General features: G+C 32.9%; 1 protein-coding gene across 2 annotated transcripts; it reads left to right on the plus strand.

The window, feature by feature from the left end:
* The first annotated feature begins 14,020 nt into the window (after positions 1 to 14,020).
* Positions 14,021 to 117,196, plus strand: LOC129806463 (uncharacterized). 2 transcript variants are annotated; one of them, XM_055855081.1, is made up of 8 exons: positions 14,021 to 14,370; positions 71,367 to 71,803; positions 104,627 to 104,920; positions 105,410 to 105,600; positions 109,020 to 109,233; positions 110,025 to 110,436; positions 110,737 to 110,861; positions 116,386 to 117,196. In XM_055855081.1, exons 2-8 carry the CDS (start codon positions 71,722 to 71,724, stop codon positions 116,502 to 116,504), a joined length of 1,437 nt encoding a protein of 478 aa, XP_055711056.1. In that variant the 5' UTR covers positions 14,021 to 14,370; positions 71,367 to 71,721; the 3' UTR covers positions 116,505 to 117,196. The 2 variants fall into 2 exon arrangements, with proteins under 2 accessions (XP_055711056.1, XP_055711065.1); XM_055855090.1 differs by having other exon boundaries at positions 14,027 to 14,370; positions 116,398 to 117,196.
* Positions 117,197 to 144,179: the final 26,983 nt, after the last annotated feature.

The raw sequence follows: 144,179 nt of genomic DNA on the forward strand, positions 1-144,179 counted from the left end.
GTCTACTTCTGCCCCTGGCTAATTGTACCCCGGTCTCCCCTATATTTCTTGAGAAATGAAGAACTTACTCTCTTAGATATGAGAAAATTTCAATAGACATGAGATATTTAATACACGGTGAAGTCACTTCCTAAAATCATTCCATGCATTGTGAAATAAAGCATGTAACATTTAAGGCAATCTCAAGGTGAAATAATAGAGATGTCTATTCCATATCATACTCGCGCTGTTTGCGTGTTTGATTGAAAAGGGTTTGTATATGAAATGCTTGAGAAACTGAAAGAACAGAAGGTGTGAACTGTATAAGCTATACAGCATTTAATGCGACAGTGGAAATATTTTCTTTTGTAAACACTACAATAATAATGTACAGGATTTTCCAACAAACAACTCTTTCTTGAACATTATATAACTACTTTCTCCCCATACCTTTAAATTGAAGTTAGCTTTATCCAGAAAAGTCTTGATTGCTATATATTCTTTCAATCCCTGAAGAGCACATATGAACCTGGTTTTATCGTTACACTGCATTCTGCAGAAATTCTTGGCAAACAATGGATAAATTTTCTCTTTTGTGGGCATCTTCTCCTTTAGTCTGTTTTCCTTTTTAATTCACCCTCCCCCATTTCTACTGTACCAAGGATCTCCATTGAATGTGCATTGAAGACACATAATGCAATAAAATTTCATTATCATCGTGTCACTATGTATTATGTGAAAAAGTATTTTGTACCAAAATTAGACAGAAGGAAGATCCCTTGTTTCCAGTCTCGTTACATTTTTCTCACAATTACAGTGTTATTTTTGTGTAATGACGAAATTCACTTTAGTTGCTGCATCACGTACAAGTCCACTCGCATGTACAACTTTTGCCACCAGGGGATACTCAGTTGTAGAATTGGTAGCTGTTTGCCAAGCTACCATTTTCTCTGTCATTTAGACTCTTCGTTACAGATATTAACAATTTTTGTAAATGGATTTCAAAACAAAATGAATGGGAATGTTTTATTTAAAATAAATTCCAAATTTTATGGAAAATAATTTTGGCTTTATGGTTTCAAAAATATTTCAAATTACTAAACGTGTAGCGAAGCATTCTACTTTTGTGGAATATGCAAACTTATGACTTTAATACTATTCTCAATAAGTATTGCCATATTAATTGTTTCAATGAAGAACTCAGTCAGTGGTAAGGGATGAAAAAAAGTGTCGTGATCATTAGCACGAGCTTTTTTTGAACTTTCTGCAGTATTTTTTTCCTTTCTAGATATCCTAAAAAGCAACAATTAGCACAGATAGGGTTTATTCGAAGTAGGATTTTCGAAAATCGTTTTTTTTTAGTTTTATTAAAAAATTGTAGAAGTAGGGGGAGGTGGGGCTAGTTTGAGCTGTGGGGCTACATTTTTATACGATTTTTCGCATATTTCTAATGGAAACTGTGTTTTAAGCATTATTATTATTATAATTATTATTTAGGGGAAACTGGGGCACCACCAAACACGGTGTACCATCAAACACTAATTTTTATTTCTAAACTACTTGGACTATCTCGACCATTTCTTCAATGGACAAGCATCCCTATAGTGCCTATAAATTCCTATAGGCCTTGTCCTTAGAAGTCGAATATCTGATTTAAAAAACGCAGTATTTGGTGGTACCCCGTGTTTGGTGGTGCCCCAGTTTCCCCTATTATTAATAATATGAGTGCAATTGAGAAAAGTTCCCTTGAAAGCACAAAGGAGTTATAAATGGTAAAAGATAGGGTTAACGTCCACCGCCGTCTTTAGGTTGGCGACCGACCTCCAGAGCGAAACGGTGGAAATGCTCCTTCGCAGATTAAATATGCCGTCTCAGCCAATCAATAACCGGGAAGTATAGACTGTACAATATTGAAAAAAAAACAAAGAAAAGAGAAGAAAAGTAGTCAAGACCATAGGAAGTATCAAATGAGCTACTGCTTCTTCTCTCTGGGAACCCCACTCCAGAGAGTCATGAACATGATATAATTTGGATAGAAAAAATAATTCTAGATCTAAATAAAATAATTATAATCTTCATTTAGAAATTGGCGAAAAAGTCGTATAACAATCTAGTCCCACAGCTCAAAGTAGCCCCACCTTCCTCTATGCAAAATTTCAAAGATGGCCCAATTTAAAGATGCCCTACTTCGTCCTAAGAGTTTTTTTTTTAAATATGGTAACGGAATTATGAAGCATGAGAAGTCATCCGAATTTATTTGCAATCCAAAGGCTTTTCATATGAACACACACTTGTGTTAATTGTGTGAAAATGCACTTCCGAGAGCTGCTTCTCACTGAACTTTGAAAAGCATTAGAACGTAGGTTTTGAATAATATGGGCGAATACTAAAAAATGCATGGAAACTTATATTTTTGTATCATTAGGGGAATATGCGGCAAAATGTAACAAGTCGAAACTTTTAAAATTTAATAAGGGAAAAGCACCCCGGATCGGAATGTTAAGAGACATGCCCGATATTTAGTTGAAAATATAAGCCTCAAAATACTATTTGGTATTTTTGTGTATGCTAATCGGTATATTACTGTACCATTTAACTATATCTGTGCATTTGAATTTTACATTTTTATAATAACTTAATAAAAAATAGGTGTAATTACAACTATGTACCCTGTACCTCGGATCGTCACGAATTTAATCAGGTGTCTCACGGAAAATTGATTTTATAAATCAAATCAGAGCTAATGCATTATATTCTTGTGAGAGTTAAATGGTAAAAAGTAGCCAATAATTTTTAAAAATTCATTTGAATTGGTGAAACAATATGGTAATAACCTGACGATCCGAGGAACACTGCCGATCGCTGGTGCTCTTCCCTTATATACCATGATAAACGAGACCAGTGGCTGAAGTATCAGGATCTTCTTTAGTCATTTGAAATGAACGTTCTAAACTTAAGATTAATTGAATCTTGTGTGGGAATTATTGAACTTGTATGTCGGCTAAGCTCGCTGCCTCATTAAGTGATTAGAGGTTTACAGTTGGATTTGGAATGGAATTCCTAGAAAAATTCTAGATATTTAGATATATTCTAAATTGAAAAATAAAATCGTTCCGGATGCATTTACATTTACGAAATCTTTTCATTTTAAAATGGAGAAAAATTTCCGACAAAATCTCGTGAAAACCTTTTTTTTTTTGAAATTATAAAATTAAAACGATCTGCGGAAACTTCGTTTTTTCCATTTGCTTTTTACACTCTCGTTTTTCCCATAAACCTTTGATATCTAAACTTTATAATATTTACGAGATAAAGAATTATGAGTTATGATAAAATTTTATTTGAATTTTGTGCTCTCTACTTGTTTTAAGTCTAGTAGAAATCCTAATAAATTGTCTGACTAAGTTTAGATCATAAGTAGGATCTGGCATTAATTAGTCGAATTACAAAAAAAAGTCTTACCCTCCAGTGAGTAACTTGTTTAGAAAAGTTTCATTTCTAATCTTTGAAATTAATTAAAACTTATTAAAACGTTTTTGTGTCCACCACTTAGTAGAGTGATATACCCTTATCTGTAACAAAGTTTGGGTGTACTGTACACTATAAAGATGTGGAGTGTAAATCATTTTTATAATTTTGAGAAACACATCCACTCTGCATTATTTAGTCAGTACATAACACAGTTGTCTAGTGTCATTCCGCAAAGGGGACAACTTGAATGTGTAACGAAATTGTATTTAGTGGAGTTAATAATAATTTGCTTGCCGTCACCATTTAGGAATGGGGTTTGGTGTACGTTGGTGGACCAAGAGTTTGCATACATGGGCGAGAAGGACGAGCAATTTTGTGCTTGGTTGCTGCTACTCGTCGAGGTATTTAATGTATGTATATTGTATTTAGATATCGTGATGATGTAGTACATTACACATCGTAAATCAGGTTTACGACTGAAGAGATTCGTGTGGCTGTGGCGTTGGTGGCCATTTGTATTTGCTAGTGGTTGTTTGAGGGTTGATGAGGGGTTCGAGTCGAGTACTTGTTCAGATGGTAAACCTTGCGTGTTACGTGTCTGTCTGACTGTCTATCTTCTGTCTTAGTTTTACCACTATTGAGTACAGATTTGTTCGACTTTCCTCATACATCATATTCTTCAGATTTTATCAAAGTATGTAGATAATAGAGATCTTTAATTTCAAAATCTGAAAACTTTAGATCAATTTAAAAGAAAATCAAAAATGTTTAATATTTATTTTGAAATAAAATAGCAAAAGATAGTGTTGACTTATCATGGGTCACTAAAAATAAACACTGAGAGAAATCCGAAAAAGTTAAAGTAACATTCCGGAAATGTTAATTTTACCCTGCATTATTGATCCGAAATCGGTGTAAATATTATGCTTTTTAGGTGTATTATGGGTTAAAGTTACCCTTTTTCATATTAATTTTACACTTAAAAGGGTGTAAAATTAACATTAAAAAATGTTGATATATTTTTACACCTAAAATGTGTTAAAGTTACGAGGAAAAAAAGTTAATCGCACCCTCTTTTTTTCTCAGTGAAGAAAATTATTTTTTAAATTGAATTTAATTTATTTTCATCTCATTTTCGAAATCAAAAATATAAATATAAATAAATATAAAATAAGTGAAGCATGTATCTTCTCTGAAGGTTAGATCGTCATACCAAAATAATTTTTTTTCTCGGGAAAAATCGTTGCTTTTAATGAATTCTCTTTAGCAACATGTGTGCCATTAGTAACTAATAGAAGACATTTGTCAAAAAACAACAGAAAACAATAAATGAAAGTAACTAATAATTTTTTAAAAATTTATTTCACTTTGGTATGCCGATTTAATTCTCTTGACCAAGACATGTTTCTCTTTCCTTTTATAAAATATTCATTGTAGTTCATTGGGACGGGTCTCGGTCAAAATCCCGAAACCCAAAATCCAGAATGCCAAAACACCCGAATTCTTAAAAGTAGCTACTCTCATGTTTGCATCCGCGCTTGCTGGAGGCAAGGAGAAATTTTCTGTGTTATAGAAAATTATTCTACACATTATCTTCCGTATAATTTAGACCCTTTAAAAATTTTGACCATTCAAGATTTTAGCTTTCGGGATTTTGGCTTTGAGGACTTTGGCTTTCGGCATTTTGGCTTTTGGGATTTTGGCGTTCGGGATTTTGACTTTCGTGATTTTGGTTTTCGGGATTTTGAGTGCCTATAAGTTTATTTTGTATGAAAAAATGTATGACATTATTCGAAACATAGGGAGTATAAATAATATAAAAAAACGTAAACTACCACTCCAGCTTCTGTTTTAAATTTAATTATGCTAATTTTTAACAAAACAAAGAGAAATATTTAGACAAAAATATTAAGAAACATTGATGTCCTTTGAAATCATACTCATGCTCAAATCCTAGTAAGACCTGAATAATATACGAAAAACAACATAACAGCATTAATTTACGGACCTTTTGAAAGATGTGTTGTATGTATATAATACTTCAATATTGATCTTCGTATTCTGTTTGACTTATTGACTTATAACTTGAATTGATTGACAGTAGCACGCTTGCGAGTACGGATATTTCGCAATTTTTTTCTAATACTGCCAGTTTTTTATGTCTATTGTGTCAAAGCTGATTCAAAACTAATTTTGAATAATTTTTTACATTATTTTGTCATATTACATGAAATACAGTTTGACACAATTGTCTAGATTTTTTAAGGTTTTATGTTTTATATTTGAAATTTGAAAAGACCGTTCTAAACTTAAAACTTACTAAATATTGCTTGGGAATTATTGAACTCTGCTGAAAAGTCAGTCTACTGAAAAATTATCATTTCTTTTCTAAAACATCAAATTCAATTTTTTTCAGGAAACATTATTCAATTCTTCGTTAAAATATTCAATAATATGTAAATGCAATTGAATTCGATGATTTTCAATTTAAAAATTTCCGAATGTATGAAAATCAATCTATCCCCTGATCGGCTTATCACAAAGCACTACAAATGTATAACATCGTGCTATGTGTATTATAGTATAGGATTAAAAAAAAGAGAAATTCAATTTTTTTCCTAAAATTGATACGGTCCGTGGAAATAGTGCACGTTATAGCTTTATTAAATTAACTTGAAACCTATTTTGTGAGCAAGAGCATTATTTATAACAATTTAAATACCAACAATATTTTTACCCCTGAACCCGTATATCCAAAGCACTATCATATTGATTTCATTTTGAACAAAACAAACTGTGTCACAGTGTGAATTGGAAGAGAAAAATAAATGGGCCAAATAGAAATTATTCCACTCAGCAAATATGTATGGCAGTAACATAATTTTAACTTGCTGGGCTCTGAATGAAAAAGTCCATCGAAAGTTACGTGTTCAGCACGATATACTCGTTACTACAAATCTTTCTGAAACCTAGATATATTCAGAGATTTTTAAATAATATACTACATTTATATAGACGTAGCTACATTAGGGGAGATTCTCAACCATTTCATCTACTATAATCCTAACAAAATCTCATGTATTCCGATCGGCCCCAAACTTTGCCAAAGTGTGCTTGGCCATTTCCTGATCACGAATATATGGATGACTAAAAAAACTTTCCCGCCCGTCCGTCCGTCTGTTCGGCCGCTCTTTGGAGCTTAATATCCCCTAAACTAAGAGAGAAAACGCCTTGTGGTTTTCGGCAAAAGTTATATATCAGGTGAAAATTGGAAAATTGTAACTTGAAAAATGCAAACACTCACCCTTCCTTCCGTCATTTTGGATATCCCAAGTTGCAAGCACTCCGAGTTACACGCATTTCGAGGTCGCATGTTAAAAACTCAGCTATCGTAAGCTTATCTGGGCTTATCAATGGTTTTCTTGGGTACTCAGAGTCCTAAAAAAGACAAAAAGGAAAATGAAATTTTTAGTTGGAACTGAATTTTTTTTTATCATAACGTGTTTTTGAATTTTAATTTAAACTGGTGTTTGCGCGACTGCAAATTTCTTTTTCTACAATAGCACCTCTCGTTTTGAACAACTGAAAAACTGTAATAAATATTCTTAGCAAAATTTCTGGAAACATATCAGTTAAGCCAGAGCGCCCAAAGATGATTACAAAGAAAAAAAAACGCTAGATGAAAAAGCGCAAGAAAGAAATAAACCATGTGTGGGGAAAACGCGCTACCTTCGGACGACTCAAGTTTCGGACAACACAATTTTTTTTACCAAGTTATTAATGAATTTTACCAGTAGTTCTTTTCTGGAAATTTGAGGCATGGACCATCTACATATATTAAATTATAATGTTGTAAATAGGTCAAATTCATTTAAAACACATTGAAGAAAAAAAAATGAATTTTTCGAAGCTTGAGTCGTCCGAAGTTACCGAGCTTTCCCCAAGTTAGTTTAAAATTGAAAATTACTATTTCTTATTCCATATATTTCAAATATAATAATTTTACTTTTAGATCCACTTCAACAAGGCTACAATTTTGTACCCATGGTGTCGCCAATCCTACAGTATGGAGGAGATTTATGGAAATGCGGATTTCAAGAGAATCAGCTTCATGATAATATCCCTGATCTTTAGTTCCCAATCGAATTTGCATTCAATCCGAGTTTGCTCTTAAGTTTATCTGTCCATTTTACAGATGTTGGACTTGGATAAAGTAATTAAAATATTTGATTTTTTATGCACTGAGATTAACAAAATGCAAAACAAATGAAATTTTATCTTTTTATACCAACAAAAGGAGGGATAGAAAAAGTTGTATAGGGAAACTGTACCTAATTTTGGATAGTTTGCAATACCGTACACTTTAAGCGAATATTACATATAAATTGATTAAATTTATGAAATTATCTTCAAATATTTAATTTGAACTTTTTTCAAATTTAATTTGAAAAAAGAGATTCAGAATATAACCCAATACAAAAAAAAACTGTTTTTGAGGTAAAACGCACCCCAGAAAAAGTTGAAGAGAATAACAATTATCTTAAATAATTCTCTTCAATGTGTTTTTAATAGCATTGTTAAGAGTTCATTTGCATCAATTTTTTAGAAAAGTGATTGGCTATCTGCTTTTTAGCGAAATTTGAAAGTTGAAACGAGCAAGAAACTACGGAAAACCTTTGGTGTCCGATATAACACTCGTAGTTGATTTACGTCATTGCAAGGTGTCTGACATTCTATGAGAAGGAATGTCTATATTTTTTTATAAATTGGTAAATATTTTAAAGAGAAAGAAAAATTTAAAATATTTGATAAAGTTCGAAACAACACTCCTAAAAAGAAAGTTAGAATAAATTTCTATTTGTTCATACTTTAAAATCAGACAAAAATGTTTTGATTTTGAAATATTGTTGAAAGGTGCAACCTGTTTGAAATATTGCTTATATTTTCCTAATTGACTAGGACAAGTTTGGATTCATTTGTAGGATTTTTGATTTGCTTATTATTTCAAATTGATTTTACCCAGTTGTAAACTCTCTTATCAGCGACAATTCTCTTATTTTTTTGTGAAATATATTTATTCATGACCGCTATCTCGTATTGGATAGCTTCACAATTTAATTTATCTAATATAGTTAATGAAGAAGTTATTAAGTGCTAAAGTTAGTGTATCTAGCGAAGTATTTTTCACTTTGCCACTTCTCTTTCTATATCACATCATTCCAATTTCGAAATAGTTAGCAAGTAAGGAAGTGAGTCGTATACATTCTATATATAAGCTAGGAAATCCTATACAGGACAGAGAATGCAATATAAAACATTTCTTGGAGGCTTGCAGTGCAGTCTCAAGGCAAAACGAAACTTATTTTTAACTCCGGAAAAAGATTCTGTTTATTGGATTTGAAAAGTTTAAATCGTTTGTAGAAATTCTTTTTCTACCATGAGCCTTTAGAGCGAGCTTTCAGAATGCACTAGTTTACAAAGGTTCAATGAAAAAAAAAGAGGTGAAAATAGTTGAATATACAAAAAATCTATAAATTTTTAGCAGTTATGTTATCGAGTAAATCGATTCGGCAATAAAATATTACATAAAGAAAAATAACAAATAGTGAGTTGGTTAAAATACCGTAAAAATCATGATGGGTGATTTTATGTCAGAAAAATGGTTGACGGGTGGTTGATGTAGTTTTAAAAACTTTCAAATGATACAGTTTGGAGTGAATTTATTATTTGAAACATTACAGTGGCATGTTGTACAAAAAAAAAGAGCGTCAATGTGATTGATTGAGCGTGCAACGCGTTGAGCAAACTCAAGTTTCCATGTCCATTCGCCCTCATGTCATCTTTCAGCCCTTTACTTGGGAGGTTGGGTTGGACTATCAAAACAACACTATACAAACGAATGGGAAAAAATAAGTCCAAAAAGCGTGATTTATGAAAGTCAATTCAGTATCTCACAGAGGGGAGATACTTTCGGCATAGATACAGCTTAGGGTGGAAGTAGAATACTTTGGCCTCTGAATTTCCAAGACACCACATTTGACTTCTTCTCCAACCCGAGTTGACACCGCGTGACGAAAACTTCCCTTATTCAAGCAAAACACATACATTCTTCCATTATAGGGCTTCATAGTCGAAGAATGGGACTTTTCGGCGGAGATTGCTGCCAAAATAGCATCAAGAATTCAGGAGACTATACTGCCTTAGCGGTATAGCTTTCGTCCATACAATAGCGAGAATTGGGATAAGAAATACATCTACTTATGTGTGCGAGGGGTTGCTAAAAATTAAGGGTGGGTGTCTATTGTAAACTTCTGAAACTTTCTCCTCCAGCCAACCATTTGGTTGGGATGAAGTGGCATTGTTGTGCGGGGGAACCTTCAACCCCGACATCGTCATCTTTTGCGGGACAAAGTGCTTTTTTCACCACTGTCACGGTGGAAGATGTGCAAATTCTCTCCATTCATCCCTTTTCTTTCACTCCACTAACACCCCTATAGAGCACGCACAAAAATGGCAAGTTGATTTTATTCACTCCCGTAAACCCTACTCTCTAGATACACCCACGTATTCTTATTAAGGGGGTAAACAGAAAAATTGAAAAACCCAAATACGCTCTGAAAAAATATCTCGTAAAAATCTTGTAAAATAAGTTCATTTGAATTTAAATTGTATGGAAAAGTAACAAGATGTTCTATAAGAATTCTACGACATCTAAGAAGAAGATATCTTCTTAGATGTATCCACCGCCACAAAGAATATTACACAGGATTCTTGTAAAAATTTTCTTAAACTTTGGTTTTAATGAAATTTCAGACCAATTGGCGTTGTAAAACATTATTTATATCTTTCTCTCAAAATGGTCTTGCAATATTTTCTCTGAAAATATTTACCAAAAATTTTCCACTAATATTCACTAAACACTAATCGCAATGAACTTCAATAAACACTTTCCATGCTTTTCCAGCAGCCAAATTATAAATTTTCACGAAAGATAATCTCAAGTCGCAAGGCGACTCGAAAAATTAAACAAAATGTTTATATTACATTGGTTCCTGTGTGTAGGCATTTTCTTCCATAATTCTCTTAAATAATTGAAGTTTTTATCAATAGTATTATTAAAGGCCCAATTAACCATACTTTTGCTAATGTGTAGCCAGCTTAAAACAAAAGCTTTGATACACTGAGAAAAAAAGAGGATGCGATTAACTTTTTTTCCTCGTAACTTTAACACTTTTTAGGTGTAAAAATATATCAACATTTTTTAGTGTTAATTTTACACCTTTTTAAGGGTAAAATTAACATGAAAAAGGATAACTTTAATTCCCAATACACATAACAGGGTAATATTTACACCGATTTTGGATCAACACTTCAGGGTAAAATTAACATTTCCGGAATGTTAATTTAACTTTTTCGGATTTCTCTCAGTGGAGGCACAATCATGGAGCGATTTTATAATCCACATTAATTTTATGGACATGATTATTATTCCAACCTGGTTCTCTTTTATTTTAAAACCAACAGTTTTGAGCGGGATAGCCTCTTTTTCAGATTTTAAATATACATTTCAGTCGATGGATTTACAATGATAGTAGAATGTTTGGGATTTGTTGATTTTATATGAAAATTGGTGTGAAAAGGGTGTCAGAGATTATGTTCACTATCTATCACTTTATCATATGAATTATATGGTAGGTGGTGTGAAGTATTCGTTCTATGATGTATATTGGGTGAGTTCTAATTTAGTTATTAAGGGTTAGAACCCATTCAATTAGCTTCAATATCTAAATTTCACAAGGTGATACTGACAACCTCGGCAAAGCTATTATTACAGATCGAACTTCACACTGAGAGCAATATTTATGTAATCCCTCGATTTTTACACCCTCCAAAATTTACACCATCCACTTGAGGATCACATTTCTGAACTCGTGGCAGCCAAAATCCCAAAAGCTAAAATATTGAAAGCCAAAATCGCGAAAGCCAAAATTCTGAAAGGGTCAAAATTATTCGGAGGATAATGTGTGGAATAATTTTCCAAAACACAGGAAATTACCCTTTGCCTCTGAGAAAGTGCATTTTTGGGAGCAGTCATGACACTTTTAGGAATTCAGTATTTTAACTTTTGGGATTTTGACTTTCGAGATTTTGACCGGATATATGCATAGTCATTTGAGAAGATATGGAACATTTTTTTAATATTTAATATTATGGATATGTTTTTAGTTCGAGATAAAAATGAACTATTTTTTTCATTTGAAAACTCTGGGTCTAGATTCAGCATTACAACACTGACAGAAATCCGAAAAAGTTAAAATAACATTCTGGAAATGTTTATTTTACCCTGCAGTATTGATCCGAATTCGGTGTAAATATTATGCTTTTCAAGTATATTAGGGGTTAAAATTACCCTTTTTCATGTTAATTTTACCCTTAAAAAGGTGTAAGTTTAACATTAGAAAATGTTGATATATTTTTACACCTAAAAAGTGTTAAAGTTATGAGGAAAAAAAGTTAATAACATCCCCATTTTTTTATCAGTGAATAGAAAATTTATATGGAAACAGTCACAAATTTGTTACAGTTGCATTTTAGAATATTCAAAAAATGGGTGGCAAAGCATCCCAAGCTTTACAAAATGCTCGAACTCGTGACTTAGATGCTGTATACCTCAGAAGTACTTTCGCATCATTTATCATTCATCAGTTCTCAACCGATCGATTCACAAATCATTCAAAAGATCCTCCAAAATTGTTTGAAAAGTAAATTGAATTGATTTTCGGATAAAAATTAGTTATCGGCTATGAACCGGTTCATTACCAATTCAAAACCAATTGGAATCGGTTCAGTTTTATTGGAAATTCCAAGACCTTTACAACGAGCCCAAAAATGACTCCATTCGCTTGATAAATTCGCTGTCTAGTGTCTTTTTAACCTTTGACGCTGAAAAGCTATTAATTTTCCCCTCAATAATTTCCATACCTGAGGAAGGAGGAAATAAGCCTGCGAAACGTCGTCGTAGGGAGAGTAAAGGAGAGAAAAGCTCAAAGGTAAATCTGTGTTTTAATTTTGCCATAATCCGATAGTGACCGAATTCTTAATTTAGAGCCCACATGTTTCAGACGCGGTGGATTATTCTTTGTTTATTTAAATAAATGTGACAAAAACATTAATCGAGTTATTTTAATAAAGTCTATACTATTGAGTATACTAAGCGCTGTACAAAATTTCAAGATTTTTTTCTGACTTTTGGAAAAATGGCCTGTAAATCAAAACAGAAAAGGTGTATCAAATACGCCGGCTCTCCCCTATTATATATTTATTGTATTTTACTAATTTCGGAGAAAAGAGAATCAGTTTTCGGAAAAATGCTATTTCATTGAATTTCTTGGAGATTTTTCTAATTATTTTTTCTTTGAAAAATAAGGCTCTTCAATATCGATTGTAGTCTTACTGGGTATACGAAGTCAGTTTTACGTAAAATTTTAAGATTGTGAAGAGTGATACTCAAATTTCACATTGGAAACGTTGCCAAAATAATTACCCTGTCTTTCTTCAATTTCCAAATACACATGGCTTTTTGGAGAAATAAAAATGTTTAGCTGTTTTATGAGCATTTAAAAAATGTAATTTCTGTATTCTCACACAATTTTAAATGTAGGAAGTTTGGGGATTTTCACTGGAATGTTAGAGGCCATAAATAGATCAAACGAGGGGACGATCGTGCGTAGGGTGTGAACAGTGGAGGAAGCGGTCCACATCTGTCCACAAATGAATTGTAGGATGTTTCAAGAATAGTAAGAAGTTTTTGGTAGTGTATATATTTTTTCAATACGAATATCCCCTCACTTTACATCCCAAGCACTATAGATATGTGTTTTCTCTTCTATTTGCATCGAAAAACACCCCCAAACATTTGGACCCCGGAAATGTGCGTCCTTGACACTGAAACCTATTGAAATGTCAGGATGGATGGGTGGAAAAAGTGAGTGGGTTACTGGTGCTAACATACCAAAGGATGGATGTGCAATTTAACAACCCTTACTCTGGGGATCAGTATATATGATTTTCCAACTGGCTGACAGGGTGCTTTTTAATTATTATCTGTAGCACCACATACAGAGTTCTTCAGGGATAATCCCATCATTATCACTCTGCTAACTGACACAAGTATGCGTCTATAATTAACAGCTGCGAAGTCTAATTAATTAATCGCCTCGTCTTATCACCGGTTTCCCGTGGGCCAAAAAGTGTTATTATTTATCCACACCTTCGGGTCTGACACCATCGTCAGGTGGTCGGGTTTTCCAATGGAAAAGAGAAGCGGCTTTTTGGTACGCATTATAAATTCATCCAATTTATATTTATATACAAGACAAATTTGTTGAGATTTTGCGAATTCTCCACGTTGCTTACACACTTTTGGCCCCAACTTGGTAGATGGTGTGGAAGGGTGTACAATTTCTGTTGGAGCTGGAGGAATCTTTGAGGATACGCCATGGCGCAAACTCCACGAAAATGCTGTGTTGGGGTAATACTGTGCCTTACACATGAAGTCAGCACTTCACATCCAGTTGGATGCTGTTCGCGATCCTGTTGAGGTGTTGCGTGTAAATTTCCGCCAGAATTTCTCATTGACTTACCCAATCGGAAATCGTGAGACAATGCGGTTGTCCACATAAACTCCAATCGATCCCAATAATTTTTGCGTCATTCTGACATCACTGTCTTTGGTTCAATGAACGAAAAGGTGTAACTTTAGTTGTTGAAATTGTCCGGTGAATTTGTGAAGAGTGAGGCGTGACAGTGATGACAAAGTGAGTCAATAATTCAAGTTGTGAATTATCACCTGAATTTGCTCCAACACCCAAGGACACTTTTTCCATCCCCAAGCTCAACGAGGTTGCCAGAGTACCCAAGGTATGTTCTCAACCTTCAGACATTGCAATATAAATGATGCGAAATCATGTAAGATTGTCCTCGTGGACAGTACATCATGAATAATTTTTTAACCACATTTTTTTTTTACAAAACCATCCCCATACCACCAAAAAATATTCTACTTGAGCTATCCCCTTCTAGGGAATTATTTAATAATGCATTCCATTGTCATAGTGTTGAATATTCGGAAAATTTTGTGATTTTCATGTTACCACGACGACTTTATATACGGTATAATAGGTAAAAAGCATTCTCCAGTAAAACTTTTTGGACAAACATCCCCATTTGTGCAATTATTCTCACAAACATTGAACAATGAATTTTGCCGGCGGAAATAGTTTTGGAGAATTGCATGAATTGTCCTCCAAAAAGCCACTGACCAGAGACACAGGCAGCATATTTTCCCACCAGTTTGGGGAAAATTGTTCTACGGGTATCCGATAAAATTGATGATTTATTAGTAAATGGTTTTGAATAAAATTATTTTTGAAACAACAAACATGAATTAGTTGTGAAGTATAGGATCCAATGGAAAACTATGGCACTGTATTTGTCATTTTACACCACCCACCCCTGAAAATATTTACTGCGCTTTTGTGACTTCTTCCAAACACAATTTCAACTTTTAATTGTTTTAGCAAATGAATATTTTAACAGCACTTCGATGTTAAACCAAAAATTTATGTAAAGCTAGTTTTGTTTTAATGGTTGCTAATGTCAACTATTACCTGTTTTGCAACTACGAACAGACAACAGCTGCTGCCCGATTGTGAAATTTGAAAACGATTTTCAAAAAACTTATTTCCTTTACTTTAAGTATTAAATTACTAACAAGATTATTATTTCGCGTCTAACCCTTTGAGGTTCATAATAAAATCACAAATTAGTAACTTTTGGCTATGATTTCCGTTAAATTTTGTTTTTATATCAAAATTCATATTTATATTAATTTATATTGTTCCTGGTATATTTAAAATTTAACACTGGAGAAACCAAACACAAGTTGTAATTATTTCGATTTTAAATTGGTTCAGGCAGTCTAATTTTGGCATCTGGCCTTTTCTGAAGTAATGATCAAACATAATGTACTTTAGAAGACTTACTGGTTTATTTTCCATTAACTTTTATTCAATCTGCTTATTTAATTGCAATTTTCTTCTCTATAAATTTTGAATTGTAAGAGATGAAGATAAAAAATTTTACAAATATTTTTTGTAATAACAGCAATAAGTTAAATTATGAAAGGTTGTAAAATCGTAACAGGATTTTTGACAAAAGCAAGTATAGGAATATAATAATAATGATGGTACAACGTTCCATAGAAGAACTAGGCCTTCCCACAAGGGGAGTTCGGGACATCCATTATTATTTTTTCTTATTGGTTGTCAGTCCCATGCCCGTGGAATCAAGTGCAGTGAAGCTCACTGGATGCAATTCGAACACATTTAACGCCAGAAAAATTCTTGGTGACCTAAAGGGGATTCGAACCCGGGGCACTTTCATCATAGAGCGAGTGCTCTTCCACTTGACCCATCGAGTACCCATCAGGAATATTATAACTATAATAATCTTCAATTTCTCACTGCTCCTCCTCTAATCTTATAAGAGAAACTCAACCTCGTAAATATAGGAAGTATAAGAGACTGGGGCATTTTCATGAAGCACAACTTTTTTATAATTGTTTTGTAGTTTAATTATTAAGACTTTTTGGTGTATTGATACAATTGAAACTGGACCTGAAACTGGAATTGAAATGAAACTGGACCTTACGATCATATAATTTAGCTCCACAAACCAGTTGTGAAGCTAAATTATATTGTTCTTAGGGCTCAGTTTCATTTAAATATTAGAATTAAAAAAAAATACCTGATTATTAAAGATTTTAGGGGAAATGCAGTACTTTTGAATTTGGAAAACTTTGAAATAGGGGTTTTCTTCTATTTTTGAATGGAATTGGACCTTACCATCGTATAATCTTGTTCCACTATCTAACTGTGAAGTTAAATTACTTTATGATAGAGATCAGTTCTATTTAAAAATTTAAGTTAAAATTCAAAAGTGTCCTAACTTAAAGGTGCCCCTCTTTCCCCTACAATCTTCTTTAGATCGAATGATTTTCTTTAGCTTACCTTAGTTTTTTTTATAAACCTGTTGAATAAATATTCAACTTGTTCTTGGATATCGGGTTATAAAAATGTTTAACTAAATTTCTAGATAATAAATAATTATAGTATATTTTACAAAAAATAACATAGTCTCAGTATCAGTAATTAATCTATGAAACCGTCTCATTCTCCCTAAAAACCCTATCGTTTTTCTTCAATACTAAAATACTATTGTATTTAATATAGCTTTGGTTCTGTTAACTATTTTAGAATTTTGTACTTGAAATGTTGTAAATGTCACAAAAAAATGTTAATATAAAATTATAACTTATTGCATTTTGTTTTATGTTGTAAGTTTTAAAGACTTTACTTACTTAGTGAATTTTACTGAGAATAGAAAATGTTACATTTATTCATTTATTGCATTTTCTAAAAAGAAAAAAAATAATGATTTATAAAACGCCGCCCATTTGCTAGAAATAAATCTTTGTGAGCACAACGACCAAAAGAAATCATAATTATTTTAAAAAAATACAATACTGCTTCATTTGTGCAGTGTCGTTACACCAAGAAAGTTTCATGGGAATAAAAAAAAACTTTAAAAACTTATGAATAAGAAACTTTGAAAGAAAATACGAGCTAAATGAATGACTTTTGCATAACTCATTAAAATCATTTTTAAGAATCAATGCAATCAAATGCAAAAACTTGTGAAAAAATTGTTTCTAGTTTAAAGCCTTGAAAGAGTATTTCTCTCTTTGAATTTTTCTACTCGCTATTTTCACTTGTTTGCTTGTTACCATTATTTCAAGATTTTAAGTTTCTAGAATAAAACTTTTTCTGAATAGTTCTGTGTTCTTTTGTTTTGTATATTTGATGAGGGAAAATTATATATTCTTTTGGATAAGTTATGTTCATCATGATTCGATTGTGTTATTTGGCGTTATATGTTAGGAGAAAATGAGTAAAATTGTATTTGGATTCTGATTTGAAGGTACCGGTTTTGAACCGGTAACTAATTTTAAAAATCAATATTATTACTCATAAATTATTTTGCGCAATCTTTTAAGTAATTTATGAAACTGTTTAAATCGGTTGTAAATGTAAACGGTAAATGTTGTGAAATTACTTCTGAAGTATACCATCTAAGTCAATATTTCAAGCAATTCTTAAACTATGGGCTGATAGCATGGTTTTCCATCCTTATTATTATTAGTTTATTAAAATGATCATATTCTAGCAATTAATTTAAAAGTTATGCCAATTATAAGAATACGACTCATCTTATTTTGGCTTTAGGGAATCGAAAGATGTAGTCTTTTCATTTAAAGCTATAAGTATAACAGTTTTATAACACTTGCTCATTATACATTTAATTCTCTTCACATTTATTATCGCCATAGTGATCGTTTAAATATATGTATTTTTTAACCACCTAACATTTAGAATTTAATCCATTGATAATAAGTTGGAATTGTACCGCAAAAATTGGTTCAAAGACATTAGGGATAAAATATGTTTTTACATTAAAAATTAAGTGTGATTATGTAAGAACAAGAAGTACAACTAATTTATGAAAATCTCATTAATTTTATTCGCATTATTAATGCAATTCAATTTAGACCAATTTTGCCAACCGAATATTCGTTTTAATAATAAATTGGATCATATTCGAAATATTGATTCAAAGACACAAAAAGTTATACCAAGGTAAGACACTATTATTAGATCCTGGGGAGATAATATGGGATCTAGATCTGAGTTCCCTAACTTGTAATTATTTGAAATTCTTTATTCTTGCTTTGTATTTAACCTTTGTTAAAAATTACAAATAGTTATATTACTGTTGTCCTTTCAAAAAAATCCTTTAAAAAAGATGCTTTTAAAAATACAAAGTTAGGTTTGTGAAGAATTTCAAGTGAAGCCTTACACCTTCGACTCCCTTGATTCGAAAAACTTATGTACAGTTCTAAAATGGATCTTAAAATGTTAAATTCAGGTTCTAACTAAATCATAATTTGATTGTCGATGGCACAAATGAAATATTTCTTGAGACGGATTAACAAAACCATTAACTTCATATTTCCAATGCTACGGAAAATAAGATTAGGACATTTAGCGTAAGGGCTATTACTCAGGTTCTTGTCTAGATTTAGCAGGTAAAAACAAACGAGCAGTAAAAAAATTCAAAATGGGCAGTAAAAAATTCGAAATGAGCAATACAATATCTAAATTATGATCAGTAAAAAACTTAAATCTTTACAAAAATTGGTTGCAGATAGAACGAAAAGCCCTTTATTTTCCCTTTGCTAAAATTTGAACGATAATATGGGTCCCGGTCAAAATTCCAAAAGCCAAAATCCCGAAAGCCAAAATCCCGAACGCCAAAATCCCGAAAGCCAAAATCCCGAATGGGCCAAAATCCCGAAAGCCAAAATCCCAAATTCTTAAAAGTGTCATAGCTACTCCCACGATTGCATCCGCGCCTTCTGGAGGCAAAGGGAAATCTTGGTGTCGTGGGAAATCATTCTGAACATTTTCCTCCATATAATTTCATCCCTTTCACGATTTTGAACATTCGGGATTTTGGCTTTCGGGATTTTGGCTTTCGGGATTTTGGCTGCCACCGGATAATATCACTGTTTCAAATTTTTTTGTTACTGCTAAATCTTAACCTTTTGCTGTTCATTTATACATCGCCGATTTAGCTTACAGGTGCGGAACGACTCAAGCTTCGATCAACTTATTTTTTTCAATATGTTTTTAATGAATTTGACCGATTTTATTATTACATTTTTCCAATAGCTAGTCCAATGCCTCATTTCTTGAAAAAGCCATGGATCAAATCCATTATGAACCTATGAAAAAATTAGTTTTCCGAAGCTTGAGTCATTCGAAGGTACCGAGCTTTCCCCTGTCCTACTTCTGACAACTTATTCTCAAACTTCTTTCTTTTGGAGTCTGACGGGGAACTTTATGCTCTTTGGAGAAAGCTTTGGAGAAAAAACAGATTCTTTTAATTTGAAAAGAGGAATACCCTTCTGACGAACACCGGAAGAATTGAGAGCATATTCTCAAACTTCTTCTGCATTTCCACAATTTAATCGGAAATCTTCAATGTTTAAAGATAACTCTCAGTCATAGTATCAAACTAATATTACTAGTTTCTTGATAACCTCCGAAAAGCACTTACATATTTCAATCATCATGGGAGGGACGCTCGATAAATTCCAAAAATAACGACATAACTTTGTAGTTAAGGCTAAGTAGGTCTTATGTGGGATTCCCACACCAAAGCTGCTAATTGTGACCAAAAAGGATTATCTATTTCATGGGAATTTAATACCACAAAATTCTCCAGTGATTTGAAATTTGAAAATAAGTCTCTTCTCTCAGCGTTCTATAGTACAAAACGTGATCAATTAATTACGTTTGGGGTAATTACACCTTCACATTTGCATGAAGGTGTCTTCAACTCCCCCATATCTCTCACTTCGAAGGACCGCAAAATTCAACATGGGAAAGCAGTAAAGCGGGAATGACTAAAGTATTAGGTACTTTTGGTACACGTTTTCGACCAAAAGTCCATGGGGAATATGGCAAAAGTTTCCAATTCGACCAATTTAACTTATTAAGCCGGGAATTGAATGAAAAACAATTTTTTTGCACTCTAAGTGGAGGTCATACCACGGACATAAATCTGTATTCATGTCTCGTAGTAAAGTTGCTTAATTTTTGTGCGTTTGCGTCACAATTTCTGTGAGATTGTTTATTGAAGAATTAATCTCTAGAGTCCCATCTAAATATAAAAGTCAACGTTCGAATTAATTTCTATGCTTGAAAGGAAACTTTGGTGGCACTTCTTGAGGCAAATAAAGTTAATTTTCAGTCATGAATTAACAAATTTGTAAATTTAATACACAGACAAAATGCTTGAACATTTCCTATAGAAATATTCTAACAGAATACTATGGTGGGCACGCCAAAAGAGTCAACATCAAATATCCTATTTGACAAGGTCATTAGTTAGAAAAATGATTTATACAAATATGACATGATTGAATAAGGTTGATGCTCAAGGAGACCTCATAAAAACAACCTTCATTAAATTTTATACCACCCCATTTGCCTTTGATGATGACAGTATTAAACCATCCAATGGATTCCACCTTGACCCAAACCACCAGCCCGTTCAACTTCATCAGAATTCACTTCATTTCCTCCCACAGACATGCTCGGAAATGATCACTTCTCTTTCTTTTTTTTTGCCCAACCAGCAAATATTTCAGACACAACAGCGGAAAAAAAATTGTCGTGAAACTTTGTCAATAAAAGGCTTGAAAGTTTCTGGTCGTTCCTCGCAAACGCCGATGTGGAATTAATAATAAATTTGCGAAAAGTAGGGATTTGACGAGGAGTCAGGGAGGTATCCTTGAATGGGGGAAAGTTTGAGCAATTCTCAAAATGTGGAACACACTTTATCACTGATATTGAATATCGAGAGGGTGGAACTATTAAAATTACTGCGCTGTTAATGTGAAGGCTTGCGGCCACCCCCTTTTATTCAAAAACTTTAACTTTTGTCTTTCTATACTAGAAAGTACCATTTTTAAGAAAGTTCAACTATTCCATTCACAAAATGGAAATTTATTCTACATTTGTGTCAAAGGACACAGGTGTTCCTTAAGAAAAGAAATGCATTTTTTTTAATAATATCTAAAACTTTAGCTTTACTTTTTGACGAAAATGTTCTAAATTCTCAAGAATGGGTATCTATATGGCAATGTGTATGGTTTTTTCTATTTATCGATTTCCCCAAAGAATATTTTATAATTGTCAATCAGGATTCTTTTTTAGTATAGCTTATTTTTTTATTTTCGTATATTAATTTCTAATTAATAAGAAATAGGACGGAGGAACGAATCAAGAATTATTTATTTTACAATTTTAATAAATTTATGACTAGCGCATGAAAATAATAGAGAAGTCTTTGGCAAAATATGACAAAACGGACATTTTAACATTTTCTTGAAAGACCTGAAGGATTTTTAGTACATTTTTGCAAAAAAAAATATACCATAGAAAAATATCTAGTTAAAATATTTTGACAGGAAATTCAAACCCCTATAATATTGTAGCAGAAAAGTTTCTCTGTCCTAACTAAAAATTTATTTTCAAATAATTTTCTAAAGTTGTTTTTGGCAAGAAGAGTCTTTTGAAGAAAAAAGAACACTCTTCTGTTTTTTTTTTAAGTGGATGAATAGACATTCTAGCCAAAAGAAGGTTCTGGAATATGACTTAAAATTAACACTTCTTAGGAATAGGAAAATGCTATTCAAGAAAGCTCTAGGGGAATATATTTCCAAGAAAAATATTTTACTATTATATGTATTAGGTGAGATTCTTAACAATCTCACCTACTATTTCTTGCATTTTCGAGTAAGATGAGCCTAAGTAAGCCTTATGGTGTCCATACACTAGAAGTAATTTTTCGTTATAAATTGCCTTTTTTTAATTAACGGTTCTGCATGCAATGATAGGGGAAATTTTCTTTAAATAAGCTTTAAAAAAGGCACCTAGTTCATAGATTTTTTTTCGAAAATAACTTAAATGAGTAGGTACAAGGCAACAGTTTTAAGTTGAATTTTGCTTCTCTGGGAATTTCATTCAATTATGAGAATTTAAGGTACTTCCGTAGTAGAAAGGTTAGAGTTGAAGGGACACCTATCTGACAGTGAACACTTGTTGTTTTATCAAAATATTGCAGTAATTTTATTTATTTATATTTATTTAATTTTATCATGATTATTATTAATCGTGTCGGAATACTTGTTGGAATGTAATCATGTTATATTGCTGCTGTTGTATCCCGTGTTGGAAGAATCCGCTAAGTCCATGCGTAGACCGTCCAGGAGCGCCTTCAAGCGACTCCAAGAAAGAAGAACAGTGGTAGATCGAGAATAGAATCATTAAAAAAAAAAACAGCTTCAAGCATTTCTGTTCTTCGACATTTATAACTGCAAAATAACTCCGCCCCATAGGAGAAAAGGGATAAAAACATCCTAGACTTTGCGAAGTGCTTTGAACTGATTCATAAATCACTAAAAAGATCCCACAAAATAGTTATAGGAGTAATAAAATTTATTTTCGGATAAACTTACTTAACGGTTCATTACCGGTTCACATCCTATTTGAACCGATTTATAAATTATTGAAAACTTTTAATTATTTTCTCAATTATTCAAAATTAGTTATCGGTTATGAAAATTAATTGTCGGTTTAGGCTTGTCAAGGATTCCAAAACTTTTCCAATGAGCCCAAACATGATACCATTCAGTTGAGTAATACGGGCTTCAGACCTGAGACTTAGCCATGTGGCTTAACTACTCTAATTTTTGAATAATCAAGATTTTTTGAAAAAAATTGACTTCGTATTGGATTATTAAGGACAAATGACCTATTACATTCTGAAAGAGCAATAAAATTGGTTGCTATTTAGGATTTTAAAGCCGTCGGGAACTAGGCTAAACCTCTAATCTGAAGACCGCATAATACGCTCTCTAGAGTCTTCTTAACTTTTGACATTGAAAATTCGTTATTAGGAATGATTCAACGGTATTTTTGAATAAGAACAAAATGTCCGCTTGGATACTCTCTTAAATATATTCAAAAATGAATAAAATCGCACATCGCGTTTTCGAGCAAACCCAAAAACATGGTTTTAGAGAGAAAGTAGTTGGGAATGTGGTGCACGTTAATGATCTCAAGATCGACTTATGATGGGGGGTGCGCCGAAATTCGTGTCTATCTATAATCGTTTGAGAACTGTTTGGGTGTGGTTTGGTTACGGCCAGACGCACAGACGAACAAATGGACAAATGGACAAACAGCGTGACGCCATTTTTAAGAAATAATCTGAAACGCGAAGATTTGTTGAGAAAAATGTTCTCTGCGGGGTAGAAGGTGGAAATTTTGGGGCGTTAAAAAATCGAGGTATTATATATATATATATATATATACTGCTCTCTCGATGGAGTTGGAGATGAAAAGTTGGATTATAAAGGCCCTAACAAGGAGGAGTCTAAATAAAACGTAAATACGACCTTACAGCAGACCTCATGCACGTTATCAGTAGGTGTTCCTTTCACCCTATTTTTCTGTAGAAGACAGTATAACGTCTTCAATATTAGATTTGAATAGTTTCAGTAATTGACCATGTACCATGTATAATAATTATACATCATAATCTTCGCGGTAAAGTATAAATTTTAATTTGAAAGTTTCAGTTGTGAAATAGTTTTTGTTTTTATCATCGTTTTTCTCGTCTTCGAGACACGGAGTCCTACAGAGGAATCAAGGATTCTGAATCATTCCGAGAATATTTTTGCAGCTATTTGCACACGGTTGTTATTCGTGCTTTTCTTATCCTATGTTCTCTCGTTTATTTATTTTTTCCATTAATATAACGAAAATACTCTATAAAGCTGGATACTACACTATACTTTTTCTTGCAACATCTTCTGCATATTTTATATTTGAACAAAAAGAACTTTGCAGAAAAAGTTTTGTTCTAATGAATTTGCTATCGCTGCTCTTTTTATGTAGTGCTGTAAATAAAAAAATATTGAAAAGAATTACAATTAACCATAAAACATTACTATTACTAAAAAGAAATATAAAAATACTCATAATATAATTTATGATTTATTTATCATAATAATAATTTTCATATTTCAATATTGAACTGAATTCTAGAAATAACTGAAAAAAACTAGGGGAAACTGGGGCACCACCAAATACGGGGTACCACCAAACATTGCGATTTTTTAATCGGATAATCGACTTCTAAGGACAAGACCTATAGGAATTTATAGGCACTATAGGGATGCTTGTCCACTGAAGAAATGGTTAACAAATAGAGAAGTAGTTAACAAATAAAAATTAGTGTTTGGTGGTGCCCCAGTTTCCCCTATATTTTTTCTGAATATTCTATATTTACTTTTTGAATTTCATTCTTCAATGTTTTGCATGTTATAAGCACAACTAGAGGTCAAACCGTTAAATATAACGATTTTTTTGAGTCCTTAGGTAACCCATACCCCCCATAAGTCGGGAATATTGAGAATAATAATGCTGGCATAACATTCCACGAAGGAACAAGACCTTCTCACAAGGGGATATCACACACGCATTATTATTTTTTTCTTATACGGGATAGGGTTGTCAGTCCCATGCCCGTGGAATCAAGTGCAGTGAAACTCACTGAATGCAATCCGAACACCTTTAGCTTCAGAAAAATTCCTGGTGACCTAAAGAGGATTCTAACCCGGGACATTTGCATCATAGAGCGAGTGCTCTACCGCCTGACCCATTGGGTGCCCATCAGGAATATTATAACTATAATAATCTTCAATTTCTCACTGTTCCTCCTTTATTCTTATAGGAGAAACTCAACCTCGTAATTATAGTTAATTTCCCATAAATTGGTTAAAAGTCACGAGTTCGAGAACTTCGCAAAGTTTTGCTAGTGGGCTAGTGTCTGTTTTTGCATAGTGTGAGTATCAAGGTAAACTTTCAAGTTTGAAGAGAAATTTATTAAAAACGCATCATAAAGCCATATTGTCCTTATACTCTATTTGGTGATTTTTTTTTAGAAGAATTTGATTTTTAAAATTAAGTCTCTTTGGAAAAAAATTTTTAACAACGATAACCTTTAAAACACATTCGATAGTAGAGAGACTCGTTATTATGAATTCCTGAAGTCTTTTTTTATTAAAATTAATTCCTGAAAGTTTGAGAAGTTGACCACATTTAATTGCGACTAAGATGATGAGAAATTTGACAGAGGGGATTTTAAGGGTCCTGTTTAGACTGTGGAGGCGTTTTGGGGTTGATAATGTGGATGGTGGAGCCACCCTTTTTTCGTTAAATCTTGGTTCATCTGATAAAAAAGTTCTAAAGTGGAAGAGCTGCTAAATTACACGGATGAGGGATAACAATTCACTGTGATTTGTAATAAAATGGCCCACTGACAGCTACTGTGTCCTTAATTTTTCGGGAAGACGCCCCATTACCAGGAAATCAGTGGAAAATGGTTTTTTTTTGGACTGAGATTAAAAAATTTTATCTCAGATATTGCTTATGCCTCCCTTCTTAAGCCATCTTCTTACAGTTCTGCATTTTATCTGAGGTTCAGTGGTTCAGGACCAAAATGTCTCGTTTTTTTATCCATCTCAGACTTGGGCGGAAATAATGGAGTACTTTGAGATGTAATTTGCTTGGTTGCTAAAAAAAAGAACATGTGATGTGAAGATGAAAGGCACAATCTTTTTATTTTATTAGCAATATAATGCAATATGGCTCTGTAGCTGTGAAAACAATGGTATTTTATAGGAAAAGACAATGGCAAGATGGAAGTAAATTGGTCTTTTTTTCTTCTTCCACTCATCTAAATCGTGATAACATTAAACATTTCACTCCATTTCAAACATGTTCTCCTACACTCTTTTGGCATTTGCATCCAGTCATCTGCAAACGTATCACCACATTGTTTCCTCCATTATCTCAGTGAAGCAGCATTGCTTCTTTGGCCTCTTCTAGCGTCTCGACGTCGTCTGCATCATCACATGAACACAAAATGAATTTGTGGTTCACTGTAGCCCCTGCGCCCCCGCTGAACCCCTTCAAATGGATTACCATTCTTGGCGCAAGTGTTGAAAAGGGAACTAAAGAAAGTGCAGAAAGTCCCTCTGTTCCGAATAAAAAACCCAACCATTTCTTCCCATTCTTTGCCATCAAAAGCTCACCACCCACCCTCAATCCATTTCTTCCCAGATGAGAATGGTGTAGCATTATGGGAACGTGGCGCGAAGCGACATTATTTATAGCTTCCATGTGAGCGAAACGATTTTAATGTTTTTGAGAAATCTTATGCCATAAAAAAGCCCATATATATACATACAATAGTGGCTAAGTGGGAAATATTTTATTGCTACCCAACCAGATAGCTATTTCCTGGTAAGTTGCCATGTGGCCACAACTATTTTCTAGATACGGAGGTACTAAATACTGCCCACAAAACAGGCATTAAATCCAACGAACGTTTGAAAGAGATATTTACCATTATAGATGCACAGAGAAAATTTTTCAAGTATCCAGATTCAATACCCATGGTATTAATTTTAATCCCACCATTTCAATACGAAAATTATCCCAAATTTTCTTGAAAATAGGTGCATATTGGGATTGATTTTAGTTTCTGGAACAAAGTTAAGAAATATTGGGATTACTTTTAGGACATATTGGTATTAAATTTATGAAATTAATTTTTTGAGGAGGAAATGGTATTGTTTCTATCTCAATTTGAGATTGAATTTTAGAAATCGTGGGATTAATTTAATCCCATTGCAGCATTGATTTTTGAAAGTCATTATTTATTAGGAAACAGTATAAATTCCATCCCATTCTGGTATTGATTCTATCCTATTTTGGTATTGATTCTATCCCATTTTGGTATTGATTCTATCCCACTCTGGAATTGATTCTATCCCACTCTGGGATTGATTCTATCCCATTTTGGGATAGATTCTATCCCATTTTGGGATTGATTCTATCCCACTTTGGGATTGATTCTATCCCACTCTGGGATTGATTCTATCCCATTTTGGGATTAATTCTATCCCACTCTGGGATTGATTCTATCCCATTTTGGGATTGATTCTATCCCAGTCTGGGATTGATTCTATCCCACTCTGGGATTGATTCTATCCCACACCTATCCCATTCTGGTATTGATTCTATCCCACTCTGTTATTGATTCTATCCCCTCTGGGATTGATTCTATCCCACTCTGGGATTGATTCTATCCCACTCTGGGATTGATTCCATCCCACACTGGGATTGATTCTATCCCATTCTGGTATTGATTCTATCCCACTCTGTTATTGATTCTATCCTACTCTGGGATTGATTCTATCCCACTCTGGGATTGATTCTATCCCACTCTGGGATTGATTCTATCCCATTTTGGGATTGATTCTATCTCACTCCCATTTTGGGATTGATTCTATCCCATTTCGGTATTTAATTTAGCCTTCCTAAGTGTCCCACTGCCAAACCTCCCCTTCACCGCATGAAGTGTTCATGTCCATGCCTTCTTCAGAGCCCAGTGCTCGGCTTTCGACATGGGTCTTTGTTGTGTTATACAAGAAATACCGAGCTCAGAGGAAGAAAAAGAATGTCTTCCACTAATCCCCAAATAGCCAAGAATTAGGCAATCTAGTCACTTGCAGTGTCTTATTGTGAAAAGTCTCACAGATACTGGTACAGTCGAGTTCATCAAATTTGAACTACACAAATTTGAACGACGGTTGAGTTCAAACTGTAAAATTTGAGGTTATGTGAAGAAAGGTTTTTCACAATAAATTAAATTGATATATTCTCTAAAGTTTTTTATCTTAATTTAAGAAAAGTAAATTTCACATGAATTCCGTTATGTTTTTGGAAATATTGTTGAAATTTGAGGAGTGAGAAATGTCATCTTTACTCTCCAAATGTTAAAATTTTAGGAACTTTTTTATCACATTAATTGACTTGACGGATTCGTAGAGATGCAGTGGACAAAATCCTCTTTTATGCTAAAAATTAGCATCCTCTTTGAGGTTACACAACACGTGTGTGTACACTGTATCCACTGCAGCCCTTTTGCACTAATAACCAGGCACAAGACAGCACACCTTCATATTTCGCTTTAAATACAGAACACTCGTACAAGACATGTCATTACCATCCTTCTACCCAAACCGATTCCAAAATGACAATAGGTTATTGATTTTATCCCACTCAGGTATAGATTCTACGATTATGGTATCAGTTTTATATTATTAAGACATTCTTATTCCCGATGGGATAGAATCAATCCCAGTGTGGGATAGAATCAATCCCAAAATGGGATAGAATCAATTCCAAAATGGGATAGAATCAATCCCATAGTGGGATAGAATCAATCCCAAAATGGGATAGAATCAATCCCAGAGTGGGATAGAATTAATCCCAAAATGGGATAGAATCAATCCCATAGTGGGATAGAATCAATCCCAAAATGGGATAGAATCAATCCCAGAGTGGGATAGAATCAATCCCAGTGTGGGATAGAATCAATCCCAGAATGGGATAGAATCAATCCCAAAATGGGATAGAATCAATCCCATAGTGGGATAGAATCAATCCCAAAGTGGGATAGAATCAATCCCAGAGTGGGATAGAATCAATCCCAAAATGGGATAGAATCAATCCCATAGTGGGATAGAATCAATCCCAAAATGGGATAGAATCAATCCCAGAGTGGGATAGAATCAATCCCAGTGTGGGATAGAATCAATCCCAGAATGGGATAGAATCAATCCCAAAATGGGATAGAATCAATCCCAAAATGGGATAGAATCAATCCCAAAGTGGGATAGAATCAATCCCAAAATGGGATAGAATCAATCCCAGAGTGGGATAGAATCAATCCCAGTGTGGGATAGAATCAATCCCAGAATGGGATAGAATCAATCCCAAAATGGGATAGAATCAATCCCAGAGTAGGATAGAATCAATCCCAGAGTGGGATAGAATCAATCCCAGAGTGGGATAGAATCAATCCCAGTGTGGGATAGAATCAATCCCAAAATGAGATAGAATCAATCCCAAAATGGGATAGAATCAATCCCAGAGTGGGATGGAATCAATCCCAGTGTGGGATAGAATCAATCCCAAAATGGGATAGAATCAACTGGGATAGAATCAATCCCAGAGTGGGATAGAATCAATCCCAAAATGGGATAGAATCAATCCCAAAATGGGATAGAATCAATCCTAGAATAGAATCAATCCCAAAATGGGATAGAATCAACAGAATGGGATGAATCAATCCCAAAATGGGATAGAATCAATCCCAGAGTGGGATAGAATCAATCCCAAAATGGGATAGAATCAATCCCAGAGTGGGATAGAATCAATACTGGAGTACCCTAAACTCAATACTGAAATTAATCCCACAATGGGATGAAATTAGAAACTCATTGTGCTGTAATAAAGGAAATTCAAGGAGCCCCGTGGCGCAACTGGCTAAGGCGTCGACTCTCAAGTGAAGATTTGCTGCAAAGTTGTGAGATCGAATCTCGGCCGATGCAAAAAAATATGGATTCTTCAATGGACTTTGCGAAAATCAATACTACACTGGAATGGAATTAATACCAAAATGGGATAAAAAAATCAATACTGAAGTACTCTAAAATCAATACCAAAGGGGGATGAAAATCAATACGAAAAATTGGATGAAAATACCCTAAAATCAATACGAAAACTGGAATAAAAATATCCTGAAATCAATACGGAAATGGGATAAAGACACCCTAAAATCAATACCAAGATGGGATAAAATTAATACCACAATACCCTAAAATCAATACTAACGAGGTATTGATTCCAAGGAATATTTTTTTAATCAATACGTGAATGGGATAAAATCAATACCTAAATACCCTAAAATCAATCCCAGAGTGGGATAGAATCAATCCCAGAGTGGGATAGAATCAATCCCAAAATGGGATAGAATCAATCCCAGAATGGGATAGAATCAATCCCAAAATGGGATAGAATCAATCCCAGAATGGGATAGAATCAATCCCAAAATGGGATAGAATCAATCCCAGAGTGGGATAGAATCAATCCCAGAGTGGGATAGAATCAATCCCAAAATGGGATAGAATCAATCCCATAGTGGGATAAAAATCAATCCCAGAATGGGATAGAATCAATACCAAAATGGGATAGAATCAATACCAGAATGGGATAGAATCAATACCAAAATAGGATAGAATCAATACTCATTGCGATTGAAAATTAATTAATTTATGGTATTAAATCAATGACAGAGATTTTCTTGAATTTAATCCCAAAATACCCTAGAATTTAATACCACGAGGTATTGGAGCCCTTTTAATACCAAAAGTATCCCAAAAAAGTATTGATTCTAGGGTATTTTTTTTCTCTGTGTGGGTCATTCATTATTGTAGTATTTTATAATACTCTGTCAGTACACAGTTTTCGTATAGAAAAAAGGGAGAATAATTCCAGAAGTAACAGCCAGCCTAAGTCAGTAAAAAACCATAGGCCTGCAAGGTGAAGAAATGTTTTATGACCATTTAAAAAATAACAAATAAGTTTTTTATTGCTTACCAACAAGTTAATACTTCTCTTGAGAATATTTTTTATGAAAATCGGAGTAATTTACGTTTTATGACATATTTTATTTTAATATTTATAGCGCAAACTCACCGACAACGACGCGACGTATTTAACAACCTACAACTTATTGTTTTAGAGAAAATAAAATGAGGCGTTAAAGATCAGTAAGAATTCTAAATATTTACAAAAATTGGTCTAATTTATATAATAAAGTGTCTAAGATGGATGTAGGTAAAAAAATTCTATATTTTACCCAGGGGGGGTGACATTAGCTCTGAAAAGTGCGACCGGTTTTAGTGTCATTTTTTCCCTGTTTTCGTACACATTTGACGAGATATCTCCAAAACTACGTAGGTTGCCAATTTAGGGTTTTCGGTTGCCTTTTCGTTATTAAATTGGCTTTTATTTTGTATTAGTATGATTTGCTAATTCATTCTACAATGACAGAAAACAGCTAATAAACTCAAAAGTTTTTTCGGCTCGCTAGAAACATATGGGAAACATAGGAAATGTCATGCCCCTGATTTTACCTATGTCAAAACTTGCGTAATAATTTAATTACCCTTAGGATATTTTTCATAACTGATCATATGAGTTTTTTAATATTGTATTATATTTTTATAAATAGTCCGACTTAGGAGGAAGTGGGGCACCTTTGAAAGTGCGGCACCTTTGAAATTGGGATTTTCTCCTATCCTTAAGTGGAACTGAATCATATCATAATGTAATTTAGCTTCTGAATCTGTTTGTGCAGCTAAATTATATCATGATAAAGCTGAATTTTATTTAAAAATAGGTGAAAAATCCCAATTTCAAAGATGCCCCACTTTTAAGGGTGCCCCATATCCCCTATTATGTGAAAATGAATCATAATTACGAATTCGACTTTCATTGGACATTTTCGTGTTTATTGGTTTATAATTTATTTGCATATTTTTATAATTTGCCTAAAATGTCATAGGCATGTAATAAATAATACAAATCAATTATAAGAATAACAAATAAATCACAATCATAACTTTGAATGTCCGAATCATTAATTAAATAAAAACCATTCCAATGTATCATATGTACTTAAAATTGTTCTTAAGACTGAAACTTTAAAGATCTTCAGATAAGGATCTAATGATAAATAAATTTATTACTTTTACATTTAGATCTTGTTTGGCTTTCCAGCTTCAAATTTTTACATGTTCTCTGAAGATCCTAAATCGTGTGTAACCGATGTGTGCCAAGAACGAAAATAATGTTTTATCTGAAAATGTAAAAAGATTAAAGTTACATCAACATAAAATTATTGATATCGACTAATTGTAAATTTCTCACTTTGTGTAGTTCGAATGATAAAAAAAAACAATTTAATGTTTTTTTTTCAGTAAAAAGCTATTATTTTACTAATACTACTGAAAACAAATTTAGTTTTATTGCTCGAACTCTAGGGAGAGAGCAGTATATACCATATAATTCCTTTTATATTTTTTCACCCCGCAAAAATTTCCACCTTCCTCCTTCCGAAGACCACTTTTCTCAACAAATCTTAGCGTTTCACATGATTTCTGAAAAATGTCGTTACGATGTTTGTCCGTCTGTTCGCCCGGCTGTCGTCAGCTCTAGAGGCCATACGGTTTGTGATATCAACTTGGGACCTAAGGGGGACACCCCAAGTCACCCTAAGGATCGTTAACACGCCCCTCATTTTCCCTATACCCCGCACTTTCTCCTTGAAAACCAAGTTTTTTAGGATTGCTGGAAAACGCATGATGAGATTTTTTTCATTTTTAGATATGTTTTAGAGATTACCTAGGCAGACAATTGACTATGTGTGAAAATACCGTTAAATCATTCCTAATAACGGTTTTTCAAGGATAAAGGTTAAAAAAGGCTCTATCTACAGAGCATATTTTTCAGGCGAATGGGGTCATTTTTGGGTTCGTTGGAAAGGTCTTGAAATTTCTGTCAAAACTAAACCAGTTCCAATCAGATTTGAATAGGTAATGAACCGGTTAATACCCGATAACTATTTTTTATTCGAAATTAAATTATATTAGTCCTAAGTTATGTTGGGCAATGTTTTGAGTGCTTTAATCTAATTAAATCAGTTGTGAACCGGTTATGAACCGATAAGTAATTTTTTTCCGAAAATCAATTGTATTACTCTTAAAATTATTTTTGGGATCTTTAGAGTGATTTACAAATCGGTTGAGATCCGATAAACGGTAAATGATGCGAAGGTACTTTTGAGGGATAGTATTTAAGTAAAGAGTTCGAGCACTTCGCAAAGCCTGGGACGTTTTGCCACACTTTTTACTGATCAATTGTTTTTTGCTTTTAGATGTATAAGTGGAAAATTATGTTCTTACTGATAGATTCGTCCTTAAATGGCTAAAATGTTAAATCGAGTTTTTTTTGTCTATCCATAATAATTATTTTTTGTGCCATTTAGTAGATATATTCGTAGATAAGCAGACAGCGGATACCATTTAGTCAAAGCAATTTATTTAAATGAGGTACAAGGGAAAAAATAAAATTTTCCGTTGGAATTCAGAGTTCTAAAAATAGTCAACTTCAAACATTAATTATGTAGCTAGAAAATATATTTTTAAATAACCATATTAAATAAAACAATGGAATAATTCGAATAGCTGTAGCTCTCATACAATATCGTAATTAGTTTAAGATTCTAAATTTTTTAAACTAAAAGTTGCAATGTTTTTTTTTGTATTAATATTTATATTTAATAAGATTCACCCAGTTAATATTATGGCATTTCAAGATTTTAAGAATTGCATGTTAGTTAAGATTTCTCTTGTAATTATAAAATTTTATTTCTATAAATTACTGGGATAAGACAGACGCAAACCCAAAGTTTATATGGATCTGCTAATAATCCCAAGAAGGTTTAGTGGCATTTCCTGGCTAATCCTCTAGTCAGTAGGTCATAACCTTGTGTGTTTTACTCACTTATGTGCATTATGATCCTACTTAGAAACAAATCAACTCTTCACCTTACCATCACCAATCTCAGGTGGAAAATGGCACAAATCTCTCTATGTGTTGTTGACAGAGTGTCAACAAAATCTTTATGTACTGAATAGTGCCCAAAGTGAGAGTGATAGTTTATCTAAAGCTCAAAAGTTCTATGGCACTTCAAGTATTATGATGTTTATGAAAGAGAAACGAACGAATTGACCTCTGTATCCTTTTCGGAAGAGGACAAGAGTTTTTCTGTAGGTTTGAGTGGTGGAGATAATATGAATTGTTCGTTCATACCGCACTTGTCCAATGTGAAATGTCATACCCTTAGAGAATATAATATCATTAGTCCTAAGGGATTCTCACCTCTACATTTTACCTTTCACAGACTCTGTCTATATCGCATGATGGTCAGAAGTTTCTTGAATAAGAGTACTATATGTTTATTTGTGTTAATGACCATCTACATTGCCACATCATTACATAAATAATATCATGCCATTTGAACCTTGGCTTTTTGTAACTCATGCAATATTTATGTTGGGACATTTTCATCATCAGATACTCTTGAAAGTGAAAAATGAGTGTCTTCTGCACTTGATACCATTTTATCGTAATTTCCGTGTGGTAAATCATAAAGTCAGGTATGTTGGATTTGTTAATACATAAAAGAAGAGATTGGGATGGAAGATTAAGGGACAAATTCAGCCATTGCGAAAGGAGTTTTTCACGAACAAGATATGGCTTTTCTTTTAACACTTATAGAGCGTCTCTTGCTCTTATCCCACGACAATATTTCTTCTTCCATGCCACATTGAGCCCAGAGATATCATAAAATGGTCTTCAATTGAAGGAAGTTTCCTAAATTACTTTCCACTCGGCACAATTCACCTCGAGATAAGCCCATTTTGTTGGGTGAAGTGATGAAGCGACAAAAGGCAGCTTTAAAAGTCATCAACAGGCACCAGATACACAATGAATATCATCCCTCTTCCAAATATCTATATTTCTATCACGATATTGTGTGAATTTATTGATTCTCAATATGAATGATGGGTGTAAGAAAAATTCATAGAATTATCATTTTAATGGAATCCAATTTCTCCACTCCGAAATATATCCCACGTTTGATCCACCACATAAAGATATTGAGATACTACTTATACATACAGATATATTAGAGAATTCCACTATTGAATCCATTGTGGAAATTTTATTTTTCTGCACAATTTTCATTCCTCACCCGTGGCCCATCTCCGTTTTATTATTGATTTCTACGCGATCGGAAAATTCTATAGAATACCAATGCGACTATGCCGTAACAGTAGTTATTCAAAATCAAATAATTTGCAATAGCACTTAGAATATAGGTGTTTTATTACTAAATTTAGATAAGTATAATCAGTTGCAAATATGTCCGAATATAGAATAATCTATATCTCCCGCAGAAAACAGTATTAATGCAGTTTCTTTATACATTGATAATTATGCATTTGTTTTTGGAATAAATATTTTTGGTCAGAATTAGCAGTTTGATTAATAAAAAAATAATAAATAAAAGCTGATCAATAAATAATTCAAAATCACCAGTAAAAATTAAAAGAACTGTTGATCTCTTCAAATAAAACCGGCAAAGCCAAAATGATTTATAACTTCTTGTTATTCTCATTTGCCAAGAATACTTCACTACTTTTCGTTATATACAATAATTTATGATTCCGTTATTTAATTAAACTGAATAAATCTTATTTTTTATGTGGGAACAAAATCTCTCTAGAGTTTAAGCTTATATAAAGTTCTTGCCACGTTCTTCATTTTCATATGTTCTGGTTTAGAATCGATATAAACCAGTTCATAGCCCACTTCAAAATATGCTAAAATAGCGCACGTAAATAATTTATTATCGAGTAAAAATGAATTACCGGTAAATTACTGATAAGGGAAAGTAGGGCATTTTTGAAAATGTTGTTTTTTCTCTATTATTTTTAATTGAGTCTTATCTAAATGTATTTTAGCTTTAAAATCAAGCTTCATGTTCACCATTGTCTTTTAGTGTCGATATTAAACTCTTAAAATTTTTAAATTTTAGGTATATTCTCATTTTAAAAATATTTAGAAAAGTATCCTGGGAGATCCTGTGATCCTTTCAGAAACATTGTTGTTTTGTCACTAAAAAGATCAGCATCTCTGACGTATTCGGAAGAAGGTCATTTCTCTATTGCATTATATAAAAATTACCTAACGCATATTTTCGATGAAATGTTTTCAATTTTCATAATTTAGAACGAGTTTATCATTAGCATAGAAAAAGTTCCACCCTACTTTTCTAAAGGCCAAGATGCCGATTGCCGAAAAGAATGTTGATAAAATATATTTTCAACATTTAAATTATTCTGGACCTAAGCCAATTGGAGCAACATCTGAAAAGATGCGAATAGGGATGAAGATAACGATTTCTTTAGAAGACACAGAAAATGACCATGTAATCAGAATTGGCTAAAAACTTTTTCAAGCGAATATAATTCAGCAATATATAAAATTTATTTATGCAAAAAGTCGGGTTAATGGTGCTATTCCAATGGAAAATGAAAGGGGATAATCTTTCTTCCTAAAATTTTACTGCTCTAATGCAAAGAGAGAGCAGTTATATAATCGTCTTTTTTTCAACATGTCACTGTTCTGGAGCTTAAACAGTAAGAGCAGTAAGAGATATCGACTACCAATCTTCGATATCCCCCAATAAAAAAAAAAAACAATAACTCTAGACAAGCTTTTTCAATGATTTTTGGATATGTTTTAGATGGTAGTCCAGACTAAAGTTTAGTCCAAACTTACCTAAATATTACCGAAAAATTCTCCATTTTAAATTATTATAAGTCAAAGGTCAACCACTTTGGAGGGTCCATTTTTAAGCGATTAGGTTAGATTTGGATTTTTTGGAAAGATATTGAAATTTCCAAACCGATTGCATCGGTCTTCATCGGTAATGAATCGGTTAAGTATCGATTTTTGAATAATTTTACATCCTCTAAAATAAACACCCCCTAAAACCAAGTTTCTTCGGTTTTTCTCAAAATTGGCCTGAGCTTTTTTAATAATTTTCGGAAATGTTTTACAGGTAGTCCAGGCGAATATTTAGTCCAACCATACCTATGACCGGAAAATTCGAAAATTTGAATTGTTGTAGGACAGATCAACCACCTTGGAGGGCCCATTTTTCAACCGATTTAGTTAAATTTGGATTTTTTGGAAAGGTATTGCAATTTCCAATCCGATTGCATCGATCGCAATTGGTAATCAATCGGTTAAGTACCAGTAAATGACCACTCTTTTTTAAATATTCTTTTTTCTGTCCATAAAATTGTTCTGTCCATAAACCCGGCTGCATCGGTCTTCATCGATAATGGATCAGTTAAGTGCCGATTTTTTTATTTTCAAATGCTTTTGTAATATATGAATCAATTTGATCTCTGGTAGGCCAGTACGCGCTAAAAGATCATGTGAAAAACTAATTCACGGTGAGCTCTATCTCGTGAAGAGATAGCAAAGCTGGGACGCTTTGCCATCTCTTTTTTAAAGCACATGACTGTTCCCATATGATTCTGTATAATCGACTTTTTTATATTGATTCCTATTACGACTGTTTCGTGGTTTACACGGCGGGGACTGCGGAAACATGCATGAATGGAATCAACATAAGAAAAGTTAATTATGCAGAAGCACATGAGAACAGTCATATACTAAAAAATGTGCAGGAAAAAGGCAGTCCTTTTCAAATTTCATTCAATTCAGTAGCACAGTAATTCAGTTTCAGACTTTCGTTGAACCTTGAATTTCTAAATTTAAAGCTCAAAAACTTTAACGCGAGTTGTAATAATTATATTATTGTTGTCAACCTGAATTTTATTATAATATTTTTGACCCTCATTCCAAAGGAGGCAAAAAAAAACGGTCGAATTTCTTTACTAAATAAGACAGTTTTGTTCAGCAAAATGTCAATTATTTTCATTCTTTTTTTCCAGCTCGGAAAACTTCTTTGTATCAAAAGAAGAAAAAAATTTCCCCTCGTTGATCCTCTGTCAATGTCTCATGTCAATATTGTCTAAGAACCTATAGTTCAATCCACCAAATCATGAACTAGCTATTCACATAAAAGAGTCTTTTCCTCTATCTAGAATGACTTATCTCAGTGAGAGGTCAGTCAATTTAATGAGATAGCATCAATTTATCAGCAAATAATTTCCCTTCTCACACTAATGATTGCAACATAGAACAATGTTGAAGTTGAACTTTGTGCCCATCGTACGATGAATGCTTTTCCTCTAATTAAAAGAAACATGCTGGGAATACGATGAGGATGGAAAATGAAAATCTTATCGTAGACGATGAGTGGCAATCGCTAGAAATTTGCCTTATTTTCCTCAACTATGTATAATCATGCCCCCTATCTCATTTTCTCAGTTTGCATTCATTCGCATAATGAAATGCTGGTGGATTAAAGCTCATCTTATTTTCGTCAACTTTCTCTACTTACATATATTTATCGTCCTCTCTTTTGCACAATGTAAATATTTAACACAGCAAAGTTGTAATATCAACTATAGGCAAGATTTTAATTTAATTGCTCTAGTTTGCTTGAAATTTCGTTTCACAGAATGTTTCAATTTACATTTTTTTTTCACAAAAGTGATTTTCTGTAGAACAAAAATTTATATAAAACAAATTTTACCAATTTGGATTTGTATAACCGAGATTTGAAATTTTTTGATACTGCTAAAATATCAGAATTAATATAACAATAAACCTAAATCAAATGCAACTAATATATGACGATTTTGAAATAAATATTGAGAAATAATGGCTGAACATCTCAGCTTTTCAGAATGTTCGAACATACAAGATGGAGCACTCTGTGAATTATAAGTTAATTTACATCTTATTTAACCCTCGTTTGTAAATACACGAAAAGTCATCTTAAATTTGAAATTTGGTTAAGAAATGTAAGTTTTAGATTGTTTTGATAAACTTAAACTTTAAGATATCTTAATACGTATTCACAGTAAAATAATTTAAGATATATTCTACATTAATTGAAAAAGAAGAATAAATTGAGGTTATTGGTATATGAATGAAATATTCCTTAGGACTACTTCTAAAACATATTTTCGAAAATTAAAGAAATTCATTGAGCTCTATTTGAAACAAATAAAAAAAACAACGATTTTAGATGATCAGAAAGAATGGAGAGAACGGAAAACACGTCTCTGGTAACAAGTTATGGAGGAGAGGGGTCATCGACAATCGATATCTCATATCGTTTGGCCTCCAGTACAGCAACGAACACACAGAAAAATAAAAAAAGCGATTCTCAAGAACATATTTTACAAAAATAAGAGTGTAGCCAGGCTTTCTGGTTCCTTGTTGCCCGGTCGCTTTATTTTGGTGCAAAATGGTAGGGGGGAGTGGGGCACCTTTGAATGTGAGGCAGCTTTGAAATTGGGATTTTTTACCTATTTTTAAATAAAATTTAGCCTTATCATGATATAATTTAGCTGTACAAACAAATTGAGAAGATAAATTACATTATGATATAGCTCAATTTAGTTTAAAAGTAGGGGAAAATCTTAATTTCAAAGCTGCCCTACTTTCAAAGGTGCCCCACTTCCCCCTACCAAATGGAATGATTGGTACTTTATCGATTTACTAGCAATTAAAACAAAACCAGTTGATAATATTAGGTGAGATTCTTAACAATCTCACCTACTATAATCCTAACAAAATTTCATGTCGTCCGATCGACCTCAAACTTGGCCAAAATGTGTTTCGCCACTTCCTGATTCCGAATATATATGTGGCTAAGTTACGTTCCCGGCCGGCCGGCCGGCCGGCCGGCCGGCCGCTCTTTGGAGCTTAATAGCTCCTAAACTAAAAAAGATATCGACTTGCGGTTTTCGGCAAAGGTTATATATCGGGTGAAAATTGCAACTTGGTGCATAGACCCCCCACCCCCCACCCCTCCTTCCGCCATTTTGAAGACACCCCTTTTTTTGTTTTCTCAATAGCTCCGCCCCTGTGGCATCGAGCGGACTCAAATTTTAGTATGTTATAGCTGGTCCTTAGAGCTTTCCATCAATACCAAACTTAAGGTCCCCCGACCCCCCTGACCCGAGCTATAAGGGACCAAAAAAAATTTCTTAAAATGGCCATAACTCCGGTTCTAATTGTCAGAATTTAAAAAGTGAGGGCTTTTTGGAAAGCTCTCGTGAAATGCCACTTCCCCTTCTAACATCGTAAGTTCATAAAACCACCGCTAGGGGCGCTATTATTAAAAAGAAAATTTTTAAATCTTATAAGTTAAATAACTCAAAAATTCCATTGTGCATCGGGCTGAAATTTTAGTATGTTGTAGCCGTTGATTATATCTATCAAACAAAAAAAACCTTAAGTCGATCTAAAACCCCTGACCCGAGCTATAAGGGGTCAAAGTTCGAACATTGACCGGCCTCTATCTCCGGTTCTAACTAACATAGCGACATAAATTTTACCTTTTTGGTTTCGTCTCAATGAGCACTTTGAGATGGAAGTTCAAAAAGTCACCACAGGTGGCGCTGTGATAGCGTCAAAATTCATCGAAATTCAAAGTCACTTTTCTCAAAAACGGCATTGTGCAAGTTAATGAAATTTTAGTATGTTGTAGTCCAGTCTAGGACGTTTCCAAAATGGTGCGTATGTGCACTGTGGTTTCAATAGAACCGGAGATATGAGGGGTCAAAGCTCACGAAATTCAAAAAATCATATCTCCGGTTCTATGTGACCGATTTTGATGAATGAGGGCTTAAACGAAAGATCTCACCAAATGCTACAACTTTCTAGAATATTTGAACTTCGTGGGACCAACACCAGGGGCGCCACAGTCAAAAACCAATTTCAATATCACATAACCTCAATTATCTCGACTGTCGCTGAACCGATTTTGATGATTACTTCAACATGATTGTAGAGAACATTTGTCTCTACATTTCGTCCATACATTATTTTCTACTCAGACTCCGCTATCACTCCGATTTTGCTGTTTAAGTGTGAAAAAATTGATTTTTCCCATAATAACGCTTTGAAATCACTCAGATGTCAATTTGACTGCCTCTACTCCACCAAGGCACTTAAAATAGGGTTTTAAATGGAAAGTCCCACAAAATACAACAATTCTTTGATATAGTTGAAGTTCAACAAATGACTACTTGGAGCACTCTGGATGAAAAAACGAGTTAAGAAACAAAAAACCTCGCTTATCTTGGCTTCTGAGTAATCGATGAGTTCAAGTTCTACGGCAAAAGAACATTCTGGTCTACATTTCACCCATATAACACTTTTCTGTCAGTTCATCCAAATCCTTGATATTTTGGTTTAAATACAAAATTTGTATAATTTCACGAATTTGATTCAAGATAACTGAATGGCGTCTCCCAACTTCAGCTCCAAATCGAATTTGCATGCACTCCGAGTTAGCTCACGTTAAGAATCTCACCTACATAAGCCGGTTAGGATTATCTGTCCCTTTTCAAGATCATTTGCAAAATCTAAACTTGATCAAATCGATTATGGAAAAATTCTTTATGAATTGTTTCTGTTAGGTCTTTAAAAGTTTTAAATGGAGAATTTCTGATCATTTTTGATTCTATGGACAAAACATTCATTTTTATTTTTCGTTTTTGTTTTTCATTTTCATTTTACTTTTTCGAAAGTTTAGTGTAGTTTTCATTTTACCTTCAACAATTCGAGATGTTTATTCATTAATTAGACCTTTTTCAAGATTTAGATTTTCTACTAAATATACTTTTAATATTTTACTGACCGAATTTAATTTTTGTACTTACCAAATCTATTTTTGTGCTCCTCGCGAGATTAGATATTAATTTTATATCTTTGATGGTTTGTTCTTAATAACTTTAAATGGAAAAACGGCCAAACAAGGGATGTAAGTCTCTTCCTGACATATTTGCTACATATTTTATAGCGTTTTAGTGAAGAACCATTCAATAAATTCAAACAGGATCCGTTTGCACTATTGGAATCGCACAGTATATTACTCTTTTAGTTATTTCGAGATACAAATCTTTTGATGCAAACTTTACAGTTAAAGCGTCACTTTTGAAATAGGAGAAATAACAAATACATATGAGTTTTCGCAAAAATTTTCCTTCATTTAGAATTCAAGGAAATTCTGTATTTAGAAATTATGAATAATTGAAGTCTAGCTGACGCAAGAATTTTCCATATTTGAATAAAACATGAATTATTCCTCTGTAGAATTTTTTCCAATGTCTGTTATAGTTCAATATAATGTCGAATTATTCATCACCATGATTTTAAAGTTCTTTTGCTAAACTTAAAGTTAACCAGCAAGATGATATTCTTAGTGAAATAGTTCTCATTTTGTTGCTCGAGTTTATACATCGTATAAGAAGTTTATTAATAATTTATTGCTCATTGTGCAAAATGGAATTACCAAACATAAATCATACAATATGGTAAAGATGTGAATAATCTACTTAAAGAGAGGCTAAACTGGTAAAAAGATGAAGCAATCCATTGAAGATTTACCACGTTCTACACCATGTAATAGTGTAGCAGTCTACAATGTGGGGAAACTGTGCTGAATGGAGGAATAGAGGAGTTAAATAGAAAATACGCATATATACAAAAAGATTGTGTTACATAAAATATCAACATATCAAACCCTCTATTCATAGTAACAATATATAGGCAACATATTATGGAGATAGATAAATCCTAAAGCCACTACATCGCTTACATCCAGAGATTGTTTTTCCTTCTCGAGAGAATGTGTTATCAGATTGCCTGGATATTCTACTTTCTGCATATATGGATAAATTGATGAGTTGAATCGCTTTCCATTTCCATTTTTATAGAATCACGCCGCTAACATTCACCGATGCGAGGCTCAAATTCAATTTTCTCCTACAATATTTCACAAATTTTATAGTATTCTAGGCTAAAGCACATCCACTGTTCTGCTTCTCTTCATATTATACAATTCATATACTTGATGCCTGAAACCATAGTCTGGGTATACTAAGGACGTGAGAAGGTACGTAATCCATGTCTTCTTGACAATTTCCTCAGCTATTCAACGCGGCAAAATCCATTGCCCAGGGCAATTTATGGCGATTATGCGTGGCTGAGATTAGGGGATCCTTCAAATAATCATCTAATTGACTCCATTTCAACCCAAATCACAATTTCTACGGCGAATTTTGCCCACTGAAATGTTTAATCTTTCATAGTGTGTCACACGAAAACTGGAGGAGTAAATGAATACCCAAACCCTATTTCAATTATTCACACCCCCTTACCCAAAGGTTCAGGGCTCACACTGTGGCTTTGAGTGTATATCAATTGATAAAGCGCGGATGAAACCTTCTCTCGGATTTTGGCGACCCTTGCGGCAGTTACGGGTGGTTGAGGTTTGGCTGCCATGGTGGAGGAGTTTCTAGAACATGAGCGATTACATACTCAACAATTTCGAGAATTACCGTGAAATTCACAACAAGAACTTGTTTCTCAAAATTTGTCTCAATTACTGAAAACACGGAAATTGTATTTGATGCTGTACTTCATTTCAGTAATAATTTGCTCCAATATATTACACTTTACTTTAAACACGCTACACAATTCATGTTCTTTAATAGAATATGTGCATTTTGTTAACAGAAAAATAAAACGAACTCTTTATGTATTATTTTTTTAAAAAGATTTTCACTCCATTTTGTGGTTTTTGCCTTGATGCCTTGATGATCTCAAAAATTTCCACAGTAGGGGAGATGTGGTTATATTGAGCTGTGGGGCTACATTAATACACGATTTTTCCCAGGGGGTGACATTAGCTCTGAAAAATGCAACCAGTTTTAGTGTAATTTTTTCCCTGTTTTCGTACACATTTCACGAGATATCTCCAAAACTACGTAGATTGCCAATTTAAGGTTTTCGGTTGCCTCTTCGTTATTAAATTGGCTTTTATTTTGTATTAATATTTTTTACTAATTCATTCTACAATGACAGAAAACAGCTAATAAACTCAAAAATTTTCTCGGCTCGCTAGAAACATATGGGAAATATAGGAAATATCATGCCCCTGATTTTTCCCATATTCCTAAAGGAAACGAAGCCTTACGATTATTTTTTTTAGTTCCATAATTGTATTGTAGAGCTAAATTGCATTGCCTTAACTTTTTAGCGCGTTTTGATGAGGAATTATAATTCTCAATAAATATTTGTGAAATTTACAACATTTCAAAATCAGTACCTATTATTGCTATATTATCTATATTATTGATTTGTATAAATCATTTCTGATGTAAAACTTTTTTAAAAGAGGGTACACAAAACGACCAAGCTTTGCAAAATTCTCGAATTCGTGATTTAATTGCCAGACCTCAAAAGAAAATCGCATAATTTATATCCTACTACTTCAGGACGAAATTGTCCTTCCGGTGAGGTGGTTTAAGCCAAAATTAAAATACTCAAGGTTCCAGAGCTTTCGACACTATATCGTGTCTTATTCAGTGGTTCTTGGTTAGTCTATTATCTTGGATATTGTCACTATTTTTGTCTAAATTTACCCTCGTCAGATTGGAAACAACAGTTGGGAGTTATTAATGAAAAAAATCACAAAATTATCACTAACAATTTTTCTGTCTTTTTTCTGCAAAACGACTTCATACTCGAATAGTATTCGAAATAGTGTCGAAAGCTCTGGAACCTTGAGTGTTTTAATTTTGGATTAAACCACCTCACCGACGTAAGGAAATACAAGGAAATACAAGGAAAACGTAAGGAATAACTCAGACCTATTTTCAAGCATGGACAGAAGTCGGCCTAGACCCTAAACATCTGAAATATTTCTGAAAATGAAGAAAATTTGAATAACGAATTTTCAAGATATTAGAAATTTGTAAATCGGAGAGGTTAGGTAAAATTGACTGCGAAGGATAAATTATGGAGGGTCCCCAAAAGAATCCAAGTAAATAGGGGAAACTGGGGTACCACCAAACACCGGGGTAGCACCAAACACTGCGATTTTTTAATCAGATATTCGACTTCTGATGACAAAACCTGTAGAAAATTTTAGGCATTATAGGGATGCTTGTCCACTAAAGAAATGGTAGAGATAGTCCAAGTAGTTTAGAAATGAAAATTAGTATTTGGTGCTACCCCGTGTTTGGTGGTGCCCCAGTTTCCCCTAATTCCAGGGACATATGACGCAACGCATTTAAGTATGCAAAGAAAGTGATTGGTACTATTCACATCACAAGTTTGACCAACACATTTTAAAAAATTCAGACATAAAAAATAATTAATCAAACATTTTTTATGTCTAATTAAACTTTATAAATATTAGTTCTTATATTGATCAGAATCTTATGAATTTTTCATCTACTGAAAGATAGTACTAAGAAAAAATGATTGCCTTCAGTAATACAAGGCCCATAGGACTTTTCCTTATTCATCCTTCTTTATTGTGCCAACGAAGCACATAAATACATATATCCGTAAGCTATAATTCATGATGGAAGCTGTTATATATTTTTTAGTCTTGGTGGAAGTACTAGAAAAAAAAGTTGTATTGTTAGATATAGATACATAATATCTAATGAATACTTTGAGTTTAATTTTGAAATATCTGATAATTTTGTAATGTGTGGAATTTCTACCTTTTGTAAGAAATTGGTCCCTGTCACTTGGGCTTAAATTCATGATATTGACATTAAATTTTAAAAATAATTTTGTTCCTAATTTCTAACCGTTGTCATTTTGAATTACACTCGGTGAGGTAAATTATTAAGTGTGATGAAATTTTAATTCTCATAGATAATTCATGGTTTTAGGGAAAGGTATGATACTCTTTCAGATAAAGACATTGGCCTTGCTACCACGTCCCGGATGGATAATTGAAAACGATGGGTGAATGAGTATTTGAGTGGAATTTACAGCATGACCTAGAAAATCAAAGCGCTGTGCGTGAGAATCTTTTCAAAATTGACTAAATCGAAATCCGGTGGCATCGTAGATTTACCCCTTAATGGGGTTATACTGACTGTGTTGCCGGAATATTTTCCTGGTCTTATCGAAGAGTACAAGGAGGGGGAAAATGGGAAAACGACTGAGAAATACAAATATTGCAAATTTTATGGATTTCGTGTGTGAAACAGACACGAATTCTTCCAGCAATGTTAAGCCCCCAAAATCGTTTCCACCCACAAACTTTTGCACAATTTATGTGTCTTCGTCTTCTTCTTTAGCCCATCGACCTCCAATTTGGATGTGGCTGAGAATGTGTATCTGTGGCCCCCCTGGGGAAAGGAATCGATGCCCTCCTTCTATTATCTGAGGCCGCTAAAGGTGCCTTCCTTGCCAATTGTACATTAGCTACAATCTCACCAGCATTCGTGCGGAATCAATAGATTCTTTTCGAGAAGAAAAAGCTTCGTCACGAACTTCCGAAGGAAGCATCATGTGTTTTAATTCAACGAGCTTTCGACTTTTTCACGCTCTCACATTTCAACCATCTGCCCATCAACTCTAACTTTCAAACCAAAATATATTTTACTCAATTGCCACTAGACAGTTTTCCTTTACAACAGTGCAACGTATTGCATTGCTAATAGAAAATGGTCGGATCATATTTCACATTGACACTCTGAAGAATTTTTCCAAGCCCTTGTCATCAAGAAGAAAAACCTGTCAGTAAATTATGAGGCCATACGGTGAGTAATGATTCTCAAATATTTTGCCATTGTTTGCTTCCTATCGATCTATTCGACGTTGTTCGAGTTGAAAAGAGGTCGTCTAAGGGTAAGTTGTTCAGTTGATTTAAGCTTTGCTACCCTTTAATGGAATACAAAAGAATAGCATAGAAAAATCACTCAACTTTCAAGAGGTCGAATTTTCTAGCATAATATCGTTTTTGTCTGTATGCCGAACTCAAGCTAATGATCCAAGTTAATGTGAAGTACATAAATTTAATACAAATAAATTTTCATAGCAATTTAATTAACGTAAATAAAAATTCTCAACCTTTTTTGGATTGTTGAAAGTTTTAAGACCTTACAAGTGGATTAAGTTTTAGAAAATTTTAATCTTGCTTTGACAGTAAAATATCATTGAAAATAAATTTACAAATGTAACCTATCCAAAATGATTAATTATTGTTTTACAATAGTTTTCTAGATTTATTTATTAAGTGTCTTAAAAATATATTTTAATAATAGAAGACGAATGTCGTCTACATGGACACTAGCCGCAAATTCTAATTCTATATCTCTTATCATTCTACATTTGTTAGATTTCAAGAAATGTATTACAAAATCAACAATTTCAATGCATAAACTTCACATATATTTTTTGATTTTTAGAGCCAAATAGAAATGACATTTAGATAGATTCGGCAGCTACCCCATTGATAAATTTTACATGTGCTTTGAGAATTTAGACGACATCTCTAGTTATCGAAGGACCAAAAAAACGTAAGGGAAAGTGGCCTGCTTTTGAATACGGCGGCCTTTGAATGATTCAATTTTTCTCTTATTTCCCAAAGCTAAAATTCCATTTTGTTAATCGAAATTACTAGAAAATAGTTAATAGTATTAACTATTTTTTACAAAAATAGAATTTTGGTTTGAGAAATAAGAGAAAAATTGAAACATTCAAAGGCTGCCGCATTCAAAGACAGACCACTTTCCCCTACGCAATTCTATGAAACTTTCAAGAAAGCAAAAAATGCTCTATAATCCAGCCACTTTTAGCTCCAGAAAAATTAGTTTCTTTTGCTGTACGGTAAGTTATCTCCCCCTTGAGTATAATTCCAGTGGCTTCTTGTGCCTCCATTTGGTATTTTTTGCTTATATTTGAAAATAGTTTTAGTTGACTTTTTGTCCACATATAAAAATCGGCTTGAACGTCTCATTTCGGATTAAATAGGTCAAGCTCTCGAGAGTGTATTTCTCGGTTTTTTAAAAAAATGTTGCATTCCTTTGCATAGTATTTGAAGTGGTCTGGTCATGGATATGTAATGGCAGGGTTATGATCTTACAGCAATTAAAAAAAAATAGATAACCCATAAATCGGTTGTAAATCTGTAAACATAAAGAGTAGCGCAATAGAAAGAAAAATATTTTCAAAATTATGTTCGAATTTAAACGATGAGTCAGTCGATCAAAAAACCTTTTTTCAATTTAGATCTAGACAAATAATGCTGAACTTCTCTTGAGTCAGTACCTAGTTAAATCCCAAGTTGCAATACTCCTTAAAGTTAAATGCTTCAAAAAGAGATTTTTTTTACATCATAAAAGTCCTACAATTTTGTTTGATTTGATTGAAATTTATTTGTCAATATTGTTGAGCTCTGAGCTGCCAAATACATATATTTAGAAATTTGGATTATTTTGTATTGTCTACTAAACTAAATGTTCACCACAATATTATGTATAAAGGCATACCATCAGATGAAAACTTTCCAAACTTGGGATGGGTTATTTGTTGAGTAAAAAAACATTCTCAAACAACAGTGATCCTGTTATTTAGAAAACTCTCAAAATATGGCAAGCATTAAGCAACTGAAAGTTTTTTTTTTCTATTATGGAAAATGTTCTTTGGTGAAAATTGCAAAACTCCAAGAGTTCCATTTCGAATTATAAAATTGTAAGATTTTATGAGTCTCAAATTGCTTTTGCAAGACAATTTATATTTTGTTCATTTTGCAGAGATTGCCGTTTTCACTGTTAGTTGTTCATGAAAATAATATAAAACTTTGCCAATATAGATATCATGCGAATGACAGAAATGATTGATTGGAAGAAAAGGCGTCATTATTCAACCAGTATCCTCTTTTGTCATTCTGTCCATGAATTTCTGTTTGAATGCATCACTTTAATTAAGCATATCGGTTGTGAATTTCACATTATTTCCCTGGTACATGATCAATATTTGAAATTGCTTGTTTTATTATCCATCAAAGATATGTTCATGTTAAATTAGTGTAAATATAATTTCGAAATATGAAATTTTGCTAATGAAATGGCATTTTTCTTTAAGAATTGTAGATGAAGCTCCATAATAATTATAGCTGATTAAGTCTCTATGAATCAGAGCTTCTACGATAAAATAAAATAATAAAAGCTGGGGTAATTTCAAGTACCTGAAGTTATTTTTAAGCCTTATTTGTCAAAAGTGTAAGAACTACATCTAAGCATTTAATCTAAGTCCAGTGTTAGTTTCTCTCTCTTGAGCATCTATTATTTGAAAATATATAACAACATTTCCCAAAATTTTATTTTCTTAATGTCATGAATTTCTCAAACTGCCCCATCTTCTCTAAGTTTTTAGAACTATTTTAGTAGTTTTTTGCTGTAGTTTTGAAAATAAAATCGAACATAAATTAATTAAATTTCACTTTGGTATTTAAATTTTGAATATTAAATGCCATATTTCTGTTTTATATAGCGGAAACTGGGGCACCACGGAATATGGGGCAGAACCGAACACTGATTTTCGTTTTATACCACTTGGACTATGACGACAATATCTACTGTGGACAAGCATCCTTACAGTAACTGTGAAGTCATATAGGTCTGGTCCTATGAAGTCTAATATCTAATTAAAAAATCGCAGTATTCGGTACTACCCTGTGTTCGAAGGTGCCCCAATTTCCCATAATGGCTTATATTTTTTTTATAATTTTTATTTTTTATGTTTTTTATTATAATTTTTTATTATAATTGTTTTTAATTAGAGGAAGCTGGGGCACCACCAAATACGGGGTAGCACCAAACACTAATTTTTATTTCTAAACTACTTGGACTATCTCGACCATTTGTTCAGTGGACGGACAAGCATCACAATGCCTATAAATTTATATAAGTCTTGTCCTCTGAAAGTCGAATATCCGATTAAAAACGCACCGTGCTTGGTGCTATCCCGTGTTTGGTGGTATGCCAGTTTCCCCTAACTAAGTCCTCAATTATTTTAGGAGCTTCCAAATTTTATTTTTCCAATATTTAAAACTCCCAATGAATTTATGACATAGGCAAGAAGACAATGGAATGGGTGTATCGGACTTTTGAGCTTAAATATTCAAAAAATAATAGAGATATAGCCTTAATGTTTTTCACAAAAAGTTCAATTTTTTGTCCAAAAGAAAATTCCATTTTTTGTTTCAATGGTCCCACACAGCCTCATTTATGCCTTCTGAAAGTCGATCTAATATAATGTCTATTTCCTCAATAACTTTGACCCTATTGCATACCCTATTGCACATAATTGATACCTTGTATAAAGACAGAACTTTGAGATTTAGATAAAATTCGACCGTAATAACTCCGCTTATAATCATGGGAATGATCTATGGCAACAATACAAGATATCGTGAAATACCACTTGTATATAGAACATTATAAGTTCAAGATACAACCATCAAAGGTGGGGAAAGTATAAAAATAATTTTGATAAATGAGGTCAATGTTCACGGCACTCAAAATGCCAAATTTTAGGTCCTATTTGGTAATCAAAGGCGCAAACAAAAAAAAAACCGTACAAAATACTCCAACTTTCGTAAATGCTTTATCGATTTTATTATTTGCGCATTTTGCACACATAATTTATTTCACTTGTCCTATTTATTTATATTAGTATTTTTTTTAAATTTCCATTACTGAGCTATTGTCCAATCGCGCAAAAATAAAAGCCAATTTTTTTTTTATAAATATTTGTAATGAAAATATAATGTATGATAAAGTTGAGAAAACAAAGAAAATTTCAAGGTGTGTAATGTTGTTTGTTTGAGAGGGCAATTTTCACAATGACACGCCAATTTAACACGGAAACTTTTTCACATCTCAATTCTTGAGACGAGACCACTTTTTGGTGAAGAATCCATTAAAGAGGCCTCTCTCGTGGCGACAATTGAGCTTTGCGAAAGCTCACGTTCAATTTGCTAGATATTTGCGGCTCTTTTGCCCCAAGTGAAAATATTTTTGGTCGCTTTATCCACATTTCGCGCTGTTGGAGTTGACTCTTGGTTTATTGCTGGTGATTTTTATCATCATTATTCTTTTTTTTTCGTCAGCATAGAATGAGTTTTAGACTTTTACACTCATAATTTTGAATGTGGATAGGAAAGAGACGCCTCAGTGACGTAAACAACGAAGGGAAATTGTTTTCGCTTATTTTGAACAAAAAGGTTGAATTTAGGAAATTAAATGTCCGTCTAACTTGTTGTCTTTCTAGCAATTTTCGCGTAGAAATTTCGACAAAAAAATTATGTTGCAGTAAAATAGAAGGCAAAAGTTTGAATGAGGAAGCTTAAGGCAAAGTGACCATATTTTGTAAAAAAATAAGTAGAAAAAATTCAAATGCAAGATATATTAAAAAAGTTTGTACACATACAGAAAGTTTTCATTTAATTCACTGAATTTCTATTTGAGACAATTTTTTTCGACAATGAGCTTTCCTCTCTATATCCAGGGTAAGTTTTTCTTTGGGCTAAATGAGGACACAAGGAAGACATTATAAACCCTGTGGTCATACAAAGATTGAGACATTATATTGTCTCAATCTGACAGCATAAGGCTTCAAATTGCCCTAGTTTTTAGTTTAGATTCTTCTCAGCTTCCGCGGTCCTAGGTGTAATCACAGTTCATGAATATCATGTGCGGTAAAAATAAATTTTCGTGGACGTCCCCCGTTCTGTCCATCCCGTCCCGTCCGTCGAATAACAAGTTCTGGAGAGAATGAATTTTTGATAAAATTATAGAAGGGTCGCAGGAACACCTTTTGGCAGTTTAAGAACTTGTGTCAGGTCAGGACCTATTGGCACTCTAGTTTGTGACATTTGGGTTAAGAAATTTGAACACCTATCCTTATAGCAAAAGGTAGATTAATGAAAAACATCATATTACTTGCATTTTATTAGATACATGAAATATATTTCAATATTTTGATGAAACTGCAAATTCCCTGCCGAACAGGTGTTCCTTCGATCCTATGTTATAGTTGACCTCAAGATCTTTCCAAGGATGGATCGCACATCGCACTCCACTCTTGAAGTTCCCTGACCGGTGCTGTAGTCAAAAATAATTTGATCAGACTGCATTTTCAACTGGGATTTCAATGAAATTTGAGTATATTGTACCTGAGATCGAGACTTTTCTAACGGTATGTCACATTCGTCCCCACTCTACCTCAATGTACCCGACCCTTACTATAACGAAATTGACCGGACTCTATCTCTAATGTTTATTAACCGATTTCTTTGAACTTTTTTTCATTATTGGTTGGCTTATGTACTCAAACCATTTAGAATAGAAAATGACCAGTGCAGCGATAAGCCCAGACAAGCTCATAGTAGATGAGATTTTTTAATTTAATTAATTAATTTTTGTGTCGAGTTAATTTTATCCATTTTCACAGGCAAGAACTATTTGTTAGATGCGATTCTCTATCCCTAAAAATCAATTAACAACCGAATTTTTACGTATAACGAGTTGCAAGCACCCAGAGTTATGCGCGTATGCATTCCTAGGTTGTCTGTAAAGAATCTCAGCTAACCATAAGCATATTTGGGCTTATCACTGGTAATATTTATTTTTTGGGAATCAATTATAGAGTTCTTTAATAAGCTGCGGCCAAAATTTCTAGGCCTCGTCCCTTACTAGTGAGCTTCAGTGAATCAGAAGATAGAATAGAACACTATCCTCTTATGACCTTAAGGTCCTGAGTAGAGGATTAGTCGTTTGGACATTTTTCTGATCGCATATCTATTTAAAACTCTCTAAGAAACATTTAAATTTCTCAGTTTTAGCTTCATACACGTTCACTGCTTTTTGATCACAAATTCGAGACACTGTAATATAAAGTTACTGTAATATAAAGCGAGGGAAGGTGCATTGAAGAGGATTTGTCTACCAGAGCTCAAATCATGAGGAAGAATGATGGCAAATTTTATCAAAATCAACATGATGTCGAACATTCCGTGCTTAATTTCTCGCATAAACTTTACGTAACTTTCCGCGAAACAAGAAAAGTGCAACAAAATGTATTTCTACGTTGACAAGTTTAGGAATTTCTCAAAGTTTTTCCACTTCACAATTTTATTTTTGAGTTTACCAGTTTGAGATAAATTTGAACATACATAAGAGTAACACAATTGAATTTCTGATAAAGATTAGTTATCGAGTGATAATAGGTTCATAAAATCGATTCATATAAACGATTGTAACCAGTACGGATTTGTCAGAAAATCCAGGACCATTCCAATAAGCTTAAATGTTCAGTTAAGAAATACGTTCTCAATTTTTTACTCTTTGATCTTGAAACTAAAAGAATCTCTACATATACTGTATTTTTTCCTCCAGATTCCCTATTAAATCTATGTTAAATATTCATATTAGGTGAGATTCTTAACAATCTCACCTACTATAATCCTAACAAAATTTCATGTCGTCCGATCGCGCTCAAACTTGGCCAAAATGTGTTTCGCCACTTCCTGATCACGAATATATGGGGGGCTAAGTTACGTTCCCGGCCGGCCGGCCGTCCGGCCGCTCTTTGGAGCTTAATAGCTCCTAAACTAAAAAAGATATCGACTTGCGGTTTTCGGCAAAGGTTAAATATCGTATGAAAATTGCAACTTGGTGCATTAACCCCCCACCCCCCACCCCTCCTTCCGCCATTTTGAAGACCCCCCTTTTTTTGTTTTCTCAATAGCTCCGCCCCTATGGCATCGAGCGGGCTCAAATTTTAGTATGTTATAGCTGGGCCTTAGAGCTTTCCATCAGTACCAAACTTAAGGTCCCCCGACCCCCCTGACCCGATCTGTAAGGGTCCAAAAAAAATTTCTTAAAATGGCGATAACTCCGGTTCTAATTGTCAGAATTTAAAAAGTGAGGGCTTTTTGGAAAGCTCTCGTGAAATGCCACTTCCCCTTCTAACATCGCAAGTTCATAAAACCACCGCTAGGGGCGCTTTTTTTAAAAAGAAAATTTTTAAATCTTAAAAGTTAAATAACTCAAAAAGTCCTTATGCAATCGGGCTGAAATTTTAGTATGTTGTAGCCGTTGATTATACCTATCAAACAAAAAAAACCTTAAGTCGATCCATAACCCCTGACCCGAGCTATAAGGGGTCAAAGTTCGAACATTGACCGGCCTCTATCTCCGGTTATAATTAACATAGCGACATAAATTTTACCTTTTTGGTTTCGTCTCGATGAGCACTTTCAGATGGAAGTTCAAAAAGTCACCACAGGTGGCGCTGTGATAGCGTCAAAATTCATCGAAATTCAAAGTCACTTTTCTCAAAAACTGCATTGTGCAAGTTAATGAAATTTTAGTATGTTGTAGTCCAGTCTAGGACGTTTCCAAAATGGTGCGTATGTGCGCTGTGGTTTCAATAGAACCGGAGATATGAGGGGTCAAAGTTCACAACATTCAAAAAATCATATCTCCGGTTCTATGTGACCGATTTTGATGAGTGAGGGCTTAAACGAAAGATCTCACCAAATGCTACAACTTTCTAGAATATTTGAACTTCGTGGGACCAACACCAAGGGCGCCACAGTCGAAAAACCAATTTCAATATCACATAACCTCAATTATCTCGACTGTCGCTGAACCGATTTTGATGATTGCTTCGACATAATTGTAGAGCACATTTGTCTCTACATTTCGTCCATACATCATTTTCCACTCAGACTACGCTATCACTCCGATTTTTCCGTTTAAGTGTGAAAAAATTGATTTTTCCCATAATAACGCTTTGAAATCACTCAGATGCCAATTTGACTGCCTCTACTCCACCAAGACACTTAAAATAGGGTTTTAAATGGAAAGTCCCACAAAATACAACAATTCTTTGATATAGTTGAAGTTCAACAAATGACTACTTGGGGAACTCTGGATGAAAAAACGAGTTAAGAAACAAAAAACCTCGCGTATCTTGGCTTCTGAGTAATCGATGAGATCATGTTCTATGAGAAAATTATAGAGAACATTCTGGTCTACATTTCACCCATATATCACTTTTCTGTCAGTTCATCCAAATCCTTGATATTTTGGTTTAAATACAAAATTTGTATAATTTCACGAATTTTATTCAAGATAACGGAATGGCGTCTCCCAACTTCAGCTCTAAATCAAATTTGCATGCACTCCGAGCTAGCTCACGTTAAGAATCTCACCTACATAAGCCGGTTAGGATTATCTGTCCCTTTTCTTAAAAAATACTTAAAATATTTTAAGGTTATGGAAACTAGTGTGTTCTTAATTCTGAGCATAAGTTATACACAAAAAAAGTAGCATAGTGTTTTTTAAGTGCATGAAGTGAGAAGTCTTCTCGAAAATGTTGGAAGCTAAGAAAAGCTCGGGTGTTCGAGTTTCGAGTTAGTGTATTAAGTTATCAGTTAGAGGAAATTGCATTTTAATACTAATATCCTTCGTATCGCACCACAGGGAAGAATTCTCATGATGGAGACTAAAAGATAGAGTTGCGCGAGATAGTACAAAATTTAATTAAAATTTCCCCCTTTCTCCACAGAGGCTGGAGGAACAAACTTTTATTACGTGTAATTAGCTTCTGGAAACACATGTTGAAAATTTCCTACTCAACCTACTCGACAATCGATAATTAAGTGTTAATGGTAGAATGAAAATCAAATTATATTCCATTGTCCTGGTTCTGTTTAGAAATACAGAAACTCTTGACTCCCCTCCCTCCTTCTTTAGATTCAGCATATCCTATACATTCACTTCCATGGACAAATGGTCACAGTGAATTGGATGTGAAAAAGGACTTGTTTATGGTTCCTGCTTCCATTTCAGTGAAAATCGCACAAAAGAACAAAAATCCAAGAGTTTGGAAACGATATAAAACTCGAGGGTAAAAAACCAAAATAACTACTTTGCACTTTACTGCTTTATGGTCTCAAGTCACAAACTTTTTCCAATAAACTTATTCCTCTTGATCGTTCTCGATATTACTTTTTATTTCCCTCGAAATGACTGGAAATGCCGCAATTTCACTTCCAAAGAGTTCAATTGTGTTCCTCTCTTGTGCTTCTATTGCCTTCAACATCAATGCTTATGGTATACGAAATTATGCTAATATACAGACCCAACCGAGTACTTTTGGTGATGATTCTTCTGTCAATATTCTCAATTTTCTTCTTTAAATCATTTTCACTATAAACTTTGATTTTTTGCACTAATTTTGTGTAAGATGTAGACTGTTTACAGATATTTAAAGTCAAGTTTAATTTATATTGCTGAGCACAGTGAAACTTTCCACGAAAACCTTTGAAGATGCTATTTTCATAGCAACTTCCTCATAAAGTTTACCGAAAAACAATAGCGAGGGATAAATTCACAAAGTGCTTAAAATCACAAAACAAAGTTTAAGCACTATGCGATTTTTTTCATTGTACCGAGATAAATATAAATTATTTGAAAAGATTTATAATTCATTTGAAAACTTTTCTAAGAAAATAATAGAAGTATCGGACGCTCATAACAAAATTGAATTTTCGTTTAAAATTCAGTGTTGGCTCTTTATAATTATTATTACCAATCTGAAGTGGAGGATTTCAATAACAAAATGGAAATGCCATGTGACAAATTTTCATGAGAATATCAGGAGAGCCTTCCGCAAATATGATTTTATCATCTTGGCATTGCCATTTGATCTCATTATGATAATTCTAGAAGTAAAAATATTTCAGGTTGATGACAAACTTAAATTAGAATGATTTTTGTAAAAAAAAATTATGACTTTAACCAATATTCGTGGTATTTACAAAATAGAGGTATTAATATTAAAACAATCAATAAAATATTTTTATTTTTTTTTAATAATTTTTCTCAATAAAAATTGGAAAATTTATTTAACGATTTACTAAGTTGGGAAAATCTTGATTTCTTAAGTATTGGTCAGATAATTACCGTTGTAATTTCTTTGTATACGTCTGTGCACATGTGGCTGAAATAACTTGGTACATTTTTTCTTGTAATTTCTCAGTAAACATTTTGTTTTACTATTCTTATATTTATAATACAAATCGCAACCTTGAAAGTATTTAATTGAAGAGGACAAGGTAATTAGTAAAAGCCGTATGGCAAGTCAATCAGAGCTTATGGCCTCTATTGCTCAGTTGGTAGAGCACTATAAAATATAGTGCTCTACCATGATAAAATTTTAAATTGCAATATTTTAGTGGAAATTTTCGGAGGAAAGCTCCACCCGGACGCGGCAACACAAGCTGTGGAGTCTTCAACCCAAAAAGATCAAAAAAATTCACTCTTCTCCAGAGCTTTCGACACGCTCTGTGTCTTCTTCAGTGGTCAAGTGATGTCAAAGATCACTGGGTTTCGTTATTTGGGGGATCTTACAAACTTCGCAGAAGGGTTCCAAGGTGCTCACACAAAGATCTCGGAGACACAGCACCAGACACTCTTCAATCATCAGGAGACAACTGAAGTCTCTCTTCAGTTAGCTTTGTGTCATTTTTTTTTCCTTTTTCGCCATTTTAAATTATTGAAGGTCAAAGGTCAATCACTTTAAAGGGCTTATTTTCTAATCGATTTGGTTAAATTTTTTTTTTAAGGTATTCAAATTTAGAACCCGACTGCATCGGTCTTCATCGGTAATGAACCGGTTAAGTACCGATTTTTGAATAATTTTTTTTCTGATTTTCTTTCTACTTCTTTCTACAAATATAGTCTTAAGAACAGATCTGTAGATCTAAAAGGCATGAAATAAACTGAAACTGAAATCTACTTGACCTTAAGTTTGTTCCCGAGGTAGAGGTCGAACGGTAAGAGATATCGATTTCCCGTATTCGATACGCCCCCCACTCTTCTATAAGTTGACATTATCACGGATGGTCGTTTTTGCTTTTCCCCTAACCCTCTTCATTCCCTCTAAATCCATTTGATTTCCGATTTTCTCAAAATTAGCCCAAGCTTTTCCAATTGGATATTTTTATTTTGAATCGCAATATGATAGAGAATATACTATAACTCCGATTTAGCTTTAAAATAAAGTTTATATGATAAAAAGAAGTATTCTATTTGAATGTAAAATTTTTCAGTTTAAGTTAGTCTACATTTTTATTGTGTACAAATTTTATACAGATTAGACCAAATGACTATCAAGGCCATTACGTAATCTTAAAGGTTTCCTAAAACCTATTCAAACTTAAATTTTACAATGGGCTTTAAAATTGCCGTAAAATAACCATAAAAATGCGATGAGCATTTTTAAAACGGATATTATGGGGATTTCAATGATATCTTTGCGCCGATTTGACTTCCAAATCAGTGAATTGTGCATGAGAATATATTCGATATTCTTCACATTCTTAAACCATCATCCACATGACTTTCCATGTGAAACTTTCACCTCTTCTTAGTATATTTGGAGTGTTTCCTGGTCTCAGAATTTGCACACATATCGCAAGCGCTTGTGCCTTATGCAAAATGCAGGAAGAGAATTTATTTTGCACAAAACCATCTCGCTCGGAAAGTATGTGAGTTATGAAATTTATTTCAATAAGTTTTATGTAGAGTCTTCTTATGAGAATATATCATGGACTACAGATGAGTTTTGGAAGAAAAAAAATTAAAATATATATATATATATATATATGAATTTTTCAGGACAACATTCTTCAACTTCCTGGAAAAATCAATATTTTTATTTACGAATTCGAGAGAAAGGCTTTACTAGCATCAAACAGAATATCTCAATTTGATTTGCTTCAAAAGCAAAATTGATCTTACAAATAAGATTTTGGTATAGGATAAACTCATAAAGTTTTCCAGAGGTTGAGAAAATTATAGCGTTTTATCTTGCATATAAGAAAGCAAATAAAGTCACGAAAAGTGCATATTTTCTCAAAATGGTTTGTTTATTTTCTGCTATATTTAACTTTAAAATCAAAAATGTCAACAATTCAACAAAGGAAAATCTCTCAACTTTTCCCGGATTTTCATTTGTACGAATGTCGTGAATAAAAAAAGCATAAAATCTCACTGGAAAGTGTCCTTGTCCTTAGTGCTACACCCACCTACAATTCTAAGACATTCATTAAATCAGCAGACACCCTTTTTAATCCACTAATCATTCATTGTCTGCCGCGTTGAACATTTAACTGAATATTTCACACAAAAAGGATATTCCGTTGAATTTATTTACTATTTAATGGGACTTTAATTTAATTTGCCTTTTTGCCCAAACACATTCCTTTCATTTGTCTACGAGACGAGTTCAAATTGAATTTTGGTAGATGAAGGTGCCATTTAATATGATTACACCATTATCGTATTTTCTGCAATCAATCACCATTTCTATTTTAATGTCTCTCTTAAGACATTCGTCAGACATTTCACTCCTTCACTGCAGATATTCTCATTAAAATTGTCGTTTCTCTTCTTTTTATCATCATTGAAATTAAATTCCACAAAGCATCAAAACTTTTTCTACAATCACAATCTCATTTAAAGATTAAATTATCATTCATTATAATTAAATTCTAGACTATTAAATTTTTGAGAAACTAAAACTTTTCAGACCGTTTTATTGCTAAATGTATGTAATCCCTTAATCCTTCAAGGACTAGTGGATCGCTAGTAACCCATAAGATTTTTTTTTAATTTGGAGGACAAAATAATTTTCTAAAAGGTTATTTTTTAGGTCACAGGTTACCAATGGGTTTTTAAAGAGCTAATCTTCTAACGGGCACTCAATGGGTCAAGTGGTAGAGCACTCGCTCTATGATGCAAGTGTCCCGGGTTCGAGTCTCCTTTAGGTCACCAGGAATTTTTCTGGCGTTAAAGGTGTTTGATGAATTGCATCACTGCACTTGATTCCACGGGCATGGGACTGACAATCTCATCCCGTACAAGAAAAAATAATAATGCTTGTCTAGAAATCCCCTTGTGGGAAGGCCTTGTTCCTTCATGGAATGTTGTGCCAGCATTATTTTTATTATTATTAATCTTTTAACGAGCTCTATATATAATATATTTTGGATCAATAGGTCACATTCTGTATGCTCACAACCGGAGTTTGATTCTCCAAAGGTGTCTCAGCTAAAAAGTAAATAGCTTCCTATTTGCACAAAATGTCCTAGATGTTCAAAAAATCAAATAGTTTTTTTTTGCGAAACATAGTAAAAGTATTTTGAATAATATTTATACTAAAAATCTCTTAAAAGAGTTACTTGGGGATTATGAAAGGAATTTATAATAGAATAGAAATAGAAATATTCGAAGCCTCGTTGACTCGACTTTTCTCACATAAAAGGCTGACAGATATTGGCACTCGAGACACTTTGAAATTCGATTAAGGAAATATATGAGGCACTTAGCGGAATCATCAAGGAGTTAAAATATAATTTCTTTGGTCTTTGAAATCGATCTTTGAATATTTAAAACTCCGGCTATAAGTAGACAGATTATTATCGATTTAATCTTGTGAAAGGAATGTGATTTTTTTGGAATATTTTTATGCCCTAGAAATTTTTAAGTCGAGAGACGGCTTAACGTAATTGTAATCAAATTCCATCAGTTTCTAACTAATGATGGGAATTTAGTCAAAGATATGTTCTGATTATAATTATATTGAGCCATCTCTCGGCTTAAGTCGTAAGTGTATCTGGGTCATAATTCGTAAGTTACGTACTATATCCATGCCTTATAAATCGATCAATTTTAAAGTAAATGTAAAAAAAAATGATAATTAATTTTAGTAAGACATTAGGTTTGCCAAAGGTTAGACCTAATTTCGACTCTAGGCATTTTGCAAGTTTTTTAAGATCATTTGACATTGTATTGATATACATAGACAAGAATCACAATATAAATTAATAATAAATAAATTTTTAATAAACATATGAGTACAAAGATATTTTTAAGTTTTATCGCAACTTTATGAACTAAAAATTCTGTGGTTATGCATACAAAAAATGCATATATGATTATGATTACCATTTATTGTGTAAAGAAAAACACATTATAAATTCTTAACTTGTGAATATTTTCTCACCCAGCAGACTACCCTTTTGAATTGTTTTTATACATTGCACGGGCAACTTTTTTAGGCATCCTCCAGCAGTGTTGGTTGATTTTTAATACCATTCCTATGGTTGCACCATTGTGGTACTGAGTGAATACAAATAAAATTAAATTTTTGGCACAACTTGGTGAAATATCATAACACCCAGGGAAACTGGGAAAACGCAATCGCACCAGAATTGTGCTTTTTTGTGGTTGAAAGTAACCCCGGTGAGCTCTTTTCTGCACCCCATTCCAATGTAATAAAAGTTGCCTGGTTGCACCCACCATCTATTTCTGCAGCTCAGTAGAGCTTTTCGCTGTTGCACGTTGAGGAGAGGAGGAATAAATATCCACAATATTAAATTATGAAATATTCTTGGGTTGGTGTGGGCAACAAAGTGGATGAGCTTAAAAGTCATGGTGCGGTGATATGGATAGAAAAAAAATGTATGAGCTTTCATTGATTCTCTCCTGTTTCCATTCAATTTGCGGCTGAGCGTGACAATTTTATGATTTCTTGTCTCCCATCTCACCATAAAAATCCTCACTATCTCAATTCATATCCCTGACCATTGGCAGATAGAAGGATGACAATAAATTCTCCGGTTTGATTTGTTATTTTGCTCGTGAACAATAAAAGAAGTGCCAGAGAAGCGATTTTATCTGGATTTAAGGACTTTGCATGAGATAAGATTTCAGCACGTCTCATTTATTCTCAAAACACATGAAATCACAAATGCTTGAAATGGAGATTTAATTCAATGTGATTTCATCTCATGAATCATTCTTGAGCTCTATTTGTAAAATTCTCTTGCAATTCTGCAGATCCCAAGTAGCAAAAACTAGTCATCACGACGTAAATCTTATGTATTGAGCCTTTCGGGAGTTTTACACGGAGTTAGATTATTATTCAACTGAAGATATGTTTAATCACTATTGATTTTAAGGGGTTACGTAGGCCAAGAAGACTAAGAAAAACACAATATTTTTTTTTAATTTTTTTCAGCATCATAAAAAACGTTTTTGGTTCAAGTTCTTATGCATATTAAAGGAGGTACTGATTTTAAACTATATTTTCTAACATATAAATTTTAAAAAATTTAGAAATTGAGCCAGTGAAGCTTGATTTTTGGAGTTTTTTTTTTTGAAAAAAAGCATATTTTTTTGGTGGACAAGATTTCTCTGAACTGATTCATCTGAAATCAAAAAACTAAATTTCTTGTTAACTGATGAGCTTAACTAATCCTTGAAATTCTCTCAAAAATTCAAATAAGATTTGTTTCAAAAATTCGTTATTCATGGACTCGTTTATTAACTTATCAGCTAACAGGAAATATTTGTTTTTTTTTTACTTCAGATGAACCGATTTCGAGTAATCTTATCAACCGAAAGATATGTTTTGTTTCAAACAAGTCTCCGAAAATCAAGTCCCGGAGGCTCAATTTTTAAAATTAAAAATAATAGTTTGAAATACAATTTAAATGTTTTTTAATGTCTCAGAGTTTAATTCAAACTTACATTTTTTACAATTAAAGAAAAATATACGTTGGCGCACATTTGTCAATCTTGTCTAAAGATAATATTTAGTAGAGTTTGCGAGAATAATGCTGTTAATATTTCAAGTAATATTTTGGGCGCAAATTTTGTATCTATCTAATTACAAATATGTCGATACTTTTTCTAAACCGAAAATTATGGTGTGTACCAAAAATGCATTCTCATCAAATTTAGATGAAAGCCAGTAAAATTCGCTGACGATCCGTGTTAAAATGTGAAAAAAAAACTAAGGAATAGATCTAATAGAAGAAGATCTGTGAAAATGACCCGTCGACACTTTGAATCCATTTTGAATTAGAGTAGAGTGGTACAAGTTGGACCATGGTACAAGTTAGACAATGGTACAAGTTGGACAGGGCTTTTTTCTTGATAAATTTAGTACTTCATTTTTATTTGTATATTTTTAATGCTTTAGTTTTATAATTTGGTTTCTTATGCTTAAAAAAATTTAGTTACTGTATTTATCAAGAAAAAATCCCTGTCCAACTTGTACCGGCGAATTGTCCAACTTAGGGTGGTGTAACCACTTATCGCCACTTTTAGGAAAAAGTGAAATTAATTGTATTATAACTTTTGACCCCTTATTATCAGATAACTCAAATTCGAGACAAAGCTACTTAGATATATTGGCTCTAGATTCGTCAAAACAATTGTCCTACAATTTAATGCGGGAGTACCTAAAAACCTGATTTTTATTAACAATGAAAAAAATAACCACTTCGTCGCCACTTTTTACCACTTTTCGCCAGTTCTGTAACCACTTCTCGCCACCCACTTGTAAAGGTTCAAACTCGATTATTTTGGGCGATATTATGCAAAGAATACATTCAGCATTTCTTTTTCCTCAAGTTCACCTTAATATTACTCACAATAAATGATTTTTCTTCACTTTTATTTGAGAAATCAAATTATTAGACTATTGCAGAAAGTAAATAAAACAGATTTGACAACTGAGAATGTATGAAGTGAAGTTAGCGTCGCCTATTGAAAGGGAATGGCGACAGGCAGTGAATCAATTTTAGAATATTACCACTTTCCGCCATGGCTCATTTTTATATAAAAATAATATAAAATGAAATATTAACTAACTAAATACAAATTTTATCTATTCGCCGAATGTAATTAAATGTTCAATATGCAAATTATTTATTCAAAAATTAAATTTTGTTCGATAAAAGTTTCATGACACTTACTATATTTGGTAAGAAATATTGGATTCAATGCACTTGCTTAAAATATTCCTCTAAAAAATGCTTAAACATTTAAATTCAAAACAAAAAATTAGTGTTTTTCGATTCGTAAAAATCGTAAAAAATAGCGATTTCAATATACGTGGCGAGAAGTTGGGCATTGGCGAGAAGTGGTGATTCCACCCTATATCACTTTACCCTACCTACGTCAAATTTGTTCAATTTTAGGCATTCTAATCACGTAGTATTAAAGAAATTCAAATGAAGTCGTGAAGTCTTTAGAACCCGTCTCTAATCATACGCTGTCACTTGGGGAATATTCATTTGAAATTTTTGAAATTATATCATGTTGCGAAAAATTGCAACATATACAAAGTTGCTTGAAAATGTCAGGAATAAACTGAATTAATTGTGATATGTCACTAAAACTTTTCCTCTTTTTACCCTCAAGGCAAATATACAAATGTTTGAAGTATAAAGAGCAAATTTATGTTCCTCATAAGACTTTCATGGAAGACTCATATACGATTTACTAAGTGCCTTTCATCATTCTTATACCATCTTCATACCGCTTCACCTTTGACGATGAGGTGGTTGTTAAAGCTTGTAAATAAAAATCAACACAGCTAAGCAAGACTTTGCTTCTCCTCCCTCAATTTATGTAAATTTTTCTGCTTTTTTTTGCCTCTAACATATACCTATATAATACTTCGGCATAAGCCAGTTATACCAACGAAAAGGTTTGAACATGACCATTGAAAGCAATAACTCATGATTCGAGAATGCTTATAGCGATCATCAGCACTTGCATGAGCAAAATGTGCAAAACAGAGATTTGGGGAAAGATTTTAAATTTAGGGATAGTGGTGCACAGCAAATTAAAATGTAAATTGTGGAAATTTTACTGACAGGAAAACTTTATCGAAGCTCTCAATTTACAGAGGCTTTTTTGCACAATATGCTGTGATGTACTGAAACACACAGTTTTAATGGGTCACTTTTGTGTCCTATGATGCCAAATGTTATTTAATGAATGGAATACGATATAATACCCTCCAAACTATTTTACTCTCTTAAATTTGAGCAATAAACTGATGCATTTGGCTTTAACAATTGGGATTTATATTTGACACTTTTAGCGAAATACAGTAATTGAAACTTGCTTAGGGAATGGTAAGGAAGATTCATACATGCGTAACTTTCAAAAATATTTTCAATATACAAATTATTATTTGTATCGAAATATTCGTATTTATTTGCACCTGGTGGAACTTGGACTTAGAATTGAGGGACTCGAGCCAAATTTCTTACCGTTAGAGCTGATATTCTTGCCGATTCCGTCACGAGATCTGAAAACATTCAGTACACATTAGAAACATGTTGGACAATTATTTTGAATTATATAGTTCATACACTGAGAAGAATCCGAAAAAGTTATAATAACATTCCGGAAATGTTTATTTTACCCTGCAGTATTGATCCGAAATCGGTGTAAATATTATGCTTTATAGGTATATTAGGAGTTAAAGTTACCCTTTTTCATGTTAATTTTACCCTCAAAAGATGTAAAATTAACATTAAAAAATATTGATATATTTTTACACGTAAAAAGTGTTAAAGTTATGAGGAAAAAAAGTTAATCGCACCCCCGTTTTTTTCTCAGTGTATAAACGTGTGGATAATGAATCTTAAAAATAATTCAGATGTGTGTAACTGTCTCAGCTTCCCCTATTATTAATAAATCTCACAATTTCCCTTGTAATACTTGCTTTTACTATTAATACTCAATTTTATCAATAATAAATGGAATACAAAGCGTGATTATTTAAAAGAAATTTTCATTTGGAATATTTTTGTTGGCAAAAAACAAACGAGCAGTACAAAAATCTAAATGAGCAGTAAAAAATTAAAAATGAGCAGTAAAATATCTAATTATGGTCAGTAAAAGACTTAAATCTTTACAAAAATGGGCCTAATTTATGTATTTAACATTTAAAACAGTTCCATATAGAGTGAAACGTCCTTTATTTTCCCTTTGACCAAAATTTGGACGATAATATCACTGTTTCAATTTTTTTGTTACTGATCAATTTTAACTTTTTACTGCTTATTTATTCAATGCCATTTTTGTTTAGTTCACTCTATTTATCGAATTTTATCATTTCTTGATAAAAAACTATATTTTTTATAAGTGACAATTATCCATTAATTTATAAACTGCTTACAATCGATTAGATGTGCTAAAGTAATTTTAAAGAAAGGGTCGCACTAAATAATGTAAGAATCTAAAAGATTTAAAGTTTGTCATAACACTCCAGCGAGGAATTCACATAAACCAATTTTAATAACATATAAACCTCAAACATCCCTGTTATTTAATAATCGATGAGGTAGGCCAAAATTATAAAAGACATTCTGGCCAACATTTCACCCACATATCTTTATTGCGAGTCCAGTTAAATCCCAGATATTTTGGTCCTTAATACGAAAATTTAATTTATTTACAAATGTGTCTGGAAATTTTACCATTACGTCCCTTTGAAATCGAATTTACGGGCATTCCAGGTCGGCTCACTACTCACCCACTTACAAAAAAAGTGTTCTAGATGTATGATTAATTTCCTAACTAATTTTCTTCTCTACTCATAAATGAATAAAACTTTAACCTGGTTATTCCATTGACTTTAATCCAAAATTTCTTAATTGTAAGTTAAGAAATACAAAGTTTCATTACAATCTTCTCACCTTATGTTTTATGTTTCTTATTTTAATTAATTAACTACATCTGTTATTTAAAGTTAGTGTAGTAGCTCGGAGTTGTTGCAGTAGATGAACAAGAAAAAGGCTTTATAGAGAAAGTTGAAGCATGAAGAAGGGTTCTCACTCTTGAATTGTTGACTATATACGATTATTTCTTATAGTGGGTGGAATTCCGTATAGGTCTAGAAAGCACAATACACTCACAGTTGAGCGTGGAAAATGATGATAAATGGAGCTTTTTTTTCCGTGTGCAGTCGTCGTGAAAAGATAAATCACAAAAATTGATCTAATCGATGGCAAGTATAACAAGTAGAGAAACATTTTTATTCACCAAAAGCGACATAGCGAAAAATCCAACTCCTTTCCAGGATGGGAACCACCCATTGGAAAGGGAGAGAGCTGGGGCCAGATGTATTTTATTGTTTCATCCCTTGAAACCGCATATATTTCTTTTTTTTTCTCTCTCTCTGAGGATATACTCTATTGAGTGAGGTCCTGAGGGCCCTGGGAAATTTTAAGAAAAAAAAGCTCGGTGGGAGCTTTCGCATTCAAGCTATTCTTCTTTGGCGTTTTACTTATTACATCTAAAACATGCGTCCAATACCTCTTTTTTTGCGAATTCCACATTTCTAGCAAACTCATCCCTATGATTTTTTTTTTTGCCAACGCTCTTCCCTGTGTTAAGAAAGTTGCTGCTTTGGATTTTACTAAGAGTATCAGTTTGAAAAAATTCAAAAGCACTCAGTGAAGACTTTCCATTCAACATATTAAAAATGTTGTGGTGTACCATTCACTTTCTACCTGTAATGGACGAAAGAACAGAACTTAGTTCATTAATTTTTAGATTAAAAATACATATTTTAAATTAGAGCGCGATTTTGTAATTCAAAGATGTCAAATTTTTCATTATAATATCACCTACTCTTGGATAATTGAACATATTCCGCAGGACATTAGAGTCCAACCGAAATACCACTGTATGGTTAATGGAAAATCTGTTGTATATCAGTGAAAATACCGTGTTGGGGTGTAAAAGACTTGCTCATGACATTCTACCCCAAAGCGGTTTAGTGTCACATGTTCACAATTTTTTGTTCATAAATTTCCATAATAAATTTAATATGCATAAATTTAAAAAGCAATGTAGCAAATTGTGGGTTGTTGAAAAAATGAGTAAGTAATTTTTAAAATATTATGGTTTTCACAGTCAATATCAATGTCATCATATAGCTTATTATGAAAAGCTTATTAATTGGAGTAAAAGGATGTCAAAGTGATTTTTTTAATGAATTTTAAATGGGAGAGCGTCTATTCCTCGAAGTGATTTTGCCACCCTGTTGTTGGTAAGTTTTTATTTAATTGCAGCGCATGAGAATGGTCTTAATAGATACTTCATATATCACGTCCAGTCGTTAAAGCCCAGTCATAAGTGCTAGATTTAAAGAAAAGTTTACGAGAACAACAGGGGGCACAATCTTCCTCGGCGGGAAAAGTTACCCGCACCTTTATCTTTACGGGGCTTATGATAAGAATTTATTGTGGCTCTAAGTGGAGACAGCCATATATATAATACCTCAACTTTGAGTTCTTTTGTTAAGAACTCAGATTTAAAAAAAATTCTAGAAATCATAAGTTTTGTTATTTTAACTTTGTTTATTTGTTTGTCCAAGTGGCCGTTAACAGACCTAAGAAGAAACGGTTACAGATAACAACTTTAGGTTGCCACGCGCCTCTCCCCTACGTCAATAACATCATCTTCATTATCTCCATATTTTGCATTATTTTTATCAGGCCTAGAAACGCATTGTGCGATTGTAAACTACCGGTTACTGGTCGGGGCTTCATTATGTTGCAAAGAAAGAATAGCAACTTTTAAGGATATTAGTCATTACACCTTTTAGTACCCTGCCCACTCGGCCAGATTTCCACAAGAGACCCAAGTCGAAACATCCTTCATTCTTACGTTCTAGGCTAGTCTGACTTCTCAAACCTCGACCTAGAAGACAGTGACACTTCTGGATCGCAACTTAGAAGCGATCCAGAAAAAATGAAAAGTTATATTTATTACAGTTAGGATTTTTACAAACTTACACAATTTATTTTCCATTTTTTCATTAATTAACTTGTCAAAGCATTAACTTTATACTTTGAAAAATTTCGTAATAGCGGATTGAATGCATGTCTTAAATTATTTATGGTGCTACAGTCGAGTTCCTCAAATACGAACGACGATTGACTTCAAAATGAAAAATAACAGGTTATGTAAAGGAAGAGTGCATGGAGTCTGAATTAGAACTATTTTTCTCTGGTGTTTCCTCAATATTGTCGTATTATATTAATTTCCTCAACAAATTCCACTTATTTTACAATAAATTATATTGATTCTATAAAGTTATTTTTCTTAATCTAGGGAAAGTGAATTTTTTTTTTTTTAGATAGATAGATAATTTATTCATCACAATGTTTTAGAATTCGGTTATGTTTTTGAAAAATTGTTCAAATTTGAAGAACTCTACTGTATTCCAATGAAAAATTAAAAAAAATTGTTTCTGCATTATCGACTTTTCTTTGTGTTAGTTCCTGTCTCGACTGTTTTGCTCTGTTCTCGTCGTGGTATACCCAACGCACAATAACTTTTGTTTGGAAACATGTTTTCAAAATTCCCTTAAAGAGAGAAGGAGATGACTAGATCTTTGTTTCATACACTCTCATTGAAATGTCAAAAATATGTTTACAAAACAAAAGTTATTGTGCGTTGGGCATTATAAAACCATCAAACAGTCATGGAAAAAATAACACAAATAAAAGTCGATTATGTAAAAGCTTCTTGAGTATAGTAAAGTGTTAAAAAAATCATATTAATTTTACATTGGAATAACACCATGATGAGTTAGTTGGAAAGGTCTTGGTTTCATAATCCAATTTTTTTTTTATTATTTTAAATTCATTCATTTAGTCATTCCCTTACTTATCATTTCTCTCATAGGTGATAGTGATTTATAATAATATGAGAATGTACAAAACAAGATTTGAGAACTTAAGAATCAATTGGCCAGACCATGTCAGTCGTATTATTAGTATTTGATTTTTAGGAAATTCTAAAGTAGGGGAGACTGGGGTAAAAAGTCACAAATTGAAAATTTGAAAATTCAATATCTTCCAAGATAAAAGAGATAGAGGATTACATTTTTCCATAAATGGCTTCCATAAACCTTCTTTAAACTCGTAAGTTTCGTAGAATTCGAACAAGGAATTCCGAAAACAAAAAATATTGAAATTTTTAGTCCTATTTTTGAAATGTTTTCCTTACAACATATATCAATTTTGACCTACTTATTTTCCAAAATTAATGGACTGGTGAATATTTCCTAAATGATTTGGATTCTTTGAATACGATGCCGTTAATCGTTTTAGCATTTTACAAAGATTATTTTCTCCAGAAATCGTTTTATTTAAAGTGACCATTTATGGGGTAAAAAGTAACAAAAGGTATGAAGCAAGAAGTAACAGAGCGAAGCAATTTCTGATGTGTCAAGGCGAGAAGAAATGTCATTTCCGCGTCTCGCCGCTTTTTGTTTGCATTGATTAAACGATTAGCAGTCTCCTGTGTGTTTTTTTTTCTAAAATAGATTGAAAAGCGCTTTTCTGCTTTTCTCGTTCAGATAGAGAAAACTGTGTTATAAAAAGGTGTAGAGGAATAAATTTCCTATAAAAATATGTCACCTAGCTACTTTTTTTAAATTTATGAAAGCTCGTAATAAAGCATTTTTGAGAATCGTCACAAAATTACCTTTTAGAAAACAGCTCGACAAATGTACTTTCTTACAAAATAGAGGAAAATGACTTTCACAAAGTTGTAGAGCAGTAAATTTCCTATAAAACTGCACTAATTAGAAATTTCTGGGACGCTAGGGTAGCTTGTAAAAAAATAAAATATCCGTTTTGTTACTTTTTACTCCAGTCTCCCCTACTCTATGTGATTTATTTTAAATCTGTCAACTAGTTAACTTAATAATAACGACGTAGTACAAAACTTTGTGAAAAGTTTGAACGAAAGTACACGAAGCTTTTTGCTTTAAGTTGAACCGGTAAAGAATTTTATTAATTTAATATAAATAATGCGAAACTATTTTTGGAGCATATCCTCTAGGAAGATATGAGTCTGAAAACTTTGCAAAATTAGGAGGATTTTGCCACTCCATTTTGGTATAATTAAAATTAGAAATTATTTGAATATACAACTCAACTTAATAATTCAGTGCATTACAACGCAAATGACAGGTTAAGCCTAATCTAGGTCTATACACAAAAGTCCAATGAAACCCATTTGATCTATTTGGATGAAATTTTTTCATAAAAGTTTTTTTTATGTCAACCATTCGGTGATATTTTATCAATAGAAAAGCAAAATATTCTTTACTTCAAATCCAATTTTTCAACGCATTTCAACAGCGCTCTACAATCGTCTAAAATACCATTATTCCGATAAAAAAAATATTGAATACCCAAAGCATTTTGAAAGTCCATGTGTATTCTCAAATGCAAGGTACAAAACAGAGAATTTCCATTGAAATAATTGAATGAAAATATCCAGATCCAGAGTACTCTGGACTCTGGAGTATTATGAATTTCAGGTGAATTCCATATTTCATAATACTGGGGACAAAAAAATACCATTATAATGCAAGGAAGGTTTATTCATTCCAGAATTATTACTATATATAAGAGTAATTTGGTTTCATTACCAAACATTTAGTAATTGTTCTCACGTCGCAGTAGTGCAATTTGCATAGTACTCACCTTCATAAAAGTGTCATTTCTGTTGGATAACTCTTTTATAGCCAAAAATGTCTGCAAACCCCCATAGGACCTTTACAGAAGTAGGTATAATTTTCGGAACAAAATGAAATTGTACATTCATTCATTTGTCCCAACTTAGGGTTGTTTCAAGAGTGGAATTAATTTAAGAAATTTTAAATACAGCTCCCTAATCATATTTCTCTCCATGAACATTAATTTTAACCTTTAAATTTCAGGTTGTAAAATGCACATCTAATATTCATGAATGAGAGGATGGTACATCAAAGGGGCTTCGCTGATTTGGCGCTTCGTGGAAAGAGTCATCAAGGGATTTAGGTTTCAACCGACACCATAAATTTGATACTTCATCCGCAATGATGTTCACAAAGGAATCCTAATGATCAGGAGGATTTCAACGTGTGAGCAAAAAAAATCAGTGAATTAAACAATGTGTGTTGCTGTAATGTGAAAATTCTTGTGAGAATTATCTCATAAATTTATACTGTGTCTGCAAGTGCTAAATCCCAGGAATATGTAGTGGAGAACTTACATGGTCATCTGCAACTACATGTGACCCCTCAAGAAGTTGTGATGAGACGTCGAGAATATTTGGATCACCGACAAATATGTGCTGTCGCCCTTGCGACATTCGCACTCATCGTATCTACTTATGGTAAGTTGTAAATTATTCACATTCATGTTGCGACAACTTCTATATTTTCTCCCCCTTCTATATTATGACTTACAAGTCACTTGAGAGTTCCTTTCAGCACTTAAAATGACATTTCCATGAATATTCATTGAGCCAATTACAGAAATTTTCATGATAATGACACTAGTGTAGAGTTTTATGTGTTTATGAATTTGCGTCGAATTATTCATTATGTTCTTACTGAATGATGCACCTAATGGAAGAAACAAACAAGAATTTTCCTGGTTATTATAAGATTTCATCTGAAATTATTCTTCACGTTGTCTAGAACACCTAGCATAGAATTTGTTATTTCTTCTCTTTCTTCGGTAAGAAAACGACATGTTATTTGAATTGAACCAATTGGGAAAACAACTATGCGGTTTACAATTTTAGTTTGCGATCTAACTTCATTGAAAATTCCTAAAAAGTGCAATTTTTCTTTTTTTAATGTTTTCCGACATTACCACTTGAGACTACCAACGGTTTCGGTGTCGGTTTCACAAATTAATCTGTTCTATAGATTTACCGGACATTTAAAGATCTTGTGCCTTATACTGTTTCTTTTATGAATTATCTAATCACTGAGAAAAAAAGAGGGTGCGATTAACTCTTTTTCCTCGTAACTTTAACATTTTTAGCTGTAAAAATATATCAACATTTTTTAATGTTAATTTTACACCTTTTTAAATGTAAAATTAGCATGAAAAAGGGTAACTTTAACCCATAATACACCTAAAAAGCATAATATTTACACCGATTTCGGATAAATAATGCTCAATTCCTAAATTTCAAACAGAAACACTTGATTTCACCAGTCTGGAAGATTTATCGCTTTTATGTAACCATATTCTATGTTGAAATTTCTGTAAAAAAAATGACTAAAGAACTTTAGGAGTCTGAAGTTCAAGTCTGATGTCAGTATAAGTATAAAGTGTAGAGCGTACGGCCTATTCGACACATGTCAACCCAAGTCGACGGCCGTAACCCAACAATCCTAATACTTCATTCTTTTGGCACGTCCAATAATAATACCGAGATAGTACTTATTAATGCTCATGTAGGAAGATTATAACATCGCGTAAATAAGAATTGCCGTGATTCAGGATGATTCTTTATGATCTAAAGTCGTATCTGTAAATTGATAGATCTTTATTCAGCTCCTCATTATCGTTGTCGTATCAACCAATTCCGATTTTATATGTTTATTTTAATATTGAAAGCGTAAAGATTTATCTCTGAAGTTAAGAGAGAAATAGAGAGATTATGTAATATACATCTTATATAGACAACTTTGGTTTGCCTTTAGTAACTAAAAACGCTAATTAATCTCAATCTTGTTCATTAGATTTTACGTGGAATATTGTGAATTTTTTGGATTTAATAAAAGTTTGCTTTACAAAGCATAGGATGTTCCAATTGACGTCATTATTGAATTATTCATCAGAGATTTAATTTAAACTTAAAACTGAACTTTGATTTCAGTATCATATTTTCACAAAGAAAAATTAAGTGATTGATCTACATGGAGTTTACCGTCAATCTCAGAGAAATCATTCAAAATTACAATCAATGACTCAATTGAAATTGATGTTTACATATAAATTACATTTGTATTCCAGTAGAATTGAGGTAATTGATTAAATTCATACTCATTGGAGTGGAATTGTACAATTCATCCATTACCATTTGAAATAAAGCCAAAAAATAACAACAGAAAAAAATTATACTGCAATAAGCTTGTGCTATTTATTCAGTTGTGGCTTCTTTAGGAATTAATTTGAAATCAATATTGTGTCTGAATTAGTAATTGTGTACAATTTTGGTTTGGAGGAAGGTCTATGATTGTTATGAAGTGGATATATTACGAGATTGTTATTGATTAGAGTTTTGGTAGCAAGTTCAGTCACTGACATAATTCGATTAAATTGAATCAATAAACAGAAATGGAATACTGAAGGAATTCAATTGAGTTCCTGAGGTGAACTTTTAGTTCTGCCTTTAGGTAGTCAAACAGCCTTTTTTCCGCTATTTACACACGTTGGGGGTTGGCGTGAAAAATGAATCAGGACCATGATCGCTAAATCACACACAGGATTTTTTTTCCTTCAGGCTGTTCTACTGAAGAGGGAGATGAATGCAAAATACTACCCTGGAAACTGGTATAGATTCAAAAACATGATTTTTTTTTCTAGCTTCGTCACACCATCGAAGTTCAATTTGTGGCAATTGTTGAACCATTCATACAAATTTAAAGTAGATTTGTTGAGTTTCAAGTGGCGCACCACATTTCGATCCGACCCCTCTTGTTAAATTGATTTAGCGCAACTTTTTGGGGGTCCAAGCTCTGAGCACACGCACCATATGACAAATGATTCATGGGGAAGTCATAAGGAACGTGCACAAGTTGCCTCTTAAATTTTACATCGAATAGGGTGAGTGGTTTTGGTTAAAAAAAAAGAGCTTCGAAAAGTTTTTAAACCTCTTGCTCAATGACTTTTAGCCTACCCTACGCAAAAAGGGTGCGGCTTCTCCACTACATTTTCTCGTCACCCAATTCACTGAACTCAATGCTTCACAATTTCCTACAACTTTTGGCAGCTTTTTATGCTCACGCTTTTAAAGGGAGTGGTGTCTCGCAAAGAGACACGGATATTGCAATCGCAAGAAGATAATTAAACTTAAATTAACACCATAGGCAAATTATAATACTGACAAAAAGTTTTGAGTCACGTATTTGACTTAAAAAGTAAATGAAATATTATAATAATCATACCCTTTCTTCTCAGAAAAATCATTAGGCGTTAAATCGCTATTTAAGGACTGTGTATAGTATTCGCAAGTCTAGCGATGGAATTATCAAATCCTTTAATATATACAGTGGCGGCCAAATAATAAAAACATTTAGTAAAGCATATATTTTTTTAATTTTTATATTTTCCCCAATTTGTTGATATAATTCTGAAGTAGAAATCTTCAAATTATTAGAATCGTAGAATAAGGGGTTGTCTTGGCCGCTATTTTACACAGAATGCGTCAATAGTAAAATTCAGTCCGGCCAAAAAACTGAAAAACTGTCACTTATGGTTTCTAAACATGGCTTTATTTAAACTTATTCGATTTATAGACCACATTCTTTAATTTAAATGAAAGTGTTCCTATCGTGTTGTTCAAACCAAATTTCACTTTTGATGTATTTTGTGAAAAATAGAGACTTCTAGCGGCCAAAATAATACTTATTTGACGTAAGGTAATTATTTGAAAATTTCTATATCAAAATTATTTCAACGAATTGGGGTAAACAAAAATGCTAAAGGTAAAACAATGGTATTTGCATATATATATTTTTTAATTTTTCAAGCATGTTGCGAGGACCTTTGAAATTTTTAAATCCTGAAAATTATTATGAGTTCACAAAATATGAATCGTCATAAGAATCAAAAAATACAACTTAGAAGAGTAAATCTTTAATTTTGATGGTAAGTTAAGCTTTCATTATCACAGAATTCAGAAGCATTTAACAAAGCTAAGCTTTAAAAAATAAGCTGTAAGCTGAAAATTTTAAGCTTCGAGAGATTATCCATGTATGTTTTTTTATTTTATTAAAAGAAGAAAACCTACATGCATAATCTTTCACGTCTACTTTTTTAAATTACCAAAGTATTAAGAGATTTGTAAAAGAAATATATTAAAAAAAACAAAAGAATTCATATTATTAACTTATTTAATAACATTTTTCTCAATATTTTGACGTAAAATTAATTTTAGGAAACAACCCTTATGGGATGTGCCGGATTTGGAGCCTGAAGAAGTCCATAATTTAATTGTTTTTCGATTTTGTTTTGGAGGAGAAGGGAATGACCAAGCTTTATGAAACTTTTAGTATATGTTTATACCGGTGGCAGCCAAAATCCCGAAAGCCAAAATTCCGAACGCCAAAATCCCGAACGTCAACATCCCGTAAAGGCAAAAATCCCGAAAGCCAAAATCCTGAAATTGATGAAATTATATGGAAAAAAATGTTTAGAATAATTTCCTAAGTTAATAATTTAGATTTAGTTAGAATAATTTCCCTTTAGTGGGAGTAGCTGTGACACTTTTAAGAATTCAGGATTTTGGCGTTCGGGATTTTGGCTTTCGGGATTTTGGCGTTCGGGATTTTGACCGGGACCCGTTTACACATATTAACTATATTATGATTAAATTTTTTTCGAAGAAGATATTACAAAATGACGGATTAATGAGTGCTAGACTTATTAGTCTCGTCATTGCACTTCCTAATTGGCGGGAATTTTGCAGCTTGTAAGTTGATGTCTGATACACTGAGAGAAATCCGAAAAAGTTAAAATAACATTCCGGAAATGTTTATTTTACCCTGCGGTATTGATCCGAAATCAATCCGAGAAAGGGTTAAAGTTACCCTTTTTCATGTTAATTTTACCCTTAAAAAGGTGTAAATTTAACATTAAAAAAATGTTGATATATTTTTACACCTAAAAAGTGTTAAATTTATGAGGAAGAAAAGTTAATCACACCCCCGTTTCTTTTCAGTGTACAAAAAAAATAAGAACAAAATGAATTTCTTAAGTGTATTTTATAGTTCAAGTAATAAAAACTGAAAAAATGCATAATTTAATATGAAATATTAATTTTACCCTGTCTCGGATGAGAATTGAGGATTGGTTATTCACTCGTTCTGTCTGAAACCAATAATAAAATACTTTAGGGCCTATAAGCCAAGTTGTATACATGTTCAAAGCATTCCATTAATTCATTTTATAGCTCTGTATAAAGAGAAAAAAATAAAAAACAATTTGGTTCAATTAAGAGAATTAAATTTTGAAGTGAATGATCTTTAATTGCAATAATATCAATCGGTCCTTAAGTTTCTTTGCTTGTCTTCACAGAGAAAATTTTTCAAGTATCCAGATTCAATACCCATGGTATTGATTTTAATCCCACCATTTCAATACCAAAATTATCCCAAATTTTCTTGAAAATAGGTGCATATTGGGATTGATTTTAATTTCTAGAACAAAGTTAAGAAATATTGGGATTACTTTTAGGACATATTGGTATTAAATTTATGAAATTAATTTTTTGAGGAGGAAATGGTATTGTTTCTATCTCAATTTGAGATTGAATTTTAGAATTCGTGGGATTAATTTAATCCCATTGCAGCATTGATTTTTGAAAGTCATTATTTATTAGGAAACAGTATTAATTCTATCCCATTCTGGTATTGATTCTATCCTATTTTGGTATTGATTCTATCCCATTTTGGTATCGATTCTATCCCATTCTGGGATTGATTCTATCCCATTCTGGGATTGATTCTATCCCATTTTGGGATTGATTCTATCCCACTCTGGGATTGATTCTATCCCATTCTGGGATTGATTCTATCCCACTCTGGGATTGATTCTATCCCATTTTGGGATTGATTCTATCCCATTTTGGGATTGATTCTATCCCACTCTGGGATTAATTCTATCCCACTCTGGTATTGATTTTAATCCCATTTTGGGATCGATTCTATCCCACTTTGGGATTGATTCTATCCCATTTTGGGATTGATTCTATCCCGCTCTGGGATTGATTCTATCCCATTCAGGGATTGATTCTATCCCATTCTGGGATTAATTCTATCCCATTCTGGGATTGATTCTATCCCATTTTGGGATTGATTCTATCCCACTCTGGGATTGATTCTATCCCACTCTGGGATTGATTCTATCCCACTCTGGGATTGATTCTATCCCATTTTGGTATTGACTACCCCATTTTGGTATTTTGGTGTGTACACTGTATCCACTGCAGCCCTTTTGCACTAATAACCAGGCAAAAGACAGCATACACTCAGACTTCACTTTAAATACAAAACACTCGCACAAGACACGTCATTACCATCTTCCTTCCCAAACCGATTCCAAAAGGACTATAGGGTATTGATTTTATCCCACTGAGGTATATATTCTACGATACTATGGTATCAGTTTTATATTATTAAGGTATCATTCTCATTCCCGATGGGATAGAATCAATCCCAGAGTGGCATAAAATCAATCCCAAAATGGTATAGAATCAATCCCAAAATGGGATAGAATCAATCCCAGAGTGGGATAGATTCAATCCCAAAATGGGATAGAATCAATCCCAGAATGGGATAGAATCAATCCCAGAGTGGGATAGAATCAATCCCAAAATGGGATAGAATCAATCCCAGAGTGGGATAGAATCAATCCCAAAATAGGATAGAATCAATCCCAGAATGGGATAGAATTAATCCCAGAATGGGATAGAATCAATCCCAGAATGGGATAGAATCAATCCCAGAGTGGGATAGAATCAATCCCAAAATGGGATAGAATCAATCCCAGAGTGGGATAGAATCAATCCCAAAATGGGATAGAATCAATCCCAAAATGGGATAGAATCAATCCCAGAGTGGGATAGAATCAATCCCAGAGTGGGATAGAATCAATCCCACAGTGGGATAGAATCAATCCCAGAGTGGGATAGAATCAATCCCAGAGTGGGATAGAATCAATCCCAGAGTGGGATAGAATTAATCCCAGAGTGGGATAGAATCAATCCCAAAATGGGATAGAATCAATCCCAGAGTGGGATAAAATCAATCCCAGAGTGGGATAAAATCAATCCCAAAATGGGATAGAATCAATCCCAGAGTGGGATAAAATCAATCCCAGAGTGGGATAGAATCAATCCCAGAGTGGGATAAAATCAATCCCAGAGTGGGATAGAATCAATCCCAGAGTGGGATAGAATCAATACTGGAGTACCCTAAAGTCAATACTGAAATTATATGAAATTAATCCCACAATGGGATGAAATTAGAAACTCATTGTGCTGTAATAAAGGAAATTCAAGCAGTCCCGTGGCGCAACTGGCTAAGGCGTCGACTCTCAAGTGAAGATTTGCTGAAAAGTTGTGAGATCGAATCTCGGCCGATGCAAAAAAATGGATTCTTGGTTGGACTTTGCGAAAATCAATACTACATTGGAATGAAATTAATACCAAAATGGGATGAAAAAATCAATACTTGGAGTACTCCAAAATCAATACCAAAGGGGGATGAAAATCAATACAAAAAATAGGATGAAAATACCCTAAAATCAATACGAAAATTGGGATAAAAATATCCTGAAATCAATACGGAAAATGGGATAAAAACACCCTAAAATCAATACCAAGATGGGATAAAATTAATACCACAATACCCTAAAATCAATACTAACGAGGTATTGATTCCAAGGAATATTTTTTTAATCAATACCTAAATACCCTAAAATCAATCCCAGAGTGGGATAGAATCAATCCCAGAGTGGGATAGAATCAATCCCAAAATGGGATAGAATCAATCCCAAAATGGGATAGAATCAATCCCAAAATGGGATAGAATCAATCCCAGAGTGGGATAGAATCAATCCCAAAGTGGGATAGAATCGATCCCAAAATGGGATTAAAATCAATACCAGAATGGGATAGAATCAATACCAAAATGGGATAGAATCAATACTCATTGCGATTGAAATTTAATGATTTTATGGTATTAAATCAATGACAAAGATTTTCTTGAATTTAATCCCAAAATACCCTAGAATTTAATACCACGAGGTATTGGAGCCCTTTTAATACCAAAAGTATCCCAAAAAAGTATTGATTCTAGGGTATTTTTTTTCTCTGTGTTCAGACTAGAGTTATAGCCAAGTTACTGAACATCTGATATTTTCAAAATACAGTAGTTATTTTTCAGACAAAATAATTGCAAAAATTTTGCTTATTGAAAATTATATCACTTAAACTATATAGGTAAACCTTATGTCTGAAGCTTGTATTATGTTCTAGACACAGTTACCACTTAAGCCGAGAGACGGCTTAACGTAATTATAATCAAAATAATGATCAGATTATATTTCTATGAGTTTCTGATGGAAATATAACTTAAGTCGAGAACGCCTTAGTGTTCCAACTGATGGGAATTTAATCAATGCATTATTTTGATTACAATTATATTAAACTGTGTCTCGGCTTAAGTCGTAAGTGTGTCTAGGCTTTTGGTTTCTTAAGTTTTTCATTTTTATTTTAAAAAATTTGTAAAAATGTTTAAGTGTGTCTTATAACAGATCACAATGTTTCATTAAATAAGGAATCTGACAAATGTATTTGACTATTTTTTTTTGTTTTTTAGCTTCAAATCCTATAAAGTATGTGACCTGTTTTTACGAAAAATTGAATATTCGGATTTAACATAATGATTGAACTGGTCGTGTTTAAATACACTTTAGTCGGCTAACGCTTTCAAAAGTATTGTGGTTTATAATTAATTTTAATGGATCTTACTCATGGGGTCTCAACTCCCAACATCAGTCTCTAAGGTCGGATGGTGCTGTTCAGTCTCTACGGTCGTTTGATCCTTTTTTACTTCTTGAGCTTGTTATTTCCGGACAACATAATAGTTGTAAAAGAAAACGGTTTGTTTAAAAACAACTTTATGGAATTGTGGATAAGAACGAATCATAATTACTCGTGTTTTTATTAATTACTAAATATTACATTTCATATTTGCATGAAAGTTCTCTAATCGAACAAAATTTTGTAGAGAAACTCAAGAATCAATTACTACCACAAGCTTTAACATGCTACATTTTCATTTTTCATCGATTTTTTCACAATTTTTTCTATCACAACCCCTCATGCTTCGCGTGTAATATGCTCCAGCAGCCATTGAGGTATAATAGCAATATCACAAAAAAAAAATCTTCTTCACATTTGAGAGCTTTTGAAGCTCTCCCTCATGCTTTATTTGGTGCTCTATGAGTTCGAGAATGTGCATAAAAATTTACACAACGCCCCATTTATTTCTTCTCCTCATCCTTTAACCATTTTCTAGGGGTAAATTCAGAATAATACCACTATTGATTTCCCTGAGCTTTTAGCAGAATCTTGAGATTTTCAACTCCTTTCCCTTTTGCTCCTTTTTATTTGAGCATCCCTTAAGATATGCGTCAGTTGGAGAGAAACATCAAAAGTAAGCGATAGGTTGGGTGTAAAGGCTGGCACTAAAAGGAATGCATATTCTTAGTTGTTCAATGGTGAAAGAAAAGGGATCTTTCATGTTTCTTCAGGGGTTGTTAGGGATCTAATACAAAAATCGAAGATTGATTTATGAGCTTGTATTATTCCTGTTAAATTTAAATTCCATCGAAAACTGTTAACACACCCCGTATTTGAGGCTTATTCTTCAGCTTTTTTGTTGTTGTTGTTACTCATGACGAGGAAAAAGCGTTGTTCTGTGTTTTTTTTATGGACCCACCCAAATTGTGTGTGTAAAGTTTTATCTTTTGACATGGGCGAAAGTGCTAAAAGCACAAAATCGTGACAACATTCAAACCACATCAATTAACTACAAGCCAAGGGATGGTTTATTGTTTCAGTGGATAAATCGTTGTACAGAAAAAAACTATGTCAATGGAGACCAAATCTGCTTTTATGACACTTTCCATACAAGATGAAAATTCCAAATTACACCAATTCTGATTTCTTGCTACAGCCACACAAGAAAATGGTCCGTATGTGAAGAGTCAACCACAATAAGTAGCTAAAGTTGTCAGAAAGTTGGTACACATCCCATTTGGTGGAAAACACCCATCCTTTCTTCAGTTTCGCACAATTCTTCGGTCTTGTTGAGAAGAATAATAAATGTTCCAATGGTGGGGAAAGTTTTGGTCTGGAATAAGCTTACACCAATCTTGTTTACATAGAACTCAATCCATACAGACAGATCACATGGATATTTCTTCACGAATTCCCAATAGTTAAGGCACTCCAAAAACTTTCAAGTTTTATTAGTTTAACGTGGCAATTAAAAACTTTACAAAAATACAAAATAAACTATTTCTATAGCATTGAATAAGTCTGCAAAAGTTTTAATGTGATTGTGAATGGATTTTGGTGAACAGACACAATGTTAAAATGTACAAAATTTATTTAAAAGTTGCCAATTTTTGTATTAGGTGTACATTATGAATACGAGAAATAAATAAAAAGATAAAGAACAAAATACGCAGAATATTAGTCCTTACGATGTAAATTAAACTGAATGTAACGTATTGAATAATACATTTTGAGGCCTTTGAAAGCCAAATGCCTAATGTCGGAAAACGTCAAGAGGAATTGCGAAGCCAGACTTTTTATAATTTTGAGGACCTCTAGGATGACATCCTTGATAACATCTGATTTTAAGTAGAATATTGGCGGAGTTATGTACCTAGTACAATATTTCTTCAAAGAATTATTCTTCAATGTTTAAATTAATTTTGTTCTCACTCTTCTCACTTCAAAATTGCTTTAAGATACATTATAAACATAATTTTAATACAGTTAGGGTAAGTGTGCCAAATTTCGGCCAGCTTGCAATTTCGGCCACCTTTTTTGTTCCTCGAATTTCCATGAACTTTTAGATTCTACGTACTCTAGAGATTTATACAATGTAAAAGAATAACAAAAAATGTAGCTTCGACAAACGAGATGACGTGAAAAATACATTGGAAGAATTCTCGAAGGGCAAGGAACTATGAGAATGAAGGTGGCCGAAATAAGGCACTAAAGCTATGTCTATATTTTTATTCATTTTAAAATGTTTTAAGAATGATTTTAGAGTAAATAAACACGGTAAACTCTTTACAAGGTTCCAAGAAATACTCTTTCAGAAGAGAAAATAAAAAAAATCAATTTGAATTAAAAATATTACATTTAAAACTTGAGACTTTGACGCTTGCATGCAACTATGCCGAAATTTGGAACACTTACCCAAATCCCAATTTCATTTTAATTAATTTCGTTTCTACATCGATTTAAAATTGACAGTCTTTATTACTCAATTTGGTTAAATAAGTTGTTGATTTTTACTTTCTCAACAAAAAAAAGGATCAGTGAGTGATTAAGGAGCAAAAATTATCATTTTTTTGCTTTTCTTCACTCTAATGCCATTTCTTGAGTTTGTTTTTCTTTCACAGCAGTCAAAGCACAACTCATGGATTAGGGTTTCCTGAATAATCATAAAGATTTTAATTTTTTTTTATTCAACGAAAATGTAAACGCAATTTTGATTTGATAGAAGGAGACAAATAAATTTAGGATATGATGGCAGAAGAGGAAATAATTAAATAATAAGATTTCTATATAAAATGCTAAAATTGATTGTTTATATTTCTCTCAATGTTATCTCGAATGAAATAATTTCTCAACGTAAAAACATAGATTTGTGCGTAGCCCTTTAGACAAAATATTTCAATTTCTATTAAATGAATATCTTCTGGAGAGAAAATATATGTTTAAATTAAAATCCTTCTTGTAAATCTTTTGTATTAAGACTTTCCAAGTACCAAAGCTATTTTTAATCATCTTCCAAGGACAACATCAAGTCATTTGCCACTTGAATAGAGCTCATTTGCTATGCTGTAACTTACTAATTAAATTGGCTTAATCCGGTTGGAAATCACTGTTCTTAGTGTATGAAAAAAAAACTCCTGAAGAAAGGGTGGGCAATTGAAAATTTTCTAGGGTTCTGTAATTATATTTCTGTGAAATTGTGTCAGTGTCTGTCTTGGGATTTTATAGCTCGCACCATCCACCAAAACCTCTAACATTAAAATATAGAAGATATATACTGTGTAAATGGCATAATCATCCCTTGCTGTGCCATCTCCTGTTTGTCTCTTTTGTGTCCTTACCATTATGAAAATTTTACATCATGATGTCTCATGCAATATTTAGGAAAATTCAATTTGTGGCACCCAAAATATCATATGTATGTATATATTTTCTCGGGTAATTATATTAGATGCTTACCACATTATCTCATTTAGTATTTCTCCTGACTGTGTGCATCCCTAAGTCGAATTTTGCGGTCATATTCCACACAATTCAACCCCAAAATTCACTTCGAGTGTGGCTTTGGTGGAAAATCGCGAATTTGATGGGATTTGAAAATGATATGGTTTGGTGAATATACAGAAGCTACAGTCTGTTAAATTCTATTGATCAAATGTTATCATCAAAATTGGTTTTGAATATTACGCTTGAATTGGTAATTGTATATTAGTAACAAATTGAATTAGAATATACAAATATATTGCACAAAATCATTAATTAAAGGTAACTGATCTATTAAGCAACAGCAAATTTAAGCAGATTTTTCTCAAAACGAATTGCAAAATTTTGTTGATAAATACTTTTTTTTGAAAGACTTCTTAATGGAAAAAAAAACCATAATTTCAAATAAAGGGACTTAACTTAATTATCCGAAAGACTTATATTTATATAGGTTGAAGGAACAAACAGTAATCAAGCTTAATAGCTTAATGCATTTACGTTAAAGCTGTGCCAAGTAAATAACACTTCGGTCAATAATAAAACTGATGAGTTTATTGACATGTTCTAAAAATCCTTTTCAGAGCATATCATGAGTATATAAAGCAGAAAATCGAATTCATAAGTTAGAACAGTATGAAATTTCATTCATTTTGCTATCCTGTTGACCGGTTCTCAAACTAATTAAAAACGATTCATAAATCTCTCTTAGAATTTGCTCGAATACTCTATCAAACTATCCCAATTAAATATCGAGCAAAAGGGTGGCAAAGCGTCCCAGTTTTGTGGATTGATCGAACTCTTGTATTAAATTTGAAATCTGCTAAGAGTTGTATGGGATTAAAGAACCACTCTACATACATAATACAATATGCGTTCAATCTGTTGGGCACTATGCTCCCTAGAGTCCTTTTAATCTGTAATCTAAAAGAATTGTTGTTGTGAATTTATTATTTTAAATCATATCGTGATATGTATTTGTTACAATATAATCATGTAATCAATGATGAGATGATGGACTGCCGCAATGTACTTTCACAGGGACTTTTCGGGTGTTCGCCAGTGAAAAGGATCACCCTAAGATGAAAATACTTTTCTCGTTTGTCCAGAGCTTTCGGTCCCGATGTGGACCTTCTTCTGTGGTTCCAAGGGCATGAATTTTTATTTTACAACAGATTATTTTTAAATTTACAAAGGTAATTTTTTGGGCAATTTCTAACAAAACTCACTCATCTAAATATTGTTCTCGCAATTTTTACCAATCACTTACTTAAGTCGAGAGACAGCTTAACGAAATAATAATCAAAATAATGATTTTACTAAATCCCCCTCAGTTTCTTACTAATTAATCCGTTTCTCGACTTACGATTTAATCGGAAGCTAATTAAGATCTAATCTGATATTTTGCTTATAATAACGTTAAGCCGTCTCCCGGCTTAAGTCGTAAATGTGTCTAGGACATTATAATTCGATCAATAAATATATCACAACAGCTATTTATCTTCATTTCTTCCTTCATTTTGAAGAGCTCATTGCCAATGAGATTCCGTACCTCAGACATCCAGGATAAAATTTCACTCCGCTCAATCCTCTGCCAATTTTGGCAATTATATTAAACCGTTTAAACGGATTTATCAGATATAACCTCATCGTACCAATTTTATGCTTTTGCCTAAATGCCCGTAATTTGCGAATTGAACTTAAACATAAGCTTCGATATCAATTCTGTATAATTTATGATTATCGGCATATTTTTTCTCGGAAAATATACTTTATCTTGCTTTTATTCCCAAACCTTCCGTTTTGATATCAAGAATTTCATGTTTATATTAACGCAATGTACTTTAATAATCAGGAAACTCAATCGCTTTTCTCTCTCATTTTTATTTTAAATTCTGATAATGCTATCGTACCCCAAGAGAATTCCTGACTCTTGTTTTATTATACAAATGGAAAGTTAGAATGGCTTTCCGGTGAATTTGTTTCGTTCTTTTTTTTCTCAGCATTACTCTCACACCATCACCCATTAAATGGCCATAGAAGAAGGTATCTGGGGGAGTGAGGCGTGAGAAACCGAGTGCTAAAATGAAGGCTGTACAACATTTAGCTGATTAGTTCTGTGTTTGGGGAAATTTTAAGCGATTACATCCCATGAGAAAAGAGAGGTTTTTCCTTGCGAAGTAAATTAAATTATATAGCTAAAAAGGTTATATTAGAAAAAATGTGCACCCATTGCCCGAAAATTGCTGCATAAGGATATCGGAAGCATTTTCCCTTGTATTGATTTTTAGTCTTCCTTTTTTTCATGGCAAATATTTCTTGGTAAGAAATTTTCTATATAAAAAAAAAGAAAATTTTTGGGGTGAAGAAAATAGAATAGGAAGGAAGGAAAATAGCGATGAAACCGTGAAATCTATCAGCACTTTCTCCCTTTGCACAAAAATGATGTCACAGAAACTTTTTCTTCATGGACTTATCGCATGGAAATGTGAACTTTTTATTTGTCTTTTTTTCCCACGGATCAGAAATGGGATAAGGGTATGAGGGTAACAAAAGAAGCGGCAGTAAATTTTTTTTTGGGGGAGAAATTGTCACAGAGACGATTGAAGAAACATGAGAAGGAAATGGCGAAATAATTGGTGGACAGTATCCAAATTGTCATGAGGGGTCAAATAGGGCCGGAAAACGATGTGACAAGAAAGTAAGTTTCCCGGGGAAAAAAGTGAATCCATACCAAACAGAAGTTTGGGAGGGCGGAAGAGACAGCAACTGGTCCATTGGGATCCGGATGAAAGTCTCATATAGACAGTTTTTCTTCCAGGCCTAAAAAACTCTCTCAAGCTGGCTGTCATGAAACACCATTAGGATTTCCATTTAAGCCTTTCTCTTGGTGTTCTCCATGAAAATTTATAATACCCATCGCCAAGTTTTCCCACCTTCATGAGTTTCTTTGCCACTGTCTAACATCACACCCCCGAATCTTTCCCTCGTGAAATCTTCAAAAGCTCTCTTGTGGATCTCTCCGGAGGTGGCGTGTAATGTGTCGGTGCTGAACACATCCTTCTACTGCTACTCCTTCAGTTTTTGGCCAACGACATCAATGCACAGCACGTTTCCAGCCATAAATTGTGAATGCTTTATTCGGCGCAGATGATGACACGAAGGAAAAGACATTTTTCCTTCAGCGCGAAACACGAGCAGACGACATCATATCCATTCTTCATTTTTCCCACCCACTGACAATGGTTATATTTCAATAGAGAAATGCGTGCCAAATTTGTAATCGTACTCTTGTTTCACATTGCCTATTTTATGTCCTATCATACATAGGTCAAGACTCTCATGGACCTTTTTGGGGCGACAGTACCGAACAAAGATAGAGAAGTAAGACAAATAAAGTCCCTCACAGATAATAATTTATACAACTATTTCATTCTCTCGTATCATGTGCCCGCCGCCGGCTTATTGTTGATTACGGAACAAGAACAACACGCGAGAGATCATTGAACTGAGGGAATCTTTTGGAACTCACCCTGTATAGTAGAGTCTTCTAAATTCGAACGCTTGAGGGGTATGAATGACATTTGTTACATGAATTAATGTGATTTTCACTATGAAAATTGTATTTAATGTGAAATGGTTTCCTTTTGAGGATGTAAAATATTTCAGAAGAATTTAAGTCCTTTTATCGTGTAAGAAACATTAAGTCATCTTTATTTGAATTGTGATTTTTTTGTTGCTCGAACTCCACAAAGAGAGTAGTAATACTTTTTTTTTATTTTGGTTATTAATTGCTATCAAGAAAGGTCAGTACTTAAACTCGATTCACACATTTTTTTTCAATTTCATAATCTAGTTTAAAGCAGATTTAATATCACTGAGTTACCAGTTCACTATTGGTTAATAACCGATGAGAACTGACTGAAACTTGTTCAAAATTTTAAAACAAGATAAATTGTTTCGAAAACTTTAATTGCAAGGATAGACCAGTGGCAAGCGAGAAGTTTTTTGCTGTAAATTTCCTAAAATAAATTCAACTTTAGTTATGTGTGCCAACTATATGTGTCACCAGCAGCACTTAGGTCTATAAAATTAAAAGAATATGGTTATAAACAGCATTATATACGACCAGTGATTCTAGGCTTTTTACTATATTATTCGAAGAGATTTGTAGTTAGCGGCAGACGAAAAAGAGACATTGCCAATAAATATTTTTATTAATTTAAAAGTAATTATTCTGAAAATACTTATATATAGAAAATAAAAAAACACATATAAGTTGTTAAATTTTGGTTCCTATATAAAATACAATCAATTACAATTTTTTTCAATCTGAATATATGTTGTCATTTAGCCCAAAGCGACTGTACATAGCGCGCCAAGCGGGTAGAGGCGAATTTAGTATTTCAGTTGTCACTGCGTAGTTTATTGAAATTGTTTTATTACTGAAAAAGGGGGAAAGCGTTCGATGTTTGCGAAATGCTAGAACCGCTAGAACTCACAAAACATATTTCTCCCTGGGTAAATATTCGAATCCTAAGCTAAAAATTTGGAGTGACTATCAGTTTAATACCGCTTTGATTTAGTCCATAAATCATCAGACAATGACCTGGAAATTGAAATATAACACAGAAAAAGGTATTTTCAAAATTGTTGAAAATTAAGCTTGAGAAAAGCCTAATACATATTTTTTGTGAAATAGAAAAATTTTGAATTTGACAGATACACTTATTTTCAAAATTAAATAATTACAGATTACTCTACTGATTCATTTGAAACCGATATAGGGTAAGTGTGCCAAATTCCGGCCAGATTGCAATTTTGGCCACCTTTTTTGTTCCTCGAATTTCCATGATTTTTTAGTTTTTACATACTCTGGAGATTATACAATGCAAAAGAATAACAAAAAATGTAGCTTTGAAAAACGAGATGACGTGAAAATGACATTGGAAGAATTCCCGAAGGGGAAGGAACTATGAGAATGATGGTGGTCGAAATAGGGCACCAAAGCTATGTCTATATTTTTATTCATTTTAAAATGTATTAAGAACGATTTTAAAGTAAATAAAGACGATAAACTGTCTACGAGGTTCTAAGCAACACTCCTAAAGTAGAAGGAATGAAAAAAATCAATTTCTATTAAAGATATTACATTTCAAACTTGAGACTTTGGCGCTTGCATGCAACTATGCCGAAATTTGGCACGCTTACCTTAGTCGCATTGAAAATTTCAAATCCTTTTGAATAAAACCCAAAATTTCTAAAATCCGTTACAAAATAAGGTCTGCGCTAGGATGATTAACTAACGGATGGAGCATTTTAAATCACAAGTGGTATATTTTTCTTAAATTCTTTACTATTTTTAAGTCTTAGATCCCACAAAAATAAATATAACACGAAATTGTAGGCACATGTAGGGGAAAGCTCCCATGCTTGATACTGTAAAATGATGTCCAAGATTTGTGATTATTTTCTGATTAACACACAAACCGAAGCGATTCTTCCACTATGTTAAAAAAATGTCTCACTTATTAGGTTCATAATCCCACCTCAAATAGTTCCTGGAAATCCTTAGATTTTCTTCAAGAAGAAAATGGAAATTCAGTAGCGATTTTTATACAAGTTGGGTCTGGGGCCTTCCTGTATAAAAATTGATTCGACAATTCGGAGGCCCGTTTTGACTATAAAAATTTCACCGGATACAAAAAATTGCACATCAATATTTAGACGGAACTCTAATCTATCTGGTTAAATCGTTTGTACGACTGATTATTAGTTTTAATATCACTTTTATGTAATTTTTCTGAGCCATGTTTTTATGACGTTAGGGCGCTAGCGAAAACCATTTTTTCACTTTGAGTCCATGAAAATGTCACTCTGACTCTGCAACCTTAAAATTCAGGCAACAGGGTTGAAGGCTATGTCAACTGTCGATAAAATTGGAGGATTACAATAAGTGTAATTATGAAAGAATCACATCTAATGATATTGTTGCCACACTTAAATTATCATTCATGGACCCTTCTTAAAATATAGGATGGACACAGGTAGAATTTATGAATTTGTCACCACCCTCAAAAACAGTGTCCCCAAGTAAAATTATTTTTACATAAATATTAATACTGATGAACCCTCTATGTGCCTATGATAGTAGTTTTCCTGAACAGCGACATTAATTAAGAAATACTTATGAAATATCGTGTATCGAAATTACAGCTTTGGACCCATCTTTGATTTTTGCTTTCTGAAACCAGAAAAAAAAGAGCTGGGATCCTAATTTTTTTTTAGGAAATGTGAGGCTTAGCACCAGCTATTAAAATATATTGCTATGAGTCAACATTATTGATTAACGTAGGAAAAAAATAGTTATTATCAAGCTTGGATCGTATCAAGCATGGGCACTTTCCCCTACAGAGAATATATTTCTATTGAATTTAAAATGCTACTAGTGTTACAAATAGAAAATTTGTCAGAAAATTTCGAAAAATTGCGAATTTTACTTCTTTTTGATATAGGTTTTAGGATCTGTTATCCTCGTGCAATCATTATAAATTTTGAGCCAATAACATAACATTAGATACTCTTTCATTTGGTAAAAGTTTTAAAATAATTGCATTTGGTTTTATACCAAAACTAAAAAACCACTTAAGAAAAAATATGACACATTTTTGTAGGGAAAATGTATGAGAATGCTCCGCCTTGGGTCTGCGGAGTGGTTAACCTTCTGCATTATTCAACCTTTCGACCTTTAACCCATTCAGTCAATGTATTAGAAATACTTGAGATTGGATGTTCATATATATTGGAATTAGTTTCTTACAGATTAATAGATAATTTTTTTGAAAAGAAAAAAAAAAGATCTATTATGAGGGCACGGGGAGACGTTCTCAAACACGCGTCTTAACGGTCACCGAATTTAAATTCTGCACATTTATTCATTACAAACTCTATTGATTTAGATAGAGTAACTATCTAAGAAAACAAATTGGCAATCAGAATTCAAATCGGTAAAGAGGATGAATGCTAATTTTTTTTTACAAATTCGACGGGATGTTGAATTTTCCGTCCGCCATTTTGGGCAAAAATTTTGGAAAAAAACATATTTTTTTTACCTTTTTGGCAAACTATTCTTTTCAATTTGGCAAAACTAATATTTTCAAAGTAGAAAATGTTGATTTGTAGCCGAAGGGTGTCACAGAAAACTAGAAGTTGTTATTTGTATTCAGTACCCAGAACGATAATAAATTGAAAATAAAAATGGATTTTATACTGTTCTATTTGAGTTTGAGCAATAAAAATTGCAATAAAGAAGCAATAGCTGAAGCCATACTGGGTTGAGAATCTAATTGACCCCTATTATGAAAAAAAGATTTCGAATTTTAACAGATATTGAAACAGTTTTTATTATTTCTATTATTTCTTTTTTCAAAATTTCAATTGTGTACTGAATGTGGAAACTGCAATCTGCTACATCCTCAAAAAAGTTTATTGAGAACTAATGTGATACGACATATCGCTTCTTGGCTCAGAGCCATTTCAATGCTATACATTCATATTTGGTTAAAAGAGCTTAATCACAAACCTTTTCATGCCAATGTTTTTTGGTCCAATAATTACTAACGTTTAAATAAAATGGCAATTCTCAGAAACACTTTCTCATAACGCAGTATTCAAATGTTTAATCTACATTTAGTGTTATAGAAATGCTAACAATTTGTTTGATCCTCTAATTATCCTCGATAATTGGTTTTAGCTTAAACTAGGCCTACACAATTTGAGTCTTGCTCCATCTTTTTCTATCTCTCATCTTCAAGTACCTTACTACAAATATACAGTGGTTTACTTAAAATTCCTGAAAAGACAATCTTATCTAAATAACAGTCTAATTTAGCGTGGGTTCCCCTATTTGTTATAGAAGCTCTCTAAACTTAGTATCTGCTAAATTGAGTCACATTTTTTTTTCGATTTTCTCGTTACACACGAAAGTAAAAATTACGATTATAGGGCAGTAGTACCCCTAACGATGTTCTAATTTAGATCCATTTGTGGTAGCCAAATTGCTTTCTATTACTGCGAACTTTGGAAACGGTTTACACGTCCCATACCAATGTCCAGAATTTCTCATAACGAAACGGTGTTTTCTTTCCCATTTCCTCCATTCCTGTCATTCCTCACTGATGAAAATATCATCCATTTCTTGGGTGTCCTTTCAGTCTCCTTCCCACATTCCTGTGACAACAATCCCTGGTGATTGGGGTGCTGGGAAAGAAATTAAAAAGCCAGCCGGGTGTTTACGGTGAAAATAAAATTTTTATCTCGTCAATGGATTCCATTTGCCAGCACGATGGCACGCCGTGAAGAGAAGTCATCAATTTTTATTACACGTTTGTTGGTCGTTCTTCGGTAGGAAATTTTTGGGATAGGAGTATGTTGGAATCGAGGATACACTTCCTATACTACCTTTTCAAAATGGCTCACATATGAAGTCGTCGATTGTCAAAAGCGACAAGCAATTTTATAAATTTCCTTTTAGATTTTTCTTTTCGTGCCTCCAGTGGAATTTAGATAACTCCTCAAGGTACCCTCAGTTCCTTCGCCACTGTAAATGGGAATTCACCGAGAAAACCAATTTTCACAATGCCACAGAGATAAATGTTTGCGCGCTCCTTGGATGTTTATGGCACACCCAACAAAAAGGATGAACGAAATGCCATTCCGCTGAAGGTGGTACGATAATCAAGTATGTGAGCCTTACTTTGGCCTTCTACCATACGAATAGAGATTGGGGTGCGAGATGCTACACTGAGATTCCAATTCATATCCTGGGATATACACAATTTGAAGATATGTTGTGCGATATCACGCATTCTAATGAGCTTCATCTGCACCAAACATGGCTCATTGAGATTTTAACATACTCTTGCTTTTTGCTGTTCCCAGATCTTCCAACTGCTTCGGGTAAATAGGATTGTTTCAGACAGTTAATAATTAGATCCAATAAATTTATTGCAACACAGATTATTTTGCTTTATGTGTTGCAGAATTTGTCTTCATCCATAAATTGTGGAATCTAGAGTAAAGTATGACTAATCTAAAAATTCAACACTGATACGTCCTTCTAAATAAAAGAGATCAAAAGGTCAAATAAATACCGATAGCCTTCCAGAACCTTCTCAAAGGTTGAAAGTTCAAAGTTCTATCGCATCCGACAAAAAATGTGTCAAAATTAAATCACTTTCTATTCTTTGATGTATTAAATTATACTTTTGACGATCTATTACACACTAACAAAAATTTCTCGCAATCAACTTTAAAATTATTCTCATTATTCTACTATATTTATTTTAATATTTATTGGACTCTTTTTTTATTTTGTACATTAATAATTTTAATGTCTCTTCAGACGCTTCAATCCTCAGCATTACGTAAAATAACTATCTGGACTAAAATATGTCAAAAACACATGTAAAATTCTAAAAAAAAAACATTACTTAGTGATATTTAATCTTTAATATTAAACATTATTTTATCTAGACCTTTTGGACTTAGCATAGTTCACAAGGGTTATACCATTAAGCTTCAATGGTTCAACTTGTAATTGACTATATTCCTGAATGAACCAAAAGTATTTCGGGTCTTCTGGACCCCTTTCAACGCTAAAGTTTGCCTTTTATGCTTTTTATAGCCTTAAGGGGTTATATCTAGGAGAACGTCTCAAATTAGCGATTTTAATTGTGAATTTTTTGTGACTTTGTTAATCAATCGAATGAAATTTTCAGGGGTTATTACATATATCTTGAAAAACAAAAAAATATCTTTTATTTCAATTTTGAATACAATGGTAGTGCAGCAGTGTGTGGATTGAATTTTGATTTTTTTGAGGCGCTAGGATTTTTAAGATTAATTAATAAACAATTACATTTATTGTAAATTATTAAATTCAATTTTTTAGTCAAAAAACATGATATTTTCAAGTTGCTGCCAAGATTGAAAAAATCAATATTTTTCAATTATCCTATGTACTTCTCTAGAGAATCTATCTAAACAGCTATTTTGAAAATTTTAAGTCAATCGGATGAAAATTACTCCAGTGCCTCAGAAAAAATCAATCCTCAGTCCGCGCACTGTTGCGTCGCCAGTTTTTGTACTAAAAATTTAAATAAAAAATAGTTTTGTTTTCCTCAAAACATATGTAATAACCCCTGAAAATTTCCTATTAATCTATTGGTTACCAAAGTTAAAAAAAAGTTCACAAAAATCTTTCTAATTTTAGGTATTCGCCAAGATATAACCCCTTAAGAGCTTTTCTTACCAAAAACAGCTAAATATGATGAAATAATGTGATGATAACCACATTTGTCATTAAAGCAGACAGAAACCTGAGAAGAGTAAATGAGAGTAAACTTTCTAACAAAATATTTGATGAGTTCACAATTAATATTAATATAAGAGATGAAAAGTTTGGAGTGGTATGTTTGAGCTCCTGATGAAGATAATTCTATGAGTGAATTATTGTTGGAAAGCTTAGTTCATTAGATTTTATAAACTGATACATTTGGTTCACAAATGTTAAATCATGGTCATCCGGAATCATTTTTTGCAATACATTTTTTCAGAGTAGAAGTGATCCTCAACTTGGTACATATACAGTTCAGTGTATTTCAATTCAAAATTAATACATAAAAAATTAATTAAAACTTTTAGTATAAACCATTCTATATTAGTGTTTTTATCTTTAATTATTAATAAAAAAAAGAGATAAGATTTGTTATAAGGAAGAAATTCAGAGATACTATCCCTACGTGAATTTTTATCACTGTAAATTGTAAAAGTGTCGAACGACTATATTACAAGGATGTCTTTTATATTATTCCAAAACTTTGTTTATCCCCATAGGATTCTTCAAAAAGTACACTGCTTTCACTTAATCTCAAATTCTTTTTCGAAATTCAATTTTAATATGGTGTATTGTTGTACGGAAATTCATGCTGCAGTTTTTTTATTCTTATACTTTTTTAACGTGATAGAAATATGCAGGGTGTGCAGGGTGTATGTACATGGAAGTTTTGAAATTTTAAACAAAAACTTTCTGTTTTCTGTTACAATTTCGTAGAAATACTGAAAATGAGTTTATAAACATTTTATTCTATACACAAAATGTTTTTAAACTTTACTTTTGCAAGATTTCGGTTAAAATTAAATTACCTGATTTACTCAATGAAGATTGTGTTTCATTCCTGATACAATAAATCATTTACAAATCAAACTTTCTTATATATTTTTATCACCAAAAAATATGAGATTTAAAGATCCTTAAAGCGAGTAATATTGTAAAAATCTGTCATAAAGATGAAGATTTTCGGATCTGAAATTCTTTTCGTGCTTTTCCGACTTATCGCAAATCAATTCGTTTTAGAAGATGTGAATACATTAACACAATATGCTTGTTATATTGTCGTGGCATATCTACCTATTCTTTTTACGCAATCGCATCTCCTATTGCCGGTATATGTGTCAGGAGAAATAATTAATGCCAGATGTACGTTAGCTGATAGGCTGGAAATGGGATTTGGCCCCTAAGCGTAAGTTCTCCTGCACCTACGTTTACAATACCTCTGTTTCCATTAGATTACGGTGCTTTTCATTAAAATTCGCCAAATTGCCCATCTATGAGTGTGCCTCTGGTGGTGCGTATAACTCAATCAAAATTTGGCAAAATCTCGAACAAGAGGGAGAATTTAAAAAATTAGTATTCTCATCTCGTATCACTAAAGAAGAGGGGGGTATGTTGAGACTAAATTAGGAGATTGTGCAGAGGTCGTCAGTGTTTCGAGGGTATATGACTGTGGATGATGAAGAAAAACCAGGCAGCAAAATGGGATTTTCAGTATGAGTCGGAGCTATAGAAGAACTTCGTCCCATGTGTCCTTATCCATCAATCACATTGGATGGTAGAAGCATTCCAGATTCACGCTGACATCTGAACTCCCTGTATATGTCTATCGAGATAACAATAAAAAATCAACACAGCGATACAGTGACAGTGGATGGGGAATGATGGGAGCTTTCAGGGAATTGAAGCTCATCAGTGGTGCTTCAATTTCCCATACCCAAACCCGTCGTGGGAACTTCTTGATTTTGAATGCTGCGAACGTGGGAAAAACAGCCGACATCCGACGGATGTTAATGGTAGTGAATTTCTCTTGGCCACTTCCTCAAATATATTTGCGTGATTGTCTTATAAAAAGTCTATAGGGATGTGCTTGCACAATCAACAGCGGAAGAAATCCCATGAATAGTAAATGGCCATATTGTATTCGATGTTTTTCTTTAGACTACAAAATGAATGCCAATTTGGGATGAAATTTTTATAACGCTCCCCAGCTCAAGACCCACACAAAATCCCATCGTAGGACTAAAAAGGCAAGGGCACAAGGATACAAAATTGGATTACTAAGAGGTACAGATATTCCACCAATTTTTCAACAATTTTCTAAATTTCGTTTAAGGGTTTAGTTTTCATTTTAGTATTATAAATAGATTTACTGCAATCAGTATACAGTAGACTCTCCCTCAATTGGGCATTTGGGGCAAAATGCCATCCGGTTTATCGATAAATTTGGGCGTCAAAGCCTTTGTAAATCCCACAAAAAGCGTTCAATTATAAAGAATCACGATAAAATAGGAAGAACTACAGCGAATTTGAGCAAATTAGCTTCATAATTAAACGTGAAAATTGTCAACAAAATTTTTCGCCCGATTGAGAAAGAGTCGATTGTGCGAGAGTCTACTGTAGTAAAATTCTATTGGTCGAATTTAAAAATCACTAACTATAAACTATAGGATTTTGGGTGTCTTTCATTTTTAACTGTCCGAATTACAAGAGAGACCAGTTCTTTTATTGCATAATTGTAAATTTTTGTGATTTATTAAGTTAACTCAATAACCGTGAATAATGTATTACAAATTGTCTACAATTTATATGCAAAAATTTTGCGAATACTATTTCAAAATGGTTTTATTCAGAGTAATAATCTCGAAATTGTGAAAATAATGTGAAATTATAATGTACTACGATGTCAAAGTAATGGAGCCCTTTATGGATCCATGCAAAGGCTTATATCTTTTTTACATGTACCATGGCTGATACATGATAAAAAAGAATTAATGGTCTTTTTTGAGGTTGAGAACCAAGATTCATACCACATTTCAAAGAACTCAGTGTACTATAGTAATGCTATTACCCATGTGAAGCAGGAGATTTGATGTCGGCTAGTCCGCTTGCCATAGGCGTGGCCCGTTTTTGAGCAAAACATATCTAAAATTTTTTTAAAGCCTCGACACGATTAATAATAATTGCTATTACCCTGTTTTTTTTACATTCTAAAATAAGACATGAAATTACAAAACACGATTTTGTCAAATATGAAATGATAAAAACTACGCTGCCTTAATACTACGTAGCCTTATCTTTTGCCTTTTTGCAAGAAATCAAGCGTGTTACGACAATTTTCTATCTTGGCATTGATTTTTCCATCTATTAGAAGATTAATGTTTCTAGACCTAGTAATGGCTTTAAATGTTGTCTCTACGAGAATCCACTACAAAGTGATAAATACCCTGAAAATTCTCCTTGACAGCGAAGAAAGGATTGTGCTGGATCTGGTGAAAATATGGAAATTATATTGTCACTCTCTGGGGTGGGAGTTGAGGATGTAGGTAGGCCATAAATTTCTGATAAATGATATCAAATTGCTACGCTAATTTGAATTTGAATCGATAATTGACTATACGGTAGGCAAGTGTGTGCGCTGTGATGGAAGTTCGACTGGATGGAACTGTGAGATGCTAATTGAAGATAACCGTCTTGAAGTTGTGATTAATCTTCTGCCATAGATGCGCCTGGATGAGGGGGTAACCTCAAGTTTTGGCGAACAATTATGCGAAATAACTGAGTATGAGGTTGGGAATTTCTCGCCTTCCAATTTCATTATTGCTCCCATGGACTATCATCTCAGAGAATCACCATCAATCAGTCAAGGAGTGTCTAGTAATTGCCATGAAGCAAGAGAAAGTTTGAGTGACCTCATGAGAGTGGATGAATATTAATTAAAACCATTGGAATTACAAAACTTTTCAATTAGCCAATTAACTTAAGAATTTTCCATCTTAAAGAACAAGCGGATGCGGTAACAAACACATAAATTACCCCTAGTTACTTTTATATCCTGAAGTTGGTGATGAAATCATTGGACATAAGTCCGGATGGTAGAGTCATTATAAATTCCTGGATTTATGAGCCAACTCACAAAAGTGAACGACCAAAATGATTTATTCATAAGGATGTCATTCATAGACTTTTATTGCACTTTCGGAAAAACTTTTCATAATATTCCAGACTAATTTACACCAGCCCCATCAGCACTGTCTCTCCAATCAGTCACCAAAACACATTTTAAGGGACACAAATAGGAATCTTACAGAGAACGTTTGATCATTTTACCATGAAATTGTATTAATAACTTCACACTCAATTATTGTTGGAAAAAGAAACATAGAAAATATGGAGTTTACGGTTTGTTAGCTATCGGAATGTTCGGTTTATCTTTGAAGTTAGGCATTGAAAATTAAAAGTTAGAACATGCTATATAACGAATAAATACATACAACCTTCTTAAGCACTTATTTTCCCCAAGACGAGAAAAATCTTGGGGCGTGATTCTCGAAATATGGGGAAAATTTCCCCGTGCGAAAAATGGAACAATTTGTGAGGAAGCAACTTTTTGTTAACGAATACTGTGATTTTTTTTAAAAATGCATTTCAAATTTTATTTCAAGTTTAATGATTTTCATTGCCTAAATATTATCTTTATAAATTCATTATAATAGTTTTATTCTGTTACCAGTTGTATTTTACATATTTTACCACTATACTAAGATCGTTTTCGTCTGTCAAAAAATACATTTTTGATTCTCGTCTTATCCGTATAATGAACGAAATACTTAATGTTCGAATTTCAAAGTGCCTAAAATGTAAAAATCTGTATGTTTCTGCTTTCTCGTGGGAAAGATCGAAGCAACGATGCTCATTTCATTACAAATCCTTTGATAATGATCCCCCCACTTCGCGAGAAAATTTAGTTCGAAAATTCAAAATAAATTTGAAATATTCGAAAATCAACGACTTTTTGTGCAGTAGTATTCCGTTTATCTTTCATCCAAGACACTATTGGTGAATGAAATTGCGACTGTGAATGGAAAGAATATTTGAGAAATTCACAATTTTACAAAAATAATTTATGAATTACGAAATAGCCTTCATATCACAATGTATATTTAAAATTTATGAGGATTTTACAATAAATTCTCCTTATTATGCTTTTAGATATGTTTTTTGACTTTAAATGCTGCAAAAACTCCTAAAAAAATCAAATAAATATCAAACTACTTTAGAAATAAATAATTTTGCTAGCTTGTCAAAGTCTGAACTAACAAAATGATTTGTCCAAAATACTACGTTGCTCGAAATCCCAAATCTTGCCCTAAATATAATTTCTAAATAATTCAGCAGATTCAGCAGAAAAACGAGTTATTAAGAAATGATACCTTTACTATTTAGTATAATTAAACTTTTCTATTGCGTTTTTCTCTCAAAATACATCAAAGTTTAAAATTTGTAATAATAATTTTAGAAAGTAAGAAAACACATATTCTAAAACATTTTAGCTACACTTATTGTGAATATCAGTTAATTTTTACGTACAGTTGAACAGCAACGGAATATTAACATCTTATTGTTGTTATCATACAATGAATTTTTCTTTACTGTTCCAACTTAAAGAGAGAGCAGTTACATAATCGACTTTTTTCAACTTGTCACCGTCATAGAGCTCAAACGGTTAGAGATATCACCTTCCGGCCTTCCGTGACCCCCAGTAAAAAAAAAACGATATCTCTAGAAGTTTCTTTTTTCTTTCTCTTTTTTTTTGAAAGATAACACAACTTTTATCATAAATCGAGAGTTTAAAACAATTACTTGGATTTAGATTACAATATTTAAATTATATTATACATATTGTATAATATAATTATAAAAATATTTCTCTCAAGTCATTTGTAAATAATTTATAAATAAAGTGAAATATTATATTTTTATGTTATTTATGTCTGAAAATTGAAGAGAATTCACATGGAAAAATTTGGTATTGTGAAATTTTCACAGAAAATCGACACTGCGATATCTGGAAGAAAATTCGTTTTCAGATTGACATTTTATTGAGACGATATGCATATTTGTATATGAATTATTAATTCACAAACATACCACCCTTTAAATTTCCTCTCCATCTGCATAATATAATTCCATTTTGTATAGACATTTAGTATTTTCCGCTCTGACAACTTTAACCCCTCATATTTTGTGTTCAAACAGAAGATACGCGAAAATTGCTTTTGTAAATAAATTAGAATTCCCAATGCGTCTGACGAAAGGCAAAATTCGAAATATTTTCCTTAACTCAAGAGAGAAAGGAATTGGTTTTTATCATGACAAAAAGATGGCAATATTCCGTCATAATCGCGAATACACGTCTATTATTATGTTCCCAAAATGCTGTAGGGGAAAGCTACCATGCTTGATACTGTAAAATGATGTGCAAGGTTTGTGATTATTTTCTGATTAACACACAAACCGAAGCGATTCTTCCACTATGTTAAAAAAATGTCTCACTTATTAGGTTCTTAATCCCACCTCAAATAGTTCCTGGAAATCCTTAGATTTTTCTCAAGAAGAAAATGGAAATACAGTGGCGATTTTTATTCAAGTTGGGTCCGGGGCCTTCCTGTATAAAAATTGATTCGACAATTCGGAGGCCCATTTTGACTATTAAAATTTCACCGGATACAAAAAATTGCACATCAATATTTAGACGGAACTCTAATCTATCTGCTTAAATCGTTTGTACGACTGATTATTAGTTTTAATATCACTTTTATGTAATTTTACTAAACCATGTTTTTATGACATTAGGGCGCTAGCGAAAACCATTTTTTCACTTTGAGTCCATGAAAATGTCATTCTGCAACCTTAAAACTCAGGCAACAGGGTTGAAGGCTATGTCAATTGTCGATAAAATTGGAGGATTACAATAGTTGTAATTATGAAAGAATCACATCTAATGATAGAATTGCCACATTTAAATTATCATTCATGGACACTTCTTAAAATATAGGATGGACACAGGTAGAATTTATGAATTTGTCACCACCCACAAAACAGTGTCCACCAAGTAAAAATATTTTTACATAAATATTAATACTGATGAACCCTCTATGTGCCTATGATAGTAGTTTTCCTGAACAGCGACATTAATTAAGAAATACTTATGAAATATCATGTATCGAAATTACAGTTTTGGACCCATTTTTGATTTTTGCTTCCTGAAACTAGGAAAAAAGAGCTAGGTTCCTAATTTTTTCAGGAAGTGTGAGACTTAGCACCAGCTATTAAAATATATTGCTATGAGTCACAATTATTGATTAACGTAGGAAAAAAATAGTTATTATCAAGCTTGGATCGTATCAAGCATGGGCACTTTCCCCTAAGGGCTCAAATTAAGCCAGTGTGTGCTTTTGCAATACTTTTTGAAAGCTTTAAATTAAACTTAAAACAATAAACAATATACATGGTGGGCGGGGAGGGGAGGGAGTTCTTCAGTTAGAAAATCTATGAATTGTATAGCAGAAAACAAAATTCTGCAGAAAGAAAGCTCAAAGTCATTCGATAAAAGGAAGGCTTTTACAGCTACAATAAATTTGTAGTCAATCCGTAATTGTGCATCCTATACCATTACGAAATAGGAACATAGCATAGCATCATAGCATGTGATATATTTAGTGCGTGGCGAAAGAAGATTGTATTTTACGAAACATTAATCGTTTATTGTGTGTCAGACTGACGCTATAATGATCAGAATAATGGTCGTTAAATTTCAGGGACAATCAGATTAGCTGTTAGGATGTTGCCGAAGAGAGTGTTGTGGCGTGTCAACTCCGGAAACATTTTGCCATTCCTTGATATTTTATTGCCCTTCTGCACACATAAAAGCATTTTCTCACAAATATATGAAAATGACACCATAAATGAACAATTTTCCCCCAGGATATTTCACTATCCTTACCACCTACACAATTGTCCAAAGTGGCTCTCAATTTCTTGTCGCGTGACCAGAAAAATCAAGCGCTTTAGGGAGAAATCCTCCCCTATTTTCCACTCATACTTGTTCGTCTACTAAATTGATTTTAATTTCCTCTTACGGTGGATGGTTGGGGTTTTACATCCTATGAAAAAAGACTGTTGATTGCCATAAGAATAGTACAGGAAGAGGGGAGAGTGGATGATAGACAGTGACTTGCTTGTTAAACGAGAAAGTGGAAAAAATCCACATTACTGACAATTGAATGAAAGAGGGTGATTTTATCCAATTAAGATATCAAATATTATTAAGCAGATCTATTTTCATTGCTGTCCTCTGCTTTTGCTCCCATCTTAAGCCATAAATATCTATAAGGAAATGAATTTCGCAATCGATACGATTTTTTTGTGTCATGTCATGGAAATTGTGGCTGTTTTATTTTATTATTTGAATTACAGGAATGTGAGATACGACAGATATAAAAGCAAATATTGTCATATTGACATTTTGGGATGGGCCATTCACAGATTCGCAGTTCTGGGATATTAAGTAATGCTCTTAAATTGATCTATGATATATGTATCGAATATTCTTTAAAATTGTAGTCTGTTTCTGAAAAAGTGTAGAAGTAGCAGGATAACTTTTTTTCCCAAAATCGAACTTTAAAAAAATGAACTACGACTATACGAAAAGGATAATGGAGATACCTCTGAATTTGAGTAAAAGTGATACAAGGCTTAACATATTGGATTAATTTTGTCTGCTGATTATTTTCACAATCCAGGATGTCTTAAATGTAGACCCCAATGAAAAAATATTAATTTAAATGCATAGAGGACACTGGGGCAAAAAGTCACAAATCGAAAATTTTAAATTTCAATATTTTCCAAGATAAATAATGTAGCGGCTTAAATTTTTTTTCCATAGATAGCCTCCATAGATCTTCTTCAATGTCGTAAGTTTGCTAGAATTTGAACAAGGAATTTAGAAAATAAAAAAAAAACCTCGAAATTTTTAGCCCTATTTTTGAAATATTTTCCGTGCAGAAGATATCAATTATTAGCTACTTATATTAAATTTGATACACTGGTGAATATTTCCCAAATTATCTAGATATTCTTTGAATACGAAGCCGCTATCTATTTTAGAATTTTACAAAGATCCTTTTCTCTAGAAATCCTTTTATTAAAAACGACCACTTGGGGTAAAAAGTAACAAAAGCTATGGAGCAAAAAGTAACAAAAACCGAAACAATTTCTGATGTTCCACGGTGAAAAGAAACGTTAATGTTGTGTTGCCGCTTGTTGTTTGTATTGGTCAAACGATTTGCAGTCTTTTGTGTGTTTTTTGAAAAATAGCTTAAAATGCGCTTTTTTCGCTCAGATAGAGAAAACGGTGTTTTACAAAGGTGTAGAAGAATAAATTTCCTATGAAAATATGTAATATAGGTATTTTACTTAAATTTACGGAATCCCGTAATAAAGCGATTCAAAATGTGATATTATCTTACGCTTGATACTATTTGCCCTAGCATTTTTGAAAATGATCACAAAATTACCTTTTAAAAGATGGCTCGATAAATATATTGCCTTACAAAATAGAAGAAAATTACTGTCACAGAGTTGTAGAGCGGTAATTGTATTTTTTTATTGTATTGTATTGCATTCATTCTTCATCTTGATTGTGACATTTCCAACCTTCCCTGCGGCCATCGCCGTCTTAGCGTCGGTGACCAACCTCAATTTCCTATAACCAACCTCAAAAAAGGTAAATTTCCTATAAAACTGTGCTAATTAGAAATTTTGGAAGTGCTCGGGTAGCTTGTAAAAAATAAAATATCCGTTTTGTGACTTTCTGCCCCAGTTTCCCCTAATGACTGGTTTTTGAAGTATAAGAAATGGTTGAAAACTTTCTTCAAAATACCTCTCAAAATATTTAGTATTATATTTTTCGTAATTCAACGCGAAATCCGTGAAAATTTTATGTGGTATAATATTATATCAAATTATGAGCATTTTTTTGCTCAGCTTTACCATTTGTTATTATTTATTATGTTAAAAATAAATCATAATTAAATTGAAAACAGGAAGACTTTAAATGCATACAGTACTCAATCTCAAACACATAGTGATTATTTGTTTATTCATACTAATCGAGTCTACTGCTCGAAAATCATGATTTTGTTAAAATTAAAAAAAAATGATATCCTTCTGCCCATACTGAAAATGATAATAGAGTGATAGCCGTATGTGTAGATCGTGTAGATAAATGGAAAATTTCTTGAAATCTCATTATGAATATAAAATTCCAAATTTATGAACCGGATTAATTTTGAGACTTTTTGAATTTGTGAATTCATCAACATGCATCTTTATTTTATTTTATAAACAAGAGAATTTATGAAAAAATACGAAAATATACCAAAGTAAGATTTTTAAAAAGTATTCCAATTTTTTGGAGAAATTGTACGATTCAAATAAGTGAGAGTATCAGGTTGTTTGCGATTCTCTTCTAATTGAACATATGAAATGGGTAAGGTTATGGAAAATCTCGCAAAAAACATAAAAATATGTCATTTAAGCATGATTTTCTTTAGATCTAATGTCATTTCTTATTTTAAGACATCTAAAGTCAGGGATCATGATAGAGAAACCCTCCATTTTTCACGATTCACTGCAATTTTTCGCCTCTAATTCTCATACATTTTTCCTTACAGGTGATAACATCACGGATTTAGTATCATCTCCAATGGAGGGTAGTTTGATCCAGGAACAGGAGTTAGGTGTGACAGACAGAACACCCGGGGATGACTTGACGCCTGTCGCTTCGGAATTGGTCCAGACAACATTTGCAGAGGCTTCCTCCAGCGATTTATCACCATCTCAGGGTGAGAGTGGTAAATCGATGGGCAGCTCATTTGCTACAGCCGAGATCACCACATCAACCACCCACTCAACACCCACCACCCCGTGGTCCACCCTGAAGACAGCAACTACCACAATTCGGCCATGTAAGCATCCTCTGACACTCACTGCTGCGCCAATGTTTCAAAATTACATTTTAATTGGATATCCGAAGAATAACTTATTTTTGTTTTTTCCTAATTTCTCACAATGTTACTTGCATAACAAAGCTCTTTTGCTAAAATATGCACATGCAATTACAAACATTATAGCCGGGTTTCATGGATAGGTGAATCAATTGAGAATGTAAAAAATGTACTGTGTGCAAATGAAGGTCCTCAAGTATGCATGAACCAATTGCAATCTCATTAATGATTGAGTTGCACTAATTAGAGAAATTGTTGAGTGGTACAAACGTACATGCCATGAGCTTTAGTGTGAAATGTGCGAGAACTTCATAGTAAATATGCAACTTTGATGAGGGTCTGTAACTTTTAATCATTTAATATGTTCCCTTTATTCTAAACTTGAGCCCAAATTGTATTGGCAAAGAAAATAAATTGAGAAGTAAAAAATGGTATTTCTTTTCGTTCTAGTGCTCATTCCCACATTACGACCGCGAGTAACACATGTACGTACATATCCGTCGAAACACCATCATGAGCATCATTGGGGTCCATTCTTCGAAGAGCCTCTTAATGCTACAACAGGAGCCCTCCAGGTTGGCATCCATGTGGCTACTGAAGCGGTACTTAACTGTCGAGTTGGGATGTTAAGAGATAAAACAGTAAGTACTCAATAAATCTACAAATATTAGGTTGTTATTCCATATAATAAGTTATCGGGCTTAGCCTGACTTTAGAACATGGTTGATATATTTCAATGCACCCGTCTTACAATTCCGATAATGCTCCGTAACTAACCATCTCCCCTCGCCTTAGTACTATAAAATTATATTTATGATATCAAATTCAAAATAAGAAAATAATGTTAAACGACATTCTAGTTACTTTTACCAAATTATTATTATTCTGTAGCTACAAATTATCGCGCAACATGGTGTATATTTAACTTAATTATATTAATCTTAACTATATTGGGTAACACATTGATAATAACGGAAAAGACGCCAACTCATTAAGTAACAACCTTTAATGTCTGTACAATAAATTACTCACAAATTAATATAACAAATGAAGGTGTGATAATAACATAAACACAAAAGCACGTTCTAAATTACATCTCTTAAATCTGTGAATACAAATCAAAAGCCAAATTTCAATTAGAATGGATAATTTACAGAGGATTCAATTGACTTTAAACCAAAATAAAGGAATTGTATACCGAGGATGCAAATTTAAATGCTGAAATTGACAACAAAGTAAAACCTTTTGTGCGTAAGACGAATATTTACTTACAGGAAGTTGGTTGGTTCAAAGGAAATTGACGGCGCTCTTTGAATTTTCCTCAGAAAATTATTTACTGTAATGAGGGAAAAATCTCTCTTTTAAGTCCACCCCATCGACCCTCCTTAGATTACTTCAAGTTATGCAACAAATCAAAGAACATATTTGGCCTAAAAAAATTCCTTATTTACCGAACAAGGTATAATTTTATATTGATTTTTATCTGGGTTTCTTTATAATCTCTGCTTTTGTGATTTGCGATTAAGTTCTATGTCATCTCATTGGGCCCATACTTTATGAGAAAAATTTTTAGGTCACTCTGAAACTATTTTAGAATAAACTCTAAATTGCTATCGTAAAACAACTGATAGGCTCAAATGTTACTGTGTCATTGCTGAGCCTTGTGGTCTCTAAAAATTGGAAGCAGTTTCAGTGAAAAATTACCTTAGAAAAAATTTATATAAAAAAATAATAGATTTTTTTTTTAAATAGCATTTGTTACAAAAAATTGCTGTCAGTTTATAGAAGCCTTTATTGCTTTCGGTAAAACAAAATCTAGGCTCTCTAGTGGCCTATACAACGAAAATGAAAAGTTATATAAAAATCTACAACAGTTGGAAATGTAGGCCATTTTTAGGTATACTAGGCCTGCTTTGTGAGCCAGAAATCAATATTATCGAGTGCAAAAAAAATTTAGAACATTGTGGTGATTGTAGTAATCCGAATTATGAACGGTCAAACCGGATTGCGGATGCTTCTTTGGTTTTTATTTAGGGGAGACCGGGGATGTTTGGGACACTTTTTCATGTTTTGACTTTGAGACACTATTCCAAAAAAACACGATAGTGTATTACAATTTTATGCGGTATATAGGATACTTATGGCTATTGACTTTATAAAAAGTACTCGATAGAACTTGGAAAACAACTGAGTTTTCTTGGAGAAGATAAAACATTTAACTTGACGTTTTGTCCCAAACCTCCCTGATGTGGGGCAGTATGGGACGCAAAAGGGGATATTTAGGACGCGTTTTTTCTCGAATAATTTGCATTACTGGAATACGTTAATTAATTTTAAATACTAGATTAAAAATATTTCTAATAGAAATAAAAATGTTTCATCTTATATTTTATACTTAGAAATTAATATCAATTTTACTGTACAAATTCATTTATTGTCAATCAATTTATTTATTTATTTAAGTCATTTATTGTCAATCAATTATTTAAAGTATTTTCTTTTTAATTTCCATCTACCTTTCTTTTCTTTTTTTATTCTAAATATTGCAATCATGATTATCAAATTCCTCAGGCGAGTAGATCTCCTGCAACTCTTAGTTTTGAACTCATTGACGGATTCCTGTGTGATTTTACGACAACAGCATTGTACCTGTTTTCTCATTATTTCTCTGAATTAGCTCTCGCCTTGCCTTTTCTGGAGAATTTGTGAAAATTGTGGAGTAATGTTATTAGTGAAATTTTCGAAAAAATTAGTTTTTATCGAGATTGGACAAAGGTCGAATATCCTCTGGAGAAGAAATTATTGATTCCCAAGACATTGATGGTTTAATTGTCTCTGTATTTAGAGACATCTGCTCCACTGGTGCAGTTTTCCCAAGAGGGTGATTTTCAGTAGAAACTGGGCATTACTTTCCATTTTGAAAATAAAAAATTGCACGCCACCTACAATCTTGTCGAAAATTAACGTCCCATTCATCCCCTTTCAGGTGTCCCAAACATCCCCACGTGTAGTTTTGGTATTTAAAACCTTTAAGTATAAAACAAGAGCGTATAATCTCTGAAACTTTTATAAAAATATGTTCCCAGATTACACTGCTACCTAATGAGATGAAAAAGTTTTGATTATATATCGCTGATATAAAATACAAAGAAGAAAACTCAGACGTCAAAATATACGATTTTTATCAATTTTTAAAAAAATGTTCATAGAATTAAAACAATAAAACTGAGAATATCCATTCTTTTAGTCAAGATACATCTTAATATTGCCTACGATACAGTAATGGTTAAATCCCATATATTTCAAAAAATAATTGAAAAATCGCCTTGTCTCACACTACCCTTGTCCCAAACCTCCCCGGTCTCCCCTATAACTATTTATAACTTTTAACTATTTTAATTTTAAAGTGACATTTTATATACTGTGTATAGGACTTTTGATTTTTAAGATTGAAAAAGCCTTAAGATAATTAATTTTCGGGTATAATTTTCAGAGTTAAAGAAAATAAATTTAGTAAAATTTCGGGGTGTTTGAGTCTTTCGTTTATCTGCGTCCACATAAATTTTAGTAGCTGAGATTCTTTTCAGGTTACCTGTAAGTGCTTGCAATTTAGAATGCATGTAAATTCGATTTTGAGTTAAGTTACGCGAATGAAGAATCATGTCAAATCAATTTTATCCATTTCGACCCATCGACAGTTTACTCGACAAGATTCTTTGTCCCCAAAATACAACTCACAATCGAATTTACACACTTTCAATGTTGGAAGTACTTCGATGTTGTCTGAAAATAATCTCAGCTATCACAAGCTTATCTGAGCTTATCGTCGGTTTTATAAGGTATGATTGGATTGGGAATGGTGTAAAATTGAGCATTTCAATTTGAAATGGATGATTGCGTTTGAAATTTGGGGGCACGACCTCAGTATTGAATCCTCTTATGAATAAGGTGCTTAAGCATAAATTCACCAAATAAATATGTTATGATTAAAGCGTTTACTGGTTACCTCTATATATCTGAAAGCATATGTGCGATTAAATAAAGTTATACCTGTTTGTAGGTGATGTGGGTTCGAAAAACCACAGACAAGGTCTCACTGCTGACAGTGGGAAATGTTACGTATAGCGGAGATCCAAGGATTGCTGTTAAGTTTCAGTATCCCAACAACTGGCGCCTCCACATAAATCCCATCCAGCGTGAGGATGCCGGTCTCTACATGTGTCAAGTTTCCACCCATCCACCACGAGTGTTTGCCACTAATGTCACGGTTCTTGGTAAGAGAAGAAAACCTTAAAAGTCCAAACAAAGGGTTATTCATGAAATGTGATACTGCATTTTCTGATGATAATTCTGAAAATTTTACAAAGTTAGGAAAGTTTCATACAAAATTTTAGTACCCATAAATTCGATTAATTAAACCTCAGAAGTTCAGAAGAATAAATTTTAAGATTAATTATTTCATGCAAAGAGACTGATTTTATAAGACAAGGTAACAGTACGAATTTTCTTTGGGAACATTAAATGCTCCACCAATAATTTTTATAATTTCAATCGGAATTAATAGTTGAATCGTTCTCCAGAGCGTTTTTCCGGTTTTTCCCAACCGATTGGGGTATGTGTGATATCATCCAAAAGGTCTTGATATTTTTTTTAAATAATCAACACAAAATTTATGAAATTTTTTGGAAGTTTCTGTATGTTTAAGTAGTCCGCAAACCTAGGACGCTTTGTCATAGTTTTAAGAAGTCAATCTTACCAATTAATTAGTGTGCTTTAGATTTAGATAGAAGCTAAAGGGGGTGCTGCTTGTAAGCTTTTAATTATTTCTAAAATTTTAGCATTTAAGGATGGTCTTCACCGATATGATCTACCATATCCGTTCATTGAAGACTATCCGATAGAAGTAAAAAAAAAGCTTACGCACAGCAGAGAGCAAAATGTAAATCACCCGCATCTACGGTACTTTGGGAATCTGTTCTTCTTCACTGTTTGAATTTGTGAAATCAGTATCAAATTTCTTGAATATCCCTGTGAATTCGAGAAAACACAAGAGAATGTTTTGTAGCTCCTGCCATTCGGGTCGTCGATGAGCACGGCCATGAAGTTCACGACCGTTACTACAAAATGGGGAGTGCCATCGATTTAACGTGCCAAGTGGCTGTGTCATTTCTGTCTGTGCTGCCAACTGTGATGCCCGCGCCTAATCCGCCACATTACTCGCCCCAGCGTCAGTTTCCATTCATTCCTAAGTTGGTGAATTTCACCGTAACACCACATGCGATACCAAAGATACCGCATAGCCATTCGGCTGGTGGTGCATCCACCACAGTCACATTCCCGCACATCCCGCAATTGTCCAATTTGCGGGGGCACGCATTGGGCGGACACGACACGCGACAGCTCGAGTTCTTCCATCAGAAGCTCACGTGGCATAAGGACGGAGGACCAATTCCCAAGGATGTTCAACTTAATTTGAGGTATAGTAACACTTGCTGTATAATATCTAACCCAATATCTCTTAGCCAGCCGTTCTTTGACTTCTGCCAGCTAATTGATTCCCCTCCATTAGCATAAGAGTGCCTTTCTCGCCTTCCAGTTCTGAAATTCAAATTTTATGCTAAACACCCCCAGGGCTTCTGGGGCCACTTTATATTTCACCCACTTGACTCAATCTAGCGCGATTGTGGAGGGTCCGGGATACACTGAGTAAACTTTCCTAAATGGCTGGCATTAAGTGGAGTCAGATGAATGTTCTCACATGACGTTACCCATTTCAGTGCTACGGCTGAATGGCGCAGCAGCCGATTATCAATCACAGCTGCCGATCGGAGTCACAGTGGCGAGTACTCCTGTTCAATCCTCAACTCATCTGCTGCTGTTGTTCACGTACAAGTACTAAATGGTAAGTAAAGTGATGGGTACCCGACAGGGGTCTGTCATTAAGCTTAATTTTCTAATCCAGGGGGTTTGTGCTTTAAAATCAGTACTTATCGTGTTCCATTTGGTATTATTTCTACTCTATATAGTCATTCCAGGAGAGATGGATCACTCTACACATATCTGCTTTTAACGCGAAATGAATACAGATTTCACTGATTTGATATTTGAACATTTATCTCGGTAAAAATCTCGAAAGCAAATTCCTGGGGTGACGTGATAACTTATTTTCGATGGTATCAACTGGTGATTTTGAAAAATTTAACCCTTTAAGGACAAGAAGGTTTAAAATTGGGGGTCACAAAAAATCATTCTTTCCGCCTTTTTAGAGCGAAACATAACTTTAGATGGCCTTAGGAAAAATTTAATTTTTGGTTCACCGGTGACCCAATCGCCCTTAAATTTGTCGATACTTGCACTTTTTGTAGCTGATATAGATATGTCGACAGATATGTCGACTGAGATGTCGACAGTCACATTCTTTTAAGAATATGATAATAATAAATGATTCAGCAATGCGTAAAAAGTCGTCATTCACTTAATCTAACAGATATAGATTTATCGATACTATCGATTCGATAGTGTCGAAAAGTTATCATTCCACCCCTGGTTTTAAACGGTTATGAATCGATTACGAGCATATAAGTAATTTTTGTCCGAAGATCCATTGTGTTACAGCTGAGCTATTTCGGGTAAACTTTAGAGATATTGAAACAGTTTAATCAGTTCAAACAATCATGAACCGGTAAATGGAAAATGGATAGTATCGAAAAGTTATCACGACTGAATTGCCTAATGTGTCATAGCTATTCCCATGATTATATCCATGCTTACTGAAGGCAAAATGAAACTTCCTTTTTCTTTTTGGAAATTAGTCTACGAATTATCCTCCTTTTGTTTTCAGCCCGAATGCTTTCACGATTTTGACTTTCCGGATTTTTGGCTACCACCGTTTGGCATCTTTTCCAATTTGAAGTTTTCAATGTTATCACTGCTATTTCAGATAAACGTAGAGAAAAATTAAACTTCGAAGAAGTACAAGCCTAATTTACGATCTCGATTCAAGAATATTTCCTCGTGGTTTTTGTTTTGCCCAAAGCAGTGAGGAAATCTCAAAGTTTCAAATTAGAACAGATTACTTAAAATTTAACCTTAAAGTTAAACATTCAAGTTATTTGTATTAAGTGTGAACCTAAGACTGCTTTTAAGAGTAAACTAGTATCTGTAACTAGTAAAGAATCAAACACTTTGACATTCTTGGAGTCGTACATTTGTACGTAGGTGGAAATATTTAACGCCTCCTTCTACCGCAACCTTACAGTCTCCTATTGTACCTATTGTAGAAGTATACAAAGTAAAAATTTTCGATTTTAAAAGAGATAACTAGAAATTTTATTTATATTTCCTCGCATTAAAAGATAAATAAGTTTAACTTTGGGGTTTTCAATAGGAAGTTGATGGGCTTGTATTGTCGGGCGTGAATAGGAAGAGAAGTGGTTCTTCACTCTCACTAGTCCATCTCTCCCGGAATTACTATATACAAAAAAAAGTAGCACAAAAGATGTTTATAAAGCAAACAGAGAATCACAAGGATTTTCACCAAGCAATAAAAAGACAAATTTGGTTAGTCAAAAATTAAATTCAATCAGTACCAATCAGTATTCAATTTTAGGCATTAAGAGTAGTAGAATCATCATGCAAATTTTGGAAAAGAGGAAGTGAATTAAATGCTAATTGTATATAAATTAGACCAGTTTTTTTTGTAATGAAATAGATTTTTCTACTGAGCAAAATTAGATTTCATTACTGATCTATATGGGTCAAAATTTGTTTTTTTTTTCTTATGATTCTTTTAGTGTCCAGAAATATTTTGCTATGCTCTATTTTGATTTCAGTATTAATACCAAAAAATTTTTCATTACTTTGTCAAAGTTCTACGACAAATATTCAACTTCGTAGAATTTGTAAAAGAATCTGTCAGACATAATTTTGCGTAGGAGGGTATATTGGAGGCCTTGGGGAAGATTGTTCTAACATTCCTTCAGCATAGATTACGAATGCCAAGTTAAATAAATCTATCTGTTCGCTTGAGTGATAAAAGTGACGTTTTCATATTAGCACTTTCTTGAAGAGAAATTCACTCAGAAAAATTACTACCCTTTCACATTGAAGATGTTAAAGATATTTTTTTTCATAATTTCTTATCTCTTGACTTGATTTTTCTGTGATTTATTTATTTTTCTTTATTTTTTGATGTGACTCATAAAATTTCACAAATGTTATTATATGAAATGAAACGGTGGGAGTCTATATCTCTTTATATTTTATATAAATCGCTTTATATTTTGCAATATTTGATTTTGATGAAATTTTGTATTTTATGCTTGGATTAGGGGAAGTGGGGCAACTTTGAATTGAGGCACTTTTGAAATCGAGAACTTTTTTTCTAATTTCTTAATTTAGAATTAAGGCATATTGTGATAAAATTTAGCTTCACGATTGATTTGTCGAGCTAAATCATATCATGGAAAGTCCAGTTCCGTTTAAAAATAAGAGAAACGCTGTATTTTAAAGATATCCTACTTCAAAGTTCCCTCTCTTCCCTTAGGAAATAAATTATGTTCGCAAGAATTCTCATATTCCACAAGGTTTTTTAAAAGTAATAAATAATTTAAAATGAATAATGGGCTACAAAAACTTGTCTAGATAAAAATTACATTTGTTGCTGGGAAATTTCTTGAAATTTAAGGAAGTGTCATAAAACATGTTTTCCTGAAGTTCCGCAAGTTCTTAAATACCCATTGCAAGAAAAAGGGACTGAAAAGTGGGAAATCTTCAAAGGTGATTTGTTTTCTATTTTGTAAAAACGAATGGATTATTTTAATTTCGGTCATTTTAATATAAATGCTCTATGACAAAAGTTGCTATTAAAAGTTTCATTTCTGCTTCAGACCAAACTTAATTTTTAATTAATTGTCTCGCACTTTCCAAAGACACTGACTGTCTGACAAAATATAATTTATCTTTGGAAACACGAAATGCTTGTATAATATTTTTTCTTCAAATCTAAAAACCAATTAGTTTTTTCAAAATGAAAGTGTTCTAATTATACTTTCTTTACATTTGCATTCGTTGCAAAAGGCGGATCGATGTATAGTCGTTAGTAACAACTTTGTAACGTTAGTTACAAAGCAAATGTACTTAGGGTAAGTGTACCAAATTTCGGGATAGTTGCAAATAAGCACCAAAGTCCCAAGTTTGAAATGCTATATTTTTAATACATATTGAAATTTTTTGTTACTTCCTTTTCGGGAGAGTTATATGGAACCTTGAAAACTAGTTTATTATTTTTGTTTTCTTTAAATCAGTTCCTAAAATATTAGAAAATAAATAAAAATATAGACATTGCTTTGGGTAGTATTTCGGCCACTTTGAGTGTAATACCGGCCATCTTATTTGTAACCACCTTTTGTGAAGCAACGGATAGAAAATTTCACAACGTTATGCGGAACGAGTTTAATATTTAGTTTAATATGTTTATATGACCCACAAGCCCTGAGATCTTCCGTGTAATTTGTCCTGAAGACCCGAAGAGTTCACCTTGGTATCTCCTCAAATTTACGCGCAGATCCCCGTAGCAGTTTGCCCTTCCTGAACTCTTCCAAAGCCTTTTCCACATCATCTTTTTCATAGAGACGATGTTTTTTTTTCTCTGGGCAATGTAGAACTCAAAAATTGAAAAAATAAATAAAATGAATAAGAAATTTAAGAAAGCAGAAGCAGTTGCCGGAATAGGCAAAATTGCCTCACCGGAAAGACGCTCACAAAGTATCTACTTTTTTACTCGAGATACAGGATCCAGCTGGGAAATTTTACCCTAAATTAAAAGATTGATTCACTATTAACATAAACAGAAAGAATCTTTAATAAAAACTAATCAATTTTCATGGAAAACATCGAAGGAAAATCCTCTGCATTTCACCACAAATACAAGACTGCTAGAAACACAAGCAACTTGTCACTTTTTTTTGTAAGACTCTTTTCACACTGAGTTTTTACAACACAATTTAAATTTAAATTGTAAGTAAAATTTAACGACTTTTGTGTTAATACATCCTAAAATGAGTAAATATTTAAAAGGAAAGTAAATTAATTGATTATTCGAAGATTAAATCCATAATTCTAATTCATTTAATTGCTTGGTCGAAATTATACTCAAAGTGACCGAAATATAAAGCTAGCCGAAATTTGGCACATTTACCCTAGAACAGGTTGATTTTGAAGAGAGGAAAGTGTTCTAGACAAAATTTTTCCTAACCGATTTTGGCATATGAAATTTCATTTAAAAGGTCTTCGATTTTTTTTTATTAATCTAAACAAAAATTATGAAATTATTTCAAAAGCTCAGCATGTATGTTATGAATTCATGCAGTTTAAACTTTTCGCAAATCTACAACATTTTGAAATCGTATCAAGCCGTCAATCATAACAATTAGCGGTTGTGTTTATGACAGCCCAAAGTATAGAAATTGCTAGTTTCAGATTATTTTACTTTATTATGTCATATTTAGAGTTGTCAGAATATCAAGCTTCCTACTTTGAAATGTTGTCTTTCCCACAGAATGCTTTGCAATTTTAGACTTCTAATACTAGGTTTAATGTGTCATCATACTTCAACTCAGAATTAGAAAGATTTAAATTTGATATTAAATATTTAAGTTAAGCACACTATATGTCAGGATTGAGGGGACTATATTCCCATTATAACCCTCGTAATTATTCCCAATAGGGGAGGACCGCCATGTTTGAGATACTTTTAGCTTTTAGATTCTTTACAATCTCGGCTTTTGTGGTTCGAGATGAAATGCGACCTCGTCAGATCAGGCCTAAGTTTTGGATTTACACGTTTTGATACTAAGTGGTTTTTATGTTTTGACTTTAAGGCATTTTTTCAAAAACTCAGGAAATTATATTGAAATCTTGTATAGCACTTTTAGTATAATCACTAATATAGACTTTATTAAAATAACTTGATTAATGGTTTTGTCATATATATTTAAATAACCAAAGAATAATCAACTGTGTGGCAAACATGCAGGCTTTCCCCTACAATAAATTAAATCTGTGAAAGAATTGATTTTGCTTAAAAGTGACTTCCAACAAAACCAGTTTCTTTTAGAAAATTTACGTAACACTATACTTTACAGTGCGTATATGTTATTAAATTTTTTTGAGAATTCTACACTAGCTTAAGAACTGAAATGCCTTCATTGTCTTGGTAGAGTCAAATTGAAAGGCCGGAAAGTCTGTGACAAATTAATTTGATTACGGAAGTTTCACGTAAAACCCTGGATCATAAGTGACAGATTATTAGGACATAAATCATAATAGTGCAATGGAAAAGCTTTGTGGCAAACCTCTTGAAGTTTTAAGAACATGTTCTTGTATTCTCACTCAGATGTTTGAATAATCGTTCACTTGACAAATAGCTCTTCTTCCAGGCGAAATGCCCGCTGCTGTTCAACACAATTCGGCCACCATTAGAAGATCCATTTTGTCGTTACTTCTTCTCATCTTCATTTTTCCTCTTCTCCACATATCCTGCTAATAATAATTTGACTTAATCGGTGAATTTAAGGGATAAACGACTGTCGCCACCGAAGTGTTGACTGGCGCAATTTTAATCCACCAGGATGGAGTTTACAATCAACGTGATACTGACATAGGGTATCGATTGGAAATGGATTAATTAAATAAACAAGTTGACCAGAGACTGTTATTTGAATATTTTAATTGGCAAAAACTCCTATCTGATGATTAGTGACTAGCAGCACGAAGATGTCGACTTATGCCAAAAATTTCAATCACCCATTCAAATATGAGAAAAAAATTTAATTATATTTGAAAGACATTTAGCATTGAAGGATGAGTTTGTGCGGAATATTAATGAACACTGTGTGATTAACACACATTTTATCCATCTGTACATAATGAATATTTGTGTGTATAAAAACAACAAAAAAAAGGAAAATAATTGACAAGACATGGAAAAATATTGATAAATGGATGACTCTAAATGATTGATATATAATTCTAAATGAGAAAACAGTCGAATATAAAGATAACACTGATTTAATATGACATAAAGTGAAATACAGTCAGTAATCCATATATGTAAAATTGATGATTATTAAAAAACATATTAAATGTATGAGATTCTTTGATAATGTTAACATTAAAGAGTATGTATAAATTATATTTCAAGAGCAGAAGAAATAAATAATACTACAGAAAAAAAAACATCAAAAGATTTTTATTCATATTGAAAATTTAAATTTAAAATAGTTTATTATTTTTTTTTTAATATTCTATTTCAGTGGCAAAAGAAATTTTCATGAAAAAAGTTTTCTTAAGCAGTTATGACAATATATAGGTAAGTAGCAACAAAATGTCATAATAATTCAAAAACATTTTAATGTGTCGGAAATTCAATTAAAAGCTTGTCATATATTGATAGTATTGGCGAAGAATCAAAATAGCATGAAAAGGTAAATCATATATGGGAGCCTATATAAGTCACCAGGAAATTATTTTAGCAATTTGTGTCAGTAGAACGGAAAGAGGGAATATTGATGGAACAAACATTTTATCGTAATTAATTTTTATGCTGTCCCATAGTTATCTCTAATGCATTTTGTGAATTCATCTACACAGCTCTCAAATTTTCTGCTGAAATTATAATAATTTCGCACACAAAATAATAATGGTGCAATGCAGAGGAAAAAGGCATCGCCAATGATGAGAGACTACGAATATTAATGATGAATATAAACATATAGAATAATAACTATGATTTTAAACAAAATTTGCATATACTACTGATTATCTAATTTTAAAGCATTAAATAACGGTTCAGCAAAGCAAAATATTTATTTTAGAAAGTTGTTTTGCAATTTAGTTTTTCTAATAGAATTTTCATTGGCTTTATACAGAAGCGCAAAAACAGTTTTTGAATTCTCACAAGAAATATTTAGTGTATATTGTACATATATTTTCCTGTATTTTTTTTAACTTTAGAGGATTACAGAAAATTAAAAAAAAAACTAAAAAATAGTATACTTTGGTCAAGAATGCAGATACACAAGATTTGCTTAATTTCCCAACAGAACTAAAGTGATTATTAAAATGGAAATTCCTTAAGAAATGAATGTGTATTACGGCACAAAGAAAAATGCATTACGTGGATTAATCCCATGCCATATTGAACATTTTTGCTTGCATTGCTTAAAATATGAAGCAGCATATTTAAGAAAATCTTTTCCATTTGCATTATTATTGCCAAGAAATTCTTTTCAAGTGAATTTTCTTGGTTTTCTGGTAGAAAAGAAAGACATAAACTGAAGACAAATGGAATAGCAATTATTTATAATATGCACTGATTCAAATTCACAAATCAAATTTAAAAAACGATTTTTTTTATTATGACTAATAGGAACAGACAAACGAACAGACGAGAACAGATTTTTTATCCACATTATGAAAATGATTTCTACATCATTATTTTTGTTAATTGAGTTGTTTACGTGCACCGAACTTAAATGAAAGGTATAAATTAATTTTTCTAGCAAAACAAACACGTTTCAATTACTCATACAGGTAAGTATGTGACTAGACAAATCAACCATTTACTACATTTCATAAGTTTCCTTTATGCCCGAGGAGATAAAATCTTAATAAGTATTTTCTATAGATTTTTGTTTGCTTTCTTTGCTTGAATTTATACTCAAAGGGATATCAGTGCAATATTTGTATTTTTCCACCCGTTTACAGAGCTAAGGGTGTGGGGCTATTTTGAGCTGTGCGGCTAAATTGATCTTAAGCGTATCTTCTAAAAGAAGGGTTAGCATTAGGGGTTCGCCCACCAACGGGGTTTACCATTGTCGAATATACCGTGCGCTCTACGCTCTATAATATCATTAAGTATTCGAACTAGTCTCTTTTCGATTTGGAGTTGTATATATATTTTGAGTCCTTATCCTCCAAGGTAAGTTTTGAATATTGTGATGTCACGCTGTCTGTCCGTCTGATCCATCTGGCTGTCGTCAAAGGTCAAACAGTTAGAGTTAGAGACTTAGGACCATCGGGGAATACCTCATAAGTTGACTCTGGGAACATTAACATGCAGATTCCTTCTAGCAGTATCTTTGGACGATTATCCATTTTTTTTAACTTCTTCTAACTTGCCATTTTTACCTAAATTAAAAAGTAATAAAAAAGGTAATTATTTATCATCACTTTTATATATATAAATCGACCATTTGAAACTTTTACACTCAGTCAGAGAAATTCGAAAAAGTTAAAATAACATTCCGGAAATGTTTATTTTACCCTGCAGTGTTGATCAGAAATCGGTGTAAATATTATGCTTTTTAGGTGTATTAGGGGTTAAAGTTATCCTTTTTCATGTTAATTTTACTCTTAAAAAGGTGCAAAATTAACATTAAAAAATGTTTATATATTTTTACACGTAAAAAGTGTTAAAATTATGAGGAAAAAAAGTTAATCGCATCCCTGTTTTTTCTCAGTGTAGAAATGTGCAATCCCATCATTTGTCTTTAAAATGACATAAAATAAAAACATAACGGGGTTAAAAGGAGTTATTTGTACACTGAGAGAAATCCGAAAAAGTCAAAATAACATTCCGGAAATGTTAATTTAACCCTGCAGTATTGATCCGAAAACGGTGTAAATATTACCCTTTTTAGGTGTATTATGGGTTAAAGTTACCCTTCTTTCATGTTAATTTTACCCTTAAAAGGTGTTAAATTAACATTAAAAATGTTAATGTATTTTTCCATTAACATTTCACAGTGTTAAAGTTATGACGAAAAAAAGTTAATCGCAGCCTCTTTTTTCTCAGTGTACGTATTTGACTATTTTGAGTAAGTCTTACAAATGTGTCAAGAAACTTATGACCGATGAAAAATGCTAAACTTTGGGAAAACAATTGTATTTGATGTGAAATAAAATGATTTCTTTTTAAACACATAAAATCTATGTATAACAAGCGACTCATTTGCAAAAAGAAAAATTTTATAAAGTTATTTTTTCCACTGTATTTTGGTAAAAATAGTGAGCAAAAACGAAATTTTGTAAGTATATAAATAAAACAGAAAAACATAAAAAGTGAATGTTAAAAATAGTAAAATACTTTTAGAAAAATGAAAATTGGAGAGCTGTGAACCATCTTCGTTTTGGTTTAAAACTTTTAATTCTTTTGTAATTTAATTTTCACTGATCATTTTGACTTATTAATTTATTCCTTTGTAAAATATTTATTTAAAATTTATTTGAAGCTATGCATGTGTGAACTGCTTCACCCTTTTCTAACTATTTAATGCTTCACTCGTTAAGTACGTCAACAGTTGTGTCAGAAATGGCTAAGATATCTTCTCAGTCAGCTTTCATATAGCAAACTTCTTAGCGCTACAAAAGCAAAAGAAAACAACTCATTTTCATGCCGCTGCAACTTACGAAAAACTTGACTAGTGCTGATATAATGAAAATTTGAATAAGAAAAACCTTTGCCTCTGCTCCGAAAACCAGGTCAAACGTCACTTCCATGTCATGTTTACCCAAAGAAACGTGGCACTTTATACTCACAACTTTCGCACTAATGTGCTCATATTGCCCAAAATTTTACATCATTCTCTGTGGCACTATTTGAAATTAATTTTCGTAATTGCTCGATAATTTAATGTCTTGGAATGTGATTATACACTGTGGTAACATTTGTTACACGATACTGACGAAGTGGTCACGTAGAGAATTTATGACCTTTGGGGATACACCGTCTGTTATCTCTGGACAGCTTCACGTGGATTTATGTCGAAAATTTGACACAATCATGCACAAATATGGGAAAAGGGATCTAATCAATAAAGGTTTTTGGGATTGTGGGCCACTACATTGTTCGAATTCCTAGTGCTCTGGATGTGTTGGACTATATACTGTAATTAATTAATTTGTAATCATTTATGAACTATATTCTAATTAGATTGCAAACTAATGACTCCTTAATCGGATACATAGTCTCTCTAATATGAGTAAATGGTATCATTTGTATTTTGTCAACTATTCCTAGTTTTAGCCTTTCCTATTCTAAAAATAATTATTAATAAAAGCGGAAATTTCGTTTATTTCGTTAACATACGAGTACGAAAATGCTCTAGACTAGAATTTTATTAAAGTGAATTGTCAAGTTTAAAAGTGTGGATTTTAAAGGCGGTTCATTTTAAAGTCAGTTAATAAGAAACAAAAATTTATTTTTCGTTTCTTTTGTTTTTTTTCTTTAGGTGATATACAAATGTTACAATATAAAATCGGTAAAAGGAGTGAATTATGATCGTTGATATATAGACCAAATGTTCGTCTCGGTACATTTAAAATTTGATTAAAAAATATAAAAGAAAAGTATTTATAAGTTCTCAAAATTAACCAAAAAAAAATAAACGATTGTGAGCAGTGTTTGAATTTTCTAACCGTATATGACTAAGGTTAAAATTTTGTCCTGAGCTGACTGCAAACATGTCCGTAAATAATTAAAAGAGCGTGAATTAATTCAGAAAAGATCCGAAAAAATGGTTTCGGGCTGGCAGAAGGGGTGGATGAGACAGGAAAAAGTCCATCCGAGATTATATCGATATAAGGGCTACCGAAGACTGGATGTTTACCGTTTGACTTCTAACTCGGAAATAAGAATAAAGTCGAGAAATATAAATCAATTATGAGTATTAACCTTATAATTTTCCGATTGGAGCCTACGCAAAAGGATTGTAAATTGGTTTAAAAATGATCCATGAAGACTGGCCGAACTTTGACCTTCAATAATTTTAAGTGGCGTATTTTCCGGTCATTCGTTCATACTTTTAATACATATCCTAAATTAGTTTCTTTAAAAGAGGCAGAAATGATTAAAAAAAAAATAAAAAAGCGATCGAGGGGTCATTAAAGACAGGAAGTTGATATCTGTCACCGTTTAAGCTCCAGAACTGTGACAAGTCGAAAAAGGCGTTTTTTACATACTAGTTAATATCTAGGTCTTGAATTCCAGCATTTCGCTAAGCTGAGAGACTTTGCTACCACTTTTACTTCTATATGTCACATATTATAATTGCTACAGTCAGTGTTGCGCAATTAACAAAAAGACCGTCATATTGAGTTAATTTTAACACAGTCACAGAATATTGAATGAGGACATAAGGCTTCGTCTCTTAGAACAGTATTTCGGACCACCCGAAAATGCTCAGAATTTTATTAGAGTTCAGAAGTACTTAGAGGCCACGACGGATAATTACAGTGAATTTTATGAAACGCGTTATGTTGTAATAAAGAACATTTGCATTTTGATGCAGAACTGCAACAGGAAGTTGTTTGGGGGTTTAATATATTTTTGCGCGATGGGGTTACAAAAAAAAAGAGAATGGGCTGGGAAGGTGTTCGTGCACTGAATCTAAATTACTGGCTGCAGATGAAAATCTGAAATTAACCTTGTTTGCCAACATCGAAATGTGAATAAATTAAATTTGATATACAATATTTGATGAACGATAATGTTTGTGATTGAAGTTGATTTCGCTAACTATTGGAATTAACCAGCAAAGTTTGTAAATTCAATATGGGAGAAGTGGAATTTCATGATATATCCACGTGTACTAAAATGATTGGCAATTAAAACCTTTTACTTTAACATATTTGAATTTCATCAAATAATTCTAAAAGTTTTCCCCAGGGTTTGGCTTTTCTAAATATGTTTGCCCAGGTGCTTTGGGATATATTATATGAATGTTTTTAGGGAAAATCACAAAGAAGGTGTACTTTATTTACGTATTGACGGTGACGAAGGCAAATTCCATAAATTTTGTTTATGAATTTTCAAGTGAAACAGACGCTTGTTGCCGAAAACTTTCTTTTCCCTTCAGCACAAAACTTCAAAATATACTCAGGAGATTGTTGGCAAAGTCCGAAATTCTTTAGGGTGTGGCAGTACTTGAATCTTGCGGGATTATTTAGATCGCAAGAGGCAAGTGGCAGACAAGTTTCGTTCTTACCTCTGGGAATAAAAGTTGGATATGGATAACTTTTAGGAGTGAAATTCAATTTAGATATTAACGCTTTCTACAAATTTAGGATATTCAACTTCTTGTGCTCCATATTCACAAGTGACTCAATTCAGGACATGAATTCGACAACAGTTTTACCATCAAATTACTCTTGATTGTAACTTGTAATAATATCAAGCGGGTTGGTTTAGACGTGAATTTGTGGGAATATCGCAATTTTGCGATCAATTGTACATTTTGAAAGTGGCGCAAAACATCCAACACCATGACACGAAGGACAATCCAAAGTTTCAGACCCATTTTGCCACAGAGGAACTCTATAATTCTGATAAAATCATCTCGGTAAACTCGTTAAGCCTTCTAAATCTCGAGGATCATGAAGGTATCTCTCCCGCATGATTGAAATACCCCAAGACAAGTCCCCTAAGAGAGAAAAAGGGAGGTGTAAGAATTTCTTTATTAGATTCCGACATATGTCTCTTCATGCTACCCAGTGCCTGTCTAAGTCAACTTGAGCAAGTAACAACATCAACTTGCACGTTTATTTGGAATTGAATGAGAAAAAGTAATATGTTGGAACATGGATATTATGGTAAAAGTTATATCAGACTCTCTGTTGGACTCTCATTGATAAAATGTCGAGTGTACTTTTTGGATTCAAATGGAAACGAAGACATCAATTCGATGCAGACATCGTGAGAAATTGGATTTTGTGGCTGATTTATTGAAAGTCTCCGCGGATATGCTATATAGTTTTCCAGATTGGGATAGAAGGCTCAATTTATATCTATTGATATAGTTCTCATGAGAATTGGCACAAGCACTTGCAGTGTTATTGCATACTCTCTGGAGATAATACTAATGCATGCTCAATTCTTATTTGCATAAATTAACCACAAAACTCGAAATCTAGAAATTCATAATGAATGGAACTAACTATTAAAAAAAGTGATAATAAAATGTCTCGACTTTGCAATATGCTTGAACTCGTGACTTAGACAGTATACTGCAAGGTTTAATTTTTTTTAAGTAGGGTGGTGACATTACTTGTGGCCTAATCGCAAAATGTGATGTAGTATCATGACATTAAATGTTTTTAATTTTGGGGTTTTTCGAAATCATTTTCTGACATTATAGTGTTTTTTGCTAGAACGCTAAACACAAAGGCCATAAGTAATGCCGCCACCCTCTAAAGGATCATAATCAATTTTATACAATTTACAAACCATTCGACAGATCGTCCGTATTAACAATTAACTACTGATAAATATTAAAAAAGTTATCGAATCATATCTGTTCAGTTAAGGGTCATATTCGAAAGGAACCAGTTAAGACGGACTGTTAGAAATTTCAAGAGCTATAAAACAAACCGAAATTTGACCCCATATGGTTGAGAAATACGTTCTCTGAGCTTTGTCAACGACCTCGAGAATCATATTTTTAGGAATGATACAATAGGAATTAGGAATGAAAATTCCCCATATGGACGATACGTTTCCTGGACAAGCTTTAGGGCAGAATCACATTGACAGTAAAGTGCTCACCGTATTTCGTTAATTTCTGCATTTTCATTCCAATTCTTACGCAAATTCTCGATTACCGTATTACCTTACCTCATACTCGATAGCACTAGGTGAAAATAATATAAGAAAATTGTAGAAATAAAACGAAAATACGATAAACGGTGAACAAAAAAAACTGTACGAATTATTTGTCTTACAGTTTTTTTGCTCGCCGTTTATCGAATTTTCGTTTTATTTCTTCAATTTTCTTATAATATTTTCATCTAGTGCTACAGAGTATGAGATAAGGTAATACGATAATGGAAATTTTTGCATAAGAATTGCAATAAAAATGCGTAAATTAACGAAATACGGTCAGGCCACGGCGAGCATTTTACTGTCAATGTGATTCTGCCCTTAAACATATCCATAAATTAAAAAAAAATAAATAAATTGAGAAATTCCAAAACAATATGATTTTGGAAGGGATGGGGAGGTCTCGGGGAAAATGAGTGGCATGTTAATGGTCCCAGTGTCGATTTATGGGGGAATGTGTTAACTAACTGGGAATAACTATTTGACCACTTAATCGGACAACAGTTGGACCGATCAGAAGGTGGAACAAGAAGAGTAACGTCAAAAACTTTGAAACTTAAAATATCCATAATTCGGCCAAAATATAGCCCCTTGTAGTAGGGAATTGAAATATTACATATCACGGAACTCAAAACCCAGTGATTATATAATTGCTCTCTCGGTAGAGTTCGAGCAGTAAAATAAACTAATGAAGCTTGTGTATTAACCACCCGTTTTATCAGTTTGCGTTCGATATAAATAAAATCTTTTTACATTTGCAAATTGGGGTTTAAGATTCCTAATGTATTGAATGATTAGGATTCTCTGCAAACGTTCCACGAAAAGCTTCTATATTTTTGGAGATTCATTCATTCATTCATTTTCAACCGCTTATCCCTATTGGGGTCGCGGGCCCATGACACCAAGGTTAACAGCCCACGCCTGTCGGTCCTCCGCCACTTCATTTTTGGAGATTTAGACTTAATTTCAGAGCTAAATTACTAATTAACACTCAACAAATTAATCTCCACGTTATAAATTAATAATATTGAAAAAGATTAATTAATTAAGAGTATTTTACCAATCTAATATAGATTGGGATCGATATAGCCGGGTTGGATATTTTAAGAACCTTAAAAAAAATCAAATTTGACCATGATTTTTGCAGTTTAACAAAAATACATGTGCATTTTTTTAATTTTCTGATATGTTTTGGATGTTTATAGGCCGAAGTTTGCATTTTATGGCTTTACGGTCTAATTAGTAAACTGCTATTATTCAATAACACCCCAACTATATCTCATTTGTAACTTAACATAATATCCCGCTGGCTTTTGTTTGAACTAGACCTTTTCAATCAGTTTATGTTATCCATCCAACTACTAAAGGATGTTTCACTTTAGCGATAAGAGATTGCACAAAGGAGTACACCCTAGCTACACCCACATTGCGATGCTTTCAACTTCGTTTTCATGCACATTTTTTAGCCTTTCTCGTGTTTTTGTGCAAGTCTTGGCTGATCAGCATCCTTGAGCAAAAAATGCTCTAGTATATTGAGACCAAGTTCCGTATCACCTTACATTAATAAAACAATGAAGAATTTTGCAGTATGGGTGAAAAATGGGTGACACAAAAGGAACACCTGATCTGAATCGATAAAATGTCATTGGGTTTTTTTCATCCTGTCTCTGACCATAAACATATAAGAGAACCGCACATTTTCCGACAATTTCACTTTTATAGTTTGACTTTGGTTGTGTCCTATCATCCGACTTGCCATACCCTATCATTTATATCTTGGGGATATTGTATGCAAATTAGGATGATGCTGGATAGATACTTTATACGTTTTGTCATTTTCTCCCAAGAGTGTATGTCTTCTTTTATTGCCAAATATCTTTCGGTAAGCGAATTGCAAAATATCACCGTTCTTTTATTCCCTCATTCGATGTGAATGATGACAGCACACCCAAGTTTTTGTCATTCAACTGTCTTGATGTTTTGATAAAATGATATTGCCCAGAAGATTCCTTCAATCTGAAACGTTGGAGTTTCTCCCATGTCATTCCATCTTATCATAAAACATGTTAGTAGCGGATAACTTTAAAAATACTATACAAATCTACTAAAGTCAAAACTATTAAATTTTACATACAGTGTAAAAAAGAATTTCTTTTGTTAAATCTTCATGAGTATTCAGTTTCAAGCTACATATATGTAAGATTTGCTGCGCATCGAGGTGAAAGGTGAATTTTGATGGAAAATGTAAACGTAAACTGTATGTGATGTTAAATTTGCAGAAAAATATCGGTCCTCATGTTTCTGGTGCATTCACATAAGAACAAACATCAAGCATTCAACCTGGGATGATTCTAATCAAATATTTGTGAAATACACAAAATCATTCAAGTGAATGTACTCTTTAGTGATGAAATGGAGAAAAGTCTATTGAAACATGGTCTTTCATTCGTAAAACTTCTCCCAAGACATGCACATTCGATCTGAATTTCGAGACAGTAAACTGTTTTAACACAGAAATATTAAATTGGGGCAACATTGAATTGGGGCAGCTTTGTAATTGGGCTTTTTCTCCAGTTTTTAATTGAAATTGAGCCCTATCGTAATGCAACTTGGCTTAACAATTGGTTTGTGATTTCAAAAGCCCAATATCAAAGCTGATACAATTCAAAGGTGACCCACTTCCCTCTACCATTTACCGGTTCATAATTGTTTGAACCGATTAAATTGGTTCAATAACTCTAAAGTTTACCCAAAATAGCTCGTCTGTAACAAAATGGATCTTCGGACAAAAATTACTTATATGCTCGTAACCGATTCGTAACCGTTTAAAACCAGGGGTGGAATGATAACTTTTCGACACTAACGAATCGATTCATTCATTCATTCATTTTCAACCGCTTATCCCTATTGAGGTCGCGGGCCCATGACATCCAAATTAGTAGCCCATGCTTGTCGATCCTCCACCACTTCAGGTAGATGTTCGGGTTCGATCCTGAGGCGCTCCCACACAAGATCCTGAATTTTATTCAGCCACCTTGTCCTAGGTCTGCCCTCAGGTCGAGGTCTCCTCACAATGACTTGCATAATTTTTCTGGAGAATCTTTCTTCATTTATGCGTTGAACATGTCGATACCATCGAAGTTGTGATCTCTCGACCCGAAGAAGCAGCTAACCGACTCTTAGTTCCTCACGAACGGCTACATTCCTCACTCGATCTCGACGAGTGATTCCCTTAACCGCCCGGATAGTATCGATAAATCTATATCTGTTAGATTAAGTGAATGTCGACTTCTTAAGCATTGTTGTGACATTCATTGTAATATTCTTAAAAGAATGTGGCTATTGATAAATATCTATTATAAATTAATTACAGGAAGTCGTGCTATAGTTTAAAATTTTCAGAATAGACAGTTGATAGTATCGAAAATAAGATATCATGTCACACCAGCTTAGACCTATCAGAAATTCTAATGCTTTCCCTATCAAGCCAAGCATGATCCTATTCGTTTACGAAATACCATGTATAGAACTTTTCTTAACCTTGACCTTGAGAAACCGTTTTTAGAAATGATTCAATGGTAGTATTGTATATGTTTAAAATGTCCGCATACGTAATCTCTAAAAACATATCCATAAATTAAAAAAAAAAAACAAAGCTTTTTTAAGCAGTGTCAACCTAAAAACATAGTTTTGAAAAATTACGGTTATGTTAATGGTCATGCTAAAGCTTTCGGCTCTTGGGCGGCTTGATCTCTGACTCTACTATAGTAGTTGTGAGGTCGAGTCCTATCCAGTGTAAAATATTGAAGCGTCTGAATGGATATTTATTGCGAAAAATTGTTAAGTAAATAATAAGTTTTTAAACTGAACAATGTTAAAAAAATAGCCCTGATATTCATCAAAAATAAATTTTAATTAATGCTTTTTCTTCATCATTTTACTATAACGATGATGTTTCGGAGATATCCTTTCTGAGGACTACAAAACATTTTAAGAATACGGATTTTTACAATAGAATTGATTTTTACTATTTTTTAATTAACAATGGCTCTTACAGACATAATACATGAATGCGTGAATTTATTAAAAAGGAGGGATAATGAGCGGGAATCTTCTTACAATGGACATTAAAACCTTCACTTTTAACATTGACATGAAAATGAGTCATCAGCTTATAGACATTATAGTTCATCACAGATATAGGAAATCTCCATTACCTCTCTGTTTGATGATTTTTCAATTTCTTTCACATTTTGCATTAACGAGGAGTCATGCGACTGGCTGTTCTCTTATTAGTATTTCTGAGTTTTGCCAGTTGTATATTATGTGGAACTTTTGGAAATTCCAATTTGCTGTTGTGATTGCATCTGTCCAAGGTGTCGTTATGTTCCCTGACAAAATGGAAAACAGAAACATAAAGGAGAGAAAAGCATTAAGATCTATCCGTGATTTATATCTTCTAATCTCTGTTATCTCTAGTATCTCTGCTATCTATTGCTGTCTCTAACCGATTGACCTCTGACAGTCAGACGTATATAAGAATATACAAACAGCGTGATGTCAAAAAATTAGAAATTTCAGGTTTCCAAAACTATGTCAAAATTGAGGAATTATATGTAAGGGAAAGTGGAGCACATTTGAATTTGGGAACCTTGTAAATTGGGCCCTATTTTTAAATGAAACTGGAATTTATTATTATATAATTTTACTGAAAAAACTAAATACGAAACAAAATTACATCATGATAAGGCTCAATTCCATTTAAAAATATGAGAAAAACCCAAATTCAAAGCTGCCCCAATTCAAATATGTCCCACTTTCCCCTATGTATTGCTCTTTTGGTAAATTTCGAACAATAAACTCACCTACTCTAGGATTTCAAAAAGTACGTAAAACTTGAATGAATGTAAGTATTACACAATAAAATAGGTAAAAAAGAATGCAATATATTGGATATTTCAGAAAATTCGCTGCGATCCAAAAACTGAGTTTTATTTTCAATCAATATGATTGCATGTATCGTATCATGTTCTTTACCATTAATGTAATTATACATATACAGTGAGTGAAATTCAAATAGGGACGGACTTTTAAGTGTGTGATGTGGGTGGTCTGTAAGTCGGATCGACCTAATATTTTTTTGTATAATATAGGCCTATCCAACAAGACTTTTTATGGTAGTGACCCACGCGCAATTGCGTTCGTGCGTGAACACCAGCCAAATATCAAATTTTTAGATGATTTTTGATCGAAATTCAAATAGGGACGATGCCGATTTTTTAAATAAAAGTGAAACAAATCAGATTAAGAGAATTATTTTAATATTGCGGACTTGATCTCTTATTCTTTATGCCAGAAATAAGGTCTTTTAGCTACACTTAAGACCAATTCATGAAGAGTTTCTTGCTTAATTAACGCCATGCGCTACTGATAGCGTTCTTGAGTTCATCTACGTTCCCCACGGCCGGATACTACTTAACTTCTGCGTTAAATTATCTTGCAATGATGCCTTACAGATTTTCAATATGATTTGGGCTAGGTAAATCATCTGACTAATACAAAATGTGTAGTTTTTTCTCCTGAAACCATTTCATTACAAGACTTTCTTCGTGAATTCCCGCATTATTCTGCTGGAATTTGATATTACCACTAGTTTAAACTTCGGAAAATGCCACCGGTGCATCTTCAAATAATATTCAACACTTTTCAGATATAATTTTAGTGGTGATTCAACGGATACGTGTATTTACATAAAATGACTAAAACGTCATATAAAAGCTCGTTTACCATTTACAGAAAAATATATCTCAATGGATAAAAATTGGAATAAACTTACTTTTCTCCGATCAAAAGAAGTTTAAACTGAATGAGTGAAATTGTTTTAAATATTATTGATATAACATACAGAGCAAAAACTTCGGTTGTGCAACTGTGATGACTTGGGCGGCTTTTTCACTTTAGAAAAAGACATGAATCTGTCGGGTGACCAATAGAATGATATCTCAAAAGTGTTGAATACCAATTGAAGATGCACTGGTACCATTTTCAGAAGTCTAAACTAGTGGTAATGCCATTTTCCAGCAGAATTATGAGAGAAATTCATGAAGAAAGTCTTTTAATGAAGTGGTTCCAGGTAAAAAACTGCAAATTTTGGTTTATTCAGTAATTTCTGCCTTCCTAAATCTCAATGAAAATCTATGAGGCATCATTGCAATATAAATTAATGCAAGAGTTAAGCAGTATCATACAGTAGTGACAGTGGAGGACCTGATGCTCTCAGTAATGCTAATTAGGTAAGAAATTCTTCATGAATTGGTCTTAAGTGTAGCTAAAAGACCTTATTTCTGGCATAAAGAATAAGAGATCAAGTCCACAATATTAAAATAATTCTCATTGATCTGATTTGTTTCACTTTTATTTAAAAAATCGGGATCGTCCCTATTTGAATTTCGATCAAAAATCACCTAAAAATTTGATATTTGGCTGGTGTGCACGCACGAACGAAATTTCGCGTGGGTCACTACCATAAAAAGCCCTGTTGGATAGGCCTATATTATACAAAAAAATATTAGGTCGATTCGACTTACAGACCACCCACAACACACACTTATAAGTACGTCCCTATTTGAATTTCGCTCACTGTATCAACCTCGCCTTGTGGCCATCGCCGTCTTAGTGTTGTAACCAACTTCCAGGACGAAAACGATAGAAATCTTTTCTATATTGAACTGCTAAATAATAACATTCTTCTTCAAAGTGTTTAGTGTAACAAGCGAGAGCATATTACATCAATATCACTTCCTCAAAATTCCCAAGTCTCATATTGGCTGTGATCTAGTTCTGAGTTCATAGAAATATTTCACAAAAATGAACGAAACTACCGTTTTTCAGATCATTAGTGCTCTTTCTTGTACATTCATATGTTTGGTGAAAAGCTGAGTATTTATTCTACAGTCTTTCTTGCATTTGTGACCCATTGACATGAAAAATGGTTGAATTTTTCACAATCAACATGTAATTTCTCTTCTTCGTGTATCTGCACTGAATTTCCTTTAGCAATGCAACTCCAAATTGCTGAAATAATGGCTTCCGCAAAATCCACAGAGGGATTCAAATCAATCCTGATTTTCAAAAGACGTCCGGATGCGCGATGCAATTCATCGGGTATGACGTTCATAGAGTCTAATGCACCATCCCTTGGATCCCTAGTTTGCCAATATCGAACGCCAACATGACTAACATAACGTGCTTTAACCCCATATTTCTTTCAACCTTTGGCGTCTCGTATTCCTACTCTGTTGTAAGAGGGAAACAAGCAATTTCAACCCTTAATTTCCTGCCTCAAATACATCACTTTCTTTACATCTTTTTTGCCAACTGCATCATACTAAAACCTCAGTTCTATGTGCACAACATGTTTACATCTAAGATGTTTGCCAATCTCATGCAATTCATGATTCACACAATGTCTTGCATAATGCTCCATGGCCTGAGCACATCTCAATTTGTGGTCAAGAGGATTGTTCGGGGCTCCACATTGAAGGATTCAATGGTATTCAACATAGGTATAAACTTTCTCATTCAACAGATGAGGAGATATCCATTGATTTATGGATTCCACTTGCCGTTTGTTTGTTTGCCAAGAATATATCCCCTCATTTCCATAAATACCCCTCACTTTGTGGATCTGAATGAAATACAGGTTGATATGCCAATTGTTCCAATGAAATAGGACTCCCCCGAGATATCTTTAGTTTATCCAAAATTACCACCCACAAATTTGCCCCGCAAGAAAAAGCATGCACTGAATACTTTATGGGTTTCTATTATGCGATGACTTATGTTAAGACCCTTGAAAAAATATTAACAAAGGGGAAATTTATACAACAGCTTATTATTCTTGTCTTAAGGAGCAAACAAAAAAAATCGCACCATCATTTTCCCATTTTATTGAATTACAAAAAATAAATGCAGAGAAACACATGTTTGTTTCCTCCCTGTTAAAATCCTCATTCTATGGGCCCTCGAGCATCATTTCCATCCAAACTCATGCGAAAGAAATTGCGAGGGTAAACTTTTCAATTTTTTAGAGATTCCCGAGGAGAGGCATGTGAGATATGTAATCTTCAATTCATGAATAAGAGCTCAACATTCAAGATTGGTTATTTTCCAACGACGGAAAAATATGTCTAGAAATTGATAAATAAAAATGGTGAAAAGGAGATTTTGTATGTCACATATAAAATCATATGGTTTTATATTTTGAAATCCCTTCTCTCATATTCCTTCGTCAATATAATGCACGATTGAATGGTGAATTGGATTCCCTAGTGACAAAATATACTGTGCAACTTATTCCTGTGAGCATAACGACGTTTTCAGAAAGTTCTCACCAAGTAGAGATATACTGAATTCACTGTTTTTATTGCATTTATACACTAGTAAAAACAAAAAAACAAACTTGTGCATAATGAGCCTAAACAGAAGTAGATTTTGATTCTTAAATAGTGTCTTGGATAAAAAGTAAATGGAACTTTATTTGCACAAAAAGTCTTTGATGATCTCAGAATTCAAATTCAATTTCGAATTTTCATACTAAATTTTCGAACAAGGTGGGGAAAATTTATCAAATATCACACTAAAAAGCTCGCAAATGAGTTACTCAGTGATTATGGAGTGATTAAGTAATGGGACAAGAACAGTAAGCGTCGTTGTTCTGTATTATTCCTCACAACAATATGAAGACCTTCACATTTTGACACTTGAGCACTTCGAAATTCGAACAGGACGTATCTCAGCCACCTTGCGAAAGTATTAAGAAGTAAGAAAGTCTCTTTTTTGGATTTTCAAATAGATTTTCGAATTTTTCAAGGTCTACTGCTGTACGGAAAGAATGGGTACGCTAATAACCGCAGCTTGATTCTACAAAAGTGTCTCTGCTAGAACTAGAACTGCAATCTATATTTGCACAAAATGCCGTTGAAGTTCGAAAACTATAAATTTAATTTCGAATTTTCGAATCAAATTGTCTCCTAAACCTAACAAGTAGAATTAGCTGAAAATTTTAGCATATTTTTGCTGAGTAGATCAACAAAAATATGTTAACCTATCAGCAATTCTCGAACAAAATGTGCTAACCAATACATAGAAATGTCACTACTTCGGGAGTGTCGTTATAAAGTTAGCAAAATTAAGTTGAAAATGCACATGTTTTCAGCTGAATTGAATTTCGTTAGCATTTGGTGCTCGCTGGAAAGTACTACAATTGGTCTGAAATATTATGACCGTTGTTGCATTGCTTTTAACCAAAAGTGAAGACTGACACATTGAATGATCGAGACTCAAGACATTTCGAAATTTGGACCAGAAATATTTTACGAGACGAAGAGTAAAAATGTGTTTACTTTTGGAGAAACTCCAACTGTGAGCGCTCAGAATTCTTGTCACTTACCGTTTAGAATTTAGATCAAAGCCATGATATACGGTCTGTTCTTATTAATGGTCATATCTTGTAAAACCATCTTATACGGCGCCATCAAAAAAAATCTGGTCAAATTAGTCCTTAACTCTTTCGTCTCTTTTGGGACTCTGAGTACCCAAAACAGCATATGAATGTTCTGTGAAAAACAATGTTTTTTAATTATTCAGAACTAATAAAAATCAGATTCTTGTGGATAATTACAAACTATAAGGATGTCCAAATGTAAGATATTTTTTGCAGGACCTCAATTAATTCCTGAGCTTAGATATTTTTGATTAAAAATTGTGAAATTGGCTTACAGCATATGCTGCGGTCCGGAAAGAGTTAAGAGACTGACTTATACGTAATAAACAAAGGAATTATTTAACACTAAACCTATCAAGACCGGTCGAATTGACCGGTTTAAAAAGTTTTTAAAATTAACACATATTTAAACGGTAAAATGTCGCTATCAAACCTTATGAATTCCTTAAAATATGCATGTAATATATTTTCCAATTCTTAAATTTTAATTTTTTCCTTTTTCAAGATAAAATTGTTGAGTATCTCACCTACTGCGGTCTGTCATTTGATCGACTGCGCTAGGAAAAACGACCAAAAACGGTTGGTAGGTTTGGTTTTAATAAGGGATGAACAAACAAGGACCTTCCTAAAAGCTTTATTTGGCGATTTAAAGATTCAGTCATGTCTTTGGCTGAGTATGAACGATCTTTCTTTCTAAAGAATTTTGGTTTTACTCTGGAATATATAAATTAATTTAACGACCGCAATTACAATACCGTAGATTCGGATGACTTTGTCTCCCTCGTATTCGCAAGCTTTTCTTTAATTCTAGCACTTAAGGAGGGTTTTTACCATTGCAATCTACCATATCTGATCGGTAAGGACCGTTTTTAAACATTAGAATTAACACTAAACCTCCTACTGACTGTTTTTGGTCGTTTTTCGGTCAAATGACAAACTGCGGTAGGGTAGGATACTCAACAAATTTGACTTAGAAAAGAGCAGAAAATTAAAATATAAACACTAAAAAATATATTACATTACATGTATATTTTAAGAAATTCATAATTTTTGATAGTGATATTGTACCGTTTAAAATTGTGTTAATTTTAAACCGGTTAATTTGACCGGGTCTTGGCAGGTTTAGTGTTAAAGAAAAGCTTACGAACAGAGGCCAATGTCACCCACGCAGGACAAAACCACACGCATCTACGGTACTCAAATCTATCAACATAGCTTTTTAATTTCATAAGCTTATGATAGCTTTTCAATAAATTCGGAATGCTTGCGTGCTAGTGTCACTTGTTCTGATTGACAATTTTTAAACAAATTCATTGTCTTTGGATCCAAAGACAATGACATAATATAATTATTGAATTAAAGATTACAAATTATCACATAAAATTTATTATATATTTTCCTTTTTTTTAATAAAATAGTATCAAACTCTGACGATGATAAATTCTGAAAATACAAAACTTCTCTATATGTCGTTCCATTTATATGGTAAATTATAGTTCGCTATTTTTTTTAGTTCCTTCGAAAACTAATATAAAAGATAGTGAGAACGAAATTGAGCCTTGAGTGTTTTTTTTCTTTGTAGACACTTTATTCACATTCCATATAAAGATTTTCTTTTATTCAATTTCCCAGAAAGTTTTATGGGGAAGGAATCTCGATGGGAAAATTTTTGGTACTTTCCTCAAGTATCCGTCGTGTATTTCTCTGCATTTTTGTGCAAGTGAGAGACGGGTGAAATATTTCTAAAGCAATTCACCCTCAACTTCATCAATATGTTAGGGGAGGAAGTGATATTGATGCTGAAGCAAGAAACTGGATCAATATTTCCACCAACTTGACATTCCACTACACATCGTTCGTGTCCTTTTTTTCCCAATGTCCCAAGGAAGAGGTGAAAACCTCTATATTGTTGTCTCTATAAGAGTAAGTCACTTCAGCATCTCGTCCAAGATACCATGAATGCAGAGGGTTGTGAAGAGCATTCTGTACCTTGTCAAATTGAAAAGTGGCACCAATCAGTACTCAAGTTCCGCCCTGAAAACTGATATTTATTCAAATGCCTCCCATACAATCGACTGTGAAGTGGCCTCTTGCACGGCCCGTTGAAATCCACTCATTTTTCACTGTTGCTGCTGACTTCTCCGGAACGCTTCAATTCACACGCCTTTTTCCCTCTCTTGCTCAACCACAAAACATAATGACAGCGCTTTTCAGGAGGTGACGTCGGAGGCAGAAGTTCGTACCGGATACACTACGGAAAAAGTTGGATAACGACAAGTGAAAAGCTCTAGACTTTAAGCTCCAGTCAGATACTCAACAAATTGGCAAATGGAACAAGACAAACGGAAAATTAAAATTCAAAGCTATCAATAGGAAACTAATATTTGACGAATGCAAAAAGAAAGGGTTTCAGTGTTAAGAACTGTCCGTTAGGATATGATAAAATGATGATTCGGTCTAAAATTTCTTGTTCTTTTTTACGTTTTTATTGACTGACGCTTTAGTTCTTTATTGGAACCTCTACACGGCCAACATACAATTTTTAAACCATGAAAATACAAATTAAAAAAAAAAACTTGAATTAAATTCTTCAACAACTCACATAAAAAACTGCGTGAACATCACCATCAATTTAATGTGAGTAGTTGAAGAGTTTATTTCAAGCGCATTCGTAAATCGTATTTTCATTATTTAAAAAGCTACAACTATGGACCGAAAAGTCGCCTTTATAATAAAATAAAATAAATATAATATTACAATAAACTTTATAACTTTTCGTTGTATTAGAATAAAAACTTTTAAGAAAATCTTAAAAAAATCAATATAAATCTTTGTTTTTATAATCAATTTATTAAAATATAGAGAAAGATTTGGGAGATGTCGAATTCATGATATAGACTTAGATTCCGACAAGTATTTTCGTATAATTTTTTAGATTAACAAGGTTGCTTAAGTTTTCTGCTTTTACAAACTGCACCAGTATAATCAACTAAATAATTATAGGGTGATAATAGATTTTCACAGACTTACAACAGTTAGAATTGATTCAGATTTGTCTGGAATATCAAGACTTTTTAAATAAGTTAAGACTGTTGAAAACCTCAAAAGCATTGTTGATGAATTGAATCGAAATTAAATATAACCATATGACATACATTTTTTACAAAAAAAAAATTTGTATTGTGAGGTAGATAGTTTTAGGAAAATTTAGATATCGTAGATAGTTAAATCAACTTATTAAGGGGTTCCCTGGATACACGAAGTCGCTGTCTGTAACCGTTTGTCCTCTAGATCTGATAACATTTCCTACAGATCAGCCGTATACAAGTAGAATAACCATTATTTTCTCTTGGTACCAGACTTCCAATAATCTTTTCAAATGGGGACAGGGGGCGATAACTAACATTTAAGAGATTATGTTGATCTACATCTGGATTTGAAGGAATAATAATATAAATCGAAACCACTTAAAATTTTAAGATAAAAAGCTTATATATTTCAATCGTTATTCCAATTTTGCCTGCAAATTTTCTTTATTTAAATGATTAAAAGGTCTTACCGACTAGCTTTAAAAAAAAAAGAACACCTAATCAAGATTGATATTCCATTTCAGCTTCGCTATTGAATTTTATTTCATTTCTGTTTTAAGACTTAAAAATTGAAATTTTGAAGTTAAAGATGTTTATCGGAGAATACGTATCAGTCTTTAACACACTAAAGGGTAAGACCGCCTCCAGGCGGTCTTTACAAAAATCACATTTACAGCGACAATAAAGGTTTTATTTATTTAAAAGTGCTATAGTGTCCTCGGTAATAGTCTTATAAACATCTCTTGAAAGTTTGAACTCATTTTGACTCTTCGTTTTGTTGCTATTCACAGGTCGGAGAAAAAGCAACAAAAAATATTTGTGCAAAAAAACTCATTTCCAATTTCCATAAAAATACCGATTTAAAGTTATTTGACTAAAATAAATTTATTTTTTACTGAAAGATACTTTGTATATTTTATATAAAAAATTGAAAAAACTAAAAATGAGAATTTTAGAAGCAAAAAGACTTTCAAAAAATTTTTGTATTTTCTCACCTAGCGCCTGAACTAAAAGAGATAATGAAGAATGGATGGTTTTTTCGTTTTTATTGGATTATAATTATCCTAGAAAACATTGTTTTAGAACTTTTTTCGCATATTAAAGAAAACATCGTTATAGGATTAAATGCCAATTTCAAAATGTAACTCTTAAAAATTTATCTCAGGAATTAAGGGATATGTTGAAATATATTTATAACAAATCTGACGTCAAAAGCACCGAAAACCGATGTTGATTCAGTTTTCAATTTCAATTACACTGTGCTTTTATTATACTTTTGCTATAAAAAATTGTGAACGAATTTAAAACCTAAATCTCCGGTTTTGCCTTACCAGAATCATTCTCCCAGTAAAATTCTCTGAAATATGGAAAGCTTAACAGATTAATAATTAACTTTAGAGGCATTTACATTGATGTTGACAAGTTTTCGTATTCAAAAATGTTAAAAATATTTCGACTTTGATTATAAAATTATATTTAATCAGAAAATTTATATTTTTTATCTTTAAAGTATTTTTCAAGTTCAGCTCTGAATTTGCGGACTTCCCGTTCCCGAGATGGCTCACATTAATAAACTTCCATCAAAAATGAACTTATCTGCTTTTCATTGAATTGTAATTCATTTTATAAATAAACCATAACAGTTTTCATTTAATTTCCTCTAGTATAAGAGTTTACGATTTGGAGAAAGAAGATTGGCATATTGTACGTAATATATCAAAATTTTTATTGAAAGCTTAAACCATAGCAATAATCGATAAATTGATGAGCAGAACATTCAGTTGACATAGAATTTGGCTGTATCGTGATTAATATCTTCCGAGTGTCATGGGCACCATAGGACACGATGTCATCCGCCACAATTCGCACATATGTAGCAATTGAATGCATAAGTCGTGTGTGAGGAGCCAACGATGGCATCAGCATCAACAAACGGAAATGTGGTACATTAATTTTGTCCATTCTGAGACAGGATGTTGCTACTGTCCGCAATTCAGAAACGCATACAGGCCGTGTCAATTGAAGAGTACCCGAGGAGTAGATGCTGAAAAAGGATTTGGAAGCTCTTGTGTGACCCACATGGATTCGAGAGTGTAACCCTCATCCCAATATCAAGTTTTCCATGCATTGAATTGACGCTGAAAGTCATCTTCTGTGGATGAAAACAGACAAGAGGATGGCTGGGTGTTGTTCCCAGAAGTACCCTCTGTGATCATCGTCAATGTGAATTTTCCAGCTACAGTATTTCCCCTGTTGTTATCTGCATACGCTACTCCTTTTGTTAGTTCATCTCCCCACAATTTTCATCAGCCATCCGAGGCCCAATTCAGCAACAAGACAGACATATAGCTCCCCCAGCCACATAGCCAAAGGTATAAAACATACAGTGGCAATGTTTTGCTTCTCAATGAACAAGAATGGCACTATGTTGCCGCTTTCCACTTCATAATTGCATCCGTTTGTTCAAATTTAACTATTCTCCGCATATCTACGGTACAGGCACATGTGTACATTTGTGTCCAACAAAAAGATTCTCCTTCTCATTCGGTTTTCACCCTTTCGGCCGCAATTTTCAATTTACCGTGCACCCCCTCTTTTTTATCGTACAATTCTAGAATGACTTTTGAGAACTCGTGTGATTATTTTTCCACTGCAAACACTAAGCGAATTGAATACCATCCAAGTTTTTTTTTTACCCTCAGTTTTACCACTGGAATGCTTTAATACACAGTGAGAGTCAGTTTAAGCAAAATTCACTCCACTTTGCCATTGTGGGGAAAATTAAAGCAATTTGGTATGAAAATTTTCTATAGAGATAATTTGCTGAAGTGTTTTAATTATCTGGAATTTTGCCATATTCCACACGCCAGAATTTCTGTAATTTTCTAAAACCTTTAGTATTATTTAGTAAAATTAGTGTAATTTTAAATATACAAAATATATAGACATAGGTAAAAACATACTGACTCTTCAGCAATGAGAAACAACAAAAGAAGAAAGAGAGAAAAATTTCGGACGATAATTACTGTTTTAAAAATTGTTTCACTTAAGTATAAGAATGATGGTAAAACTATGTATCTCTTTGGCTTAAACAAAGTTTATTTGTGGGTCGAAACCAAGCTGGGAAATGAAGGTCATTTCAATGTCTTTTCAACATTGACTTTAGTGCCAAGCACCAGATAATCTCAAAGGGTCATCTATAACAGTTTGGGTTCTAGCTGCGGTAATGCTTACGCATAAAACATTATATAAGTAAAAATATTATTTAGAATGGGAAATAAGTTTGGTGTTTTTTAAAGCTTGATCCCTTTGTAGAGTATTAAAGGAGAAAAATATAAATTTTCCGACCGAAATATACCAAAATACCAAATAGTTTTTTGGGGCTTATACTGTCTGTCTACTAATTATGGGGCAATTTTTTTTGACTTGATGATCCGTGGTTATCTTTCCCTTATTTCATTTTTATCAGTTTACTCAAAAAAAATTGATAATTGTGTTTTAATTTTAAAAAATTATCAGTGAGAGATTTATCTATCTTTAGCCCTAAATATGAAGAACTGTCGTAGATTTCGAGTTAATCCTTTTTTACTTATATACTCTTATATATTTATCATTATCTTCCTTAGAATAATTCCCTCAGCCTTGCAATCTCAAGGCAGTAGTATTTTGCCACTCTTCTTCATCCAGCTGAGAAATGAAATTCTGAAAATTGTCTCACATCGTGCCTGATGGTTCCCATGGGCGCTGCATATTCTAAAAAAAAAGTGACAGAGCAGCTATTCCATTGAGAATGGAATAGAATGGCAAAAATTGAAACATATGTCATAGGTTCTCTCTGGCGATAAAATGTGACAAAAGATACAATTCAAGACAAAACGTTTAAGGTAACGCTTTAACATTCAAAACAAGGTTGAAACTGTAAATAACAAACTCAGGAGTTTAATCAAAACAATGCAGTGAGAATATCCTGGTGATTCAGATTGGATGGAAAATGGTGATGATGGGAAGGGAGAAGGAGCTGGGGATATGGTGTGGTTTCCTTGTATACAGACAAGTGGTATTTACCAGAAAGCTTTGTATTTCCTTAAATATTGCACATGTTTTCCATGATACACATCTATGGATTTGGGTGTAAGAGAAAGTCTTCTTGGTAGATGAAGCATATACATACAGTACCTAAAACTCTCCTGTATTGTCTTACTTAACACGAAAACAATTCAATCTAATGAACCTCAATTCAGCCTCCCTTGAAATACAAGCTCTTTGGAGATGAATTTAGCTTAATTTAGCACCTTCCGATAACACGGGACTAAGAGTGAACCCAAATACTGTGAAATTTATACGTCTGCATTAAGAACACAAAATCACATACAAATCCCCCACAAATTCCCATCAAATTCACATTATTGAAAAATAACTAGTTAGTAGATTTAATTTACATAACACGACGACATACGCTATCACCCATCAGGCAATGATTAAATAAACATTTTATATTGATGACAACCTTCGTTGCCGCAATTTGTGTGAGAAGTGCATTTATACTCAACGTTTTGATGAGTAAATATCATCTATAGGGTAACGTGTGGTATTTCGGGACGCTTTTTAGCACTTTCAAGTTTCAAACAGTTTAACGACTTCTCAAGTTATTTTTTCTTTGTTGATACAAATACTTATGTTCCTTATGCTATCCAGAATAAGATTGTTATCGAAAAATGTTGAAAAATGCATCATTTTTTAAATAAAATAGCAAAAATTTTAAGAAGTAAGAATGGTATATTTCGGGACAGTTGGGCATTTCGGGACAGACAAAAGTCGGTATTATGCAAATAAATTTCACCGAGCATGATTATTTACCTTTAAGTAGAAGGTCTAAACTTCACTCTTTCATAAAAATTTTGTTTAATTTTCACTTCTAAAGTGACTTAAATCGAAAAAAACTAAGCATTGTTTATGTTGGCATCTGCCAAATTGACCACACTTAAGATTTTGTAAAAAGTGGAATGTGACACTCACAATTCACGCGTATTTCACGCTTTAAATTAAATAAAATTTCAGAAGTTTTATGTTTATCTAATACGTAAAGAGCTTAATATTTCATATAGAACTTAAAAATAATTAGAAAACAAATATTTATAGGATTTTTGGTGTGTCCCAAAATACCCATATTATGTCCCGAAAAGCAACTTGTCCAGAAATACCACACGTTACCCTATATGATAGAGGGTTGTATATACCAAATTTTACATGCTTTATCAAGTGAGAATATTTTGAATATATGCTGTGTACTCTATATGTCACTAACATTCTTGAATTACATAGTGATTGTGGGAAATTTTAATTCAATTTACATAAATAGCTGTATGCTATATTGATAAATAATTGATTTTAATAAAATAACTGTTTATTTGTTGTGGTTATATTCTATTATGAAATTTAGGATAAAAGTTTTTGACAATAAATTAATTAATAAATTATAATATGTATGTAGTATGATCTTGCAATTTTTAAGTAACATACAGTACGCAGATATTTTATTTTTAACGTAAGTTGCTTTTCGTATATGTTAGAGTTCAAAATGGTCCATATCTTTTTTACTTATGTGACTTATGTAAAGAGAACGTAAGTACGAATTAGTCACTGAATAATGTAAAAGAATGTAATACCAAACGAAGACAATTGAGCAAAATTATATCACAATTGTACAATAATTAACCAACTAGAAAGAATTCTTTATAACTTAGTTTAAAAACCTTTTAACTTATTTTAACTGAGACTACTTTACAATCTCAGCTTCTATGATACAAGATAAAATCATATACCTAGTCAAATCAGGCCCAAACTTTTCATGCATACGTTTCGACACGAAATCGATTTTTCTGGGCATCCGGTTATCCGGTTATTTCTGTTATTTCTATTATTTTGGTAATTTCTGGTTAAATATTACAACTCTTCCAAACATACCAACTTAATACGAATACGATTTCAGACACTAAAATCAAAAAATCGATTTAAATTCGTTGTCGGATATCTTGGAACGTCCATTTTCAATTTCGATGAAATTTCAATATATTGCAGATCAGGCCGAGACTAAATCAAATCATTTAAAATCAAATTTGCGTGTATTCCGAGTTGCGAGCATTCTGAGATTAGCTGTAAAGAATCTTAGCTACTGTAAGCTTATCAGGTCTTATCATTTAATTTTGTAATTCTTTTAATTAGTATTTCATTTCGACTAAAGAACTTATAAATTGATTCAAATAACATGAAATAAATTAATAATCAGTATTTTTCGTGTCAAGAGACATTCGTTAGGTATGGTAGATAGGTACGGCTAAGTCTGACAACTTGACAGATTGTTTTAACACACGACATTAGACAAATTTATACTTAATACTTTGAAAATGGTTTAGAAATGGTTTAGCCATTTGAAAAATCTCACGGTATTTTTTTTAAGGTATCTTAAAAACATGAATTGATAATTCTAACCATTTGATTTATAATTCTAATTACGGACAAACTAACATATAACATTACATCATTTTTTTCAAAGCTCTATAAAACTTATGAACGTACTGGTTTCACTGTTGAATTTTGAGCAAATGAAGATCTCAAAACTTTTTCCGTGAGAGTGAATATTAGAGAAAAAAACTGAAACTCATTTAAACTGAATGTGATTGATTTCCGTAGGAGTGATAAAATGGATAAAACACTCTTTGAATCCACTGATAAAAAAAAACGAATATTTTGGAGAGAGAAATGCGAAAACTAAACTATTAAACTGAGTTGGAGCAACTCGTCATCGTCTTATTTGATAAGGTATATATTCTGAACTTTTAATGCATCGCTACAGGCGGAAGTTGTCGGTTTTTACCTCAAAGTTGAATACCTTGGAGGTGTTCACAAACATGGAATTACCATTATACAGGAATTACGGAAGGGAAATTTTTCCGCGATAGTTCAGAGATT

This window comes from Phlebotomus papatasi, chromosome 1, assembly GCF_024763615.1.
Source record: "Phlebotomus papatasi isolate M1 chromosome 1, Ppap_2.1, whole genome shotgun sequence".
Lineage (NCBI taxonomy): Eukaryota > Metazoa > Arthropoda > Insecta > Diptera > Psychodidae > Phlebotomus > Phlebotomus papatasi.

What these genes read in the sequence shown, in the direction of transcription:
- LOC129806463 (XM_055855081.1), top strand. Translation starts at nt 71,722, where the DNA reads ATGAGACGTCGAGAATATTTGGATCACCGACAAATATGTGCTGTCGCC. An exon ending in GGATGTTAAGAGATAAAACA is followed by an intron (nt 105,601 to 109,019) that starts GTAAGTACTCAA and finishes ACCTGTTTGTAG; the next exon opens with GTGATGTGGGTTCGAAAAAC. An exon ending in CACTAATGTCACGGTTCTTG is followed by an intron (nt 109,234 to 110,024) that starts GTAAGAGAAGAA and finishes AATGTTTTGTAG; the next exon opens with CTCCTGCCATTCGGGTCGTC.